Source organism: Epargyreus clarus, unplaced genomic scaffold (genome assembly GCF_041222505.1).
Source record: "Epargyreus clarus isolate Ecla_fem2 unplaced genomic scaffold, WU_Ecla_fem_2.2 ptg000009l, whole genome shotgun sequence".
Lineage (NCBI taxonomy): Eukaryota > Metazoa > Arthropoda > Insecta > Lepidoptera > Hesperiidae > Epargyreus > Epargyreus clarus.
Window position 1 is genome coordinate 15327665 of NW_027332217.1, and position 123982 is coordinate 15451646.

At 34.6% G+C, this 123982-nt stretch overlaps 2 protein-coding genes across 4 annotated transcripts; both read right to left on the minus strand.

Annotated features, from left to right (window-relative positions):
- Positions 1–7415: 7415 nt before the first annotated feature.
- Positions 7416–20028, minus strand: LOC140745084 (uncharacterized). Its single transcript, XM_073076853.1, has 10 exons — positions 19669–20028; positions 18313–18453; positions 17134–17305; positions 16370–16658; positions 14837–15715; positions 13576–13709; positions 10187–10310; positions 9433–9588; positions 8633–8872; positions 7416–7861 (listed from the first exon to the last, which is right to left on the minus strand). The coding sequence occupies exons 1-10, from the start codon at positions 19820–19822 to the stop codon at positions 7766–7768; spliced, it is 2385 nt and encodes a 794-aa protein (XP_072932954.1). The 5' UTR covers positions 19823–20028; the 3' UTR covers positions 7416–7765.
- Positions 20029–21079: 1051 nt separating this feature from the next.
- On the minus strand, positions 21080–83606 carry js (jiangshi). Of its 3 annotated transcripts, none has more exons than XM_073076855.1 (6): positions 83475–83606; positions 82168–82320; positions 47639–47728; positions 27408–27558; positions 23358–23479; positions 21080–23009 (listed from the first exon to the last, which is right to left on the minus strand). In XM_073076855.1, exons 2-6 carry the CDS (start codon positions 82231–82233, stop codon positions 21864–21866), a joined length of 1575 nt encoding a protein of 524 aa, XP_072932956.1. In that variant the 5' UTR covers positions 82234–82320; positions 83475–83606; the 3' UTR covers positions 21080–21863. The 3 variants fall into 3 exon arrangements, with proteins under 3 accessions (XP_072932956.1, XP_072932958.1, XP_072932957.1); XM_073076857.1 differs by having other exon boundaries at positions 83482–83600; XM_073076856.1 differs by having other exon boundaries at positions 82168–82337; positions 83475–83600.
- Positions 83607–123982: the final 40376 nt, after the last annotated feature.

Here is a 123982-nt window from a genome sequence, read left to right on the forward strand (position 1 = left end):
ATTGAGTAAACATAACGTAAAATTTTGGGATGATTTGAAAACTCATGGTAAGGGTACAGATGGGACTCTTATCTTATCAGGGGTTCATTACAGATGGCCAAGGCGGCAGTCGTCACCTATCATCGGTCAGCTTGACTGCTTGTATGCTATTTCAATATTATAATAAATAAAAATATCATACTATGTCTTCATGACTACAAATAAGTGCTATTACTAATATTATAAGCTTTAGACTTTCAACGAACGTGAGTTGTTTTAAATTCAAGTTTCCATTTCACTTGTAATAATTTAATTTAAACTTAATGCTATTAACTATTATCTACGTGCATAGAAGTTGTAAAATTTTCTCTGCAATATTTAGTTCTAGAGACGAAAATTTTAAGACAGCATTCTCTTTAGTATTCTTATCGTGGTCGCTGTAAATGTATTAATTTTAATGTATACGACCAAAGCACGTCCATATTTCTTATCACTGTCTACATTAATAAATGGTAATACCTCTTTCTACACTACCACTATGATTTCTTCTGTATTAGGTACTGTACACGCAAAAAATAGTAAGAGGGTATGATAGTAGAACCAGTATGCTTGATTGACACGGCATCACCACCACATCTACTAAGTAACAACACTCTACTTCTAACGTCACTAACGTGAAGCACATCGTGTGTTATCATGGTATTCATAGTGTCAGGGATGTACGAGAGGTTGCTAATGTATTTAGGAAGCGATCCTCTTAGTTTTCAGGAGCGTCTAAGCATCTATGATAGGTTTTAGGTAGAAACACTGCTCTTTATGAAATTGATTACAGTTGTCCACGGATGGCGGTAAGGTGCAAACAATTATTGGCAAAGTGCGAGTTGAACTCGCACAAGGACGGTTCCGTATCATCAAAATTTCATTATTTTATTTTCAGTGTTTTTTGTTTTAGCGACCACTATTATACATATTGTTTGAAAATTTCAAGTGTCTATCTATTATAGTTCCAGAGATAGAGCCATGTAACAAACGGACAGGCAGCAGAGGTTTAGTAATAGGGTTCCGTTTTTACCCTTTGGATACCTTTGGGTTACGAAACCCTAAAACAAACACACAGAACTAAAACGAATACCTATAAAGGCGTGATAAACCAACAGAATCTCTACTTCACCACGTTTATCTTCTAACTATATAACTCGCAACTAGCAGACACGTAATAGGTACTCAACCCTACCACAATTGCAATTCACGGGGCTTATTACAGCCCGGCTGTAATTAGGTTGTTACCCTCGAGCTCGTAAATCATTGGACTCGTGGCACAACCCTCCATTTATTTCTAACTGTCAACCTGTCTGCACTAGTCTACCGAGGTACCGAAGATTACATCTATTTCAGGTTCATTAGGGTTTGTTTATTGTTCACGCAATGTGGACTTGGTTTTGTTATGTTCCTACATTTAGTGACATATCTACGGCACATTTATTAGTCTTTAGTGATATGCCTACGACCATAATATGTGAAACAGTGATGAACGTTTAAGATTCATTTTACTGCCAGTTGTCATGGTCAATGAAATCCCTAACTTAGGGAATTAACTATCGATAATAGGTACATGCTATTATTTCAAGAATTAAGCGAAATATAAGTACTTTAACAGTTATAAATTAATTATCACTATAATACTATAGCGGCGAAGGAAATATTGTAAAAAACCTACACATCTGACAGTTCTGAAAATGTTCTCAAATGTTTTTAACAATCATAAATTAATTATCTCTGTAATATTAAAGCGGCAAAGGATACATCATGAAAAAAGCCACACGCCTGAGAGTAGGTGCTAAAGAAAAAAGGTGTGTGAGATATACTAAAGCACTTTTGGTCAACATGGTGGACTGTGGCCTACATTCTTATTACTTTAGAAAAGATCCGAGTCTAGCACTGGGACACTGAAATATAAGATTTTTTATTAGTCAGTCTTTTATAAATTTGTGTTTACGGAATAGGTACATAGGTACATACACATAACACAACACGTTAAAAAAAGGTAAAACACTATTTAAAATCATAATTTCATGCAATAGAAATAGCCGCAAGCTTACGTAGCCAACATTTCATTTAAATCAGATATAGTGAATGCTCTTATAAAGATTTATAATGCCTTTCTAACTTACCACAATATGTCTCAAAAATATCTTATATTTTTAAATATGTCCCTCTACTTGTTACCTAAGTAATTACAAATTCTAACAAAATCTACTATTCTCTAAACGACAGTCGTTAGGTTCCACAACGTCTCGTTTCTCATTAAGCCTCTAATTGGCTATTGTAATATTAATCACTCGGTAAGCCCCGTAAAGTAGCATAATTTCGGCGGTTCTACATATTACACAAACGGTTTGTTTAAAGTATGTACATTGTACAAGTACTTTACGTAACATAGATTACGTGTAATTAAAACAATATCTAAAAATATACACGGCCAGTTATAATTACTATGACGCAGTATTCATAATTGTTGAATGGAAACAAATATAAATACAACAATAACATCCAATATAAAAACAAGTAAGAATCGTTTGTTACTTACACAAATTTGCTTGCATAACTTGCAAAAAAATTAAATATAATTATTTTTATGTTGCTAGAACCCTTGGTAGATCGGCTCTGGCTTGTTATGGCAGTGTTAAGAACTGCTGTGTTCAGTCATGAAGCCGTGTTTATTTAGTCCTCGAGGGTAGCTACTTATCAACGCATCTGTAGCTGAACTCAGGTCCAATCTATATTTGATTACAAATATCCACGGCAATATAAAAACATGTACCGACTGGACTGATAATAATGCTAGTAGAAATACGTAGGTACATTTGGAAATAGGCGATTTTCGCGTGAAAGCTTCTCCTAGACAACCTAAGATAGTAGAAGGAATATAAATATTACGTCGTTATATAATATAATATTTTTTTGAACGTTAATAATTATCTACTAGGTATTACTTACGTGACGAGAAAACGTGTAATACCTATTTACTTCATCTCTTATTTACGAGCTCTCAGCCCAGTAATACATATTATTTTTTTATTATCATCACTAGTTTTTACTGACTGTTAGCTAAACAATGTTAGTAAATTACAGTAACTCGTGAGTGCATTTTACCACCGTACCTATTAGAATACAAGTATATCGCATTATAAATGCATATACTCGAAACAGTTTTTTTATAATAATATAGGAGTAGCAGACGAGCATGCAGTCCACCTGATGGTAAGTGGCTACTGCCGCCCATGGACATCTGTAATCAACTCCAGATTAGATATTCCTACCTGAGGTCGGCCACAGATGCGCCGCTACCCCTGAGGACTAAGCTGGAACGCCTCGGAAAAGTCTGTCTCCCTTACCACACCCTTCAAAACAGAACACAGCAGCGCCTAACACTGCTGTTATTAGGCAGAAATAGGTGTGGCGGTAGTGCCGCCGGAGTTGAACCACAAAGGGTTCTACCACCTTCAGACTAGAATTATAAATTAATATTAGTAGGACATTACTAACTACACCATATAAATAACTACTACATAGTTATAATTATTTCACTATCGATATTTTAGCAGCTGTAGGCATGTGGTAGATATCCGTATGTTGGTGACATAAAATTACAAGCTACATGCGCATTGATGGAAAAGAAAAAAATAAATAATTGTCAATAGATAGAAAGCAGACCTAAAACTTAATTGGTACATCGGTATTCCTTATAATTGTTAGTGCTCCCCATCCAACACCGATAGCAATATTATTGGTATCTATAACTGACTCACAAAGTCGATAGTGTTGAGTCAAATCTACCTTCATTCCCATTATCATCATCAACAACCCATTAATGTCCCACTACTGGGCACGGGTCTCCTCTCAGAATAAGAAGGATTCGTTTCCATACAATTCAATGTTTATGTAGCAAGCTACCAAGAAAGTACCTACGTGGGTAGTAGGAAAGTACAAATAATATAATGATAATAATCGAAAAAAATCTCTGATGTTCATGTAATCTTAGTTATCTTCATACAAATAAAATAGGAATATTTACTGGCCCGTCTATCACTAGCTATATTGAACTTAAAATCTGCTAGTAAATGGCCGTAACTCGCGAGAGAAGTTTATCGCCATAATACCCGCGTTTACGTCGCATTGTAAAATTCGCTATAAAGCTAGATCGGATTGATGTGTACACATATAAGTAGCTGAATATTGTGTCAGCTATGTTTATACATTCAATTTCAGTTGATTTTCTACGTTATTGTAGTCAACCTATTATTAGTCCAATCCTAAGCATGAACCTTTCTCTCAGAGTGACGATTAGGATGACCTAATATGATGGCACGGGGGACTATGGAGTCCCCCGTGCTAAGTGCAAATTGGTAGACTTCACAAACCTTTGAGAACTTTTTAAAACATTTTCACGCGTGCGAGTTTTCTTACGATATTCTTTCGCCATTCAAGCATGTGATAATTAAGTACTAATTGACACATAACTTTGAAAAATCAGACGGATTTGAACCTCAGACCTTCCAATTGGGAGGCCGAGTTTCCAACCAACAACTAAATTTTAAAATAAAAACCAAGTCCATTTATTCTTTGAGTAAGCACAACAGTACCTACCTTATTGTTTTCGAGAGCAAAGTGCTCTCGAAAACAACGTTAATATTCTAACTTGTAAAAAATGTTGTTACAAATTAATTGTTAATTCTAGTCACAAACATTCGTCACCCGCTAATAATATTTCAGCTGAAAACATTGTCAGAACTATTAACAGCAGTCATTACTCGCACAAAAGCACTGAATGAAATAATTTACAATATTTAAAAGTGCCTTTCTGAACTGTATGTCTGTCCGCCGGCGAGTGAGATATAAATAATATTTACGTGCGAATCTTTTAATAAATTAATTGAGTTATAAAATATAAAATTTTCAATATAATGATAACCTTGTTATTATATAGTATTAAGCAGCAGATTTATTGCCCAATCATATATTTGTAAAATATTTGCTAATTTGACACAATTAAACAGTGTTGGTTAAGAGATGTGGAAAGCATCAATGCTTTTCCTTTATTATTTTCAAAATCTGCGAACCTCAGCTACCCTGACGCCTTGAGCGGGTCATTTATCGAGGTTATTTAATATATTGCGAGTTATAAATCTATCATGACTGACAGATTGTTAAGCCAGCTCGCGGCATCCCCATTATAGAGGATTTCTGACTAAAATTGATCACAAACGCATTTTTACTCAAGAGTCAAGAGTCTCAAGAGACTAAAGATAAAATGCCACAATCAAAGATAATTATGTAAGGCTTCCTTAACACACACTTCACAACATAGACATAATTATAATTCCATGTACAAATCCTTGAAAATAAGTTTACGTAACTGATCGAAAACATGAAAATATTTTTAACTACATCTCCATTTTTTCCAGCGAATATATATATTCTTCATCACATATCTTTTACCACCCAAGGTAGCACAAATTCCTTACACAATAAAATATTCAATTGTTTTGTTCCAACAGTTCACATTTTTCTTTGTTCCTTTGAATTTCCATTTCCATTCTTTATTGTTTCCAAAGCGCCTTTGGTATGAACGTGGGAAGCCCGATAGCTTTGCGTTTCAGTGGGAAAAATGTTTAACAACACTTTGATATTACGTGGATCGTGCCAAAGGCGTTCGAGTGTTTTGGGAAATTGTAAGCCTGTTTCATATAATATCTACCTACGCCTGTTCCATACATTCGGTATCGATTCATTTCATTTTTAACGCAAGCACTTTCGTATGTTTTTCGCAAAATAATTATTCACCAAAGTATGACGTATTGTATATATTTACCATTATTTATTAAATTCTTATAATTACAATTTTTATATACCTACCGATCTTATTTGCGAAATATAACAGATAAAAAACTATAAACTACTTGGCAAAAAGACAAGGTTCTATGTACCTCCGGCATAATGTATTTTTTTTATTTATCATCTGTATCTATCCGTACGTAGCCCTCAGAACAATGACTCTGAGACTTAGCCAGACATATTTTGGCGGGACTTTCACACATAGATAACTGTCTCTACAAGATATTGAAGATAACGTTAAGTGTAAAATATTTACGTATACCAGAGTAAAAATAAAAAAACAAGGTACATTAATATTATTATTTCACGACATATACTTATACATAAAGTTATAAAACGATTTTATAAAGAGCATATTTTATGAGTACAAGATGGAATAAACAGGTGTGCGCGGTATGTATGAATCACATATCCACGTATTATTATTAACGGTTTTATGACCAGCGCGGCTGTATAAATGAAATCGTAAAGTTCAATTTTATACGGACATTTCGCAAGGTAGTGAATATCGAGTATCTATAAAAACGTATGTAGGTAATTCATGCATGTACCTATTCAATTCGATATAACACTCGTACATAGAAGACTTACATGACGTGTTTGAAGGTGGTAGAACCCTTTGTGGTTCGACTGCGGCGGCACCACCGCCAAACTTATTTCTCCCTCATAACAGCAGTTTTAATCGCTGCTGTGTTCTGGTTTGAAAGGTGTGGTAAGGGAGACATACTTTTCCGAGGCGTTCCAACATAGTCCTCAGGGGTAGCTGCGCATCTGTGGCCGACATACTCCTACATTAAAAATAAATACTTTCTAGGAGGTAGAGTTTCGTATTTTTGCCCTACGGTAAATGTCTATACATTCTCTATCTACCTGTTTTCGACTGTGGCGATGTGACCTAATTTTATTCTGCTATGTTTTTTTGCTTTGAAGAAAAAAATTGTAAGTGCCTTGGCAGGCCTAAATAAATTTATTAATTTCGCTGGATGCAAATACATATATGGCATTCCAATATAGTTCACACAAATGATTTTCGAGTTTCGTTTTGTTACGCTAACGCCATCTCTACAAGTTTTAAGAAGTGGTATGATACTTTAGCAACTGAGTCGTAAGAGCTAATATAATAGTTCCTAGATATTCCGCCAGAGGGCACCTGAGGCTTGATTCTAAGTGCGCGGTTCCACTAAAATCTAATGATTCTATCGAGGAAAAACAATCACATTAGGTAGCCGAGCTTCTAGTAAACTTTTATATTGCCATATTTCATAAAATAAAGAGTTGTTTGCTTGTTATTTTGTTTTCTAAGCTCTTGTTGAAGTACAAAATATGTTCTTGAAGTTTTTTTTATAATCCATATATATAATATAATATAGCTCTAGGTATTTTCTAGTAGCTTTAGGTATTTTTTATATTCTCTATAAGTCGACCTTTGGGATTTTATTATACAGGCCTAGTTAAAGAAATTGACCAAATAGGCATATGTTTTGTACAATTTGCATGTTCAATAAGTTCTTTAAAAAATAATTTGGTAGTAAGAAAAGTCATTTTCAACATGAAAAATGTATTTGAACTCATTTACTTACATCATCTTAATTCTATGATATTTACAAAATAACTTAAGTAATAATCTATATTAAGTTACATTGTTTGTTACTCAGATTTTTGTTCTAAATGAGAACTATACTAACTGTAGAACGATAAACACTCAAAATCAAATTTTAACTTCATCTTTTGCAAAATCTTGTACAAAAATATCCAATTTTATCTCTAATTTTATCCATTTTCTGTATCACATACTGTGACTAAAACAATTTATTTCAGAATTGGTTTTCTGGTAACATTTTAATTCCTACACTTTTCGTATGCTTGTATAAATAAAAATATTTTGGGAATGTCAGTCCGAATCAATCTCACTGGCGACTTGTTGCCACTTCGCCACCATGCTGGATACTGACTTGTGCTTCATGCCGATGGAGGAAGATATTTTAACCTGAGAACAAAAAAAAACCTTAAATCTATATTTTTTCATCTAATTTAACTACTGCCACATCTCACTAACTCTTTAAGAAGGGCCCCACATTTTTCTCAACAGTTTTCCCAACATGTTTCATATAGAGATAATCTCCATTTGCCAAAGGATTAAAATGTCAAATTATAAATTTTACCGATAGTTCACATAAATGGTAGCCACAAATAACCAATCATATACAATCAACCCCAGTGAAGTCAAAATTGTTCCTCTACTACGCTACTATAAAATAGAAACTTTAAATATAGGAGTCTATACGTTTTATAAATATAACATCGAAGTAGTTTGTGTTATCTATTTTTTTATTACCGAAATCAACTAAAACGAATGAAAAATAAAAAACGACACTGGACTCATCCACTACTAGAAACACGCATAGAATGTGGACAGTTTGCTATTGCTGCAGTTTGTTTGATAATTTTTTCGGCTATATTAGAATGAGTGTTTCATAATTTGAAGAATTACTCAAACTTTTATATCACGCCATCAAAGATACTAAATATAACAAGATACAAACTCTTGGGCGGCACGCCGCAAACTGAACCACCAGTGCGTAACAAGATGGCGCGAAGCGGTCCGCGCCTCTCCGTTCAACCGCCGCGGTTGAAAATTAAGTGCGGTTATGTGCGTACAATCACAGGCGGTTTCATATTAAACTGTAAAAGCGGCTAACCGCTAGGGCGTTAAGGCGCTTAGAGATAAACTAGATATATCAAACCACAAACACTTTACCTTAGATTTCTTCTTGTTAACTTTAAGATCTTTCTCCTTACTCCTCTCTCTTTTATCTCTGTCCCTCTCCCTCTCTCTATCTTTCTCTTTCTCCCTCGTGCGTTCCTTTTCAGTGATGATGGGAGGTGGCGGCGGTTCTGGTGAGTTGGCTTCGGTGGGAGGAGTGGAGGTTTGTTTTTCTAGCTCTGCTATGTCGTTGTAAAAGGATAGGAGTTCATCGCCAATCTCTTTTTTGGGTTCCTGTGGTATTGAGAAGTTACCAATTTGAGTGCTAAAATACTTTCTGGTATGAGTTTAATAACACTTTTCAGAAAAAAAATGAATGACATTTATGTTACAATATGATGTTTTTTTTTACAATAACATCGGGTCGTAAACTAGTAGAATGCAATGACCGATGAAGTAGTAGTAGTCAAGACTGCTGCAGTAACATTCAGTTCAAGAAGTCAAACTTGATTGTCTTACATTAGTTGAATGTTTTTTTTTATTGTTTTGAAGTAGTAAATGAGTATGCAGTCCACCTGATAATAAGTGGCTATTTGGAGTTTGGGCTGTGGCTATTAAATTGTGGCAGGTGGATATTAAAAAAAAACGGAATACTTCGCGTTTGAATGTGATGGTGGTGTGTGGTGCGTGATGGTGGTGTGTCAGTTACTTGTGTGTGTGTGCGTGTGTGTGTGTGTGCGTGTGCGTGTGCGTGTGTGCGTGTGTGTGTGTGCGTGTGCGTGCGTGCGTGTGTGTGTGTGTGTGTGTGTGTGCGTGCGTGTGTGCGTGCGTGTGTGTGTGTGTGCGTCAGTTACCGCGGGCAGCGGCGGCGGCTCGTCGATGCCGGGCGGCGGCGGGTCGCGCCAGGCGGGCGGCGGCGGCGTGGCGGCGCGCGGCCAGGCGGGCGGCGGCGCGGCCGGCAGCGGCGGCGCGGCGGGCGGCGCCACCGCCGGCAGTGGCGGCTGCTCCTCCTGGACACACGACTTGTGTAAGAACATTTAATTTTGTTTAACAAGCTTTTATGTTGCTCATTTATTTTGTCTGTATTTTCGGTTTAAAATTTAAATCTATTTTTCAGGCGCCTGCTAACTTCACACAACTGACAATACTATGAATACAATAATACTACTAACAATTAATTAAACATATCCATGTACCTAACTTTAGATAATGCAATAATAGATCAAGATTAAAGTAAGGCGTCCACTTGAAATAAAACCATAAGTACTCTCAATTAAATTTTTAAAACATTTATCAACATAGCTATAGCATCAATAAAATATTCTAAGTAAACTTCTTAAGAGTAGTCTAGACTCGTCTAAGATAAAATCCAGCTTCATTTGACCAATAAATTCACAACTGAAGCGAGTAGCGTTGCAATAGCAAATTGTAGATATTAGCAGGACGAAGAGAGCGCGGGACGCCCTGGGATGCTCCACTGCCCGCTCTTGCCCACGGGTATATAACTGCGTTAGTAGTTGTGTTCAACCGTATAACTCTCTGACTAACACCTGCGCTCATTAACTTCAGAGCGGACTAGAAGTTTGGCGCGGACTATACAAAACTAACCTTATGTTCAACACCGGCGTGCGGCGGCGTCGTACTGATATCCATGTCGGTGTTGGTGACGGCGGGGTATTCCCACTGCTCGAGGCCGTCCGCCTCGCGCCGGTAGCGGTAGCGGCCTTCCGACCTGCGTACACAAACGGAAACGTACAAACACACGCCGTTGAGATCGGACAGGGCGGCCCGCGACTTTTAGAATGGGTGGTCGGCTTAAGTTGTTTTGGGTCGTGTTAGTTAAAGAATATAGAAAAAAATAATATGATATGAAGGTCTAACATTTTTCAATTTGTTAAATATCTTATAAAGAATGCTCTTTTTTGTATAAATTTCATAGCAGTAAGTCGTATAAAATTTCATAGCAGCCTATTGCATCGTTCTCTTTTTACCACGCTTTTATTAGCTTGGGTTGTATCTACGTATGTTGTATCTATTTAAATAAGTTGTTGTTAATGCATATAACTTATTGAGTTTTTTTTATAATCCTGCTGTCCAATATAATTGTGGAGTGAATAATTCTAAATGTATTTTTAATAATTATAATAGTGAACTGTTTTACAGTCATTTTAAATTAACAAATCTATCGAGTAACAGTAACACAAAAACTACGAATTATTTTAAATATGAAGTCATTATTTTCTCACTTGTAACAATATAACATATTTCGATTGAAAATTAATAACCGTTTTGGTCAAATGCTAGTTCGTGATTTTCATGAATTTTCTTATGACTCTAATTTACAATTAAATCAACTTACGACACCGATCAACTTACTTAAGACAACCAAACACCTAAAAGTTTAGGGCCCACTTAAATAACTAAACTCTTCCTAGTAACCAAACACAAAAACTTTACTTTCCAAAAGTTGTTACTTTATAATTAAAATAAAAGTTCTGTAGAGTTTTTGTATTTAGAAGAATAATAATCATGTATTTTGTGCATACTTAAACCCGTATCATCCATTATTGTGTCTGTATAATCGTTGCGTTTCAAATTTAAAAGTAACATTTTAAAAACTACCCGAAAAATCTTTAAAATTTTCATATTCCGAGGTCATCGTTAAGAAAAATGTTATCTACCCACAAATTGAAATTACTTTCATTTTTAAAGAATTTTAGTTAATTTTAAATTGAGAACGTAAAACAGACACAATATTTAGGGTCATTTCAGCTCCACGACGCATCTGATCGTCGTTGCGACTTTCTGCAAAGATCAAAGCGCATTATCTTGAAATCGCAGAGTAACTTATAAATGTATTATCTCACCAGAATCCCCGGCGCGAAGTTTTCTCTCTTCAAGCCTCGGGATTTTCCATCTTCGTCTTCAACGCTGTCTTCAGTCGTACATTCATCGTTTCATGTTTTAATACAATTGTTATAATATTTCATTCAATAAAATAATACATTGATAAAATAAATAAGTTCGAATCGACACAAGCGCTACTTACGACTATAATACTTCAAATTACTATCACAGATTCTTGCTAGAGTATTAAATCGTGAGAAGCAGTCGTGTTGTGATCGTTAAGCATAAAAGTTTATTTAAAAATATTGTATAGATGAGTGTGTGTGATAGATATTTTGTTCCTTAAAACTAAATATGATTATGTTTGAGATGTAGGACAGTAAATATAGAAACAAAAGACAAGGGATTAACTAATAAACATTTATTTTGCTCTTAAATCTATCAGGTACTTCGTAAAATATCACAGATTATAAAAAATGGCGATATTCAAGACATTGAATAAATATTTCATACAAAACCAAACATAATCAAATAATAAATTAAATTACGGTTATGAAATTCTTGTCACATTTCAATATTACGAAAAATATTAAAACATCCACCTTCACGCTAGAATGTTTGAAAAAAAAACAAACATTGAACCAAACAATAATAATAACATCAAAAGTAAAATTTATATTTGAAAAACATCAATTGATGCATATTATATCATTATTTATTTACAATATATTAATAATACACGCGAACTGTTCTGAGAATTAACATTAAAATCTAGAAGTCAAATCAAATAAATCATAAGGTAGATATACTAACTCAAGTTGAAACCAAAAGTTTAACATACATCCCGTGATGCGAAAAAACTTAAGACGCCACAACAACGCGTTTTCATTTGAGTCGTTTTAAAATATTCCCAACGAACACATAACAAGCATAAAACATGTAACAAAACTATGCGATTGCCGATAACCGAATTTATCGTCGGTAAACTAACATTGAATCGGTAAGGTTTCGACAAAGTCCTAACAAAGTCGGTAGACGAAGATAATGGGTTGGGTAATCACGACAAAGTACGAGTAAGATGTCGGCAAACGATGACAATACCGGTAAGTTTTCAAGTTCTAGCAAGTTATCGGTAAGTTAACGGCATGGCATGGGTACGACAAAATCTCCGCAAGGTATCAGTAAGTAGTCATGTGTAGTTCGCGATCGAACTAGGTCGCAAGAGTGCTTACACAGATGAACTACGCTACCTAGAACCCGATTCCATGGTTCGTAAGCTCCTAACTTAGAGAAAATGGCGCGAACCAAACTAATTTTGTCATATTTTATGAATATAAATCCGTACGTTTATCCTAGAGCTCAAACATTTTTATTCATGAATTCCTTAATCTTGTCGAGTAATCTACAAAATGCAAATTTAAAAATTGATTCTAAAAAAAGGCGGATCGTCCGTTATTTTAGTTCATTTGTTCTTCAGCTCCCAACTGCATGGTAAGCAGCTGGGAGCTGATGAACTAAAAAAGTGAACTAGTTTATTTAGGAGCCGCGGTTTAACTGAGCGGTCTCAGTTGCGAAATATTACCCTACAGACTATCGGTACGATAACGTAACGTCGGTAGCACCTCAACAAAGTCCTATCAAAGTATCGGCATGGGTAATCACGTTAAAGTCCCGGCGTGATATCAGTAAGCTAACATAGGAAACACGTCAACAAAGTCCTTGCAAAGTATCGGTCTTGATAATCACGATAAAGTCCCGGCGTAGTATTAGAAAGATCTTAACAAAGTTCTAGCAAAGTATGTCCCGGTAAGAGTGAGTACGACAAAGTCCTAGCAAAGTATCGGTAAAACTCGAAGTACCGGCGTGGTATCGGTGAAACTCGAAGTACCGGCGTGGTATCGGTAAATTAACATCGGAAACACGTCAACAAAGTCCTAGCAAAATATCGTTAGCCGGCATGGTGTCGGTGTGGCAAGGTGTCGGTAAGCTTGCATCGGAAACACGTCAACAAATTCCTATCAAACTATCGGTCTTGATAATCACGATAAAGTCCCGGCGTGGTATTGGAAACACGTCAACAAAGTCCTATCAGCGCATCGTTAGCCGCGTGTGTCGGTGTGGCAAGGTGTCGGGAGGGTGTCGCGCGGTACCTCAGGAAGGCGCAGCTCCAGCCGGGCGGCGCGGCGGCGGCCTCGTGCGCCCGCAGCGCGCGCGCCGCCGCCGCGCACCAGCGCCGCCAGTACGCCGCGCTCAGCGCGCCCGCGCGGAACGCCGCCACTAACGTCTGGGGAATATCATCATTATTATCTTCTACCCTGATTCTAGATTAGTTCCGAGCATGAATTAAAGCTGTGACAGCGGTTAAGAAACTCGGCTTCAATTTCGATCGCGGGGTCAGAGGTTCAAATCCCAAACCTTTTTCAAAATTATGTTTAATACATATCAGAAATTAATTATCACTTGCTTAAACGGTGAAGCATGAAACCTGTAAGGTTTATAAAAAAAAATCAAAGATATGTGAAGTCTACCAATACACACTTGGTCAATGCGGTGGACTTAAGACTTAATCCTCCTCACATTGAGAGGAGAACCATGCTCAGCAGTGAGCAGTGAGACAGTAATGATGATGATAATTAATTAAAGTTCTGGCCAAACAGAACACATATTTTAGCGCAGCGTTAGCGCTGAGTAAATCCTAACGACGCGCTATAGGACAGAGTTGTGTTCTGTTAAATTAATACTAAGTGGTCACAAAGAGTACGAACAACGCTTATACTTAGCGCCGCGCTAAAATACGCGTTCTATTTGGTCAGGCAACAAAACATACTATTGAAAAGCCTTAATACTAGATGAAACGCAACACGTGATGAGTCAAACCAAATCTATATATTTACTGTGACCACAGTCACATTATGAACATACGACGCGACATGTTAAGCGATCACACGTCAAATTAAGTACATAGTAATTTGCCAACCCATTATCCAAAAAAAACAATGTGAGCCGTCACGGGACGCCGAAGTAATATGCAGAAAAGAACATTTTGTGATAGGAACTAAATATGTCATAATGATAAAATAAAATATTACGATTTTTGCGCATGGCGACGCGTCGCCACACCGTACACAGTACTGCATATAGACTGTATATATATACCATCGTATAGTAGTAGCGTGGCGACGCCACGCCAGAAATCGGTTTTACGTGCGGCTATAGATGTTTCACATAAAAAAAAAAACAATTACATGCAGAGTTTCGTCTTAATAACGAATTAGAAAAATATCTATAATATACTACGCATATTTTTTAGTTTATTACACAATATGGAGACGTACTCAGACAACAGTAACCAATAACCATAATTGAATGGGTTGCACAATGAACTAAGATACTATGAAAAAAAATGATTACCTGCAACTGTATTAACATCTCCTGAACGGGCGTCAGAATGCACGGCTGAAGTTGATTCAAGTACTTCAACTTCGCCTCCACTAGATCTGCTAAGTCATCGAGATCTTCATCCTTTTTGTCTTCATTCAAAATCTCTCCCTTCGTAAACGTCAACCCATTTCCATAACTGATTGTATTCTTGGGACTAGTCTCATCATTTTCGTCTTTAGTAAACCCTAAACCAACTCGCTCGCCTGAAAACCCTTCCATATATTGCGCGTACTTCGTCGTATATGCGGTCGCATCGAATTTCTGTCCTGTTTTTCTTTCTGGTAGCACTGAATTCGAAATTCTGAGCTTCTTTCTATTCGTGTTTTCAATGCCTTCGGTATTATTCAAGTAAACATTAGTGACTTTCTTGTCTTTTGTATCCACTTCCATTGGTGCAGGGCTACCCACTTTATCTTCTATATTAACTGCGCTAGGGAACAGAGCTGTAGAATCTTCGGTAATGGTTTTACTACTTGGAAAAAGAGGTTTTATTTCTTCTAATGGCGGTGTTATTTCTCCAGAGTATAAGGGCGAATTGGCTACACTACTGCTATTCGATCTTTGGGATTTGCTATCTTTTTCACTCTTTTTGGATTTAATTTTAGGCAGTTCTTTCTTTTCAATTTCTTCTAATAAGTCATCAATATCTAAATTGTGCTGTATTCTACTTTCTTGGGATTTAGGAGACGTACTTCTAGAATTGTCATCTTCTTCGATGATCTTTTGTAACTCTGTAGGCAGTTCACCACCAAGTTTTTCAAGAAGCTTAGCTTTGTCTTTTAATCTTTGGAACAACACATTTTCGTCCTGACTATCATCGTTTTCTGATACTTTCGAAGATTTCTTGTCCTGACAAAGACCAAAAAGCAATAAAAATTGTTAATTATTTTGTAAATTAGGTATCCATTCATAATATAATACATTCATTGTCACCTCAGATTGAAAACTTTAACCATCACATTGCTTTATAACAAAATCAACTGCACTAAAAATATTCATGATATTATATCCATGTGAAACCTTATCATTTTGTGAAACGGTAATGTTTCAAATGGTTGTAGCTTTAACATAAAGAAACAGCAGCAGGAATCTTTATATACAGTAACAGTTGAGATGTTATATTATAGCATTTTCAGGCGCTTTGCTCATCACAGGTGACAGGTATTCAAAAAGTTATTCTACTCAAAACAAAACCAAAAAAAATATTCAAAGTACATTCTTTAAGTAGCGACAAGTTAAGAAACAACAAAAAAACTTTTTCAATAAAAAATTAATGACTTGTTTTACAATATACGGATATGCTTTTCACACAACACTAGTTTTATGATCTTTTTAAGCTTACTTCTAGGAGATTTATTTACTACAACAAATGTGTTACTTTACTAAATTTTCTCATTTACACTTGAAATTAAATAAAGTATGACAACGAATAACACTGAAAATACTTTTAAAAACCTATGGATAAATGTAATATCTTGTTTATGAAACATTAACAAATCATACCTCATCTTCAGTCAAGACATTATTTTCATCTTTAACCTCTGGACTCTTCGGATGTTCCTCCACCAACATCGGTGGAAGTTCAGGTCCAATTGGTTCTGTGTAATCTTGGTTAGGAGGCAACGGAGGTCCATACTCAATAACCTTGGTCTTCTGTTTCTTGTGTGGATTCTTTGTGGGTTTGCTTATTGGTGTTAAGGTCGATTGGGTTTCCTTAGCTTTAAGTGAGATATCAGACTCATCATTAGATTCTGAGTCTGAGTTGTGGTATGATGTTATTAGTTCTATTTTTCTGCAAAGTAACAAATTTATAAACATTACAAGTCGGTTCACAATAGACATAGAAGGATATCTAGTTTCATAATACAAATGTTCATATAGTATTCAATTAAACTATTATCTTGTGAAACTAATGTTAATGATCACCAATTTAATAGTTATTTATTACTAAATTATGTTAATTGTTCATATTTTTTCACCACTTCCCAAGGGGAAGTCATGTGTCATGTCAACAAAATACAGAGTACCTATCACTATCACTACAAGTTAGTAAAAGATATTACAATAATTTTGAGTTGTGAAAGAATGTGAGCTGTGTGAAACAATGTGTGAGTGAATGTGAGCTGAATTAAAAAAATAGCAAATATTAAATGGTCTACATATTACATAGATAGAAACTATCAAATAACACATAAATATAATCACAAACCTACCTAATAATTTCTATATAACTTAAGAACTTAAGTATGTAATCAAAAACCACTCACTCTTCATCCACACTAGCCAACCTCTTCTTCCCAGATTGGTTCGTATCCCTCGCAGGGGGTACATTTTCATTTTTAGTAACTGCTGTAGTGGTCATCTGTGAAAGCTTAACCTGTTTTTCTATCAATGCTTGCTGGTACAAATTCCATTCCTCCGCTGACACTTCTGCTGTAGCTAAAACAATAAATAATATCATGTATTGTATAAGTCAAACAGATAATGGTATCTTAAATTGAGCAATTTATTTTCCTTCATCATCAACCCTTTCCTGTCCCACTCCTCCCTCTGTGAGAGGGTCTCCGGTTAAGCCATAATCCATTTTGTGAATTGGTTGACTTTTTTTAAAACCTGAGACATTTACATTCCTTCACAATTGTTTTCCTTCACTTCTTAATCTGAGACCTTAAATATCTTTTAGCAGTATTATATAACAGTAGCAATGTGGTCACAAATCCACATAAAAAATACATATTAACAAAATTAGGAAAATAACATACAAACTTCAGAAATTTTCATCAAACACAAGTTATATGATATTAAACCTATTATGACATCATATAACTTGATTAATTATTATTCAAGAAGTGTCATGAAGCCATAATGATAAAACTGGTACATTAATGATAAGTATAGTAACCATTAGGCACATTATTGTAAACAGAACATAACCACATTAACGCTTTCTACACTCACAGCCCCACACTAGGATTCCCTGTATCGTGGGTGGTATGGACGCACACAGAGACAAATACACAAACACCCAGACCCAGAAACAGAAATCTAAATTCATCATTTAGAAATCTGTCAGGCCAGGGATCGAACCCATCTGCGCGTCAGACCGGCATGGTGACCGCTCCGCCACGCCTGTCGTCATTCTTTCTTAAACTGTTGTAGTCGGCGTAAAACTGCTAGTCTGCTCTGAATATAGAAATGAATTGCATCACCATAGTAAATTGTATGACTACACCTCGCAACAACTTCAGAACGGACTAGCGATTTGGCGCAGACTATAACTGTTTAATCACAAGTTTTTTTTTTTTTTTTTGTTTGTATAAAGTACCAAGTGTACTAATAGGTACTTTATATTAATTACGATCTAGCCTAATTTATGACTAATGAGTAATTCTACGCTAACTTAAACTGCTAAATATTAATCACAAGTAATATTAAATAATGTTTACCTTTACTGACAGTGTTCAATTGTTGCTGTGCTAATTTCAAAGCTAACAAATACTCTGGAGGTGCCTCCCATGTCACTGCATTGGTCAGTTGGTTCCAGTAATAAGTAAAGCCGCTGCTCTCATCGTAACAGGCTGACCATGCTGAAAAAAGAAATCACAAATTTGTGTTAAATATTGTGCAAATATATTTCAAGGTTTATATTAAAAATATATTATATTTGATTTGTTTTGTAATGTTGAGCAATTATTGATGAGAATTAAAACTTTAATTTTGTTAACGGTGTTGAGTTATATACAAACAGATCTATAAATATTATTTAAGTAGTTATCAAGTGATCATGTATGTTGCTAATTTAATGGTTAACTGATTGCCTTTAGTTTAGTATTGTCTGCATTAACATTATTGTCTACAACATAGTCAATGCACATTCAGCAAGGCATAATATCATAATTCAGTAGCACAGAACCAGACTATTGCTGAAAAATCTTTCAATACACAACTCGCTTACTAAACATATTAATTCATTTTCTTGCATTGACTGGCGTACCCACAACACACCCAGTTCTACCTTATAACATGAAGGTAAACACTACTTCACTTAAAAATAAAGCATTCTAAGTACCTCTAAGGATAGGAACGCCTCTGCGATCTATTTCACTTAGGACTCTTAATTATGATCAATTACTGATGAGAACTTCATGAGCTATTATTACATTTGCTATCACACAAAAAAAAAAACAAAAAAGTAAAGTATATAAGAATAATAAGAAACACCATGCAGTAGAGGTGCGCATTATATATCACTGAAGTGAAAAGAGAGATATATATCTTTTCAACTCAGTGATATATATCACTCTTTTAGCTCAGTAACTCACTTTAGCTCAGTAGCTCTGTAAAGATATAAGCGACATTTTATATCAGTATATCAGAGAATCAGATCAAAATGTTTTGACAACATTTTTGATTCCTATAATTAATACAAAACTGGCAAGAAATTATATATAAATTTCACAGCCAACACTATTTGTATATCCCTATTTTCATATTCTTAGCAAAAAAAAAAGATTTTAATAAGTGTTTAAGACGTAATGCATTTGACTCGAATCAGACTCTCTCAGTCAGTCGCTCATTTGACTCATAACTCACTCGCGAGCGAGTATAAAACTGTTGAGTCGAAGAAGATCTTATATCCGGAATCGTATGGACCTATGAACTCAACCATGTGACGCGGATATAAAGATATAATTCAAATTCGTCGGAGTTGATGAGTGATTAGCTCTTTGGTGAAGATATATATCTTTTATATCACTCACTCGCGAGCTACTCAAGTCTACCATGCAGTACTGCATACTTACGGCATTGCGGTACAGGTGCGGGGTGTATGGGTGCGTGCAACTGCGTCATGTCGTTAACCGGGGGCGCCGCATGCCTCACTTCACCACTATCAGATTCATCCTCCGAATCACCATAATTCGCTACCAACCCCGCTAAATTGTTCGCGTTGTTCATCTTATAAAGTCTCTCAAAATTATAAAAGCACACAGTAAACCATCGGTACGATTCTCATACGAATGTTCAAAGCCTAAACAGATCTATTTCGTGGATTAGACACCAATTATTACACGTAAAATCACACTGAATACTCTACAATTTGTTAATTTCGCATTGCTCACGACCTCACGCCATGATGCGATTTTTTGACGTGTAAACAAAATGTTGCCACTAAGCGCAATCGTGTTGCAAGCTTGTACTCTATGGTTACAACCATAGACAGGAGTATTTATTTATTTGTATAATGTTCTGAAAAATGCAACACCCAGGTTTTTATGTTTTTTTTTTTATATTTAATAAAGATAATTTTCAATATGTATTATGATCTATTATTAACCTCGGTTATTAGCCCATTTAGACGGAGAGAGTTTTTCGTCTCGAAGATACGATTATCGAAGGAATATAAAATATTTTGTTCGTCTAAAAATTCGTGCTTCTCGCTCGTTGCCTTGGGCGATAATTGCATCGCATGAAAGCAATAATCGTATTTCGAGATTTAATGCCACTTGCTACCATGAGTACAATGCGCGAGGATGTTTTAATTTTTAATTATATCTTATTTTACCGTTGTGCCTTGAATTGCAATTGGATAATCATTAAACTCGAATGAGAAATAACGCACAGAAAACGATTCAACCTGATTTGTACAATACTCGTACGAACTTCAAAATATGTTATACGTGATCGACTTTATACAAGTCGAGTTTCTCATACGGAAGAATCTCCTTACTATAATTTCGTCGTATAAACAAACATAGGCAATTATCGCTTGACGATAAGTCGTAGGTATGCGAGTCTCGTATGACATAATTATAGGTGAGTTTTTGTTCTTGCTTGTGTGTAAACATTTTGATACGATTATGTTATGGCGATTATTGCTTGTGAATCTTGTGATAGTTGCTTACGATTTCTCGCCCCGAAACTTGCGATAAACTCTCTCCATCTAAATGACTCTTTATTATACTAATTACTATGGTATATTGTCTCTAGTGATGGTCTATGTTGTTGTCGTTGTTTTCGATATTTAAATTAGAAATAATTAACACTGAGACTGATAGTGCCCACTGCCAAGCAGTTTTGTTACTAAAATAAAACAACTGGACTTAAACCTGCAATAGGATATTAATGTAATGAAAATTTATTAGGCACTAGAGCAAATATCTACGTATATGAAAATAATTTAATTACCACGATAAACAGGGTAATAAAACAACGTTGATCTTAAATTATTTTATTAATAACTATGCACATTAAATTATTTATAGGCACGTAAAAAGTTATTGTACAAAAGATTACAAAAGACATAAATATCTAGGGCTACTATGTAAGGATAATATTTATACATAAATATGATTACAAAAAGAATTGTACTTCCATTATTACAATAACGAAGAGTTATTAAGAGTATTATATTTTACTACATTTTCAGTAAATATCTATAAAAATTAACAGTATTCACATTGGCATAAAGTAAAAGTAGGTAGTTACTAAATAAGTATAGCTCTTGAGTAATTTATGTACATAATATTGTACTTACCATTGTATGACAGACACATATCACGAGTTTATTTTTTAAATATAAAAATCTGTATACCAATATAGATAATTAAATACTTACATATTATATTACATACAGATAAGTAGCAGAAACGTAAAAAGAAATATTAAAATAATATTAAAAGTAAAAACTTCCTGTAATAATAAGTTACTCAACATTTGCACGATATTTTCACAAAGAACTTAATTAATTTAATAGTATTTTGTAATAACAGAGTTTTCTTATGATTAGAATGTACAAGCATTGGCAAGCATTGAGGTGTTGGCAGTAGGTACCTAACCAAAATACGTATATGAATAACAATTACTCTTTCACTATTTTTAACTGAAGATATAAAAATAAGAAAGACCTTAATTGTACCATAGCATTGACTGAACACAATCAGTAAAATTTACCCGAATTAACAACTTATATCTATTGCTATATTTTAAAGTTTATCGGTTACCGTTTCACGATACAGGGTTCGCAGGAGCCAGGATTGAGGTATGCTGGATGACATTGAGGGCAAGCTGGATTTTCTCCGTAACTAGCTCTTCCAGGCCTTGGAACATTGACTTGGAAAGAAGTCCGAGCGTCATCATCGTCGTACCCTGGATGAGGACCATCTAGGGGGAACACATAGTCAGGCACAAAGTAGGAACTAATGTTGTACTCCGTATTGCTAGGAGATGGCGTCACCATCTTCGGGGTCGAGCGAGGAACGACGCTGAATGGCCTTTTTCCAGACGGCTTTACTTTAGGTACTTCGGTGTTGTTGCTTGGACTACCTACCTTTGGAGGTTCCAAGTCGAAAGCTGGAACAGCCCATTTCCATTCGTAATAGATCGGTGGTCCCATCGTGGTCGTCACAAGAGACGAATAATCTGTCTTAGGTGGTAACAAATTGCGATCTGGTACTGGGATTTTATTGGTAATGGTAGACGATATTGTACTTTCGGTGGTAGGTGGTAGGACTGGCTTAATGTTAACTGTATCAAATCTCGATTCACCCGAAGATCCCTTCTTCTTGTCCCTTTGAACAGTGTTGAAAGTATTTCCTTTGCCTCCAAAGTTTTTACTTCTTCGTGGAGATTTGTCCTCTTCTGAACTAACTTGTCCTTCTGGGAGGTGCTTGTTTATATTAAGGATTTCCGTTTTGGTCATCGACGTTTTAATCGAGTCCGGGGAATTTGGGTCGAAACGTTTGATAAAGTTTAATACAGGATCATTTGATTTTGTCCGAACATCGATCCCTTCCGAAGATTTTTCAGTTGTGGATGTAGGGACGAAGGGTGGACTTATTTCTCGTGAAGGTGGACTAACGGATATTGGTTGTTGAGCTTTTGTAACTGTTGTTGGCCTGAATGTCGGTCCCGGTCCTTGAGAAGCAGCGCCTGCTAAGTTATCTTCACTTGTTACTTGTACTTTCTTATCAATATTAGTATTGAAGAAGTTTCTGGCAGGTGTCCTTTGAGACTGTTGACCGATGCCTGTTGACCACGACGTGGGCGGTCTGTAATTCTGCTTTCCGCTATCGAGGTCATTGTTGTCCACGCCAGAAATTGAGTCAGCGATTCCCACGATACTGTTGCCAGGATGAATTGCGAACTGAAATTATTTTATAGACACGGTTAAATTTTTGTACTTTATCAATATGATAGCCCTATTTGCTGGACACGAATTTATTATCAGAATAAAAAGAGTATTTTTTTCTAAGAACCACGTTGGTTAAATGAACGAACCAAAGTGTGTCTCCTAAAACCATCACTGTGTCTTTTAAATCTCTGGTAAGGGTAGAAGACGTCGTGACTGTTTATTGAAAAAAAAAAATCACAGTAAATCCGAAAATAATTGGATCACGTTTTTGAGTCTGTTAGACTTAACTTTAGAGCAGATAAGTCCGCTTGAAAGTTTGAAACAAATGATGTAAAGAAAAAGTAATATAAAGATACATACGCTAGATTCGGCTTCCCTTAAACCATCGAAGTAATTGCTGTTTGGAGGCACCGACAGTATATCCGGGCGTGGAGTCCTCATCCGCATGTCATCATCAGACACAAACGGCTTATCTCGTTGACCTGGAAACAGATAATAAATGTTTTACTACTAAGTTTCATCACTCCAAAGCATGTTACTAATAGTAAGTACATTTTCCATGCAGCTCCGCCCTAAAGGTCTATAGGTTTACTAAAGTCGCCACAGCTGGCCAGCTAGATAAGTGAGATTTCCACACCTTTGAGAACCTTTTTGTCAGAACTTTCAGGGGGGTGATACCTGACAATATATTTCTTTCCCGTTAAAATAAGTGACCCATCATCATCAACAGAAGTCCCATCACGAGGGTTTTAAAAAAAAGGAATTTCGAAGAGACAAAGAGAATTAGTTTATTTAATTAATTAAGTACACTGAAGTGAAAATACGGAATTAAGAGACGTGTGGCCGAAATGGATGATTAGGTCTGAATCCCCAAGTGAGAGCCCACCTGCCCTCTTATATATTAAATAATGTATGTGCAGCACTAGGCATTGCACTCTAGGCTAGATAGGCCGGGCGTAACAGTACCCCAAGGTATCATTACATAACAGTAGGCAATCACTTCTTTTCAAGAAAATTTCTTATACATAAATATGATTATTTCTAAATAGAAGTTTGAAGAGAGTTTTGAAACATGAGTAAATGTGGCTTTATAGTACACAGTCTATTACCACAAATAATTACCATAATTGAGTACAAAGCGTGTCGGTTTTTGTGGTTTCCGACACAGTTAATTGAGTACCGTAATTATGCGGTAACTGCTTATTCGTATTTACGGTAAGGGTATTTAGTTTTCGTTTGCCTCGCTAGCCATACTAAATTACCGGCATTTCATTACCAGGTCAAGAATATTTGTCTTCTGCTATATCAAGGTGGCTTCTCGTCTTGGCTTATTTATTGAAACGGATGATTAATTGTTTGAAATAAATTTAAATTTGTGTTTACTGTTCTTTATTACAATTTATCTAATTAATAAAAGCCGTAACATTGACTGTCTGATAGAACAGTAGGTCTAGAAGCATGGATAGGTACATAATTTTGAATAAGAATTATTTGTCTTTATACATAGGTTGAATGTCTTGTAGAATATGAAAAAGGATTTTTTAAAACTATCATTAAATTTAGGAAGAAATTGTTATCAATATTAAGGTTCATTCTTGACTCCTGTTCTCAGGAAGTTCTCAGGAATCAGTGACTGCACTGCTGAATGAAAAAATACAAAATGAATGAATGATCATTGATCATTGTACATTTTTTAGTAATGACCACATTGATCCTTGGATTTCAAAACATGCAAAACTTTAGCTTTCATAATATTTTTAACGGTTTATTTATGTTGGCATGTATAAATTGATAAAGTCTACTATTATGACTTATGACGATCTTAACAAAAAAGTTAGTATATTTCTAATTTATTGTACGACATAATTATTAATTAATGTTGCCATGATTAAATTGATAATTTGTCTTTCTTGACATAACACTAATACAAAATATATATTGTATATTTTATTTTAATTGAATTATGTACAATATGTTTAGTTGTTAAATTAATGAGCTTTTATCTTCCAAATGGAAGACGTAACAAGTCACGAACAAAGCACTTTAGAACATGAGTAATGAGAAACAATTTATAATAAGGTACACACAAAAACATAATTATGATAATGTGGAAGTCGTTAACATGTTTCTGTATTGTTCTAAAATGTATGAATCATCCTTACAATCAGATGGACTGCATTTCCTTATTTTTATAGTTGAGATAAATAAAATGATCATTAACATTTTCTAGTGCTTATGTTATGTACCTACGTAATGATTAAATTATGTGATATTTTTATGACAAAATATAAAGTTACGTAGCACTATATATCACATAACATCTTGGTCACTACAGTAGTCCGACATGCAGTAAGTTTCGGGTTCGATCGATGTACATTTATGTTAGCGGTCTACATGGGGATAAACGAAGGTGTACCCGAAAATCATAAATGCACCTAATATGAAAGTATTTTTTTTATAATGTGGGAGTAGCAGACAAGCGTACAAACCACCTGATGGTAAGTGGCTACTGCCGCCCATGGACATCCGTAATCAACCCCAGATAGGATTAGATATTCCTACCAGAGGTCAGAGATGCGCAGCCACTAAGCTGGAACGCCTCGGATAAGTATGTCTCCCTTACCACACCCTTTAAACCAGAACACAGTAACGCCTGCCTCATAACACTGCTGTTATGAGGCAGAAATAGGTGTAGCGGTGGTGCCGCCGGAGTCGAACCACAGAGGGTTCTACCACCTTCGAGTCCACCACCACCACTTTCTGTATAGGATACCCATGTATTTCATAATGGTTTTATCAACTTGTAACCATTGCATTGATAGCCTGGTGGTTGAAACGCGGCCTGTCAATGCGAAGGTGCGAGGTTCCTATATCAGTCACACACTTCACATTTATCCAAGTTTTATATGTTTTAGAAATCAGTTTTCCCTTGCTTTAACAGTGAAGGATATCGTAAAGAAACCTGCATATCTGGGCGATTTTAAAAAAAAGATCTAAAGGTGATAAAATCTACAATATATGTCCTATGAGGTACGATATACAAACATAACCTTATGCGTGCATAATCGCTATAACAATAATGATCGAATCATATTTCAAATTGCGATGCGCACGAGCGGAAATGAACTCGCCGGACATTGTACGTCGGACCTTAGTCAAGGGCAATGAACTAGGATTACAACACAAGGCTTAATAAAAAGTTGTAGTTCATTGTACAACGTATAAAAACTATAACAGCAGCCTCATTATTGTTTTCTTTGGTTTGTAGTGAAATTATGTCATACAGGTGGAGACTTTTGGTAAAGTGCTAATATTTTCAAGATGGTAGAGCCTTTTGTGGTTCGACTATGGTACCTCCATTATCGCCAACCGCCACACCAATTTCTAATAAAGTAGTGTTAAACGATGTTGTGTGGCTTTGAAAGGTGAGGTAAGCGATTCAGCTTAGTCCTCAGGTATAGCATCGCACCTGTGGCCCACCTCAGGTAGGAATCTAATCTAATCTGGGATGATTACAGATGTCCATGGGTAGCAGTAGCCACTTACCATCAGGTGGACTGCATGCCCGCTACTCCTATATTACATAAAACAGTCGAATAAACCAGTCGTGATCACTTAACATTGATTATATTATAAATGACGTCTATAAAATAATATGTAAATAAACAACGCTATAGATAACCTACACATTACCATGCTATAATATACACTATACAGGGTGTTTAATATTTGATTGAGAGCGTGGGCACTGATGCGTTTTAGATTGTAGATGCAGAGTACCTACACTAAGGTTATTCTGCAAGGTTGACTAAATTAAGAGCTAGTTTTAATTTGACCTTATATTTAATGTAATAATAATTTACCTACTTAGACAATAAATTATGGTTAAGCTAAATTATGCATACTTTACACAGATATTACCTAGTTAAGCGCTGTTAGTAATGAAATGTGAAGAGGACAATAATATTGTGACTGGAATAATATCATGGTAATAAAACCAACAACAACCAGCATGAACATTTGTAGAGGAGATCTTTAAATAATGTAAATGTGTACAAAGAAAAGTATTTTTTAAAATATAACCCTTAAGGAGACTAAGTAAGGGATATAAGCCTGTTTTAAATAGTTTAATACCCTATTTCACTTAAATATGACCTAGAAATTAAGATCTTACCAAATCATAATTGAATCTTAGCGCTAAGTATAAACGTTATTCTAAAACGTATTATGTAAAGTAAGTACCTCATACCACAGATTAATAAATAGGCTCATACCTGAATTTCTCTTTGTAAAAATGTGAAAATCTCTTCGTAACTTATAGCAATGATTCTATTAGGTACTGGTAATTCTATGGTGCTCTATGGTGCTCGAGCCACGTAATATTCTGAATACCATAAACCATCAACTCACCAATCAAAAGATTAGCATCATAGTCCCGTTCCGACATGGAGCAGTTGACCATGTACCAGTGGTCGCAGATGAGCATGCGCTGCTGGAAGAGGGTGGTGTTGGGGCATGAGTAGCTGAACTGCCGCCCGAGCGCATCGCACATGTGGTAAATCTGTAAAAAGATGTAAGCTAACATTAGCATAATCACGTTAATAAAATATAGGTATATTTAATTTCTGTCATCATTCTCAAAGAACGAAATGTCTTGCGAATCGGTATTAGGTAAAATATACTAAAGTAGTCCTGTCAGTTCCTGAAAATATTTTTATTCTTAGATGCAATCTCATGTTTCTTATTTTATTCTCCATGAGGAGATACACAGCTTATCTGACAATTATTGTCATTTGCAATATAACAAGAGATTTGCCATTGTAATCGCAAGAAAAGTTCATACATGTTTCTAAACAGCCTGTAGCTAGGTACTTACTTAATTACGCATTTTTCTAAAGTAAACATCAATCTTTATCTTCCGTAGAATTTTAATTTTACAAAATATAACAAGGTTAAGTCCCAATTAAGCGATTTAATCGTGACTAACGCATTATTTTTTACAATTTTTTGTTCATATAGGTACGTTTTTGTTATGCTTTTATTATGCACACATCTTCCGACAATTCAGGAAGAATTTATGATCGAAATAATTAGATTCTGAATTATGTGTGGCGAATAATATTACATAAAATTAGTCGGGGAAATATTGAGATTACAATTGTATTAAGATAATTATGTGTGTTAGTTATTATAAAGAATCATGCGTAAAGTATCTATACCAATTTGTTTACATTTGTGCGTTTAATTCAATAACGTTTGAGGTTAATGATAGATGTATATAGGTATAAAAGTCGATACATTATGTTTTGTTGTGTTTATGTTTTGACGTATTATGAATATTGCAAGCGAAGTTAAAGTGGCTAAATTTTGAGTAAAACGAATTTAAATTTGAATAAAAATATATTTCCAAGGTCCTAGTCGAAAATTAATAGAGATTTGAAAATTCAATTTTATTATAATAAAAAAAGCTTAGACAGAATAATATAGAACGAAAACTGAAATTAGACCTATTCTATTAATAAGAGGTTTTCAGGTTTCGTTTCGTTAGTAATATTAGAGTTGTTTTTATAAGAACTACATATTACATATGCATTTATAAACTTTAATGTTATTATTTACATTAAATAAGTATTGTTTTACGTTAAGTGTCGTTAAAACCGAATAAATATTATAGTAGCGGTATATTACATCACAACTCCTACAAGTAAGTATTTACATAACAACCGTTTTTGTGATTTCCGTATGTAATTGGAATCCACAATATCAATTATCAAATTACATACTACCTCGTAATAGTACGTAAACTTCGAGGAATTCGTTACATAACATGCAATGAATATTTGAAACTATGTAGTTAATTGATTCTGAGTATTAATTTGTAGTTATGCGTAGTAAAATCTGTTATTTGGCTTTTTAGTTGATTTTTACCTATCATTAGGTGTCCGCACATAAAATTTATCTATTTGAATTATTCAATATTTGTAAGCGATCGGTTAGTGAGACATTCGTCATTCTATTTGTAAACTCTTAGATATACAATGGATATGGATTTCTTCTTAAAATATTTAGATCTTAGTGGTACAACTATACGAGTATTTCGTATAAACATTAAGGTAAGAGTAGTTATTGTATGAACTTGAAATGACAGACATATTTAGATTGGTAGAGCGCAAGATCAAAAAACAATTTCGGTATACCAAGGACTTTGTTCTTCCTCATTCCGACATGTACTATTAAAACGGATCAAAATAAATAATATTACTTTAAAATATTATTCAAAGTTACTTGCAATTCACACTTACATAATATTTTGCTTGGTATATTTAAATTAGTCAACCGTCTCGCATTATTACAAAAAAAATGTTTAAAGGTGTTAGTTAAATTTGGATAGCTATATCACCTATTTTTACCTTATAAAAACAGCGATAAGTAGTGCCGTGTTCTGGTCCAAAGAGTGTGGTAAGGAAGATAGACATGGCAAGGCGTTCCGACTTATTCCTCAGGGGTAGCTTTGCATCTATGAGTGACGTCAAGAACTTGAAATTAGGCACTCCGGTATCCATTTCCTGCCGTAAAAGTCGACTGAAAGGGGTCTGGGGTTGCTGGTGGTAAAAGTCGGAGCCCAGGGAAAGGCTATGTGTGACATATTGTTGTAAGCACCTGAAAGGAGAAGTAGCTACCCAACCTGGTGACGCTCCCCAGGTACCGCGTTGAAGGTATCCCGCAAGACGGGGATCACCGAGGTATCACCGAAACGGGGAACAAACCACTTTCATATAGGTGTTACACTCATTTAATATAATTAAGGACGTCGCTCTTTTATGATTCTAGCCAACGTTTCCTTAGTCTGTCAGTGTTTTAAGTAGACAAGAAAAACGATGCGCAAAGTCACGCAATACATTACCTATGTAACTTAAAATAAGATTAAATTCAAGCAACTCATCAACACTGGCATCTTCACGAACATATTATTAAAGGTATATCAATTTATTAACCTATACTTTGCCTACTAAAGGTTGTTCGAAATGTTCTCGATGTACGAAGCACAATGAGCTATGCGATATTGATTAGGCTTTGTCAACGCTGCCTTGGCCGACTTGCCACGTACCTATAAGCTTATAAGTGCTTTACAGAATATATTCCAGAATTGTTTCAACAAACAACGCAATTGTTTTGAAGAATCCTTTGTGGTTTGGGAACGCCGCCATACTTATTAATTTTTTTTTATAATATAGGAGTAGCAGACGAGCATGCAGTGCATCTGATGATAAGTGACTACTGTTCCCCATGGACATCTGTAATCAACCCTAGATAGGTTAGATATTCCTACCTGAGGTCGGCCGTAGATGCGCCGCTATCCCTGAAGACAAAGCTGAAACGCCTCGAAAAAGATTGACTCCCTTACCATACCCATCAAATGAAAACGCAGCAGCACTTAACACTGCTGTCATTAGACAGAAATAGGTGTGGCGGTGGTGACTCCGGAGTCTAAACACAAAAGGTTCTACCACCTTCCAGCAGTGCTAAGGAAAAACCCTACACCAGGGATTTCAACTTGGTCCTCAGGAGTAGGAATGCATCTGTTGTCAAACTTAAATAGGACTATAAGTATTCCTGTTTGCAGTTTATACCAGACGTCCATGAGTACTAAACATTTACCATTAAGTGAACTACATGATCGTTTTTACAGCAATTTCAAAAACACTTGATTCTCCTAATGAACAAGGAAGCTATATTAATAGTAATTACGTTAAAAATAATCGTAGGACCTGTTTCTGCCACAAGCAGTCCTTGCTTGCAAATTGTCCGGTGTTCCGGTGTGAAAGTTGCGTTGACAAGCGACGCCGACGCGACGCCAGGGACATGTATCTAAATTCAGATGTTATGAAAGTAGCCTTTCATTTTGACCGTGGGAATCATGAAAATTTTAAACTAAGTCAGATACTATTGTATTATCGGTGGATCAATTGAAATGTATTATTTAAAGGAGTACGGATTCCGAACATAGATGCGTTGCCACTTTCTAAGACTAACATGATGATGGATGAGGTATATGTAAATCAGATGGCATCGCCTTTCCACGGAAACGCAAAATATGCTTCCCCGCAGAGATATCTAGGTGTGACGATGGCACCACCCCGGCGGAACTAGGTATAGGTATAGGTTCTACCTTCTTAACACTTTACACTTGCAGTTAGAGACTTGTGTCCAGCAATCCAGCAATAAGGTTTAAAAAGATTAATTAATAAAATTAATATAAACAATTTTCAGCTTCTAGAAGCTAGATAGATAGCTTCACTGTTACTCTTACTGTTATAAGTAACAATTAATTTAAAATTACACAAATGAATTCGAGACATTACAGATAATTCATCTTTACGACATTAGAAAGGATCTGAGTTTGAACTCAGGTCTCCAGAATGAGAAGAACTTAAAGACTACAAGGGAACAAATAATATTTGTCGAGGTATTTGGTAACTGTTTAGTCGTGATAATAGTACTACAAGCAATTTACTTTGCGACACATGTGGAATGTTAGCAATTAAACCCCGAATTGCGATTTCGCTAAGCAAGTAGGCTCGGCCCTTGAGGAGGCGTTGTCAAGCCGCCAGCGCCCTTGGCCCAGTTGCGAGGAATGCGTAGGGTGCTAACGGTGAGCTGGGTTCATCGTTTTGCAATAACATATCATTCAATATTGTTCTATCCTATTTTTACGGATAGAACAATATTGAGAAAAATGGTAGAGCGGTACGCTTTCCATATAGTTACAAGTAATAAGGTATTAATAAGATATCCTGTTATTAAGCGTACATCATCTGTCTATGTGTCCTACCTGTAAGCCCTAAGGCGTTAAAAAAGTTATTAATTTTTTGAGACCAAGATTCAGAAATCTTTTTAATAAAATTTCGAACGAAAAGTAGAAATATATATTTATTTATAAACATCGTTTAGTATGCAATAAACAAAACGGTAATTTAAATTGGAAATAATTGGTGATTCGCCGGTTAAGGGTGATACACCCTGGTGAGTACCAGGGTTAGAACCCTAAACCATTACATGCCGAAATCAAACCTGCACGCCACGGCTCATCGCTCCATACAAAGCTGTTCGAATCAAAGTTTTAACTTGACCTACATAAAGGCAGTATAGTCATTGTGCCTCATTTAAAACCTCAACTACACCGAAAAATAACAATCATCTCCATATAATTGCTTCCGTCCCACATCATCGTACACAGTTAATAAAGTTGCGTAAGTTTAAAGTTCAAGGTAACTCTTACTCTTTTTGGTTTTATAAATGTTGCTCTTCTCAATTAGGTTATACAGCTTTATTACATTGAGGTTTCATAAAAGAAGAGTACGCAGATTACTTCATAACTTTTTTTAACATTGGTGTTTTTTTATCACGGTAAAATTTAATTAGCATACCAATCCGCCATGAGACATATCGACGTCAGAGAAAGATGAATTGAGAAAGTCAAATGAATGACACTGAGCCTAGATCTCATCTAGTTTCAGCGCCGTAGCTAGAAATTAGCCTAATAGACGATTTCAAATCTATAACGTTTACGAGGCGTATTTTTCCACCAGTAATTTTGCTCATGGATATTTGTAATAAACTCCAGATACTTAGAGTCCCACCTGAGGTCCCGGGTATAACTTAGTTGGGGCACCTCGGATAAGTATGACGTTGACATAATGCACCTATTTCTACCTTATAACAGCAGTGTTAGGCGCTGCTGTGTTCCGGTTTGAATGGTGTGGTAAGGGAGACAGACTTTTCCGAGGCATTCCAGCTTAGTCCTCAGGGGTAGCAGCGCATCTGTGGTCGACCTTAAGTAGGAATATCTAATCCTATCTGGGGTTGATTACAGATGTCCATGGGCGGCAGGAGCCACTTACCACCAGGTGGACTGCATGCTCGTCTGCTACTCCTATATTATAAAAAAAAAATAAGGATTAAGGTGTGGTACCTTTCGAGTCAAAACATTAGACATACATATACAAGACCACACAAATGAATAACTCTTACTAATTAGAACATAAATATTCCATTCATAAATATTATTATAACTTGTAATAAAAATGCATAAACTATGTCGTATAATGAACATAATACTAAATTAGACAGGTGTCGTAGAATAATACTATGGTAATAAAAATCTTAGTATGCTGTATTTTTCTTTCCTTTTACATTAATAAACATTATCTCTCAAATATTCTATTACTTGTGATTGCGTCAGTGGTAAGTTCAAGGTGAGTCAAGTGGTTTAGTGGTTTAGCGCTTCGAAAACACTCTCACTTTTGTTATCGTCGTTAATAAGAAGCTTGGATATTAACGATATCACATTTTTATAACGTTACATTAAAGTAATAAGTGACTCATTTGATACTACAGTTTAAAAGCAGATGCGGGTAGGTGAAGTGGGGACGACACCTTGGCGGCGCTCGAATTAACAGAGGGCGACATTCTGCTCGGAGACTTCAGCAAGAGCAGTCGAATAACGGAGATACTTGTGTAGTTAGAATACTTCTAATCACTAGTGTGAACTTACTTACGTATAATTGTTATATCGTTATTCTGTACCGTTTATGTGACTATATTATTACATGACTTCAAGTCCTTCAAGATGAATTTGATTTTACTTTATTAGATGCTTTCGTGCTAGTTTACTTTATACGTAGACTTTTAGATCTACACGACACGACTAGACAAGGAACGTGACAAAATAAAATAATAACTATGTTGTCATGTATGGGGTTGGGTTAACTATGGAAATTAATCTTATGTATAAAATTCTCGTGTCACAATATTAATAACCGTACTCCTCCGAAACGGCTTTACCGACTTTCACCAAATTTTATATGCATATTCAGTATGTCTGAGAATCGGCTACTATCTATTTTTCATACCCCTAAGTGATAAGGGTTATTCACCCTTAACATTGTTTTATTTATATGGCAACACAACGATTGCCGGGTGAGCTAGTAATAAATAAATCTTTCTATGCAATATGTAGGAACGAATTTAAATCTTCTTAAAATAAATAAAAGTCATAACGATACCGCGCAAACAAGTGCCATTCTGGTTTGGAGGGTGTGGGAGACATACGTTCGAGGCGTTCCAGCTTAATCCTCAAGGTTAGCGACGCATATGTGGCCGGCCTCAGGTAGAAATATCTAATCCTATCTGGGGTTCATTACAGATGTCCATGGGCGGCAGTAGCCACTTACCATCAGGTGGACTGCATGCTCGTTCGCTACTCCTGTACTATAAAAAATACCTAATTTGGATTTTTTACCGATTAACTGCATGTTAACTAATATATGCATTATGAAAGAAATGGGTGTACCCATTATGAAACCCAAGTTCAAGGTGATTCTGACGATTTAATTTTACTTTCTCTTTCATTCAACATTGTTACGTATGAACGTTGAATATGACTATAACTGGTTGAATAGTTTGGAAGACTGGGATGGGCAGATTACGTAGAGGTCACGGTCATATGTTGATGCGTTAATCGCATTCATCGGTGACATTAATTTTATTTTAAATGCTTGTACAATTGTTAGTTGCTTGCGCGAAATTTGTATGTGTGTGCCTTAGTGTAGTTTAGAATTATTTTGCTCAATATGTGAAAATTATATTTTTATGTCATGGTAAAATAATGAATGAAAACTTTTTAAAGTAAAACTGCAGTGTTTATGTAAGGAATTATAGAGGTTAATTCTTTTAATAATCGTAAGTACTCCTATCTTCTGTTATTTTTGGTTCTTCTCTTAATTATTTAATTAATGATGTTATTGATGGAACCGATTTTTGATTTTGATGAAGGAACCCTAAATATTTGACCGAAACTCCTAGCTCTACAGTGTAGACAAACCGACAATAATTCTCTTACGGTCCATTATCATACATTAATTTACTTATACGAGTTTAAAAAGGCATTTATTTTGACATACATAATATTTATTTACATTATTGATCGATGTGCAACCCGTGTGAACGCCGCCTTATCTAAAAGTTCAAGGTGAGTCAACTAGCTTAGTGGATCGCCCAGACGCGGTATGAACTCACTTTTTACTCGATTCACTCTCGCTTTTGACCCGCTTCGAGATTCGCCTCGGTTAAACGCGTAATGACTAGCATCACGTGAATTGAATGTAGGTTAGCCTTTAGAAGGTAAACAATAAAAATTAAAATATTTTATTTAATTATAAAGGAATGCCGACAATTTAATTATATACGTTTATTGAAATATATAAATTCCTATATGCGTATTATTTTGCCTTTTGCTTCATTAAAAATAATTATTAAGAAAAACAAAGCTTCAGTTTACCATTTATAATGATGTCATTGAAGTTTCTTACAACTAGAGTCTAGTAAGTAATAAATATAAGACTAAGAGTAACTAGATTGTATACTCGTAAAACTACTTCGGCCTAATACATATTCAAGATCTATTAACTATCTATACTACGCAAAAAAAAATAGTCCTAACAGAATTTGTTTGTCTTTTGTAAAGTCCACTAACAATTTTATTTATTTTGAAGATTCCATTTAATAATTTTGTAGAGTGCTTAATTATCTTTAATTTAAATGGTCGTAGAGCCTTGCATGATAATTATGATAATTTCGTGAATTATCGTCATTTAAAAGGAAAATGATATTTACAATTTAATTACTAGAACACAAACAATTAAATACAAAAATCAAATTTGAATTTAAAATATGTAATTAATTTATTGCACAAAAATCAAACCCACTTAATATAGGTATGCTAAATATTGCGAAATTACAGATAACGCAATTCTATTTACTTAAAATAAGTAACAAATCACCCTAATTGTTATTCAGCACGAGCTCTACCATCCCACTTATTTTATGAGCGACTCTATATAGAGTTTGATTTGTATCTGTTTACATTTTAGCCTATCTCTACTTGATCACTAACGATCCATAACACAGTACCACCAAAACATTGTTTTGGGAACTCTTACGACATTATTGTCGTAATTTTGGAGCTACAAATAAGGAAAAGTTGGCATAATTTGAAATCATAGATAGCTATAGTCTGTAAGTGGTAAGAAATTCGGATTACAATTCGTGAGACCTTAGTTTTTAGGGTTCCGTACCCAAAGGGTAAAAACGGAACCCTATTCCTAAGACTTCGCTGTCTGTCCGTCTGTCCGTCTGTCACAGGGTTATATCTCCGGAACCGTAATAGATAGACACATGAAATTTTTACAGAGGATGCATAACCGTGGCAGCTATAACAACAAATACTAAAAATAAAATTGAATATTAAAGGGGGTCTCCATACAACAAACCGGTATTTTACGGCATTTTTCGATCTAACTCTTAAACCGTACTAAGAAGACGGTTTAAATGTTTACAATTCGTTTAATATTGTAACTGGTATTATAATAAACACAAATAAGAACCATAAAACGTATTTTAATATAGTTATTATAATTTCATTGTACGTTGTTTACGTATTATTCATCATCACCCCAACGCCATCTATTTTTGGGTTATATAACTAAGTATTGTTGAAAATAATAAAATGAATAAAAATAAGTCAAAAATAATGAATGGTGGTACGGAAGCCTCCATGTGCGAGTTCGACTCGTACTTGGCGAATTATTTCAGATCTTTTTCGCAAAATGTAAAATAGCAAATAAGTCTACATGATGATGATTACTGCCGCCTATGGACATCTGTAATCAATCTCATGTAAAATTACAATCCTACCTAAGGTCGGCCACAGATGCGTTTCTTCCCGTAAATACTACCTAAGTTGGAACGCCTGAGATAAGTATGTATGTTAGAAAAATGTGTGAAATTTGTAATTTATGAATGACGAGTATATTTTTAGCAAACCTAGCTTCACCGTAGACGGATTAACTAACGGAAAGTAATCACCAGCACTAGATATTTGCAAGTCTAGATGAGTCACCTCCATCACCGACATTGAATGAGAGCTCTTTATAAATCTTTTTAAAGACCCATGTCATAGCTTTCTGGGAACACTTCGAAACGAAGTTCATTCTAAACTTTGAACGCACAACGTGAAAAAGAAATTAATGTAGCCGCGTCTTTATTGTTTCGTATTCATAAAATCTATTTAAATACATTTTAATAAAAGGGTAAACGGTACCATTTTAAGTGGTCGTCATAAGTTTACAATACGTAATAAAATACTGTTTAGTATTCAGATAAAGCAATTTTGTCACTATATTGACGCTTAGCTTGTCGCTGACATAATTTATTGCAGTCTTGTTGGTGGTCGAACAAGGTAATTATCGTAGACGGTAACCTTGCTGTTATCGGAACAGTAGACCTATGTTCTTTTGCATCTATAAATATATACCTATGTGGATGGAAATGCAATAATCAGATTTGAAGGTGGTAGAACCCTTTGTGGTTCGACTCTGGCGGCACCACCGCCACACCTATTTCTACCTGATCCCAAAAGAGTTAAGCGCTGCTGTGTTCTAGTTAGAAGGGTGTGGCAAGGGAGACATAGATTTCCGAGGCGTTCCAGTTTAGTAATCAGGGGTAGCGGCGCATCTTTAGTGAACTTCAGCTAGGAATATCTAATCATATCTGGGGTTGATTACAGATATCCATAGGCGGCAGTAGCCATCAGGTGGACTGCTCGTCTGCTACTCACATATTATTTAAAAAATACCTTTAACGTAGGGAGTCATATCGTAGAATTTCGTATCTCTCCTGGGTAAAAATTGTTTAGGGAGATTTGCCAAGAATCGAACCTGAACCCAGATTCAGAACAATACTCTCGACTATAAAACACATCAAGGTAGATACTTCATTGCTTTATTTTAGCGCCAACATAATTTATCTCACAATTTCTGTCAGCAGCAATTGTCTCGACACAATAGGTGCGCCCGCGCATTCAAATATTATTACGCGGTAAACACAAGTCGTTGATGTCGCTGTAATTCGTAACCGCTGTTTGTTTAAAGCAGAGGTTCCCAATCAGTGGTCCGTGGGCCACTAGTGGTCCGCTGAAGCGAAAATGTGGTCCGCGAAGGATTTTAAATTTAGCGGGTGCTGAAAATAATCGATGATTTTCGTAGCTTTGAGTAACATTATTAGTCCTAGTATAGCCGAAGTACTGAAAAGTTGCAAACTCAAGAGTCACATTAAAACGAAATTGCAAAAGTTTATTCTATAACATTCTTGTTTTTTTTTTATGTACTTATTATTAAAGTTAAAACATAAATTTTAATTCAAGTTTAAAATTAAAGTTTCAGTTTGATTATTACAGTTTATTTTTATTACTGTGGTGGTTATTTTTATCCCTGTTAACAGTACCTAATGTCATAAAAGTGGTCCCCGACCAAGAAAAGGTTGGGAACCCCGGGTTTAAAGGGTGAATGTAAACAATTTTTGCGGTTGGGTTTGAACTGATCCTGCATCTAAACATTCTGAACCAACCAAGCGTACTCGTATCTCTATAATCTTATGCTACGTTATAGTCTCCACCCTACCTATGAAACAACATTTCTATCCAAATCTAAACAAATATTTCTAAATATTTAATGTTAATTAATCGTTTTCAAGACTTAATATATGTACATTCTATAAGAAGTATGGTTTTCAGTTATATTCGCTGCGATTGGCTGTACGTACGTGTTCACCAGACATGAAAGAAAACTTCGAAGAAGAATTATATCGTTAACATGTCCTACGACATTCACAAGAAGAAAAAGATGTATCCCATTTGAAAACTAACTTGGAACTCTCCGAATAAAATTTAAACCTTACCACCCCTTTGAAACAAAAACACAGCAGCGCCACTCTGTATTTCTCATATACCTACCTAAACGATAAATATCAACCTTATTTGATCTTACCTATACGAACCATCAACTTCACACAATTATCTCAGATTGACTAATCTACATGTACACCATATGTTTTCAAAAATTCCATTGCCTTAAATTTTCCTAACCATCAATCATTTAGTCATTATACTCGTACTTTTTGCTTACATTTAACCAGAAAAACCTATAATTGCAACGTATAATGATGGTCAAAGTAGTTTAATAATATTGTTTTAGTCATCTGTGGGCATCACAAGTTCGAAGGGTATAGAAGTGATTCATTTATGACTTTTATTAGGATTTAAGGACTTTAAGGGAATCATTATTTTCGAGTTAAAACATTTAAACAACTAATACCAAGGATGTTAATCCAATGACTTAAAAAAGAGCTTGAGAAATCATTGCTTTATAGACTAACATTAAAGCTTTCCGTAGGTAGCCATTCGAACAAAGTGATTGCAAATATTGTTATTAGAAACAAGATTATAAGTAAGGTCTACCTCTCCCCACTTTAGTTTAGCCATTGACATAAAACAATCAGAAGGAAAATTTCTTTCTAACAAATAGACCAAAGTAAAATTAATTTTCAGTACCTTAGCAGGACATGCTAAATGGTCGTCTTAATTCTAAAAACATTCTAAATGAGCAACAGTATGAACAGAGACAGAGAAAAGATGGACAGACAAATTCAGAGTTGCAACTTTATCTCATTATGGTACATACTACAAAGAAATTTAACTGTATATTACAGTAGATATCGACCGGACATGAAGAGTAAATGTGTTATCCACAAGCTGATGGTTTATGTATTTGGTGGTACATCGGTTCGTCTTATTGTCATTATCATCAACCCATTATTGTCATATTCTGAGATAATATTATAGAGTGGGTTGAAAGTTTTTGTTTGAAATTTAGTTAATGTCCGCTCTTTGTATTTTTTTGGTATATATTATATTACGATTGTCATGACAATGCATGACTTTGCATTTTTTTGTTTTCAAATCTTTTGTTGATGTTATTTTAATGTCATATCAAATGTCGCTCAAGCGGCCAACGCGTGGTTCTCATGGATGATATATAAAGTACACAAAAAATAGTCTAAAAATATATTTATAGGTCAGGGTCGAAGCACGTATTAAGATGTGATCTTACGTGTAGTACGGTAGCGTGTGAACGAGCCCTATTGTCTACTTGCCCATTATAAGTGTAGTCTTGCTAAATTATATATTTGCAAATATTTTTGTAATTACTACTACTACGTAATTTTGCAGGTCATACATAAATATAATATAATATTACTAGCTGACCCGGCAAACGTTGTGTTGCCATATAAATAAAAAAATGTTAAGGTTGAACAGCCCTTATCACTTAGGGGTGTGAAAAATAGATAGTAGCCGACTCTCAGACATACATATAAAATTTGGTGAAAATCGGTAAAGCCGTTTCGGAGGAGTACGGTAACTAATACTGTGACACGAGAATTTTATATATAAGATTTACGAATTCATACTAGTACAGATGGTGGATTGTCCTAATTACCCAACTCTACGTAGGAACAGCCTACTTGCCCAGCAGTGAGATAGTAATGGGTAATGATTACGAATGATAATTCTTTAATGATTACAATTATATTTAATTTCTTAATCATTTGTCTGATATAATTTTTAAAAATCCTGAAATATTAATAATGCCTTTCATTATTTATAAGTAATCATTGTGAACAAATTATAATACAACCTTTCATATTTACAATAAATCGTTCGGATCTTGTAACTTCTGAACAAATGGTCACATTTGCGTCATATTAAAAGAATTTTGTTTACTCAAGCTAACGGGTCATGACTTGAAAAATAAAGTCACAAAATTTGGATCTATTAAGTAGCACTGTGGCATCTTTCCAAAAGTTAGTCCTTCTGAGATCACTAACTCGTTAGAACATAGGTTTATCTAGAGACCTTGTATAAAGGTCTAATTTGTATGACAATGGATTTAAGTTAAGACTACACAGTGAAACGATTTTGCTGATCCAATTTGAGATAAAAACATAACAATATCAATTATCATTGAGAATAACATCACTATTATCATACGGAACACATTTAGAAGCCTAATAACAAAAAGGTCTGACCTCGGATGCTCACATTTTGTAAGCAAAAATATAACAAAACTAGCGCCTAAAGCAGAGGTTCTCAAACTATTACTTTTTTGTGGCACAATTTTAGTACTAATTACTTATTATTATTTATAGTGCCCTTTTCTCGCACTCTCTGGAAGTAGGTCGGCCAAAAATTAGATTTTTCTTTGACATATACTTACTCTATGAAAAAAATCGAAGAAAATACAGTCCTCTTATTTCTGGGCTTCGCTTCAACACCGCCATTTTGTTGGCTTTTTTTTGTTATCGAGGGGGAAACCTTCAAAAGGTATCCGGTGCCGTGGAAGCAACCCGAGGTTATGTGGGATTCTTACCGCAATAAAACTCCCCGGTGACCGTCCTAAACGCTACGTTGAAGACTCCGTGATCTCCATGGGAAGGCAACCGAAGTCCTCTAAGCGTCTAAGAGGACTTGTTTCTCTTGTCAGCCTTTAGCGCTCACAAGGGGACGTCATGCCACCACTTTGAGAAACACTTGTTCAAAACTATCGCAAGCTCAGACTAATCCTTTGAAAACACCTTGATAAATCAAAATGGCTGTTTCAAATAAATTAATCTTCAATAATGGCTCTTACCATAACTTGATTGGTTTCTATATATAAATGGCGATATTTCCCAATAAACATAAACTAGTCTAGCATTTTCATAACGTAAATTGGTGTATCATTTTCCAACTAAAATATTAATTAATTTAATTAATTTTAAATTTATATTCTATCGGGTTGTGTGCGAAAATTTGTGGAAGTACTAAAGATGTCAGTAAAATGTTAATGCAGTCTGCTTCATGCAGGTTAGGTCATGCAGCATAATTGCATTTAAATATTTAGTAAACAGAGCATTTATAATGCGATAAATATTTCCAGAAATACCACGCAACCGCAATACAGTCAAAGGCATACATGATCAGCTTAATTTGAGATGTCCATTCATGAACGTAACCTATAACATCATCAACCCATTACTGTCCTACGGGGCATGGTTCACCTCTCAGAATGAGAACGTTTAGATCCTGGTCTACCGCGCTGGTCGAGTGTGTGAATGGTAGACTATAATACAATTGAGAACTCTTTTTACAAAAATCTTTCAGGTATGCAGGTTCCTTCATCGTTTAAGCAAGTGATAGTTAATTTGTACGCACATAACTTAAAAAAACAGAGGTGAGTGCTTAGGTCTCAAACCTCAGTCCCCTTTATCACTACTTAGGTCATGTTCACGGGCATTTGACTTCAGATGGAATTTTCAATATCTATTTGTATTTAGATAAAGGGTTTAAATAAAATGGTAAAGTTGTTTGTATAAATTATTCAGATGGCTGAACAAAATAACTGCCGTAACTTTACGTAGAGCACAGATTAGTAAAGATACTTCGCTGCCTTAAAATTGAATGAAGCCACAAATGGCTTATTAGTAAGTTCTTTTTTTGAATTCTTGACAAATAAAAAAAATTATTAGAGAAAATTTACGAATAAATACCGAATACTGCGTAATTTACATAATAAATAAATATTTATTTCAAATATTTTAGGGACATTTTAGCACGGAGACGTGGCAAAACTTTTTTACGCAACTATTTCAATTCTCAAAACTGGGTACATTTTCTTGTTAGGAGTGAGTAATCTTTACTAATCTATGACGTAGAGAAGACTAATTTAAATAAATTTAATCTTAATTAAACTTTTTATGTGACAATCAAAATTAGTCTATGTCTAGTACACAGATTAAAAAGATAATATAAATGTAGATTATTATCTTCGTAACGTATTTTTATTCACGAAACATTGACGTAGGCAAATGAATGCACTTTCAAACGGGTACTGATTAAAATATAATTAAAAACTAATTACTTTGAGAACTAAAACATTATATGTAACGTTCTTATTAAGTTTTAATAATCAAGATCGCCCGCTAACATTTTGTTTATGTCAAGGATTTTGTATAAGCCGTTTGCGTATCCAAATCTAGGGCTGCCAGCCTAAAATACTTAGTATTGTAATCCCACTGGCAGAATTTCAATGCATTTCTCGTATATTCTCTATGTTTGTGTAACAGTTTTTTTATATATAGGTATCATATTTAAATAGAAAATGTGCATCCGTAAGTGGCTACTGCCGCTAGGAGATGTGTGAAATCAACTCCCGAAAAGATTAGATTCCTACCTAATATTGGCCAGATACGTTGCTAGCCCTGATAACTAAGCTGGAAGGCCTCGGCTCAGTATATTTCCTTTACCACACCTTTGATAGTGAAACACAGGAACGCTAAACACTGTTGTTATTAGGCAGTACTAGATGTGGCAATGATGACTCCGTAGTCGACCCACAAAGGGCTCTACACTACAATGTTAATGAGTCATGTGAAACAGTAAATAAATAATATATAGTTATGAATATATGTGTGCAATTATATTTTTTGTGGAAACCCTAAACGAAATTGTAATCGTTTCCCATCGGAGGCGGTCATGTGATCTTTATAAACAAAACTCGTCTACTTGTAATTTGTCTGCATTTTTAATATACATTTATCAAAATCAAACCTATCTATGCTATATATATCATTTGTCAATGTAATATGCCTTGGATTCGAACCTCGGACCTCAACAAGGATGATAATAAATTTCACGTCTATCACTGGTATTTGTAATCAATATAATCGAACCAAAATCAAAAACAACTAAAGTTGTTAAAAGATAAACAAATAAATAAGTACATTAGCAAATATTCGACTACACTTACATAAGTAGCTACATTTAGTATCGCTTATAATTAGAATCATTAAAATAATGCGAATCGTAATTACTTTCGACAGATGTAGGTACAACTGTACAATTTTGTAATTTATCACTAACAACTATAATGAATAACCGTTTGTCTGTAATGTTATGTTATAATGCTATTATTTTTTGCTGTTATAAAACATGTTTTTTTATTTTTTTGTCATGCCATGGGAGTGACGCCGGGTTATGTGGGATTTTTACTGCACTAAAACCCCCCCGGTGGCCGTCCTCAGCGTTTGGTGGAGAACTCCGGGATCTCCAACGGAACACAACCGGAGTCCTCCCAACGCGATGCCCTTCTATCGGGCTCTGCCCTTGGGGAGCAATTTACGCTCCTCTCACATACCCTGGTGATTACAGCGATATGCGACCACACAAACCGCTGTCCTTCCCGGGGTCGCTTTCTGGACGGTTTGAGCTCCCACTCTTGCCGCCCGCAACCCCGAAAGCCCCTTTTAGTCGCCTCTTACGACAGGCAGGGGATACCGTAGCCCTATTCTGGTCCCGGTACTACAGGGACAACCACCGTTACACCTATTTCAGCCTAATATCAACATTGAGACGCGTGTACTTAAATTTTTAATACAATGTATAAGCCATTCTCCATTTTACATCTGAACATCGACATTTCACTTACAAAATATACGATTATTTTAGTGCAATGACTACAGTAAAACATAATTGCTTGCGTAATTGTCCTTTCCTTTCTAGTATTTAGAATGGCAAGACATCTGTTGCTTATTTTATGACACATCTTTCAACCATAACTTTGAGTGGCTTCGAGTATTTCGTCATTCGTCAAAGAGAATCGGAGTCATAAATAATGATATCGTGTCCCATATCGCATATATCTTGCGTAAGGAATATCGCACGAATATATCACATCGTGCGTGCAGTAATTCGCGAAATGTCATTTTTGACAGTTTTTTTAATGTTCCCGTCACACCGATTAAGCGAAGGATCATTGCTTACAGCCTTGTGTTAGTTTGTCAGGATTAAATAAATATTCATCACCCTTACATACAGAAGATATATGTAGGGTTACAGAGTGGATGATTTCAAGATTTTCATACAAAAATTGTCATCCCACTTCGCACGAACAGAAGCATTGACAAATGGCATATATTTCAGATTGACTTCTACCAATTGCTACTTACAGTACTTACTGCCAATAAAAAAATTACTACCAATAGTTAAAATTTCCCTGCGTCATATGTATGACTGCGCATAAATAGGGGCGGCATAAGTAAGGGCGACAATCTTTCTTCACTTCACTTGATGGTCCTGACGGTCAATACAAAATTTACAATACATTCTTATGAAGATCAAATCCTGAGCTGCTAGCTCGCTGGGATGCTCGGTGGGAGCAATTCTTTGTGCTTTATATGTCGAATTATCAAACGAGGCGTTCGTATTTCAGGCACGCACAACTCCCTTAATTTTTTTACAAATTAGTTAAGAATTCTATAACGGTTCTTAAAAATGTTTGCAAATACATACCTACTGCTGCTGCGGACATTTAGTTAAAACTATTTAAGACGAATAATCCATGATATGTTACTTTCTTAAACTCTAAACGGTTTAGGCAGCGTACGCAAAGGCACAGATTAATAAAAATTTACTACGTAAGCCAAGGCTCGAGTTCTTGTGACTTACTTCATACTTATCGGTATATTAGAAACTTAATACACGGTAAGGGTATATTAGAAACTTATCGGTATATTGAAGGTGGTAGAACACTTTGTGGTTCGACTCCGGCGGCACCACAGCCACACCTATTTCTACCTAATAACAGCAGTGTTAGGCGCTGCTGTGTTCCGGTTTGAAGGGTGTGGTAAGGGAGACAGACTTTTCCGATGCGTTCCAGCTTGGTCCTCAGGGGTAGCGGCGCATCTGTGGCCGACCTCAGGTAGGAATATCTAATACTATCTGGGGTTGATAACAGATGTCCATTGGCGGCAGTAGCCACTTACCATCAGGTGGACTGCATGCTCGTCTGCTACTCTTATATTATAAAAAAAAATAGAAACTAATCATAAACGATATCATTGTAAAGTTACACCCAAACCCAACTAGAATTTGTTGGTACAAAAAGATAAAAACATCCCTTCTACAAAAATACAAAAATCCATCATCGGAAATTTTCGCTTTTATAACATCAATAAGATTGAAACCAAAGATAAGAGTTGTTAATGAAGCAAATTACTGGCACTAATAGTGATTATCTGATAATGAATCATCCAAAAACAACTGCTTCTTTCTAATAATTATAAGAGTGATTGTAATCTTGAAATCGAAACCTCTCTTAAGTAACTGGTTTTTTAAGGTTCGTAGGAGTTTGCTGTTTCCAATTATAGTACGTTGATTGCCTTCGAAATACGTAGTAGGCGCGTCGGTAATGGCATCTTTATATTTTTTTGATTTGTAAAATTGACTTTGTCTAAGGCTTTAACAATAATTTTAATGTTTTAAACTATATTGTCCTTGTTATTCTGTGCAGGTATCCCCAGATATACCCGAAAACTATTTTATTAGATAACTTACTTACTTTTTGTTTATTTTTCGTTAAATTTAAATTAATTTTGAAAATATCCTCAGCAAAAACTATGCTCGCTTAGTCACTTTGATATAAAAATGCATTCGAAGTCCACTGCATCTAAAGGTAGTAGAACCCTTTGTGATTCGACTCCGGCGGCACCACCGCCACACTTATTTCTGCCTAATAACAGCAGTGTTATGGTGAGGTAAGGGAGACATACTTTTCCGAAACGTTGTTGGTTAGTCCTCAGGGGTAGCGGCGCATCTGTGGGCGACCTCAGGTAGAAATCTAATCCTATCTGGGGTGGATTACAGATGTCCATGGGCGGCGGTAGCCATTAGCCATCAGGTTCACTGCATGCTCGTTAGCTATTCCTATATTATATAAAAAAAAAATCCCTTACACATATTTCGCTTACTTTGCACACAGTACCTACTAACGATTAAGTTAAAGTAGTACAGACCGCATTATGCAGTACAGTGCAAGTATGGTAATTGTGAACCGTTCTAAGTTCCCGGATGCAATGATTAACAATTAGAGGGTTTAATTGACTCGCTCGCATCCGGATAATTAATTGTATAATCGCACTATTATGCCAATGTATTGTATGTATGTATTATTATTATGTTCAATAATTACAAGTTTTTTTTTTACTTTATTTTCTGTTTTATATTTAATTTGTATGGATTATGGAAAACTAACGTCGTTTTTGCAGAATCTTTCTGTTTTCCAAAGAAAGTGGTAATTACCAAATAGCAAGTGATATTAATAACCATTCAATAGTTTTCTACAATACTGGACGGAAAAGGAGTCACATTAGTATTCGTACAGCCAGGATTTGGACTAAAAGTTGAAATTGTATACAGTTTTCATGCAGTTGATATGATTGCATCATAACAGTTCGCGGTCACAGTGCGTACTCTGCTTTCAATTGGCGTGCTTCGTATTAACGGCTTTAACAACTCAGTAATCGATTAGAATTTCCGATGCAACTATGTTCTGCACAAAACAGCATTCGCTTGACTTACAGACCGTCTGTGTATATGAGAAATTCTTAATCTTTTCATCATAATGGACGGTTAAACACATATTTTATCTTGTCATAGACAGATCGACAAAATTTAAAATGTTACAGAAAAATAAAATCTCCTATTACACCGATTTCTACATTCTCATAAAATAAATCTTCCCGAACCACTTCTATTACCGCTACGGACTATTTATAGTCCTCGGACCATTCGTCAGTAGATATTTGAATTATTCCACTTTTAGCGGCGAGAGTGAGATCTTAAATATGATATGAAAATGCTGACAACTCACCTGACAACCAGTTTCCACGTCCGCATAGTAGCCGGCCGCTCTGCCTTGGCAGGTAAATCGTGTCCGGGGAATTTTTACACGGCTACCCGTCTGAAAACAAAAAAATGTGTAAGTTTAAAATGAAGGTAAGTTTAAAATGAACATGTATTTTAATTTGATTATGTATTTTACATTATAAGGAAATAAATTTAAAAAGATAACAATTCTATAGCTGCATAGAGCTGCAACTTTCTTCGCATACAGAGCGAAATTTCGGTTGTGTGTAAAACGTGTGTTGGCCACCTATTGCAATATAGTTGTTTTAATAAATAACTGCAAAAATAACCAACTTGTAATCGACTTGTAAGTTTCATCGGAATCGGATGTAGGCTCTATGAATACAGTAACATCCATTCATTTTCATACAATACACCTCATTATAGAAGATACTGATTCTCTATGAAAATTTTGGTAAATAAAGAGTTCTATACTATTATCTACAAATTTCTACAACTGGGCTTCTAGAAGCCAATTTTTATTCTTAACCGATTTCCTGAAACTTTTTAAGTTTGCCATAATTTTTATAATGACAAATGTACTTCTTACTAAATACTGTGACAGTCAAGGATCTACAATGTCTCAACAGCATTAAATCTTGGTACTGGAGTCAGGTGTTAGTGGTAACAGATGTAGATAAGCCATCGTAAGCCATTGTAAGCCACTCGCCGCCATTGTTCCGCGTTGCGTGTTGGGAACTTTGGCTAACGTTGAACGTTGCTCAACCAACTTACTCTGTTTTAATCATGTTCCCGCAAGGTTGCCGTCACAGGGCCGTAAGGTTTTACCATATTTTATACTAATATATTGAGTTATATCAAGTTAGGCAACGTCAGGCATAATTAGGAATTGGGCGAATGACCACTAATATCACCATTATATACCAGTGTTTGACCTGCTATGGAGACCTGAAAGGCCTGAAAGGCAGTTTGGGAAAGTTCCAATATCGTCAACCTGTATTGTCCTACTACTAGGCACAGGTCTTCACATAATGAGAGGGATTTAATTCAAAGTCCACCGCGTTGATCAGGTTTAAATTGGTAGATTTCACACTCCTTTGAGCGATTTTTTTAGAACACGCAGCCGTGTAAGTTACCTCATGAAGTTTAGCTTCACCGTTGGTGATAAATCAAATTCTAATACGCATATAACTAAGAAAAATCAGAGGTTCAAACCAGGTATTCGAACTCCGGAGCCCTATACAGGGCTGTATCTACAAACGTAGAGACAGAGTTTCAAAGACTAAGCTATCATTGCTTTTTTTTTAAGTAGCATGGATTTAAAAAAAAGTTAAAATAGTTAATAATAATCAGATCGTACGATGGGGTTAGAGACATATATCTGCAGTGTTGAAGCCACTACTGCTAGCTATGTGTAAGGAGCCAGTAATATTATTTTAACCCGTTCTCAGCAGCAGAATAAAATGGTTGCATCCATCACTAGGGTTAATACAATGTAAAAATCTTACAGGAACTTATTGGTTGCAACTGCGAATGAATTAACTCATCAACAGCACCTTAAAATCAGTGTCAGTTCAATCGAGAGATGTTATTATTATAATCTCGTAAGTTGCCGGAAGGCTTACACAACCCCAATGTTTATCAACCCAGTGCTGGGGATGGCGATTCTTTCCGAAAAAGATCGATTCTTGAATCGATTCGAATCGAAGTGCAATGAATCGATTCACAAAAATATCGATGTCCAAAGGTCTATGAAGCTAAAAATCATCAGGACCAAACAAGCACTGAAATACGTATCCGTCAGCAAAAATGTCATAACACATTCAACCAACTTCGAAAAGATCGACTTTCGATTTTTTAAGATTAAAGATCGATTCACTGAATCGATCTGTAGAGAAACCACCGCGTAACTGTTTCACAATTGTATTTAAATAGAATACGACATATAAAAAATACAATTAGGAAGACAGACGATATTTTTCCGTATCTACATAAACAAACCTTAGCCACCACTTGCGGAAAACTTCGACTGCAACCGATAACTGCCGATCACGGCACTGACACAATTATAAAATATAATAGTAGAAATAATTTCACATCTCCGCGCGTTGCAACCTGTCGCCACAGATCCATTACTGGATATCGATTAAAATAATCAATTTTCATGGCCCAAAATATCGATTCTTCGATTAATCGATCTCAGATCGCCATCCCTACCCAGTGCAAACTCTACCGGTTACGTATGAACCGTTCCCCTAGTCACGATACGAGTTCACGCTCTTTCATTGTTATGTAAAACCGCTAATTACTGGGCATTAGAAACTGATACGTGAAATAATCAATGATGTCTTGTTGAACTAGTGTATAATTTGTTGTATAAGTAGTGTTTTTTATTATTCATTGTTTTTTATGGTAAATATTTCTTTTTTAGGAACTTTAAGTAGAAAACGAATATGCAGTCCATCTTGTGGTGAGTGGTCTATTAAGTTTGAAGAATACCTAAATTCAACTTTAGATACATTGTTACTCCTCAAGACTAAGTTTGCCTAAGTTGACCAAGTACGAGTCAAACAAGAAGAGTTCCCTACTACCAAATTCACCTTTTATATTTTGAGTATTCATAATTCAATAGTTGTTGAAAAATGGCGAAAAACACGACTCCATAGCAGACAGACGGTCAGGCAAACAGGCAGGCGGAGGTTCAGTAATAGGGTTCCGTTTCTACTCGCTGTGTACGGAACCCTAAAAATTGCGCCTAAACTTTCGCTTAAGGCCTACGAAATACTTAATTACAGGTCAGCAAAGATATTCATATAGGAAGTGGACTAGCCATTACATCCTTCAAGTGAGAACAAAAGAGTTACGTAAAATTAAGTGATAAACTGAAGTTGAATAATGATTAGGTAACGTTTTATGGAGCTGGTCAACAGCCTTAGTATGCCACGGACGTTTATCCACGTTGATAAGAACAATACAAGACGCAAATTACAGATTTAAATCGACGAGCTCTTACTATGAGCTCGGTTGCGACAGCTACACTCTACTCACTATACTCTCACTATATTCACGTATTTTTTATAATATAATAGTAGCAGACGATTAAACAGTCAACCTTATGGTAATTGGCTACTACCACCTATGGACATCTGCAATCAACCCCAGATAGGATTAAATATTCCTACTTGAGGTCGGCCACAGATGCGCCGGTACCCCTGAGGACTGAAGCTGAAACGCCACGGAAAAATATGTATCTGTTAGCACACCCTTCAAACTAGAACATAGCAGCGCTTAACACTGCTGTTATTAAGCACAAATAGGTACAGCGGTGGTGCCGACGAAGTCCAACCACTAAGGGTGCTACCTTAAAATTCACTTATTATATTATCATATTATTATTTTGGCAATGGGAGATCTCCCGCCGGGCTATGTGATCATGCCCGGGGGGCGGCCGTGCTCCGACAGTCTCAGTTCGGAGCTTGTATAAATGCAAGATGTTTAGAAAACTTCGATAGCGTGACGAGTTGCGGGAAGTCACTACATTATTATTATCTAAAAAGGTGGTAAAAGAGCATGCAAGTCACCTGACACAAGGTTACTGCTGCTCATGGATATTAGGCATTCATTATCAAACCCAGATAGGATTGGAGTCCTCCTTTCAAGCAACCACAGATGCCGTTATAATTCTAAAGACTAAGTTAGAATGTCCATGGGCGGTAGAAGCCACTTACCGTTAGGTGAAATATATTCGAGTTGGTAACAATTATTATATAAAACAATACAATAATTCTGTTTAAGTCACTATTACAAATATGTTTGTAATTTATCTTATTTAATAAGAAGTTGTATGTCTCTGAGCTTCGCAAGTATCTTCGTAACATTAACCGTAATTATTCGTAAATTAACAAGTTCTGGAAATGAAACAGAGCTTTGTTGAGCTTACGACAGTAACTTACATAACCACACAGAACCATTTACTAAAAACACTAAACAACTGCTAATTACTAGTATAAGACTTTTACACTTCTCCGTTTGACCAATCACCATAAAGCTCGCGGTACCTAACTTCTCTTATTAATAATTAAAATGTAATGTCTTGCCTACCAAACATTTGATTATTTTTCAAACCATTTAACAATGTTTCAAATTATACTTACATTGCCAAATTTAAATCTTCAGTAGGCAAAAATCTACTTGATTTGTTAATTCACATAAATAAACCTTTTTTTATTTGACTTAATAGGTTTTTTGATTGATTGCCTGTGATCCATTTGCCTAAACTATGAAGCTTAAAATATTTAATACCTTTAGCGTTGATAATACATAGATCTTTGTAACGATTTATAAAGTTTACAGTTTAAATGGAATTGCTAAAGTTCTAATAGTTACACAAGCTTTCAACTACAAGTTTATTAGTTATTCTGATACTTAGTTGTTTAGTCATTATTGCAAGTTGCATCGTAATGTCCATTAAATACTTGCATATCATGTAAGAGATTAGTAATACTTATATCTTTGTTCTGGATGATAGTAAAAGTGGGATAACTCTCTTAAATGGAATAGCATTTTTTAGAAAAGAGAAATAGAGAATAGTCTTAAGGAGTCTATAATAAAATATTTAAAGTAAAGGTTGTTCTTATTATGTAATGTTTTTCACATAACACATAATTATACATAAACTTAAACATAAACTTACACATAAACTTATAAATACAATCATAAAATTATTAATCAAAATTTAAAGAAAGATGTAGAGATGACCAAAAAATATTTTGGTGATAAAAACCATAAACTTCTAATGTTCCGTTTCTCACAGCTAACTAAATTAAGTGCATGTAAGTTAGTTTCAATTTAATGTGAATGGAAATAGGTTTCGTATTGCAATAGGGAGACAGTTAATTAATAACGCCTTTGAGAAAACCATGAAGCAACACATTCACACAATAACTCAGGTTTCTTGCATGCTTTAACACATGCACATTGAACTGGATGTCTTTCATAACAAAAATATAACAATGAAAAAATATTACAAATAAAAATAATTAAGTAATACTTCAACTTCATAAATAAGTAACATATTAAAAACGAAAAACCACTACTTTGACTTTGATTTTTTTTTCAAAATAGATAGTGGTCGCGGAAAGTCTGGTTAAATTTGGGAGCTTTTCCTGTCGCGCGCGTTTGGTGCGCTCGCATACATAAAATATGTCTTCAATAATCATGAATTAGGTTAACTACTGTTAGTTTACACGTAACACGTGCGTTTGCGAATTTAACAGTATTATGCAAATGACGCGCGTGCAGATGTGACACGCGTATAGTCATAAATACGCGCGACAAAAAACGCGTGTAAAGTGTATTCTGTCGCATGTCTAGTCTTGATTCTTGTAGTGGCTGGGACCAACGAGCGGACATAAACATGCGTGACATAGCGTCATACTGTCATACATAATACATACATACACAATACATTTACTTTATGTAGGGTAGTAAAAAGTATAATAAAAAAAAGAAAAAATCTTAGTCTTCAATGACACACCTACTTAATCAAAACATTAATGAATATACTAGTATTATTAAGCTTAATACAATCTCAGTTAATTTTTTATTAACTTTATTACGATAAGCGTGCGAATGTGAAGGAGTTACAGGAACATTAAATGAGATGTTTACGTTCTAAACATCGTTTCTAATGAGGTTTATTGCATTGCGATATAAATTAACATTTAGTTAGCCATGTTGGTCGGATGATGCCAATTACGTAGCTAGAGGTCATGTTACCCTGGTACTTCTGAATTATATTTGTGGATCTCTCTAACGTTTAAAACGTTATTTTGAAATGTAAGTCTATTTTTGGGAACTATTTGGCTTAAAACACTCTTCATCATTTATTATTTATTTATTTATGCAGTATAATTTATAGCATTCCGTTCCTATCCGTTCCGCTTTGAATAAGTAAGGTAAGGGAGACATACTTTTCAGACATGTTTCACCCTAGTCCTCTTGGGTAGTAACGCATCTGTGGTCAACCTCAGATATTAACGTAATCTTATCTATAGTAAAGTTGAAATTTATATAGTGGTTGATTACAGATTTACATAAACACCTAAGGACGCAGAACAGAAATCAGAACACAACACATAACAGATTTAGATATATGCCGGGGAACGAACCTGGAAATATTAGCGTATCAGACCAGAATTGTAACTCAGCCATATCTCGAATGTTTCATGATGTCACCATCACGTCTGGAATTCGAACCCGAAACCTTCCATCCTCGTATGAGTGTTGTCTTCGGACGCAATTAATGAAGTACCACATTATTCAACCTTATCTCCCATTGATTATGCAGAACTCATGTATTAACGCCTACTCGATAATTTATATCATTATATTCCATAAGTCTGTATTAGTCATACTTATAGGCACGTGTCTAAAAGATTGTGTTGTCTCATAATCTCTAAGCTTAAAGCTGTGCTGGGTAAGCTTTTGAAAGCTAGGCGTATTGTGTAAGGCGCTTATGTAAAAGTGTCGGATTCTGACGTTGAAGGAACGGCACGAACTACTATTTTACATTTATGGAACGTGAACTGGTTCTATTCAAGATCTCAACGAAGGCATATGGTTTGTGTCTTCATTACTTCGAAACTAAATGACAGAAATATATGTTTTGTAGTAACAATGTAATATTTCTATTTCATTTGGGATTAGTACGAATGTTGTGGCTAGCATATGGTCAAAATTTCAATTAATGATAGCAATTCATGTGATAAACAAATGTAAACAATATTTTTGGCTGTCAGTTTCTCTAGGCAATAATTTAATTGGTAAGTTAAAGTATTTAGGTTAAAAATGATTATTACTGAAGGGCGTTAATCTCAATTGTGCTTTGTTAGACACATTAAATTATAGATCTCTGTTGTTATGAATAGCATCCTGGGGAGAGCCCTTTTCCCAGCACTGGGCAGTAAATAGGTGTAACACATTACGAAAATACGGTTTTTAAAAATTTTACACTTTTATTCAGATTAATAGATCCTGAATGATTTCAATTTCTTCCAAAATATTGTAAGGTACTTCATAAATATTTTATCAATCCTCCTTCATAAAAAAACATGTGTCAGGTGAATCCGTACTTTATTACCGGTATGACCGTCGACCACATCCGACCACGCTTCGCCGTTACCAAACTTGGTAAGAGCCTGACATACGGTCGCCAGGACCACAAGGCCGGTAGAACCTGATTTAGCCACTTCATCATTAAAATAAATGACTTAGACTAAACAACGTCATAAAAATTTACTATTTATAACTGCTTTGAGCGATTTCCGTCGCCGTAACAAGTTGTTTAGTGCTATAATGTCTAATAGAATCTAGGCTATAGAATCTATTAGGGAAACTACAGGTAGTGGAAATGATAACGATTTATTTACCCTAATACTGAAAAATAATATGAAAATAAAACACGTAAAAACAAAAACTATTCTACTGTTTATTGTTAATCTAAAAAATTATATAAATCTATAAATCGAAAGTACAAATTGTCAATTATCGATATTGGTAGACAAAAAAATTAGATTGATTTCACTAATAAGATGTTAATGTGAAAACAGATGGTGGTATAATTTATAATTGTTTAGAGTTAAGATTTTAATTGTATAGTTATCTATATTTACAAGCAATTATACTATTTTTATATGGATGGTTTCGTTTAATATCTTAATTAATACACACTTCCGTATTGTAATATCAAGCCTATAACCTCTATGCAACCTACGCCATTCTTTAATAATGATCTTCTGTTTGTTTACTCATTTTTACTACCAAAGATCTGACAAGAAATACGTATCGTACGTACGTTTCGTCTAGTATGAAAAAAATGACAATATTCGATCTTTGATATGCAAGAGAATGGATAGATTGAATATTAATTTCTGCCCTTAACAATAGATGTACCAGTGGTAACTCCTAAGCAGAATCGCGGGAACGACTCTACCACCGCTGTATTATAAATTGTTGATAATAATACAATTTTTATAATTATGTTATTATGATACGAGTAACTTTAGTACCTATACAATTTTAAAGCTACAATACTAGACTGAACACTTTGTAAAAAAGCAAAAAAAAAATAAAAAAACGTCATTATGACAAACAAAAGCGGATCTACGAGTATGTAGACACATTATACAAATTTAAGCGACTCATTAATTCAACGACCTTCAAATTTTAAATATTTATGTGAATTTGTATATTATTAAAACTACTATAACTAGAAATGTATGTAACTTCGATAGTTTTTGAATAAAACTTCTTGCAATTGACAAAATACAAAATGTAAAATTAAAAATGTAATTGTACCGTAATAAATTTAATTTTAATCTAATATACATAATATAGGAGTAGCAGAAGAGCATGCAGTCCATCGGTGATAAGTGGCTACTGGCGCCCATGGACATCTGTAATCAACCTCAGGTAGGATTAGGCATTCCTACCTTCGGTCGGACACAGATGCGCCGCTACTCCTGAGGACTAAGCTATGCCTCCTGTGTGGTAAACACACCAAACCAGAATACAACAGCACTTAACACTGTTGTTATTAATCAGAAATAGGTGTGGAGGTGGTGCCGCCGGGGTCGAAACACAAAGGATTCTACCCCCTTCAAGGAATAAACCTTTGTAATTTCAAAATATGGACTTTTATAATATTACGTAAATTAACATTTTAGATTTATTTTAATCCAAGAACAACTAAAAACATTATTTGAAACAGACTAATTTTGGTATTTTAGCGCGACTTATGGAATTTCAAGTCACTAGGCCAACACTTATGAATCACATAAAACTGACTAATTTTGGCAGTGCGTCATTTTCCAAACTCACGTGCTTGTTTGCTATTTGAGAAATGTGTAAAATCAATTATGAATCATTCAACAACTTGAGATTATAGGCGCAGTGGACATTGGCATTGCCTTTTATGTCAAACTTCTAATTTACAACTAGGATGTAAATGTTTTTCATTAAAATGTACGCAGTTTTATACATAGGGACGATTTTACTCGCGCCTTCGCTCGCGGTCAGAGGTCGATGGTACTAGTTTTCTAGGGTAAAAACGGAACCCTATTACTAATATTCCGCTGTCTGTCTGTCTGTCCGTTTGTCACAGGGCTCTATCTCCTGTACCGTAATAGATAGATACTTGAAATTTTTACAGAGTATGTAGGTATAAAGGTGGCCGATATAACAACAAATCATAGATAAGTAAAGATTACTCACACCTAACAAGAAAATGTACCCAGTTTTGAGAATTGAAATAGTTGCGTAAAAAAGTTTTGCCACGTCTCCGTGCTAAAATGTCCCTAAAATATTTGAAATAATTATTTATATATTATGTAAATTACGCAGTATTAGTTATTTATTCGTAAATTTTCTCTAAAAATGTTTTTATTTGTCAAGAATTCAAAAAAAGAACTTACTAATAAGCCGTTTGTGGCTTCATTCAATTTCAAGGCGGCGAAGTATCTTTACTAATCCATGCAACAAATACACAAAAATCAAATAAGTTGAAAATAAATGAGGACCGCTATACAAGAAACCGCTATTTCTCGTCCTTTTTCGCTTTATCTTTTAAACCGTAATAGGTAGGCAGTTCAAAATTCACAATGTATTTACTTCAGTGGCAGCTATAATAACAAATACTAAAAATTAAAAAAATATGAAAATGTTGGCGGTACGGAATCCTGCGTTCGATTTGCACTTGGCCAATTTTTATTTTATCTACCCCTCGGGAACACTGGTTTTTTCAGGATAAAAGTCATCCTAAGTCCGTTTCATAAACGACATACAAATTTTTTGTTCTATCTTCCAATCATCATTGACTTGATATTAAATAAAATATGATATGTTTTACTGCTGATATGATTGCAATTATAACCAATCAGAAAAATGTGGATGGTTGTTAAGTTGCTTAACCTGTGAGCTCACGTTTTCTAATTGGTTTCAACAATATAAATTACATTTACGATTGAATCCTTCAATATGGACTAATTTCATTTACAAGTTAATCTTTCTTTACAATAGTCTTAAAGTATCAATTTAAGATGTAAATGTTAACTCATCAAACACTCGAATATGTGACTAGATCTTCAAAATAATCACTAGGTTATCCTATGAAGCGAGATACACGTAGACTTAATCCGCGCACAATCTAACCATCTACCTAGGGTTGCCTTTACTTTAACACGATATCGTACAATATTTTCGTAATTGTACTATGTTTTATAGAAATGAAAGCTTCATAAGCAGTAGCGTTGTATGGGCTACTGTCATTTTTTCTTATAATAAATGGTTAGAGTAGAGTAGGATATATCGCGTAGGTAGGTGACGTATGCTGAGACGGCGATTTTTCAAAAGTATTTATGCAATTTTTGGACACAAATTATATTTTATTCGAATGATAAGGTGGCAACCCTACTTCACGACAAGTCACGACCACATAAGCTAAATTAGCAAATTAGTTTCAACCGAAAACTACTTTATAACCACTATTTTTCACCAATAAATTATCCAGTAAGTGTGATTAATGAGTTAAGCGCTAATTATAACCGTCATGCGTGATATGACTGCCAAATCATAAAACAATTATATGCGGGTCAAGATCGCTTCTTCCAAAATGACCGTGTAATTGGACAGTCATAATATTTCAAAGATGGTAGATAATTGCTAAAGGTAGGTGATATACCCTTGAATGGAGAACATATTATATTTATTACTATTACTTATACAAATTAGTTGCAATTTTGATATTTTCAATAGGTAGGTATAGTCTGCGTAAAACTGCTAGTCCGCTCTGAATATAGAAATGAATTGCGTCGCCCTAGCTAATTGTATGATTACACCTGCTTACAACAACTTCAGAGCGGACTAGCAGTTTTGCGATAACTATACTATAACAACGAAAATAATGTGTAGTATATATGTTTAGAAATTTATATTTTATATTATGTACCTGCTTAGATACTTAAAAGAAAATAAATAACAGACATATTCAATGACAATGAAGTGATAAAGAGTATGCAAAAGTCCTACCGGTTTGTGTAAAAATTTGAATAACATCTGTGAGCTGCATCTTAGTATTACTCCGCTTTGAATGTCTCTCTCTTAAAATAACTTCCAGTTGTTATTTTTGAATATTGCAGATAACTAATCCAGTATCTGCAATATTCAAAAAGTAAATTTCAGGAGATACCGAAAAAAGTTCCCGTCAAATGTTATTGAGTGTGGCCGTAATTTTTTGAATATATGTTGCGTACCGATTTTAACGACACCTAAACATGCATTTAATCTAGGTAGAGAAGAGAAGAGAGGGAAGAGTAAGCGTGTATAGAGTAGAGTAAGTAAGAGTAAGAGTAAGCGTGTGTAGAGTAAGAGTATGGGTAGTTACTACAAAAACTATTTACTGATTTAATCCCTTTCCAGTGAAGGCTGTCAAAAATATAGTTTAAAATACAAATCTTAAGAACTGATGGACAGAAATACCTGTAATAATCGTAATTATCTGAAATCCACGCGTCGTTCCAAACTAATTAGTGTCATGTGATGTGATGTGAACAGCTTAGACGGTCAGTAATTTATTCAAATAATTTACTCAATTACCTTATTATAGCTCTTGTTCAAAACACATGACTTGTAAAGGTCAAACATGATTGTGGCCTACTGAAAGCTATAATATTTTGTACCTATAGCTGCATTTGGCTGTATGAAGACGTCCTGATTATAGTCGTCACAATTTTAATTGTATGTTTAGAAGTACTTAACTTTTCAATTACGTGTTATACGTTCATACAAAGTTATTTCAAAATTTTAATGACATTAAGATGGCATGTGTTAAAATAGGCCTATTAAATTGTGACGACTATAATAAAATACATCTAGTATAATCAGTGGTTATAGTTATTAAATTACGCATGCTTTTACATTAACTTAGATATCGAGAACACATTAAAACTTTATTACTGTATTTGATCGGTTATATTTACAGCAGCTTAATTTATTAAAGTGATGATAGCTTTACACCAGGTGATAGCTTTCCCGTGCTTATAGCAATCATCGCTTGCAGTGTAAAGGTGACTTAATGCAAAACCAGTTTGGGGCAGGCGACGTGCAAATAATTATGTAACACCATACTTCAGAACATAGAAACTATAGAGACAATGTAACTTTTAGTTAATAAGGGCAGTATTAACTGTCAGGTTAATTTTTTTTCGATTTTTTTTTGAAGTATCAAAGAAACAGTACATGACTATACATCTGATAGTAAGTGGTTACTGCCGTCCATAGACATCTGTAACCAACTCCATATAGAGCAAGGCCTTTACGTGGAACCAATCACAGATTCGTTGGAACTCCTAAGAACTCCTATTCACCCCAAACTCGCGTTCAAACTTTACCCTAAAAACAAAAGAACCAATTTACGCTAGGCATGGTTGTAATACCTCCCGGGTCGAACCCTACTCATTCTATGTATTATAACCCTACTCATCTGGTATTATTAATAAATAATAAAAACATTACATAATTTTACAAAGGAGATATAATGAAGGTGGTAGAAACCTTTGTGGTTCGACTCTGGCGGCACCACTGACACACCTATTTCTGCCTAATAACTGTAGCATTAAGCGCTGCTGTGTTCTGAATGTGGCAAGGGAGACATGCTTATTACTTACACCTATATTATACAATCTATCTGTAAGTCATCTCTATGTAGGTATACTCATCTCTACAAATTTGTTAAAATATTATTTTAATATTGAACCAACCTGTGGAACCAACATACTACATTCCGTACACAAGCTTCGTTTAACACGGATTCTGTTTTTTTTTTATTCTTAGAACGTAAATAAAGTTCATTTACTTTGACATGTGATATTTCATGTGAGGAAGGTTCCGTGTGATCATTCTAAGTTGTTAATGTGACACTAATAATATTAATTATGGTAGATAAGAATTTGGTAAAACCTTGCGAATATTTCTCACATGAGAGCAGACTTACTGGTTTGACTCCGAAGACATCACCGCCACACCTTTGCCTAATAACAGCTACTTCTTCAATATTTTAAAAAACCTTTGTACTTTTAAACTACGCTTTATATTGCCCATCTTGAAAAAAAGAATTTTTCAATTATTATTTTTAAAGATGGAATTATTGTTTTGTCCTACATTATGAAAATGTCTTTATCGCCTCGAAAATATGTATATTACCAGCCTTCTACAAAAAATCACGTTTTAATTTTTTGTAATAATAATTAAATATTTATTCAAGGGGATATTTTGAAATTCAATTTATAGTTCGTGATTTTAAAATTTGTTTTTTTTTTCCACTAACCTATTACTATGTAGTAGGTACAACATCGAGACTTCTGGCTAATCTGCAAAAACGTAAAATTGATTCTCCTATAGTAATGTAATAAAATTTCGGTTACTAACCATAAAATACACAGTCCGTTCACACTGTCACGTGAGCCCAAAACTGGAATGAAGGCCGCAGTTGACATTTAAACCCATTCTAGAATTAGACGAATACTCGAAAGGAATATAAAGCTTCATTCACTATCAAGACGCCGTCAGGCAGACTGCGTTGACGAAATATAATATATTTATGTCTACAGGCATCGTGATATGAGGCACAGTCTGTGGTAAATAAAAACAATTATTTATTTTATTTATTTATTTATTCACAACTTCCATCGAACATTACAAGAAAAAAAACCTAATGCGTTTGTGTAGCTTAAAAAGATTAAATAGAATATTAAAAATGAAATATCAAATAAATATATCTTAATTAAAATGAATTTGTGATATGTCACAAGATTATAATAAATTAAGACAAATAAAATAATTAATTATTTTCAATTACATGGAAAGCTACCCTCAACATATCGTGGTGTACAATACATATGTATGAAATATATAACGAATGATAAATATTTATATCTTCCATGCTACGGTGACACGGGCCATACCTGTTGGGATATTGTAAAGAAATGAAATATATTTATGTTGTATACGCCTACGGTGGCAGTTACAAATTGTCAGTTACAATATTTTTTCTTAAAGTACTACCGTTTCGGAACGCGACCTCAACTGTAGCATTACCATGAGTTTACAAAAGTATTACTCGCTAGCGACTGCGTAAAATAAATGTATGAAAAATTGTACAGCGCCTCTGGTGGTTATTCGTAGAACTAAAATCCGTAGTGGCGTAACTCGATACGTAAAAAACCTATCGAAATCAAATCGCTAGCGAATGTCATTATGATCTATTGCCATACAAATTCGGTCCCATGAGTCATTATTTGACAGACGTTGTCAAGAAATACCGTAACGATAGTAGTTATGTTATTCACTAGCAAAATGACAATAGTTTTCTATTTACCATTTCTATAGTGGCGTTTCTATGCCAACTCATGGTAGTGCTAGAGGAGATACGATACAAAACTCAATGAGTACGTCTTTTTTTAACCGACTTCAAAAAGGTGGTTATCAATTCGGCCGGTATCTTTTTTTATGTATGTACACGAATTACTCCGCCGTTAGTGGACCGATTTCAATAGTTCTTTTTTTTATTATATAGAGACGAGCTGGAAATTGGCCCCATTTAAATATGGTTAGGATCCATCGATGGTTTTATTTTCTTTAATTTTTTTTTTAATTTTTTTTTTTTTTTGATGGGTTCTGGAGAAAATGAGAGGAACTCCTCCACCCATGTAAATATTACAGCCATAACTTCGCCGTTTATGAACCTATTTTAATGCCTTTAATTTCGTGTGTGTACAATTGCTATAAGTTTAAATATGACGAGGATCAGAGTGGGTTCTGGAGACAAAATATGTAACTCCTCAACCGATGGGAATAATTGAGTTGTGTTTGAAGATATTCGGTGTAGGTTCTCTCCTCTCCCCCTCTTTAAAAGAGATAAATAGTGCCTAACTCATTATGTCTGATAATATTCTATTTTAAAAATACTCCGCACATATATTTCATATCAAATAATATTCAAGTTTAAAAAAATGTTGAAAAATTAATAAAATTACTTATGTGTACAATAGTACATTACAATACGAGGACGAAAAATTTTTTTCTGACAAGTGTGAGTTTGCAGGCCGAGCCGCAGGCGAGGACTGCAATCACACGAGTCAGAAAAACATTTTTCGTCCGCGTGTTGTATAAAATTTTATATTACGGGGTCGGAAATGGGGGTTTTGCGCACGCGAAGCGTGCGTAAAACGTCAATTTACGCACGCCGTGATATAAAAATCATTATTTATGATCATATCAAGTGATAAATTATTTTCCCGAATTGCAATAATTTCCCGTTTTAAAGGAAATCCGTGACAATATTTCAAATACTAATAGCATGCCTAAATGGCAAGGCTGAACCGATTTTGAAAAAAAATCTTAGACGACTGTAGGAGTAACTACTTTTAATCCTTAAATAGTATTAGTAGTAAGTAAATAGTAGTAAGGTAAGTAGTACCTAGTAGGAGTAAATGGTAGTAGATATATCCTTTATGTCGTAAAAATATAATTATTATTGAACATTTATTTTTTATAAAAAAAATATTGTTTTTAAGGTCATTACCTATAGTTTACAGCATAAACACAAGAAAACCTTGTCAACCCAAAAACAACTCAGTAATAATGTCTACCTTTATTAACTGGCGCCTGTCAAAACTTTTTCCTACGCCTTGCATATGTTTATGCTAATTTCTCCAGCTGTTCGCGTAAGTGATTATTATTCATGTCTTGTCTAACAAGTTAATATTTAAATCCATTCACACGTACCACAGCTCCACTTCAGTGACCAACTTCTCATGCCGAATGACGCTAATGGCTGCTTTGGTTTGATTCTTGTCTGCGATATGGCCAGCCTCTCATCTACACAGTTTATTTAAACACAAAAATGCGATCTGAATGAAGAAAACATTTTCGTTTATATTCGCGCCCACACCCACGCAGCTATCATTGTGGAGCAGTAGTGGTACGTGTGAATAGACACTTGTTCAGACCAGACTGTATTTGACAGTGATCTTGAAGCTATCTTGCGAAACGTCATTGAAAGGTCGAGGAAGGTCGAAAGTTGACAGACGGGCGAAACTGACTCAAAATAAAAGTAAAACTAGTAAGTTACGAAAATTAACTTTGTAACAACATCTGACAGGTGGATTAGTCATACTAAGTGTGGTAATAATTATAAATAAGTTTTGTAATTAATTTGCTGTTAAAACTCTACTCTAAAGGTAGTAGAACTCTTCGGGGTTGGAACCGCACCACAAAAACACCTATTTTGACATAATGACTGTGGAGCAATCAATGACATTTTACACTATATGCATCTAGGGTAGCACTGCTGTAATCGGTTTTGTGGGGTGTAATATTCTGCCTTATAACAGCAGTGTTAAGCGCTGTTGTGTTCTGGTTTGAAGGGTGTGGTAAGGGAGACATTTATACATTCAAGACTTTTCCGAAGCGTTCCAGCTTAGTGTCCTCAGGGTAGCGGCGCATCTGGGGCCGACCTCCGGTATGAATATCTAATGCTGTCTGGTATTGATTACAGATGTCCATGGGCGGCAGTAGCCACTTACCATCAGGTGGACTGCATCCTCGTCTGCTATTCTATATTATAAAAAAAATCGTAAAAATGTAATTCAGTGCATGTCTTTAAATGCAAATTATCAACAGACTTTGTTGGTGACTAATAAAATAAGATATTGAATTATGTATGAGCTATCGGTACTACATAATCGCATTTACTTACAACATACAGTTATATAACTGTAAGAATCCTCAACAGACACTTTTTGAACAGAACCAAATTGTTATAAAATGTGTAGATATACTTATTTTCGAATCAATCGTGAAGATCTGATTGTATATGGATTCCCATCAACTTTCACTTTTCAAAAGCTCATTGAACATTATTCGGTAGATCTCGATGTCATGATTACGCTTACCGACGTTCAAATCGATAACGATTCGGTAATTCGATGATATTAATCACGCTGATACAATCGAATATCATTAATCTCTATCAGATAAGATGATTTGACGTCAAAATATACTTTAAGATATCATTAACCGCATTCTGTACTTTGAAACTTATATACATTGAGGAATTTTGTTTTTTAAAGGTTGTCTTCAATGACCAACGGTTCAAAGAGGTTAGTAGCACTTCAATATATAAATATTGTAAAGTTAAATCAATAAAAATAGACTCATATACGGGGAATTTTTTTAGTCTTGAAGGGTAGTAAACATGTGGCCGACCATATAGAACTCGAATACTATCTGATCTGGGGGGGATCACAGATCTCTCCATGGAAGGCAAAAGCCACTTGCAATCAGATGGAATCATGTTTGTGTGCAATTCCTTCAATTATGCACACAATGCTACACATACACAAGAGACAATAAACCAATACATGCGTATATTATATTTTAGTCTATATAAAACCTACATTTAATGCTAGTGTGGGCTGCCCTTTGTATATAAGCACCCGCACTAGTTATCATGACATATTTCCACTTCATCCTGTGATTCATTATTTCTTCTTCAAAATAAAGATGCATCACCAACAAAATCTTTTAACCACAAAAACTATGCCGTTGTTATTACCTATATCCCAATGAGTAGGTTTCGTTTTCTGAGAAATGTGTCAGGTAGATTCTATTTATTTTAGAAGTAAACTAAACAGAAATAGTGCAATTTTCCTTACTTTACTTATGTATAATTTATAATTATCAATTCAATGGATATGTTTTTGAAAATTACTTTATATTTAAGCGGGGTAACTTCCGGTAAATATTTAAGACAATTATAACATTAATCTGCTGCACTAAAATTTATACAAGTAAAACTTTCAAACCCTATTTTTTTCTGCTCTTCGTGATTGCATGAATTTCCAAAAAAATTCGACTAAATCCTTTCTAAGCTAATAATAATAAAACGGCTAATATTTTCCCACAGACAAAACATTTTATTAAATCACCTTTTATGTTTGTTTTGCACGAATAATCATATAAAACGTACTTAGAAAATTGCAGTTAATTTGAAATTATAAACAGACAGTTTTATTTCTTTTGTCTACACAAAGAATGTGTATTCAGCTTCAATCAATCTCTCTTTTATAAAATGGCTACCATCCGTTAAATTTTAATTGCTGTATTATTTTGATAGGCAATATTAATATTTGTAATTAATTGCAATCATCAAACTGTCAAACACTCGTTTGTTTGACACGGAATCAAACGCCAGACAGAAGGTCACTGTGAAGCCAGTTTGTATATTTTAATTAAAATTCTTTTGTTTGAGAACAATTTATAACTAGTCCTTGATCAACAATATTAAACATTATTCTAAATGTTTGAATAAAATGCCTAAAGTTTCCCGAAGCTATAATATTTTCGACGCATTTATTGTTTTATTGTTAACAAACACTATTAATTAAAATGTAGCCAGTTCGTTAAACGAAATATCAAAATAAAATATTTATAAAGCAGCAATAATAACCATGTTTAATTTTTATGATTCAATCATTTACTATAAAATTTAATTACAACGTACAAATATCGATCAACAAATAAATATTAAAATACAAACATGTCCCATTCTACTTCATAATTAAACCAATGTTAATTGGCTAATCCAATCTTGGTAGAACTATCACGCAAATCCTCCGTATCAACTCTACAAGGCTATGTTTATGCGCCATATATTTCTCAGTAGTTTCGGCGTAAAAAATTAAAACTATGAACGTGTTTTTTTCCGATTTGTTTCCTTCAAAAAATATATACTCTACAGACTTGGACAACTAGTTTCTTAGTCTTTACAAGAGTTAGTTCGAAAGTACAGATAGAGGTTCCATCATCATCATCATCATCATCATTGTAAAACAAGTAATTAATTTATAAAATCAAAAACCCGACTGCACCAAAACGGCTGAAGTAGAATTTCCAAAAGCAGTGAAATAGGCATTTAATTATTTTTATCCAGAAAGCCAAATACAAAGTTTTAAAGTAGGTGTCTGCTTCAAAAACAAAAGATGTTCAAACAATATTAAGCTATTTTATCCTCGTAGTGCTCATTTACGCTATATAAAGAACTTATGTGTAAAATTCCAGCACGCTTAAGTTCTGCGGTTTCCCTTTGCGTTGATCTCTGGCACAGCAACTCACTCATTTAGTCAGACAGTCATCTCGATGTGTATATACGAGTGTATATGTACTAGCTGACCCGGCAAACGTTGTGTTGCCATATATATAAAAAATGTTAAGGACGAACAACCCTTATCACTTGACGATTATTCAAATGAACTTTTAACCCTTATTTTACCCTCTACGGGGTTGATTTTTCGGATGAGGATAAATAAGTGCGTCCTTGTGCCTATCCAGAAAGCCAAATACAAAATTTTATAGTAGTTGCTTCAAAATTAAAGGATTTCAAAAAAACAGTTTTCCCCTATTTTACCCTCTTAAGGGTAGAATTTCCAAAAGACCTTTCTTAATACTTATTCACGCTATATAGAGAACCTATGTGCAAAATTTCTGAACTTTAAGGTCCTTGGTTTAGGCTTTACGTTGATTTCTGAAAAATGAAAATGTAATTTAGTTAGTCAGTCAGTCAGTCACCTTGCTGTTTTATATATATACAAATATGTTTTTATAATCTCCGTTTAATTTCCTTTCATTTGATACCCTACTCAATAGGTTCGGTTAACTTTTTTTTTAAATGTGTTTCTATTTCGCGCCAAAAATCCGCCATTTTGACTTTTTTTACTAACACCTATCTAAGGACACTCGGGTTATAGAGACAAATATAATGACACCTTAACTGTTGAAATTCATCCAGCCGTTTGTTAGATCGGATCAAATAAAGAAAGACAAACATACAAGATACGCGCGAAAAACATAACCCTTCCTTGGCAGTCGGGTAAAAAGAATGCTGTATCATTAGTAAGCCTCTATCTAGCTAGTGGTAGAAAAAGACATGGACGAGTGTTCGACCTATGTGGATTATTTTTAAATGGTCCATAAAAAATCGGGATCGACTGTCTGAGCCATTACCAATTATCCATCCAACTCGCAATTGCGACTACAATTGCTTAATTTTGTAGATCGGTGACGACTGATGACCTACTCTACGCAAGCCATTGGGATACGCTTCTAAACGTTCATTATACTTAATACAGAAGTAGCAAACGTAGCACAGATAATTAATCATTACTTCAACTCACAGATAAATAATCATCAATTTGAACATCAACCTAACCTAACAGACATAAAAATTTAAAATGGCTATCAACTTTGCGTCCATCAGTGTTTTTCCAAAGCAATTACAGCCACTTGGACATTGAAATTACCCGTTGGCTCACAAATTGTGAGATTGTGACAGAGTTGCGTTATGATACATAATGTCAAAATTGTTCATCCGTCCGTCTCTTCAATGAGTGGTTTGTGTAGATTTAAATATTGTGACACCGAGTGTCGCTGAGATAAACATTGATGGATGATGGCGTTGATGTGTTGCGAAGAAAGGATACTTAGTAGTTTGGCTACCGACTCCGACCACCGCAACAGATTTTCTGCCTAATAACAGCAGTACTTAATGGTGCTGTGTTCCGATTGGAATGGTGTGCTAAGGAAAACATACTTTTCCGAGGTGTTCCAACTTAGTCCTCAGTGGTAGCAATACATCTTTGGCTAACCCCAGATAGGGATTGTTATCTAGGCTTTGGCTACTCCCAAATAGGGATTCTTATCCAGGATTGCTTACAGACCTACATGGTCGGCAGTAGCCACTGACTATCTGTATTGCATGCTCGTCTGCTACTCCTTTAATAAAACGGTATTCGAACTTTGCTGTTAATATTTTGCAACTAAAGATAGGTTCTATTCATAAGTATGATTTATCTTGTTTTAATATTGGTTTCCCATCAATCCTGTCAAAATATATCATTACAGACGCTATAATTTTCCCAAAATTGGCAATTCTGGCGATCAATTCACCTTGAGTAACAACTTTGACACTATCGGAAACTACAAAGTTGCCTTAACTATATTGTCTTCAGGCGAATAGTTATTCTATAACTATGTTCTTATGTTTTAGAGTCAAACTTCTTAGGTTTGATAGTGCAAGTGATAAATTAGCGCATTCAAAGAACTTTAAGCTTATCCGTGATGACTGGGTTGTACCGACCAGTTTTGTATATTACTCAAATGGCGCAAAATGCACTTGACATACAAGTGCACTTTGCGAAACTAACGATGTAAAAGATTTAAGACGACATAGTCCTCATTCAAATATGAACAAATTTACCTGTAATAGTTGGTTAATACTTTAAAAATACTAATTCGTCATTGCAGAGCCTAAGATAGACGCGACAACGGACGAAAGGTTCCCTTTTTGACGTAGGTACCCATAAAAGTATTTTTATTGTCCCACCGCTAAGGGAGTATACAGAGATTGAAAGTTAGTTTGAAAATCCAACAATTGTCAGTAGCAATTTTTTTTAAACTACTACTGGATTGGACTCAGAGAACGACTTGTACATATACCTACAATATAGTCTTAACTTATGGTTAGCTGTAGCTGGTCCTATCATGCCTATCCTATCATTAGAGTGTCTGTAACAATGTTTCGCGTAGACAAAACTTGAAAGTCTGAGCTGCAATTCCCCGGTACACACGTTGAATGGCTCTTTGATTGTGTTACATAACACACTGACCGTGGTTGTGTAATATTAGGTTCCATGCATACTGTCGAACGGTACGGTACATTTATATCAGCAGACATTCAACGTGTCAGGCAAGGGTCTTGGCAGACAAAATAGTAGTACCCGACTGAAGAAGGTAATGTTTTTCAAGCGTAGGTATAATTGTATATGTCTCATTCTTGGATGTGCTCTACAATACAAACAGCTCGATGGATTTTAACATATGAGGTGTCGTTGGATTCGTCTAAATTACGGGAATGACGTAGATTACATAATTTCACTTTTCAGTCATTTATTTCAAACAAAGAGGTTTTTTTATAATAATTACTAATTTTATACAAAATTATTGACAGGCCGTGTCAGTGTGGCAGTGTTACGATAGACATAATTACATTAACACACATTTTATACGAAAATATTGTTCAGTCTGTCACACATAGCGTCAGGCGCACCACCGCGACACCTATTACTGCCTAATAGCAGTGTTAGCCGCTGCTGCGTTCCGTTTTGACTGCATGCTCGTCTGATACTTCAATCCAATCCAAAAAAAACACAGCGTCAGACACGATTAATAATATATAATACGGGGCTTTATGATTTTACTTCTATAAATAACACTGATTAGAATGAATTATACGTACTTTAAGTATTTAATTATAAAATCATTACTTGACCAACTGAGTTGAAATATTTGCATTAGAAATAACTTATCGTGAATATGCAGTAGAAAATAAATCTTATAAATTTATCTTATACTTAATTGTCGTTTCCCAAACCTTTACATACCTATTACACAACACATTAATATTTGTCTGTCTATCAGTATGCTATATGGCAAAGCTCTTAGACTAATGAACAGATTTAGATCTCAGACCTAAAAAATATCTAGATTGTACGTAGAAATTTAAAAATAATGAAAAGTAGTGTGCCAGAATGGACGTCAAAAAAATTCCAAAATAAGGATATGAAATGAAATATATTTATTTTGTATAGGCCAACGGCGGCACTTACAAATTGTCAGTTACAATATTTTCTTAAACTACTACCGGATCGGAACGCGACCTCTACTGAGAAGATCCGGTAAGAAACTCAGTGGGTTTGTCTTTTTTAATTTTAAAAATAATTATTCTCTTTATATTTTTTTTTTAAATGTCATTATTTTTACATATAATTAATAAAGCATTAGCTCCAGTATCATGCTTTACATTTATCTAAAAAAAAAGAAATTTGTTCAGCAAGATACGCTACACTTTGACATTTTCTTAATTAACTAATAATTATGTTATTGATCAGTCCCAAGCTGTTTTATCATTAATATAATCAGAAATTTTATAATGAGCTTTACGACTAAGTTTTCTTTTGATAATAACTTTAAATTTATTAATTGACAAATTTCTGATTTTGATGGGCAGTTTATTATAAAAACGTATACATTGACCCACAAAAGAATTACTTATTTTGTGGAGACGAGTAACATGTGTATGGACATATGGACATTAGTCTAAAAAGCAAGAAAAAAAAAGGAATTTATTGATACGAAGTTTGAAGAGATAGGTTTTTAGTTAAATCTGTTAACCCAACGTAAAGGTCAAATTGATTTTTTTATTAAATTTTTGATTACTTTTAATCCAAAATATAACAAATGCAGTGTGAACAGACCTTTATCACTACAATCGAACACCGATTTCTATGACTGAGGTTTAAGGTCAGTGACCCTGTCACATGTTTGTGGACCTTCAATCATAATATTTATTTACAACCTAGGAACTCTATGTAAGAGGGCATTAGATGTAATAAAATGATTTTTTATCTTCATAAAAGAGTTCTATTGATAGATGTCCGTAATTATTGAAATGTATTCCATTTTTGCCTAGCAATAACCGAAATTTAAAAATGACTAGCAGGCAAAAACTCTCAAGTGTCGATCGCAAAAGTTTGGATGGATTGTTTATTAATAACCGGCTTTAAAGTGGTCCCTTTATACATGGCCTTCTGTAATTGGCTCCATTGAAAAGGAGGTAGACGTCAAATACAGTAGGTAAGTTCTCTGAGGAATAAATTAGTGGTCTAATTATAAATGAGTCCTTATCCTACCACACCTTACAAATCAGAACAGAGAATCAGCAACTTTGTAGCAGAACTATAATTCAGAAATAAGTGATTAGATGGTACCGCCCGAAACCAGCTGTGACGGTTCCATTTTATTTTTGTATAACATTTTTTTACACATCGTACCTTAATTCGCAAATTAGCCAACTCCACTTTTTGTCAAAATGTTATTTTTTAGTTATTTTGATTTCGTTCAACGCCATTTACTATCAAAATAAATAAAAAATACATTTTGACCAAGTGTGGAGTTTATTACTATTATTATATGTTTACATTTCACATGACGTACAAAATTTGCTCGCATCATTTCAATTAATCTACGAGTGTATCTTCTATTTAATTTATAGTAACCTTATAAATAACCTTACTTAAAGCACTAACTTTAAATATCAAATGGTCCGTTACCATTTCTTTTGACGTCCAAAATTAGAGACCTTGTGTTGAGCAATTGAAAAGGTTACCGTATACTGTGTACATTGACAAAATGAAAGCTTAAGTGTCTAATAACCATTACAAAATTATAATAATAAACTAAATGACCTAATTTACAAGTGCAAGTGTCTAAGAGTCAGTTGTCGAGTTAAATGATTGGGAAGGCCATTGAAGTTAATAAAGTCATTCAATTTAACTAAATCAGATTGAAGTTTGTTGTGTGTTCAATCTATGTTGAAATAAATTAAATAAATTTGATAGCTAAATTATGTTTTTATGTAAGCAATTGATCTTGGTAACAATGACGATTCGAATGACAAATTTTTAATTTCATTCGTACCTGAAAAGATTGAACTCAGTTTGATCCCTAGCAAAGAAACGTCCTTTAGTTACCTAGCTTCGATTTGAGTGTAGTTGTTTGTGTATTTGTCTTTGTACGTGCACATGGCACCCATGATACACGGAATTCTAATGTGGAGTGGGTTTTGAGTACATTACTGTTGTATTGTAAAGCCATCTATTTCTCTACTGGGCACGGGGCTCCTCTCAGAGTTCGAGGAGTTTAAGCCATACTTTACCGCTCTGGCCAAATGGGATTTAATAGATTTTGAGATTTTCTTAAAGCCTCTCTGGTGTGTGCGATACTGTTGAAGCAAGTGATAATTAATTTTAATTAGCACATCGACACGATCGAAAAATCAAAAGTCATCTGAAATTCGAATCTCGTATCCCCAGATTACGAGTGATGACCCGCGTGGCGGAGCGGTTACCATACCGGTCTGACGCGCAGAGGGTCCCGGGTTCGATCCCCGGCCAGACAGACATCTAAATGATGAATTTAGGTTTCTGTTTCTGGGTCTAGGTGTTTGTGTATTTGTCTTTGTGTGTGTCCATGACACCCACGGTACAGGGAATACTAGTGTGGGGCTGTGAGTGTAGAAAGCGTTATTGAGAGCTACAACCAGACAACCATGTACTCGTACATTGCACTTTATTAAATTGTAATTATAATAATTTATCACATATCAATAACTCGTCGAAATTTAAAAGATCACCCGCCTAGCCGAACAATAACAATTTGTAACAAAGAATAGCAAAAAGTTCATCGCCATTGTTCCACGATCAGCTGTAATCGGATACGTCACTCGTTTTTACATCAACTTTGCAACATGGTAATTGTTGCGAGTTTAAAACTGTTTTATGTGGGAAATGGTACTTCCCGTAGTTTTTGTTTGGAAAGGAATGCTCGCTTTTGTTTTTACTCGAGAGAGTAATGTTTTACGAGGTTTGTATACGATAAGGGCTTGACGAATTTAATCAGATTAGTCTAAATTGTAAGAATGACATACACTATATGTTTTTGTTATTTTTATAATAATTCTCTGATCATGACACATTTAAAAAAATAGTAGGAACGAGTATGTTCGAGTACCATAACTTTTTTAAAGCTCGTAAGAGCATGAGTAAGGTAATTTTATACAGAATTATTTTGTTCTTCTTTCATACAAAGACAGTTAGCCTACATTATTCCAGTACTTTTCAAATAGGATTGATTTGATTTAAGGAATGTTCTGAGACACATATATCGAGGCGTTCCAATTTGTTTCACAAAAGTAAAAAGGCATCTGTAACCAATCTCAGGAAGTCTCCAATCCTACAAAAGGATGATTACTCTCATTCAAAGACCGCAGTGTCTACTTGCTTACCGCTTATACCAAAGCATGCAACATCAAGCAAGTAACTTTTACAAAAATCTCCAAACACACATAACGATCAAACACAAAAATTGTACAGAACGAAATACTTTATCTATACAAACAAATTATCTGACCAGAGAGTTTTTGCTAACACAATAATAAGCACAATCTTGATAATAACATCACGAGCTTCAATAAAAAATTAATAACAAAGCAATTGACAGTAACAGACCTATTGCGAAATAATTGCATTACAGCCTTCCCATCCCACGACATTTGAGGCGATTAAGTGAAATGCTAGATTGTATAACGAGAAAAGAATCGGTTATCGCGCCATCTTGGATCGATCGGATCGTGGAATATTCGATAACTCGTTACATCTGAGGATTTAATTTGAAAGTAAGGCTGTTATATACTATTTTGTACTTCGGCTCCTTTCTTAACCGATTGTTAATTATTGTACTAAATACGACTTCTCCTGTCACGAGGTCTTCGCCCAAACGCGTGTCTCAACCGCACGCGTGCATTCACTACTGTGGCACGATAGACAAAATATCTATGTAGTGACAGGATGCAAGTGAGATGCGTGCAGGTATAAAACCCGCACGACAGGAAAAAGGCCTTATAAATCACTTGTCTTTCTATTTTGTCCAAATCTACTAAATGAAAAAAATATATATAGTTAGGTAAGTCTATCATCGTCATCTTAGTTCGCAGGAGAAACGAAATGAAAATCCTAAACTCCGACGGATAACTACAGTTTAAAATATAATAATAGCGTAATTGTAACACATTCATATCTATGAAATATGAGTAAGATGAAATATGAGCCATATTAAGACAAATTCATTGAATTGCTATAGAAATCAAAACAGCTTTCAAACAAGAACTCAAACATAGCATAGCATGTATTCAACGGAAATTGGTGTAAGTTACACCTTTACAAGATACTAGTGGCCAAATCAAATTAAACAAGGCCGGATAATATTCAAAATTTTGACACACACTTCAAAACAAAGGCAACGGAACCAATATTGTCGGTCACAATATTTGTCAAGACCGGAAACCCTGTAAAGAAACTAGGTTAAGGTTTTACAAGGTAACATAAAAACACCTGTTAGTGAAGTTGTATTGGAATAAGACGAGATAGTTACTTTTAGGTTTTAACTTAATTGTTCTTAATGAAGTTGATTTTAATGCCTATAATATAATAGTTCTCGAATGTAATAAGCGTTATAGACAGATAACGTGTTTTTGTAATATAAGAGTAGCAGACGACCATGCAGTCCACCGGATGGTAAGTGGCTACTGCCGCCTATGGACATCTGTAATCAACTATTGGGTATGTGAAGGTAAATTTAAAACCTCTCAATTTAAGCATTGAGCCTTCTGAAATTTCTTTCATTCATTTCCACATTTTAGTGCGAGGATACACTTCGCAAGTTTTTATAACGTTGCTATGGCCGTTTTTACGATAGAGTAAAAAACAAAAAAATATTGAAAATAAGTCGTCTTGATTGTGTAGTTTTATTTTATTCCTCTTTTAAATTAATATAAAAAAGTCTCAAATTCTACCAATAAGTCTACCGTATGTGAAGTCGACCAACACGCACTTGGCCAGTGCGGTGGACTATGGCCTAATCCTTCTCGTTCTGAGAGGAGACCCGTGCGCAGCAGTGGAAAAATAACGGGTTGATGACGATTTTGCTCCTATTTTGTATATACTTAAATTACAATTTTTATTGAATAACTAATACGGTCTATTTGACCTTTAAATGTCCGTCTATGTGATAGACGGACAGGATAAGCTTACAAATTATAGGATTCATTACGACCCTAAAAATAGAAGTAGCGATGATGCCGCCGCAATCAAATCATAAAAATTCCTCCTTTTGATTTTAATATTGGTACAATTATTTTTTTAAAACTGCCAAAAATAACCAAGTAACAACACAATATGCAAATTAACTAAGTTATATTAATCGTGTGTACACAGCCTTACAGCATATATGATCACAATCGACTATCAATATTTCCAAACGTATCATTAAATTTTGCTCAATACTTCAATAATTTAACCACACAGTAACACATGGTATAAAACGTATTGTAAGTCAAAATGTTGCTTAATGATAGTATCGAAATATTTCAATTATAGTAAGAAGCTTCGAGGGTATGATTATTCAATACGATTTCTTTAAGTAATACCGTAATACCGAAAGTGGTTATTTTTGTGAACTTTTCCTGTCATACACGTTGAAGCCCTCACGCGTCACGCGTCCACACATATATTATGCACATATGCCTCTTTTTAACATTACCATCATAACGTTTAATACGCGCACGAGTCGAAGACACCGCAGCGAGCGAGAAAAACGCTATCAATATGACGACCCGCGTGGCGGAGCAGTCACCATACCGGTCTGACGCGCAAAGGGTCCCGGGTTCGATCCCCGGTCAGACAGATATGTAAATGATGAATTTAGATTTCTGTTTCTGGATCTGGGTGTTTGTATATATGTCTATGTGTGTGTCAATGGCACCCACGACACAGGGAATCCTAGTGTGGGGCTGCGAGTGTAGAAAGCGTTTGTTTGTTTGTTTATAATTTATTAACACGTAATTATAATTACATGGGTATAATGTTGACCTATATTTTATTTCGGTAATGAATATAGATGGAGACCTAATTATAATATAACTAACTTTATCGATTATAACAAAAGACGTTCTAAGAAATGTTGTTAAACAATTTTAACTTAATGTGCGATGTATTTTACGAGAATATCTACGGAACCTATTCTACGAGAAAGAATGTTTATAATTTACAGGAAGGATGTGCTAAAAAGCGTATGAATCAACAATGAAGATTGGAGCCGTCAAGCACTTTATAGAAGAATAGGAACTTTCTTTCTGTACACATTCTCGCTAAGAATTTTCCTGATAACAAAATTGTAGCAGTACCTACTGCTGGTACGTATACGAGTAATGAAACTATAGCGTATAGTTATATTCTCATGCTATTTTTTTTGACGTAATGAAGGGTCTGGTAAAGAACCTTGTATACACCGACAGAAAATTATTTTTAACCTTAAGTTCCTATAAAATTATATACTTTTTTTGTAATGAAAGTAATAAATAAATTAATACATCCTGTTCAAAATAACATTTGATTTATTTTGTCTAATTTATAATGATATCAAAAAATAAATAAAAATAATGACATAATTAAAATTTATTGATTTTTATATTTGTATAAAGTGATTAAACAGCTGATATTTGTTTAAATTTGAATATTCATATGCAGTCACTTCCTAAAATTATTCTGTCAAATTTATCAAAACGTATTTATTAGAATAAAATTAAAAAATATAACTCAATCATTAAGCAATAAATCTAAAATGTCCATATTTTAACAGATTTTATTAATCAAATGATCTAGTTTTAATCACATTAATGGATGTCAACCAATTTATGTATTTGGAGTAAAACTACGAAACCCGTTCTGTGAATAGAATAGGTTCCGAAATGATGATGAATAATTCAGTTTTAATTACATTTTGTAAGAAATGGAACCATATTGCATAACCTGTTTTTCGCAGCTTTTGTCGCTCACGAGAAAAAAATAATTCAGTTTTAATTACATTTTGTAAGAAATGGAAACATATTGATTATTGAATAACCTGTTATTCGCAGCTTTTGTCGCTTACGAGAAAAGCTAGTAAAAGGTGTGTGGAACGTATTAACATGTGTTCTCCACTACTTGGTAATTTTATCATATACTTTTTTCAATAAATTCAAATAAGAGTTTGTTTTTGATTAAATTGAAATAGCATATCCGCATGCAATGAATCTGATAATAAGTGTCCACTACTGCCTGTAATCTACCCAGAAAACACTTGATTCCTACCCTTGGCCGGCCACTGAGTGCATAGCTACCCCTCAGAACTACTTAGTCTTCAGGTTTAGGTCCTCAGGTTTGAACTTTCAAACCCTTCAAATAAGTATCTTTTTATTACCACACGCTGAAACAAGATAGCAGTGTTATTACTGCTATAAGGTAGAAAAATTAATTTATTAACCTATAATTCAATTAATTAATAATCATTAGGTAGTGAACATTGATTTACTCGATCTAAAAATATATTTATAGTAGTAGAGTTGAAAATAAAGTGACTTAATCGTACTTATCAACGTAAGCTATAATGTCTGTGTACATAAGGTCAGAGGTTTTTTATTAGCAATGAGAAAATGTTATTCAAACAGTTATAATATGGAGCAATGACATCAAGTTCAAGTTATTGAAGAAACAAGAAAATCAATGAACCGAATCATGTCTCTGTTTTTTTGTTTCATTACTGTTATAAAAGCGGCAATCGTGCGTGCAGTTCCACTGTTGTGAATCAGTTACTGCATATTGAGTACAATGACGGCTGCTAGGCTCGACAATTGAGGGGTCCGAGGTTCAAACCCTAGGTACGCCTCTGATTGATTCAAAGTTATCTGTGTATTATAAATTAATGATCACTACACACATGAGAGCTTTTTAAAATTAGCTCAATGGTGTGTGAAGTCAACTAAAGCGACCTTGGCAAGGGCGATTGACTATGACCTAAGCCCCATTCACAATCTATGATTTTTCAAAGTTCTACTAATCCGAAATTGGTCAGGGCGGTGGACTATAGCCTACGCCTTTTTCTATGAGAGGAGACCCGTGCCCGTGGGACAGTAATGAAGACGAAGGACGCCAACAAAAATCCAGCTGGCTGCGCTATACAGACTAATTGGGATGCTTTGTGTGTCAGCATAGTCCGTTTCCAAACTACTAAACTTGTGACTTCAGGTATAAATGAAATAATTGCTTCTCCGATATCATCTGGACCTATATGTGGCATGTTTATTACAGTTATTAATTTAATACGCAGTGATAGCCTAGTGGTTAAGAAACGAGGCCTCTCGATCGAGGGGTCCGAGGTTCAAATCCCAGGCACGCATTTTCTCTGATTTTCAAATTTATGTGCGTATTAGAAATTAATTATCACTTGCTTAAAACGGTGAAGGAAAACATCGTGAGGAAACCTGCATACCTGAGAGATTTATAAAAAAAAAAAAAAAATCTTAAAGGTATGTGAAGTCTACCAATACGCACTTGGCCAGCGCGGTGGACTATGGCCTAATCCTTCTCATTCTGAGAGGAGACCCGTGCCCAGCAGTGGGACAGTAATGGGTTGATGATGATTAATTTAATACCTACATATATACTTAAAATACGCTTTTGTTTCAAAAAATATTTCCTACATACATTTCCGTGTCCATTTTAAAACAATCTTTTATGTAAAAAGTGGCCTTTATAAAAAATATGAACTCAGATGAGTTGTTACATTGTTGAGATATTAAAAGCTTCTAAAAAAATTAAGAGTCATTATGTTATTGTTATGTGGGAAGTAATTATGATTAGACATAAAATATTAAACTTTAAATTTGCAACGATCACAAAATGCAACAATCCATGCAGTTCACGTCAGGGAGGTCTTTTCACCAAATTAAAGTAAAGAAATCATTGGAGAGTTTATCGCACATTCATAGCATAGGTACCCCGCACATCTCAGGTGGAAAGGCACCCTAGTTTTTTTTACATAATATGGGAGTAGCACACGAGCATGCAGTCCACCTGATGGTAAGTGGCTACTGCCGCCCATGGACATCTGTAAACAACCCCTGATAGGATTAGATATACCCTAGTGTCGAATGCCCTACATGGATATTACCGAGGTCGTTCACAAATTCGATGAAACCCCTGAGGTCAATATTTGAACGTAAATGGGCGTCTAAGATGTAATCTCCATTATCACGTCCTTCAAACAACAGAGCTTAACAATACTATTATGAGATACAAGTCCTCATTAACATCTTATATTTATTACATAAGAATCTTATGATCATAGTTAAATAACAACTAGTTCCATTAAAATTGTTTGTCAATAAATGGAATTGATGTTATAAATAAAACAACTGATAACTTCAGTCAAAGCAGAGTCAAAAAGGTCAAAATCCGTGGTCAAAACAAACTACTGAGTTTCCTTAAGTTAAGTTTTCTTACAACGTTATCTATATTGTTTTTCATACAAAAAATATTCGGTAAAAGACAACAACTTATTAATGAATAAAAATAATTGGTGTTTATAATATATTTGTGTTTAATTAAACCAGTTATATAAGCAGCGATAGCGTAGAGGTTGAATTGTGAGGAAGTAATTATCACTTATTATAATGTTATACCAAGGTAGAACCTTCTGTGGTTCGACTCTAGCGGCACCACCGCCACACCTATTTCTGCCTAATAACAATAGCGTTAAGTGCTGTGTTCTGGTTTGAAAGGTGTGGTAAGGGAGACATACTTTTCTGAGGCGTTCCAGCTTAGTCCTCAGAGGAAGGGGCTTATCTATGACCGATCTCAGGTAGGATCTAATCTCGACATGATCTAGCGTTAATTCCAGATGTACATGAGCAGCAGTTTCTTACCATTAGGTAGACTACATGTTAGTTTGGTACTTCATATAAAAACATTCCACTTTAGTCGATCGATATTATCTTTATCTAAGTGCATTTCGTCAGCTGATTATCTACCACTTGTAGGTACCTACGATGACGTAACCACGACCAACGGTTTCCCATTTTGTAATTTTAATTAGACTGGAGTGACATTCGATATTGCGTACAGCTCTACTGAATAATAACAATTTCTCTTTCGTAACGAGTTACTAAGTGGCCAGTGATAAAAAGATATAACAATTCCAGGGGTATGTTTTAAATACATTTATTCTAATAAACCAAGAAGAATCAAACGAGCACGCAGTCAACCTGAGGATAAGTGGCTACTGACGTCTATGGATATCTAACCATTCCCTTATAGGATGGAAGTCCTATCAAGGGTCGGCCACAGATGCGTTGCGATCCTTAAGTACTCAGTTGAAAAGCCTCGTGCAAGTCTCTCCCTTAATACCCTTCAAACAAGAACACGGTAGTCTTATTGGAGAGTTCAATACATATCCATATTAACGCTGACGTTATTAGACGGAATAGTACTAGAGATGGTGTCCTCGGAGTCGAACCATGGAGGTTTCTACCATTTTCACATTTACCGCATTTGTTGTTTTAATTTTAGGCTTGCTAAATAAATAAATTCACACTACGATTCCTTGAGTTGTGGGTACCATAATCATATACAAAGACTAGGACACAAATATTCAGATGGAGAATAAAAGTCTGTATTAGTTATTTAAATGTCTACCTAGCTGGGGATCGAACCTGAAACCCTCGGCAATTCGATATGATTACCGCTCCGCCACACGCTTTTAATTAAATATAGCTTTCATCGTTGATATAACAGTCATTCAAGACTATTACTTTGATTAACATAAACATAAACACGTGCAGTTAAAAGTGCAATTAAAATTTACAACATTAAATGTTAAATGTTGTTGAACTCAACTATGACATATTTTAGTGCAGTCCACTTAGCATTCAGTTTTTACTACGTTTGACCGTAAATGATGATAATAAGTTCAAAAGTTATCAATGTAAATGAAACCACGACGACAATAAATAAATAATGAAGTATGTATCCGCTGCTTACAACTTTATTGATTACTGTGGCTACTGTCGCCCATGGACATCTGTAATCAACCCCAGATAGGATTAGATATTCCTACCTGAGGTCGGCCACACATGCGCCGCTACCCCTGAGGACTAAGCTGGAACGCCTCGGAAAAGTATGTCTCCCTTACCACATCCTGCAAACCAGAACACAGCTGCGTTTAACACTACTGTTATGAGGCAGAAATAGGTGTGGCGGTGGTGCTGCCGGAGTCCAACCACAAAGGGTTCTAACACCTTCAAAATTGTTGTATTCCCTGCTTACAACTTTATTGATTTTTATATTGTAGAAGTAGCAAACGAGGATGCAGTTCATCTGACAGTAAATGCCTACTGCCTTTAATATACATTTGTAATCAACCCCAATAGGACTACAGTACTACCTCAGTACCCTTACCATGAGTTTTGACGTTTTTTGACAAATATGACTATTTCGGTATTTGTGTACGTATTTGCCCATACAATTTCCAATCAGCGCCCCTAGCGGATTGTATCAGAACTTGTATGGGCCAATATGTAAACAAATACCAAAACAGTCATATTTGTTAAAAAGTAAAAACTCATGGTAAGGGTACTGGCCAGCCTCAGATACGTTACTACCCCTGAGGACATAGTTAGTATGGGCCAATATGATTTCCTAATTCTGACACAATCCGCTAGGGGCGCTAATTGGAATTTGTATGGGCAAATACGTAAACAAATACCAAAACAGTCATATTTGTCGAAACGTAAAAACTCCTGGTAAGGGTACTGAACTGCATGCTTATTTACTGCTTCAGAGCAGTCTGAATTTAACCTAGCTCAGACTTCAATGTCAATATACTATAAAAATTTAATAAAAATAATTGCGAAGGTATTAAAAATAGACTTACCTGTCCTACAGCCAGGTAGAGGCACAATAGAATGGAACCCACCGACAAAAAGTTCAAAACGCCCATTTTATCACTTTTTCACACACTGGTTAACAAAATTGTCAAATTGTCATTATCTCAAAGCACTTCTTATTTGTAGAGTCCGGTAGAGTCCTAAAAGGAAAAGACGACTATAAAAATGAACTGAATTCAAAATTTGTGATAATTTGGAAATTGTGTGTTTTAAAGAAAATTCCTTCTATTTTGAGGACACAATTATATTTTAAAATTAAAGAATTATTTGAATTACAAGTTTCATTTTACAACATATTCTTTTATCAATGAAAGTCTAGTAAATTAAATATAATACAGTGAGTATTAAGGCCTACATCAATGTATTCTAGTTTTAATGTTATAAAATGTAGACCACCCATGGGCATTAGACATCTAAGACCAACTTTAAATAAGGTCATAAATGAAGTAGATCTTCATCTGACACATTTTAAATTAAAACACATCAGCTATGCACCCGGATATGTCTATGGTGTCAGTGAAGTTAAACTGCATGTGATGCTTTAAAAATAGAACAAATTTACTTTGGTACAAAAGTACAAAAACAAATATAGGTCATGATGACGTCACAACTTCCTATGAATGAATACACTAATCTTATCGCCCATTGTGGTGTATAAGTTGTAATTAATCGTAAGCATTGCATTGTGTTGCACTAACAGATTGGAGGTACCCGAAAAACCTTAGACAATGAATACAAAGACAAATTTCTCAGTAATTACTGTAATTAGCGAAACTTTGATTGATTGTATCACAGATAAGAAATATGATAAACAAGTCAATATACAAGAAATCCTCTTTTATTCATTCATCAGTTAATTATTTACTTTTTTAGTCGCTGACTCTTCTTATTAGGCTATTAACTTATGATAGCTTTGTATTTTTCCTTATTAAAGTATATTTTACATTTTGATAATTTTATTTAATAGTAAATTATATATTATTATGTGATTAGCATTTATTCTCGTAAACGTATATTGTATAAATTATGTATTAAAATTAGTTTCTTTTATAAAAACCTGTTAAGTATATATGTAAATAATAAATTTGAATAGAGATTTTTGTACTTATTTAAGATGTTTCGTAAGTCATAATTATCTCGATAACGTTATCAAATTTACAATAGTTCAAAGCACAAAACTTGTTTTCTTGAGCATATCAGTATTTATTATCATTTATGACCTTTCTATCCTAACAATTTGAACTAAAACAACCAAATCAGTCAAAGTTAACGCAAACAATAAACATTCACTTACGCTTCACCTTTCGGTGCTTTTAATTATCTAACCAGAATGTCACTTATGAAACGATGTATCGGTACAACACTACAAATGTCACAGTATTCGTTCGTTCAATACGTTTCGACGGGCGCGCGGTCCGCGCTAAACTACTCGTATCTGACATTATCATTCGTTCAGATTCTCCGGGAGCACCCCACTCAGGAACTCGTCCTTGGTCGTACAATATGTTAGGCTTAGTTCACATTGGCGTTACTAAAAAGCTTGTAAAGTTCGCTTATGTTTTTTGTATTATAGTGTTGTCGATTTAATTTATTGTTAAATATTTTGGTGAGGCACCTCATGTTTGTTGCGCTAGTGTAAATTTGGCAAAATATGAAGAATATTGAATTTTCTTCAAGTATTAAATGATAACAACCACCTCACCTAGAGACTATGGTGTCATTGGGTACACTGAATTTATGCGAAATTGGTAATCGATATTAAACATACATGCAGATATCTAATACATTTAAAACATAGTCGTTATTCAATTAATTATATCCATTTGTTATTTATTCTAATGCCTTATGACGTACAAAATATTAAAAGTTACAAAATATTAAAAGCTGACAATTCGAAGTGAATATTTATTAATTATGCGTTTAATGTCTATTACAAAAAATAATATTAAATTAATTTTGTTCAGTGAATATTCTTAAAGTCCCATATTATAGGAAGACTATGTTAATTTCAGACTATTTTACCGTTTACTTCAATGTGGAGAAGGCTTTATACGGTCACGGGTAGGTTAGTGGCGCATCCGTTGTATCAAATCCAAATGATACGATACTGTTAATTTTATTGCACAAAATAATGCTACCTTTGCCTGGCGGTATCATTAAGTCACATAATATATCATCATCATCAACCCATTTCTGTCCCACTGGGCACGGGTCTCCTCTCAGAATGAGATTAGGCCATAGTCAACCGCGCTGGCCAAGTGTGTATTGGTAGACTTCACATGCCTTTGACAACTTTTTTTTTAAGATTTCCTTCGTATGCTCACGATAACTGCAAGTTTCCTCACAATTCTTTCCTTCACCGTTTAAGCTACTGATAATTAATTTCTAATATGAAAATTACTTTTATAAATAGTGCTTGCCTGGTATTTGAACCTCGGACCCTTTGATCAAGAAGCGGAGTTTCTTAGCCACTAGGATATGTATGCTCACATATACGTATGCCTACTTATAGGTAGGTATACCTCATATATTTTGCTTATACCTAATCGCTCAAGTATAGTTTCAAAAATAAAACAAAAGTAGTTTATCATCATCGACCTACGAAGATTATTTTTTGCTGTCAGGTCAATGCTTTATCAAAGTTGCTATATTCCAATGAATGTTATTTTAATGGAAACTGTTTTTGCTAAAACACTATTCTATTACAATACCTAACTACAACCTTATTTAAGTTCTACTCCTGACCACCGAAATCTTCCCACATTAGTGGGAGTGTTTCAGTATCTTATTTTAAAATATTATGTCTATTTATTTTTTCGTAAATTTTAAATTTATAATACTTAACTTACTTTTCATTGCTTTAAATAGAGATTATATTAAAACAATGAATACACACTAATTAATAGATTACTAATTATTATCTATACTATTTAGATATATGTTTGAAGGTGGTAGAACCCTTTGTGGTTCGACTCCGGCGGCACCACCGCCACACCTATTTATGCCTAATAACAGCAGTGTTAGGCGCTGCTGTGTTCCGGTTTGCAGGGTGTGGTAAAGGAGATATACTTTTCCGAGGCGTTCCAGCTTAGTCCTCAGGGGTCGCGGCGCATCTGTGGCCAACCTCAGGTAAGGAATATCTAACCCTATCTGGGGTTGATTACAGATGTCCATGGACGGCAGTAGACACTTACCGGGTAGAGTAGACAGTTATCAGGCGGACTGCATGCTCGTCTGCTGCTGATATTATAAAAAAAAGTGTATGGAGTTTCTTTCTCCGTTTCTTCTCACACAAAGGAACACCTTGCAAAGTAGTGGTAAATTGAGAAACGTTCAAAAAATAATCCTTAAAAGATCTGATTTAATCTATTTCACTATTTGTGTAAATTTACAAAATATGTAATGATTTCAACCGACAATAATTAGAAACAGCGTTAATTATTTAATAAATGGTAAAGGAATAATTGTATGATTTATGTATAGAACCTTTATTCAGTTACATAACGTCGATGCGCTTGTCAAGTTTGATTTATATATACTTGTTCTAGGGATGTGAATCAATTTTGAATAATAACATCTTCTTTATCCATATAATAGATTCTATAAAATCTTTTATATCGATCTTAAATTCTATAAAATCGACATTCATTTATTTTTCTCTCTGTAATGTTTTTCCATGGTAAAAATATAAATTAGTTTTAATATTTTATTTTTATATTATTTTCATTTTTAACACGCTTGTTTATGTTTTAGATCTTATTTAGAATTTAAGATATTATTATTTTTTTCCACCTTTCACGCATAAATATGAAGAGGAGTCGATTCTTTCCCCGGTATGTTACCAGAGCAGCAAATACAATTATTATATCGAAATCTAAAACCGAATTATTAGAAGACAATTTTCTAGTCTTAAATATTATTATGGATCGATTCCTTATACTTCAACTTGATTTTATATTAGAATCGTAATTTTTGCAAAACAGTCACCATCCCTAACATGCCTTGATTATGCAATGAGTGTTACATTGAATTTAATTGGAATAATAAGTTAATATGACGGCATATGATGAGTTTTTCCTTTGCGTGACTGGAAGTAAGCATCGAGAACACAGTGACAAATGGGTTGGGTATGTCATAAATAACATGTTTGTGCAAACAATAAATATTAAGATGCAAATGATTTTATATAACACCTCAGATATATCTATGCATATGTTGGCTATAAATTAAAAGTCTAAATCTGCTTAATAAATCTTGTGATACACAAAATATAGTAGGCTAACATTAATGGCATTAAAATATTAAATTTTCCACAGAAATACGCCATATAACAAAGTATTTATTATTGAAAATTAATCCTTATATAAATAAATAGGGGATAACTTAACCATTACACACTGCATTTAATAGAAAAAAAATTAGAATTTAAAATTTCAAAAGTTCGTAAGTATAAAAATAAGAACGAATAGACAACTTTGTTCCCTTGGGAAGTCGGTTAAAAATACAAATATACTTAATATTTTTCAACGTTTTGAAAAATCTCTAAGTTGTACCCTTACCATGAGTTTTTACGTTTTGACAAATATGACTGTTTTGGTATTTGTTTACGTATTTGCCCATACAATTTCCAATCAGCGCCCCTAGCGGATTGTATCAGACCTATAGTGTCAGTAACGTAACATTCAATGTCTAAATTGACAAAATGGCGCTCTATGTTTTGTCTCTTTTTTGCGAACATGTGAAGCAGACAAAAAGACTTGAGCACTTACTTATTGTTACGTTTACTGAGTCTACTAAGCAACGGAACAGAATAATGGATTGAGTAAACGTATCGTAAAATTGTGGGCTTTTTTGAAAACTCATGGTGAGGGTACTGTTGTGAGCGAAATATATAATCTTTTTGTTACTTCATTAAAATATCTATCAAGTGACCTTGATATTCTTTATTCAACGCTTCTTTCAAATTGCGAAAATGATATCATATATCAAGTAAAGTATTTGAAAGCAGGCCATAAAATCAGATCATTATTGCATTGCTCATAATTTATTGTGATCATAATTTTCTCACGTCGGTACAAATGCTGGTAGGATGTCTTAAATACCCTTTACACTAGCAATGGTAGCATACTAAGCTAGAGAGCTATGTTTGGTGTTACCTTATAAGTGTGGAACGTTTTGTTTTAATATAATAGACGCGATAATGAAGAGATAACTACGTTTTTTTTCTATAATATAAGAGTAGCAAACTAGCAAACGAGCATGCAGTCCACCTGATGGTAAGTGGCTACTGCCATCCATACATCTGTAATCAACCCCAAATAGGATTAAATATTCCTACCAGAGATCCGCCACAGGCATGCTGCTATTCTGAGGACTGCTGGTATTATTCAGAAATAGGTGTCGCGGTGGTGCCGCCGGATTTGATCCTCAAAGGGTTCTACCACCTTCAATAGTTTTCGTGTTTCAGTTTCGTCAAAGCTTTAAGCCCTTTATCAACAGCACTGGCGTTGGTTTGGAGGGTGTTGTGGTAAGTGAGACATACTTTTCCGAGGCGTCCGGTGGTCTCAGGAATAGAATCGCATCTGTGGCCGACCTCAGGTAGGCATCTAATACCTCTAATCTAATCTGAGGTTGATGACTGATGTCCATAGGCGGTAGTATCAACTTACAGGGGCGGCTTCACCTATAGTGCAGGGTGTGCAATGCACACGGGCGCCGCCGTCTCAGGGGGCGCCGTCTCATGGTACAACAATGATATGACAGAAGCGGCCAGCTAGCACGGTAGCGGCAGTTATTAAACGCGAGCGCCCTATGGGAAAATTGGAAAAAACTTTCTTGTTACGACGGCAAAGTTAATAGTTATAGCCTGGGGGTCAAGCCTAGGGGGCGCCAGGGTTTCATTGCACACGGGCGCTACACGAGCTAGAGCCGCCCCTGTCAACTTGCCATCACTTCGACTTCATGTTCTTTTACTACTCGTACCTTTAAAAAACATACCGTTTAATATGAAGGGTCCATTATATCTTTTCCGTTCAGGAAAATCAGTGGGTGTACAATGGAGAACATAACTCGCTACCCACTACGGCTATTATCTACAATTTTTTGTTTTCGCCTAAACATGTCCACATAATTTATAAATGTTACAGTAAAAGATCCGGGTATTAACATAATCAGGACGATTATATAAACATCTTTTGTATAAGTAAAAGGATTTTGTGTTTATTAAAATAATGTAATACGGATATAAACTCAATATCAGGCTATCGTTATTATTTACGACTATACTTTGGTACTGTTACGTTTAACTTATTTTTTAATGCCCTGTTAATTTTATACGAGGTATTATACGCTATATTATACGCTCCAACGTATTACCACAGATTAATAAATAGTTACTACGTAAGTATTACATATGATTAGCAAAGAATTCGTGATTGCCCATTTGGGAATCTTAATCTTATCTGACCTTGATTATAATTGTACGGACAGGAGTTACTTACCATTGTTTTTTTAAAGTACAGAAGTAGCAAGCGAGCATGTAGCACTTGTGGACATCTGGTTCGCCCTACCCTAGATAGGTCAACCCTAGATAATGCGTTACTACCACTTAATATCAACTTGGAATGTCTCCGATAATTATGTCTCCTTAACCCACCCTTCAAAACCGAACACAGCAGCGCCTATCTCTGCTGTTATGAGGCAGAAATAAGTTATGGTGGTCCCCTAAAGTCGAACCACAAAGAATTTTACCACCATTTGCTTCTAAAATAACATAAAATGACGTTGAACTGCATCTAAGTGAATGATTCTGATAAATACAAAATTAAAATTACGCTTAACCTTTCCAAAGTGAAAGAGTTAGTTTAACAAGGGCGCCACAAACGGACAGACAAAAACCAGTCAGTTAATTAGTCTAGCAGGTGTCAAGGCTTCACGCGATCGGACAAATGAATTGTACCGTGATTAATGATATTCTTATTAGGTGGAATCTGTTAACCAAAATTTTAAGAAATTAAGAAGTATTGTATTTTACAACAACTTTTGCGCGCGGCGTGCCCTGTGATTTTTATTCTTTTATGCGAAGACAATTTACTTTGATATAGGTATACATTATTATTTATGGTATTTTTAACTACTGAAACAAATGGCAATCTTTTCCTAAAAGTTTTGTCAACATTTTTCAATATTGCTCGCAGCAGATCAAAAAGAGCATCTTAGTCGCGTGTTCTCGATTTTTTTATTTTTTTTCCTTTGTGTATGTCAAATAATTCCTATATCATAAATACCATATCATACCCTGTAAATCTCTCCCTTTGTGCCCTTAAAAATCGTTTCAGCCGTTTGCCGGTTTATTATGGTTTATTCATAAAAACAATGACTTTTGTATTTAAATTCCTTTTAAACGGACAGATACTTTACATTTTTAATTGTATATAGGTATTCTAATATTTTATTTATCAATCATCGCTGTAGATTGTACTTGACACATTTTAATTAAGGTTCTCTGACCCATTAGGCGCGTATTCATTCAGTCCATTTGTTCAATTTCAATACTTTTATCATATTGTACGCGTCACTTCACATAATAAGTGTTTAGTTAAGTTATTTTTGATTAAGCTGTAATAAAACCGATTATCGGCAATGTTACGATAACTTTAGTATTTTGTCATACAAAACTATAAAATAATCAATCCGTAAGCCCACTTAAAGACTATTTATGATGAGTACACTACTAAGATATACATATATTTAAGATCATTTTATAGACATTTCGCAACTGCATATACGGCTTATCTTCTCTTTAGATATTTAAAGCCCGCCAGTTTGCAATATACATGACCACTTTGTCACCCTGATATAGTTTGGTCCTAATTCTTATTGATAGTATCATACCTTATAGAACAAGCTGCATCTTATTTAATTATGTTTTATTAATATAAAAATAAATCATGAATTAAATGGAACAACGTTCAGAAAAATCAAATCAAATTAAAATATAATTATGATAATAATATGATATTTATGGCGTGAGAAATACTAATTGATCTATTAATCAGGAATTACGCTCAGGTGCAATCAAATGCTAGCCATTTTTAATTAACAACATCCTTTTTAAAAAAAAACGGTTTTACATATTATTGTAATTGCTATAGAAAGGGTAACAACTGAGTATAACTTTAATATATAATAATATGAATAGCTATATATATCTTATTTTCTTAGAAAAATATGTTTTTTTCATAGGGCAGTTTTTATTGTATTACGCTCTTCGATCACTTTTAGTGATCGAAGATTACGCTATTATATTTATTAGATATAGAATACCGTATTTGTATTTAACTATTACACATAAGAATACATAAGCAGTATATATTTTTTTTTTTTTTTATAATATAAGAGTAGCAGACGAGCATGCAGTCCACCTGATGGTAAGTGGCTACTGCCGCCCATGGACATCTGTAATCAACCCCAGATAGGATTAGATATTCCTACCTGAGGTCGGCCACAGATGCGCCGCTACCCCTGAGGACTAAGCTGGAACGCCTCGGAAAAGTCTGTCTCCCTTACCACACCCTTCAAACCGGAACACAGCAGCGCTTAACACTGCTGTTATTAGGTTGAAATAGGTGTGGCGGTGGTGCCGCCGGAGTCGAACCACAAAGGGTTCTACCACCTTCCATATTATTAATAAATTTAAATACCTATAATATATTTTTTAAACTCTGTATCTCAATCTGGCGGTCCGAGATTCCAATCCCAGGCAGTCATCTAACTAAATATCACTTGTTATAACAGTGAACAAAAACATGGCGAGGAAACCTGGAAGGTTCGAAGACTTAAAAAAAGTATCAAAAGTGTGTGAAGTCTACCAATCCCCACTTATCTTTGAGTGTGAAGGGAGACCTGCTCAGCAGTCAACGAGAATAGCCACTTATAGTTCGCGCTAAACTTCTAGTCCACTCTGAAGTTGTTGCAAGTGCGCAGGTGTAGTCCGAGAGCCAATGCCGTCGAACACAACTACAAGCATATACGCCATAACAACAGTAAGGGCACACTAAGGCAGCTATGTACCCTTGGGCGAGAGCGGACAGCGGAAGGTGCCAGGTGGGTCCCGCGCCGTCTACGTCCCGCTAATATCTACAATTTGCTGTTGCGACGCGACTCGTTTCTATATTCAGAGCGGACTAGCAGTTCGACGCGGACTCTCACAATGACCATTTGACATTGGATTACAAGCGCGATAACTGCTATTGTCATCGACCTCTAACGGTCCCACCGTTAGAATATGTTACAATCAAATTAAATATAGGTATCGATCAATCAATACCAATAATCCTACCTTGATCAATATGACGCGATTATGATCAAGCTTACATGATAAAACAAAATATGAACTAATCATTGAAACAAGAACAGAGATCTAGTAGCCAATGTTGCGTCATATTAGCTTTGTTCTTCTAAAGCTTGATACACACAAGATAGAGATAACATAAATTATTGTTTGTTTTAATAAAGTGTACCCCAGAGACAAACAAAATGACACATCATAAACACAATGAAAATTAAATGTGTTCCTACATTTAATAGGCATATTTTTATTCATTTTTATTTTTAAAATTTTACGTGCTTATTCGTGATTCATTATTTTTGTTCCAAATTATTATTAAATTTTAAATTAGTTTATATACATTAAATTAAAAACGCAAGCATTGCTAGCACTTGATTAGGCTGAAAATTGTGAGAGTTATCTAGCTTTACTTTTTAAAAATAAAAACATATGTGAATTATAACTACATATACATTTAACAATAGTCTATACCTATCCTAACAATATCGATCAACTGTAAATCACGATGAAATGAAGCTGACCGAACGCGACCGATATACGACCGATAGCTGCGCTTGCGCACACGGCCGACCGCATCTGATTATTGTATTGATAATTAAAAACATGTAGATTTTATCGTTATTGTTAAATTTATTTTGCGTAACCAGCAGCTGTAACTAGAATATAATATATACAATACTATATGTATACAATGTATACAATACTATACAAAATATTGATCACTTTTCAGTCTGTAGTCTACTCCATTAATCCATCCATCAATACATAATCCATCAGGTATATATCTCTTCTACCCAAATCCCTGGCAATTTAAAAAAAATGACTTGCCTACATTATTAATTATGTTTTACTACAACGTAGGTACCATAGAACAAAACTGCCCTTCTACGGTAGAAATAGTTGCCAGTCCCTAGAGGTCACTAAAATTTCTTGCCCTTTTAAAACTCAATAAATTATAATTTCATCCAAACAACAGACAATTACCAAAAAGAAATCTGTTTATCTGTCCACTTTGACTAACGAAGCCTTACATAAACATAGAACTGACTAAGTGGCTGTTACGAAACTAAAACCAATATTGTCGCAAGAAAGTGTGTTAGCCCTAGGGCAAGTGTCAAGTGTCAAGCATCTACCGAATTTTAAACAATATGATGTTCTACTTTATGTTATGTTAGGAAGGCCCATTTTGTGTACATTGCTGCTTTGCTTTTCAACTTTCAAAAACTTTCACACAACAAAACGACAAAAGCTATTACAAAATTGTAACGATATAAGAGAAATTGAAGATGAATTATTATCTTATATATAAAATTCTCGTGTCACAATGTCACTCCTCCGAAACGGCTTTAGCGATTTTCACCAAATTTTATATGCATATTCAGAATGTCTGAGAATCGGCTAATATATATTTTTCAGACCCCTAAGTGATGAGGGTTGTTCACCCTTAACATTTTTTATTTATATGGCAACACAACCTTTGCTGTTGTTTGCTGGGTCAGCTAGTTTTTCTATAGATACATAATTTATATCTTAGAAAGATTACATTTCAATAATATTGATGAAAATTAAAAAGTTTGAAACTTTGTATATCCTACCTTTTTATAGACACCATTTAATTTAGAGCAATAATATAAGTTTAAATTAGAATTCATACGTTTTTTACTGTTTTACTATGGGATTTTCGCAAAATTTTATGACCGGTCATAGTCGATAACTAATCTTTTGCACCATATATTCGATCACAATATTAATTATCTTTTAAAATTTTAAACATGATCATTCCGCCTTTCAAATAGCATTTTTTCAATTCCTGTTATATAATTAGCATATCACACGTACAAATATGCGTCATTAAATAAAGAAACACCACTAAAAACCATGTACAATTGTACATACATAAAGTCTTACTGATGAATATTACGTATTTTACAAATAAAATAAAATGACAATAACTAATAAAATGCAGCAATATACAGCAAACAAGTTAGTCATACTCAGCCGCTGTCGGCAGTAACTGATGACACTCGAGCCGAGTGGTGGATGGTCATTATGATACGGTGTCCTTGGGTTGACGGTAATAGTTTTCATACTACCCATTCGCTTACAAACCCTGCTATGTTTCGAGCTTGACATTTTTACATAGATTTTTTTCATATAACTTAAAAAAAGGAAAAAAATAACAGCCGAACATATTACCTCATTTCTTCGAAGACGGGTAATTAGCAAAAAGTGTTTGTTTTTGTGTTTGTTTTGGAAATAAGTAAAGGTTTTGAATTTAAAGTCAAAATACATTTTATTCTAAACGTAATTTAGGTTATAATTAACTAATGCACTCAATCCATACATACTTCAGTGCGTAATTAATCATTAAGAAATGGTATATAGAATGCTGAAAAGTTGACTCGATAAAACATATTAAATATTATATTACATAATTTTATTTCTTAATACTTAAGGTAAAGTCACCTATTTCCGCGGTATTTTCACCAAAACTAGAAAGAGCGTCAGATATTAAGCATTTACTACGGCTTAATAAGGAATTAGATAATTTTATTAGAAGCTTTATTATCTGTACTCTTGAAATAGACTCGACATTTTACGATTAAATATTGATTTAAATATGTATTTTAAATAAATATGAACCAAGTCAGAAAACCCTAATTCCGATGTAATAATCCTTATTCCGATGTATTTGGTTCCTAATTCCGAGTATACAAAATAAGGGAGTGAAAGAGATAGAACGACTGCTACATGGTGTATAAAAATAAATGTTAGTTATTGAATTTAGTTTCAATTCCGATTTAATTTTTTATTAGTTAAAGAGTAGCTTTATCAAAAGTGTTCATAAGGCAGTTTCCCTTTAATCATATTAAAGGGAAACTGCCGAAATAAAACTTTTATACGGTATAGTTTCTTGACTGGATAATTTTACTAATGTATATCTTGTATTTTTTTAACTGCAGTCAATTCGTGTATCTGCAATACAATTTTGGACATTCTTCTTCGTGTACCTACATTATACTAGGGCTTATTATGGTACACCAGAAATAATAATAATATGAAATATCGTCATGAGGTTTGTAGAATTATTTCGTTTTGAGTAATTTAATAAAATGAAAACGTCGTAAAATGTTCTAGTTCTTATTTAAATATGTATTAAAATCGTATAACAATTTAATTAATTAATAATTTTCTTATATAATAATATAATAATCTTATATAATTATATAATAATTTAAATAATTAACAATTTAATAAATTAATAATAATCGTATAACAATTTAATTAATTCTTAATTAATTAGGATTAAGCTAATTACTGATACAAACAATAGAAATGTTCTTAAAAACCGATGAAAACTTTAAACACCCTGTATAGTATTTTGCGGTTATGCCGCGGATTAATGTGCCCATATAACCTAGTTCCGACTTATATACATCGGAATAGCGTTTCATAACTAAAAATCACGTTTCCAAATTCCGATTATTAAATAATAAAATACTTTTACACAATTTAGACGCAGAAATATGCTTTATTGAAATATGTACATAATAATATACAATACTTGTTCAATATTACATCGATATCTGGATGAACTTCATTTTCTCTCCTTAGCTGTCCCATAGAAGAAATTAGGAAAGTACATAGATAGGTCATCTTTGATATTATATAATTAGGTAACGCAGTACAATGCAGTACCTCGGAAAATGATTTCGATATTAATTGAGTATTAAACTTGTCAAATTCGAAGCAAGACGTGCTTATTCATAAAAACAACTACAAAAATTGAAATTAAAAACAAGTCTATGAAATTGCTATTCCGTGGTATACCTCGGTTTAAGGGACAGCCCAAAATATTTGGCAACTATTGCCGCTGTATTTTTAAACTTATTTTTACTCTTATCTGTTAAGAAATAAGCACAATATCTAAATGTTATCGATTCCATATATAATCAATATAATGTTTTCATCGAAACACTATCACACAAATACAAATTTATTGAAAAAATCACTATTTGAGAAATCGTGACATTCACGTGCAAAAGGCCCAAAATGTATGAAGCATATGTTTGATGAAGGCGTTAATGCAAAACTATGCGATTATTTAAAAAACCATACACATAATACTATTACGATAGCCATATGACAATAGAGTGATAAATTATCTATTAAATAATATACCTTTTAGTAAAAATGAGTTGGTAACTAGTTTATAAAAGCCGTTTTTGTAAATACCACGGAATTTGGTGCCAATTTCAGAACCCCTCGGCATTAGGTGACTTTACCTTAAGTTTAGTTTTTAAGTAAAATTTCTTACGGTGTAACGTAAGGAAAAAGCGTTATATGCATTCCAGACTTTTTCTCTTCATGCACTTTTCTTTGGATGATCTTTATCTCATCGGTCACTTTATATATGTATATGTTTGAATTGAAAACTATATAATTAAGTAAGATTATTTCTCTTACTATACCATAGGTATATGAATAATACTACACACTAAATCGTCGAGCACAGTATTTCTACCAACATGAGATCGCCTATCTCTCGTAGATGTCCCACTATGGCGCCGCAGTGGGCAATCCTGCCCACGCATCCATCATCTACGGCATACCAAACTCAATTTTAAACCATGACATAAGACTTACAAATATGTTTGTTATTAGTACCATAAATATACTATGGCGAAATAAGGATTGTTAAATTCGTAACATAAAAAAATAGCTTTTATGCTAAAACTATATATTAGATCATGTACCTAAATATTTATTTACCTTTTTAGACACTTCTAAAATTAAAGGTGGTAGAAGCCTTTGTTGTTTGACTCCAGAGGCACCCTCGTCACACTTATAGCTACCTTAGCCTTTGAATATATAGTTTTTTTTTATATATTTAACCTAAAGATAAGGCAGACGGGGTGCCTGATGGAAAGCAGTCACCGTCGCCTATGGACATTTGCAACACCAGAGGAGTCGCCAATGCATCGCCGGCTTTGAAGGAGACTTCTTTTTACACCCTTCTTGAAGAGCCCCGTGTCATAGTCCTGAGGGAATACCTCAGAAGGAAGTTTATTCCACATTTTTCATTTTGCATAGATACTTATACCTTAGAATAGCACGCTGCTGTCATCTGGTTTATAGGCTCACTTAGCTCTTACTCTTAACTCATAATGTTGAGACACTTATATAATGTGAAATAACTTACGCCCGTTATTAAAAATCAAGTGATCCAATATTTTACCTACCAAATATCAACATTTGACAATTTCTGCCTATAAGAAATTGTCATATTTTTACCTTTGGTACGCAAAATTTGGATAGGTTGATAAATAACAGGTGTTAGTCCTCAGGTGTCTTTGGGCGAGAGTGGCCCCTTACCATCAGGTCGACTGCGTCCTCCATTGCTACTTTCATGTTACAAAAGAGCTTATGGGAAGTGGTGACTGTTTTCATGTACATTCTATATAATCAATCCCAAATAGGATGACAATCCTAACTAAAATCCACCCAAATTTGATTTCTTATCTAACGTGAACCACAGTTGCGTTAAAACAATTCCCAGTGGTTAAGTTTCCTCTCCTTTCACTTTAAAATCATTCCACCTAACCTTTCTTCCATACATTTCGTAATGGTTACAGTTTAAGTATATCACCGTGTGCGAGGATCGAGAACAATGTGATGCAACTCGCGTCTAAATAACATTTATCATGCAAATCGGTTTATTAATACCTAATACTGTAAGTAATATAACTAATACTGAAGAATGTACGTATGGTTGTTAGTTTAATATTCTTATCTTTTTTGTTATAAAAAATAACAAACGAACGTGCTGCCCACCTAATGATAAGTGTCTACCTCACATGTTCTTTAACCCCAGGTAAAATTAGAGTCCTGACGACCTCTGAAGTCACCACAGATCCGTTGTTACCCTTGAGGACAAAGTAGGAATGTCATGTTGATAACGTGAAGAGTCAGACAGCATCCACATCCTTCTTCTTTTTTATGAGGAGTGTACCCTACGTACGTACGAACTTCCTCCTGACGTATTTCCTCAGAGCTATGACATGGGGCTCTTCAAGAGGAGTGTAAAATGAGCTCTCCTTCAATTTCGGCGAAGAATTAGCGACCCCCCTGGTGTTGGAAGTGTCTATAAGCGACGGCGACTACGTTCCACCAGGTAGACTGCCTTATCATTAGATTAAATATATTAAAAAACCCTAAATTTCCTCAATTTGTAGGAAGAGCTTTTTGAGTAAGCAATAGCAGAATAAAAGCGTTGCAGTCAAATAAAATGCCACCGAATATGACTAGTGTCTTTCAACTTTTGAAATCCCAACGATTGGCGATTACCAAAGTCACTTGAGTACACTAGTGAGCTAAAGTCATGTGACTTTTATGTCGTCGTAAATATAAGGATTTAGACGTCACTGCTATGCAGTTTGCATTAATATCAGTTGACTGAAGAACCGGTACACATAAATATATATTCTAAGTAAATCCTACACTGTTTTCGAAAATATACTCATTTAATCTTGTATAAATAAACCTTGCGAAAAACTATAACTTAACTTTATATATCTGTTTACCAGTATCTTTTAAAACAACTACTGGGGTAATGTTCTTCTTTGGCCCACTGCAACTCCGACGGCTTGATGATTTTTTACATGAGGTGTAGTTGAATTTATTTAATCTGTGGAAATGACATAGCATATATTTTAATCAGTTCACTTTTAAATTAACTCTCTAGTTTTTTTTGACAATGACTTTCTTTATAACAAGAAAGTATCAACATAAAATATATTCGTACCTACTTACGGGTAGAAATTACAAATCAAAACAGATAAATACTATTTAAGTTTAAAAAGTACCTGAACCTATTAAACATTTCATTTAAACAAACAACAAATTTATAATCTTAGAGATTTATCTTCAAACAATATCGAAATCATAACCCATGACAGATAGCTCGAGTTGTACTAGCAAGATTGTGAAAACACTCAAGGGTATATCCTACAGTATCCTCACAATGCAAACAGTACAATTGATCCGCTAAATTCAATGAGTTGCGAAAGTAGGGCATCGTACGCAAATACTTGGAAATGGACTTGTTTTACTACAAGCGAGGGAAGTGGTAGATAACAAATAGAAGAGAAGAGATTCAGAAAGAAGAAAACCATTCCACGCGTATTTGAAGTTGAATGTTGCAAAAAGGAATTCTAATAAACGGTTTTTTTTTAATTTGAATTTGAAGTTTAAAGAGCCCTTATAAAGTTCTACCAAAATCAATTCAGTCTTTTTCTAAACTCATCGGGATATAGATATAACAGGAAACAGATATAACGCTCTCATTTAGGTTTAATTTTGAATTAATAATTTTGTATAAATGACTTTTGAAAAAAATCTTTCCACTATCCGGGCACAAGTCTGCTGAAAGAAATTTCTCAAACACGTAAACAGTGCCTTTGTAAAGTTCTATGCAAAAAATCAGTGACTCTTTAATATTACATATTACGAGAAAATGATGATGATGATGACGAGAAACGACCAAGGCCTGTAGCAATTTTTAGAAGAACAATATAATCATCTTTACAATACATATAGGTACTTAGTATCTTTTTCATAAGGATAAATTTATTATTACATCGTGAGTGGGGAACAAAGAAACTAAAGGACCTCCACATTTTTGATATTAGCGAAGATATTTTTTGCAATATAGCGAATACAATGCAACAAGCTAACAACCATGGATTCTATAGCTATTATCGCTTAGTATTTCAACACTGAGAGACCTTAAGTTATTATTTCATTGAGAAGCGTGAGGTCTCAAGGAGTTGAAATAAGTTGAAAGTAATAAATAATGATCATTTTGACTACCCATTCGCCATTTTTTCCCATGCCGAATTTAAAAATATGCTTTTCTAGAATCAGAAATTTAATGTTCTTTATGTTATTGTTTTCAGTCCGGTATGTTTTAGTATGTTTATGTATGTGCGTGTACCTGTAAAGAATTCTTTGAGTACGTATATTTACTAGCGCCCGTTATTAATAATCAATCTATCAATTTTCATCCACATTGAAATTGGCAACTTACTACTGCTTACTAACATTTTCAAATTATTTATTTTTTATCATAGAATTTTAGCACCTAGTTAAGATGACTTAAAAACAAGAAAAAAACAGTGATAGCCTAGTGGTTAAGAAACTCCGCTTCTTGATCGAAGGGTCCGAGGTTCAATCCCAGGTACCTCTGATTTTTCAAAGCTATATGCGTATTAGACCCGTGCCCAGCAGTGGGACTGTAATAGGTAAATGATGAAGAACAAGAATCCCGATCCGTTAAAAATAGATTCTAATTGCATCAATGGAGGAGTTTCCAGTGGTAAAGATTACCACTTCATTTTATCTATTGCAATTGTTATCTCATAATTTAACTCGGTCAACATTATAACCACTTCATCGTAACTCATTCCTTAACCTTACTTACTGTCCCACTTAATATACACATTATCTATATCTTCTATCCATAATATAATAACAACGTAAGATTCCGTGTCTGTACATCGAATATATGTGCGGTATGCAATATTATTAGTAAGAAGAACGAACAGCAAACAACAATAGATTTTTTAGCATTTTTAGAATATTTGTCTGTTTGTGTCTGTTTGAAATCTAAACCAGAACTAATAAATATAATTCAATGGAGTAACATATTCATAGTCCGAATCTTTACTTAACATTTAGACTTTATTTGATCCAAATTCATTAATTCTGTTCAAAGTTATTTTTCTCACATTGATGACATGTATAAAAAATACAGCTAAGCAGAACTCAGCTGCAGTGGAGCAGAAAATTTCAATTTACCGATGTGCTCTGTGAGCTGTATTTTTATAATATAGGAGTAGCAGACGAGCATGCAGTCCACCTGATGGTAAGTGGCTACTGCCACCCATTGACATCTGTAACAAACCACAGATAGGATTAGATATTCCTACCTGAGGTCGGCCACTAATGCACCGCTACCCTTGAGGACTAAGCTAGAATGGCTCGGAAAAGTATGTCTCCCTTCCACCCTTCAAACCAGAACACAGCAGCGTTAACACTACGGTAATGAGGCAGAAATAGGTGTGGCGATGGTGCCGCCAGAGTCGAACCACAACGGGTTCTACCACCTTCAAGCTTGATAGATGGCGTTATACCATTGACGTTATATTCTGAATACACGCGAACGAAGTCGCAGGTATTATGTAGCTGATAAATAATATGTAGCTCGCGGGCAGATGGCTCGGTACTCATAGCTAAGTTTCAATTTACTTTGGACAAAATGTTGAAATCTAGTCGCTAATGCGTTTTGGTGATGAGAAAATTTAGCTTTAGTATTTCTTGCCCAACAGCCAATTCGATTCTGCGGATAATCGTAAATGGTTTATTTTAATGTCTTCATTCAAATTTTCTATCAAAATGAAGTTTATTTTTAGACTTAAATGCTTTTTTTTACGACTGTCTTCTAGTACAAGAGTCTGCCGAAACAGAACTGAGAGGAACTCGCTAAAAGTCTTAACAAAAGACATTATTTTTCCTAGAGATCGACCTTAATAGAACCCTGTGTGATTTCAAAGTACCACACGTCATTACTTGAGCTGCATGTATGCTTTACTGCTATAAAATAGAAGCAAAATTTAAGAAATAAGTCTTATCCCTATACCTATCTAAAATTCTCGTTCACAATGTTAGTTACCGTACTCCTCCGAAACGGCTTTACCGATTTTCACCAAATTTTATATGTATATTCAGTAGGTCTGAGAATCGGCTACTATCTATTTTTCATACCCCTAAGTGATAAGGGTTGTTCGCCCTTAACATTTTTCTTATTTATATGGCAACACAACGCTTGCCGGGTCAACTAGTAATAATATATGCTGGTTAATCGTATTTCAAAACTACGAGAGCCATCGCAACTAACCTTATTCTTTATAAACTACATTCTACGTACTCTTATAAAGGCAATACTGATTGATTCAAGACTTATAATGAACTAAAAATAACTAAATAAGGATTAAAGCCACATTTATTGATCAAAGGATGACACTTCATTAACATACTAATTGCCCGGCATGTAAATGAGATGCCATCTTGAGGTTATTTGCACTTTATAAATCCGAAAGTGCATGAATAACAATAAAGAAGGTTTTCTGCCTTATAATAATAGTATTAAGCACTGATGTGTTTATAATTTTACATTTGTAGAGACACTTATTCGAGACGTTCCAACTTAGTCCTCAGGGGTAACGACGCACCTATAGTTGATCTTTAGATTCTGATAGGATTTTCATGTAACAAAATACATAAGTTTCTTACATAACTATAAAAACCTTGCGGGTAAATAAACAAGGATATCTATACTATTTCATAAAATACATAAGTTACGCATAACAATGAAACGCCTTGCAGGGAAATGTATAAGAGAAGCCTGTACTATTAAATTAAATGAACATTTTCAAATTGACATTGACACTCAAACCGAAAACTGTATTCTTGTAGCTACAACAAGTAGTTATGGCCTGTCCGGGAATCGAACCCGGTCTCTACATCGCTGTCGATAACTCCCTTGCCAAATTGGTTATCACAACTTAGAAGTATTTATTGCCTGGCCGGGAATCGAACCCAGACTCTACGTCGCTAACTACTTTTCCACAGTAGTCGTCCCACCATAGAATCTTGTAACTTTAAGTTACCTTGGTCACAAAGTTTGATTAGCACATGTATGTAGGCAACTCATTTAACTGGAATACAATGATCGTGCGAACTATTATACAATGTGCTCATAAACGTATCACTTTACCGACAAACAAATGTATATAACATTTATTATTGTAACATTCAAATTGAACCGTATATAACGTTTATTAGGTTTAAAGTGTGGTTGAGTCGTAACATCGGAGTAAACTTTGATCTTGGGTAAATTCGCGCAATACGTTTATCAATTAACATCAGTTTACGAACCAAATTACCGTGTAGCTGATTTAAATATTCGTCGTTTTTGCTAACTTTACGTTATAATATTTCCGGGATAGGCCTTCTTGCCCTAACGTCATCAAATTATATTTTTATGGCATTGTCGACATACAGTCACACACATTGAGCACACAGATTCTCTCAGATGTACCCCGTGATTAATAACATTAGGTTTAATTAAATAATATAGTATTCATTAGAATATAATGTAACGGAACCATACATGCCTACTATTTATTGGTTTGATTTGGGTAGTCCTCCTTGGTCAAAGGACATAATCTAAGAAGCTCCCGAGGGACAAGAATCTATTGCTAGCCAATAAAAGTGTTAAGCGCTACTGTGTTTCGGTTTGGAGGATGCGGTAAGGTAGACATACTTCTCCGAAGCTTTCCATGTTAGCTCTCAGGAATAGCAGCACATGTTATCTAGGCTTTACCATCAGATCAACTGCATGCTTGTTTGCTAATTCAAAAGGGCTATCATCAATAAGTTACAACGTTAAGAGAGCCGTGTTGACCCATTGAGCTATTTTACTAAACGATATCTCAATCAACCAGAGTTGAAATTGCGTCGTCTTAGTTCAGTTACATTTTCATCTGGTCGAGCATCGAACCGGAAATTACATGTCACCGGTAATGGCCACTGTACCCAAACTAAATTTCAAAATATTAAATGTTCTACTTCAGACAAAATATGTTCATCATACCATCTTATAATTACATTTAAGACGATCATTTGCATTTTCGTTTAACCAATCATCGAACGGGAAATTGCATGTGACCAGATACCATTATGTTGTCAATCTATTACCGTCCCACTGCTGGGCAGATTCTTCTCTGAGAGTGTTACGGGTTAATGACATTGTCCACCGCGGCACCGAGCTGACCAAGTGCGAATTTAAACTTCACACATTAGTGAGAACTTTCAAGCATACAAATTTCCTCGCTACAATCTCTTTCTCTGTTTATAAAAATCATAATTATTTCTAACACGCACATAAATTCACAGGCGCCTGGGATTCGAATCGCGGTCTCCCCGATTGAGAGGCCGAGTTTCTAACCACTAGCCTGTAACTGCATTTACAACGACAACTACAAAACTACGTCATGTAAACGAAATGTTATATAAGTAATCTATGTTACTAAAAAAAACATAATTCCATCTTATATTGTTATATTTCTAGATCGCATCTTCAACCCGGAAACATCATGAGGCAATTATATTTTTTACTTAAAACAACCAGGATGCCATTATTGTGCCATAACATTTGGCGCCTTTATTCTAAAATTTGTTAAATTGTATGTAAAGTTGGTAATTTGCAATTCATTATTTACATTCCAAATATTTTGCCGGCGTCATGTGACTGCGAGTGTTTCACGAAGGTGTTTATTTAAATATGTGGGCGTTTGTTGCTAATTTCTATGTCTAATACTTGACGTGACTCACGGATAGACTTGTCATATAAAGTTGTAAGTACATTTAATAATCTTATTATCATATTCTATTAATATTGTATGTGTGAAAGTTTGTTTGTTTCGATATTTGTTGTTCAAAACATTTGTGGATTTGCATGTTTGATCCACAAGTAGTTTATGACCTGAATTAACATATAAGATTATCTCAATAGTTTAAAAATATCAAATAAATAATTTACGTTCATAACTTCGCTTGCTTACTATTTTGTATACTCGAACGTACCTACTCTCATTCTTCGACATAACATAAACGGCTTGACGGATTTGAGTTACTGAAATAGGCTATATTTTCAAATATGTACAAACACTGTTAATTAAGGCAAACTTAAAAATAAAATTTCAAGTAAAATTGTCCTTCACTTAACTTAGTTATTACCTTGATAAACGACACACATGGTCACGGCAAACCTTATAAATATAAACATAAATTTTACTTGTCTTTAACCATGTTAGTTTCCACAAAAGTCAAATACCAACTACACCTTGTAAGGTAATAATGAATTGCTGTAATCAGTAATCTTCGTTAACCGACGCTATATCAGGCATAACAGTAATAGGCATAACAGGCAACACAATAGGAACGGTGCCTACTCTAAGGAATTAAAATAAATAAGAAATAAAAAACTACAACAAAATATTAAATCATTTTCAGTTAAATAATTAACTGAAAAAGAAAATAAGTAAATACGACAGGAATGATACATATTGTAATTATAGTTTGAAAAGTAAAAACCACGCTAAAATCGTACAAGGATAATCGTTAACCCTGACGATCCTGATAAGATAAAATAAAATTAGAATTGGACAAAATTATTAAAATCATGTATTGTCATCGGTTATTGACAAGTATTCATTTTTTTTAATTAATCGGACCGGTCAAATTGGTAAAAAGAAAAAATCAAGCTCAAAGTTTCCGTTACATACATATAGGTCAAGCTAATAAAAGCGTGATGAAAATTGATTTCTTTTCAATATTTAATATTAAAGTACCAAACAACATGCAATCCACCTGATAGTAAATGGCTAGTGCCGCCCATGGACATCTGTAATCAAACCCAGTTAAAATAAAATCCTACCTCAGGGCGATCACAAGTGTTGCTGCTCTAAGGACTAAGTTGTAACGCCTAGAATAAGTATGTCTCTCTTTCGTGCTATGCATCCTTACACCCACGGGTATATCAGAAAGGTAGGAAAAGCAGGTCTAAATCTTGAAAAGAACCCTTGGTTTATAACAAACAATATTGTTAGCTCGCCACTGAGTCGTGACGTTGGCAACATCCGCCGTACCGATGGTGTTAGGAACAATTAAACACTTGCACAACCTATCACAATTGTACTTACTTTGGTGAATACCACATGAACTGACGTTAAGTGGATATTGGATACGATAAATATTTGTAGAAGAATCAAATTGTACGTCTTACACAATAGGTTAGACGTTAAGATATTGTAATTGTTTATTATACAAATTGCCAAGGACTTACAAGACTTTCCTAATATACATATTTTTTGTAACTTGAAATTATTATAATTTTAAGTCGACTCGAGTAGCAAACCTCTTTAACCAACTCGTCAGAATATTAGAATCATACGTACGGTCGGACACAAATGCGCTGCTAGTTTTGCTAACCTTAAGTACTGTGTGTCTTCCTTAACATACTCTTCAAACCAGGACAGCAACGCTTAACATTGATATTATATGAAAAACCTGTGGCAATGGTGTTCCGTTTTCGAGCCACAAAGGGCTCTAGCACTTTCAAAAATCTCAACGGAATTTAATTGACAACACTTAGAGCAAGTAAATAAGCCAGGAACATAAGAAATAGCTATCTTACAACTAAGAAACCAGTTTACTATAGATGTGTTGCGCAAGCTTATGGGGTGTAGAGCCCCATAAGCTTTACACAACCATGGAACAGTTATACGCACCTGCAACTACACCGAACAATACAATTCTTAGTACTTCGGTCACCACAAAATGATGTGTTACAATTCAAGATGAATAAGGTAAGGTCACAATGCGTCGAAACTTGACCTTTAAGTTTACAAATGCTTGTATTCTATGTATTTCGTTGTACGTTGTAGTCAATCTATTGCAATTAATAAAGCCACTTTTAATTTTAACTAATGTTTTAGCAATCTCTATACATTGGCCATAGATTAGTAAAGATTACTCACTCCTAACTAGAAAATGTACCCAGTTTTGAGAATTGAAATACTTGCGTAAAAAAGTTTTGCCACGTCTCCGTGCTAAAATATCCCTAAATTATTTGAAATAATTATTTATTTATTATGTAAATTCATGTAAATTACGCAGTATTAGTTATTTATTCGTAAATTTTCTCTAAAAATGTTTTTATTTGTCAAGAATTCAAAAAAAGAACTTACGATAATAAGCCATTTGTGGCTTCATTCAATTTCAAGGCGGCGAAGTATCTTTACTAATCTATGACATTGGCAATAAAAAAAATTGTCAATATTTTAAAAATAAAATACATAGAATACTCTTATTACGTACTGTGATAATAATATTGATTTATAACGCCTTTTTTCAGGATTCTCTAATGGTATAACGATTTTCCGCTTCCTAAAATGTCTCCTTACATTTAGTTCGCCTATACAAATAGATATATTTCATTTCATCTCATGCATGCCACACGCACGAGGATGGCATATGCAGCAGGTCAAATTACACGTGCTTCCGGTACACCGGTACAGGTGAAAATACATTAATGTGAGAAATATATTCAAATCATTTAATTGTAGTATTATTTTAATTAATTATTTTGTGTTATTTTTATGATGTGTTATTTTTATAATAATAAGTGCCCGTTTATGGCACTGACTGTATACGTTATAAAATTGTATGCATTAGCATAAAGAAGAAATAGAACGCTCTTGACGTTAGGGTTGTATGCGCGAGAATAATAAAAGTTATAAATTGGATTAAGAAATAGTTTTATTTCATTAAGAGATAGGCTTCAGTATCCTGAAAGTCCAATAATAATGGTAACCCTACAACCCAGTGACCCTGAAGTTCCTCATTACCACCATGTCGTGGTAATGGCATCCGACTTTTGTCTTACAGTAACACCTCGTTTATTTACACTACAGTCTTTAAAGAATACTGTCACTAACACTTTGAACGCTGGGGTGCTTTTCAAGTAATAAGTTATTTATTTATTAAATTTAATCATGGATAAATATGAATATTGTTGAAAGGGTCATAAGATGGTGGAATTTTCGTGATATCACTCAATAGTACCACCTATTTCTTGGTTTATAACAGAGTTAAGCAGTGCTGTGGTCTGGTTTGAAGGATGTGGTACAGCAAATATATTTACAACGCGTTCCAACTTAGTCAGTTAGTTAGCGGTGGACTATGGCCTAATCTTTCTCATACTAAGAGGAGACCCGTGCCCAGCAGTGGGACGTTAATGGGTTGATGATGTGATGATGATGATGATGTGATTTTAATTTTGCCAACAGGCATCTAAATATCATTTAGAAAATGTACGTACCGTAAAAATTAAATTCGGTTTCGTATCACTTTCCGAGGTATAAAAAATAATATACCTAGTTAATTAACATCTACCTTAACCGAAGCTATTAAAGGGTTAAATGTACTAGAATAGTGCACATTTATCCACACCTCGAACAATAGCAGCAGAACAAATGGGTTCGATTCTCGGTCAAGGCTCGCGTGACGAGAAAAATGGATGGATCCGTAAAATAAGGTCACGAGGTCGCTGATTCGTGAAGGGAGCCTTATCTTTGATTTATTTATAAAGAGCTGTGACCCCCGGTTTCACTCGTTATTAAATCTAAACACTTTTGAGATTTCAATTAATTTTATTTTCTGCGCGGTACCCTAATTATTTTTATAAAATAAAATTAACCTAAGTTACTTTATAACATCAGCTAACTGTCAGTGAAAGTCTCATCAAAATCGGGCCAGCCGTTTCTGAATGTTAGGTACTCTTCGACAAACAGCAATAAAATAGACAACATAAACATTTTTTAGGGTTCCGTACCGAAAGCGTAAAAACGGAACCCTATTACTAAGACTTCGCTGTCTGTCCGTCTGTCACAGAGCTATATGTCCAGAACCGTAATAGATAGACACATGAGATTTTTACAGAGGATGCATAACGGTGGCCGGTATAACAACAAATACTAAAAATAAAATAAAGTTTAATATTAAAGGGAGTCTCCATACAACTGGTATTGAAATAAATACAAATAAGAACCACAAAACATATTTTAATATAGTTATTTTAATTTTATTATACGTTGATAACGTATTATTCATCATCACCCCAACGCCATCTATTTTTGTATCATATAACTAAGTATTGTTGAAAATTTATCAACGCCATCTATTGTTGTCCGATATAATTAAATATTGTTGAAAATAATAAAATGAATAAAAATAAGTAAAAAATAATTGACATTTGGGGTACGAAAGCCTCCATGTGCGAATTCGACTTGTACTTGGCGAATTATTTTCGTTATAAGTACCGAATACCTATACCTTCATAGTATTCTATATTTCGTAAAATGCTGTCCTTTGGACAGCACACAAACACATACAATTAAATTTATTTGTATAGACAAGCAAAAATATTAAATTTAAAGTTTAACTATTTAACCTTTGACAAATTAGAATGTCTTTGGTATTTATGAAATAGTTAAAATATGGATAGTTCGCTGGTTTATAGCGGTTGAAGTATTTTTTTTCCTTAAATAAGTATATGAAATGTTCCAACTTCAATCTCAAGCTGGATTCCAATCCTATCTAAGGATGATAACTGTAGGATCCGGCTCGAAGAACTGGAAAATTCTGTTGGGCCCAACTCGAAAGCCAGAAAAATATTGTACGTTTGCGGGCACGCTTTCCTAACGATATACACTATATGGTCAAAATACACTAGATGAGTAGATATAACCACCAACCTTGCCTTCCAAGTCCATCTGCCGACTCGATTCGTGGCAGGAGTGATGTGCACGGCTTTGTCACGGGGCTCAACGAAGTATGCCTGATCTTCCTGAGGAGTAGTCTCTTTGCACTTCACGCGGTAGCACGGCTAGTCCACGTGATAAACAGGAGAATGTTTGTATGTTCTCGCCGAACGACAACAACTAGTCTCACCTCACCTAAAGTTGACAAGTGGTAAGTGCCGTAAAAGTCCCATATTATAGCCCGTCGTCGCTCCCACGGCGTCGGGTACCTTTTAAAGGTTATCCCCTCATTGAAAAAAAAAAACAAATAAGATATCAACGGCACTTGTAGGATAGATCCTATGCTCATATGTTACTTCTTTTTCATAACAAAACTTCGAACCACTAAATTAATTACCTACGAGTCATAAGAAGATAAAGTCAGCTTTAAAAAATTTCAAAGTTTCTTTCTTGTAAGATATGTGTCACTGTTCTTGGCACATATCGTGGTGTGAATCACGATGACAGCCATAAAAATCCATAAATGGGAACAGATATACCAAACGTGATTCACACTAGTCGCCTTTCGAGTTGTAAATCTTATTTCAGACGAAATACAACACTGATGTTTGTTAAGCAACGCACAAATGTCTTCCAACATACATAATATACACCAATCTGAAATATTCTAGATCGTATATTGATTTTAGAAGCACGTGTAGAATGTTTCATTTGTGGAGCTATCGGTAAAAACGCGCAGAGCGACCCGGGTTCTATCCCCGGCTAACCAACCGTCGGAATGAATAAGGAGTAGACGAATACTTTTAATTCTGTTCTAGAAGTTTTCACACGTTGGCACGTTGAAACCTAGTGTAGGGTGATATATGTAGAAAGCGTCATATAAGCTTCACACACGTTTTTAGGGTTAGTAATAAATTTATTTTAAAAGCTTTTCAGTTACGTCTTCTTTATTTTTCTCACAAAATTCTCATAAATATGTGCATAAAGTGCATAAAAAGGAATTGGTCCGCTAGTCCGCGTTATTGGAGTAAGAATGATATTAAAACCAAAAACATATTTTAGAAGAGTGTATAACAGACCTTACTGTCTAAAATCATTAATTACAAGGTGTATTGAACAATATAATGCTTTAGTATCATAAAAGATGAATATCTAGTATAATGGCGGTGGGAACGCTACCGATGTGAAAAGGATAATACCTAATTGTTCAATTTTATTCGTTTTGCCACAAAAAGACGCAGAATATCACGATACGCTTAAGTGTTTAATTAGTATTGTTATTTCTGTTATTTTGCAACTTACATTGTTTATTCATGTGAGTTTTGGATGAAAAAATATTTCTGTATTTTTTTTGTCTTTTTTTTTTGTTATTACTATGTCATAATACAAAGTCTACTTTTTTAATTACTCCTTGAATTTGTCAATATTTTGTGATAAAATCATTCCTTCGGGCTTATTTACTTGTGCACAATGAACAATAAGCCATTGGTTGTTTGCATACCCATTTAAGTTTGCTTTCATTCCCACTTTCAATAGACAATTTTCATTAGACGGTTATAAAAATCAAAAAGCCACATTTTATACAAATCTATCGACGCCACATATGTTAAAATCTGTCAACCGTTTACCGGCTAAAGGATGGTTCAACGAATAAGATTTGAAAAGCATTACCCTCGGGTCGTATTTCGACTAAAAATTAAAAAAGAAATGGGTACCAAACATTTTAATATAGTTAAATCCATCTTATTATAAACATATCTAGCTCAATTTATTAAGATATATTTCAGACAAGTTCAACCGACATCAGATCAAATTCAACTTATAAAAACGTTATTAAAATTAAATAGCAAGTATTAATAGATTCTATTACATCACGACATTCCTGGCTGCTGAAGGATGCCCGGTACGATGTCGAACATCACGAGACGCCACGTGAGCGCCCTTCTATTTAGGTGTGTTCCTAACGCCTCGCTAAATTGTATTGAAATGGTTTTAAATTAACTAGGGCTGGCAAAATGTTGAAACTATTTTTTTTTGTTACAAAAAAAGAAGCATGCAATCTACCTATTGATAACCATATATCAAAATCATACCATAATTCCAATACCGTTTACGTATATCTATAACTAACTCTAAAGATGATACGAGTCCTACCTGATGATGATCATGGAGGACTAACCTGGAATGCCTCATATAAATAAGCTTCTTTGCTTTAAATTTTGTTTTTAAAATATTAGAGGAAAAGAGCATGTAGTTCACCTGATGGTAAGTGGCTACTGCCGCCCATGGACATCTGTAATTAACTCCAGATAGGATTAGATATTCCTACCTGAGGTCGACCATAAAACCTCCGCTATCCCTGAGGACTAAGCTGCAACGCCTCGGAAAAGTATATCTCCCTTACCACACTCTTCAAACCAGAACACAACAGCGCTTAACACTGCTGGTATTAGGCAGAAACAGGTGTGGCAGTGGTGCCGCTGGATTCGAACCACAAAGGGTTCTACCACGTTCAAGTTACATTTGTACATAGGCAACAGTGTCCACTTTAGAATGGACTGCATGCTCATATGTTACTTTATTAAAAAAGAAGTATTTAATGAATATTCGCTACTTAATTTTAGCACGCAATCTTACACTTTCCGTCCTGAATTACGTATGTGTAACAATTGAACGTAAGTGCTTGATATAGGAAGGTATTTTATCATGTTTGCGCGACGTTATCAAGATGTTGCGCGGCGTGGGAAGCTCATATATTCTTACCTATATTGTATGGAAACACGAATGGACATGCAATGTATTGGATTCATTTCACGGCACTTGACAACGGATTACGTCACGACTATCCAACGTAACGCTATCGTGAGCACCTTCCCTTTTTCAGCAGGTTCCGTTGGACGTACAGCATCTCATCAGTTATAGTCTTAATCTGGCTAATGGGTTGTTTTAAGATCTTTCGTTTCCATAATTTCCTAAATACCATGAGAGTTTGATTACAAAACATTTAAAATAATCCATGGAAATTTTAATTAAGTTAGCTAAAGACTTGGAACGCCTTGTGTTTTCATATTTGTCAAACACATCTTCTCTTCACAGAAAATGATTGCTCAGCAATTTCCTAAGGAATATAAATGGTATGATGAAAAAATCTACTTCACAGTTGAATACTGCAGCAAAACTACCACCTTCAATATAAAATATATTGCTATCATTTATTAATACCAATAGAGGTTTTACTTCAACCCGATTGCAGATATGTTTCCACTCCTGATGACTAAAATGACGCCGTATACCTATAAAGGTCCATCGGCATCCACACCCTTCCAACGAAACAGCTGACTGCTTCACGCTAGAATTTATTTATTTATTTATTTATTTAATTCACAAAATCCACAGCTTGTAACAATCAATTTACAATCTAAACTTATAATATAGGTCTTGAAGCCAATTACGGATTTACAATATACTTATTAAGCTAAAAAACGTCACATAGTATTCATCACATTACTTAAGAATAAAAGCATGAGATTTATATATATATTTATATATTTCAACATATATATAAATAAACAAAGTGCTCGAGATTTTTTTTTTTTTTTTTTTTTTTTAAACGTGGAAGAGTGTGTATGGTGTGTGTGTGTGTGTGTGTGTGTGTGTGTGTATGTGTGTATGTGAGTGATTGAACGTGAAACAAAGTTTAATTATATAACGATATTTTAAAATAAATATAAACATGATGTTAATAAAATTATATTTATAATATAATAATATAAATAATATAATATAATGTATATGTATAAGTACCTGCTATATAAACTCTTTTGCCTTTATGGTATTACAACTATTTAAGTTTTTACATTCGTTTATAATTTGAAAAATTCTTACAAAGTACCTTGGCAACTTCGCGTTTGAATGAAGTTTTACTAGAGTGAAAGATATCAGTTGTGTTAAATGTTTTATTATAAATTTTGTGAAGCCTATTGACAATCGAATTTTGGGCATAGTTAGTTCTTTTATGGGCAGTAGCAAAGAGTGCCGTATGTCTCGTTCGTGTACTTGGAACACAAAAAGTTAAAATTTGTAAGGCTAATTCACAACAGTCTATGTAATTATTACATATGCCATGTAGAAAGGACATATCAATTAAGATTCGTCTACTTTGAAGAGACATGCAATTGTAGTGGAGGCTAGACTCGCTGTCATGTGAAGAGCAGCCGGTAAATCGAAAGTGTAGGTGCTTTAGAAATTTAGACTGAATATTCTCAAGCTTTTGAATATACGTCACATATTGAGGATTCCATATTATGCTACAATACTCGAGAATACTTCTGACATAAGCAAAGTATAGTACTCGTAGACATCCAATGTCTGAAAAGGGCTTACTGACTCGTAAAACAAAACCTAAATTTTTGTATGCTTTCGCAACTATTGTATCGATATGTTCAGAAAATGTCAATTTTGAATCCATTACTACCCCTAGGTCAGGTACACTATTTAATTCAGATAAAGTAAAATTATTTATTTTATAATTGTATTTAATTGGATTAGTTTTTCTAGTGAATGATACAAGACAACATTTCTTTAAATTTACACCAATACGATTTTCAATATAATAACAGTTTAATCTATCTAGATCGGCTTGAAGGTTGATACAATCAGTAATACCTTTAACTTCCATAAAGATTTTTGTATCGTCAGCATACATTAAAAATTTTGCATGCTTAAAGCATCTACCCACATCATATAAGTACGTGGCATATAACAATGGTCCCAGGATGGAACCCTGCGGTACCCCAGATGGAACTTCTATAAAGTCGGAGCGTGAACTACCTACCACTACAGCTTGAGAACGATTGCGCAGATATGATTCAAACCATCGCAACAAATTACCATGGATACCCAGTTCAGATAATTTACGTAGAAGGATATTATGGTCAACACGGTCAAATGCCTTTTCAAAATCCGTATATATTACATCTACTTGTGACCCACCATCCATACTATTAGCTACATAGTCTACAAAAACTCCTAGGTTAGTAGCAGTTGACCGACCCTTTATAAATCCATGTTGTTCAGAGGGAATCGAAGTGGCAATTATTGGATATATATAAGCATGGACTACCCTTTCACATAGTTTACTAAGTACGTTCAGAATCGAAATGGGGCGGTAGTTCTCTATTGTTGATTTAAGGCCTTTTTTATGAATTGGTACAATATGGGCCATTTTCCAAATGTGTGGAAAGTAGCCTTCCTGAAAACATCGATTAAAAATAAGTGAGATAGGAAGAGATAGAGAATCTGCACACTTGGTGAAAAATATTGTTGGAATATTGTCGCTACCCGCTCCTTTCGTTATGTCAAGATTTTTAATTAGCTTTAAAATATACTCTTTGGTAATTTTAATGTCATGTATAGTTGCAAATTGCGATTGATTATTATGTGTAACTTGTACATTTGGATCAGTGGGTGTATTAAAATTTCTCCCAAAAAACTTATTAAACGCGGAGCAAATGTCAAAATGTTTACTGATAACTAAATTATTGTATGTCATCTGTTGTGGATAATTACAAATATTTTTTCTCTTAGCTTTTACATAGGACCAGAAATATTTGGGATTATTTTTAATTTTTTGTTGTGAAAATTTTATATAGGAATTATAACATTCGGACTGCATATCTTTTTGTCTACGTCTTAGGTCAGAAAATTGAGCATAGTCGTTTGGGTTTTTGTATTTTTTCCAATTTTTGTGAATTTTAAACTTTTCTTTAATTAAATTTATTAACGGCCTGCTATACCAGATGGGATAAGTTTGCACACCAGAGTGATGAGCCTGAGGAATATATGTTTGTATGCAGTTATTTATAATTGCATAAAAACCATCAACTATAGTCTCAATATTTGTATTATTGTCTAATATAAACGACCAATCCTGTTGATTTAACATTCCATTAATTATATTAAAGTCAGCACGCTCATAAATATACTTTGTTCGTGATTGTGTTTTCAAAGGAGGTATGAGGAAATCTGATGCAGTGATAATGAGTGAAGGATGGTGACAGTCTTCCTTAACAAGGTGGAAGTTGGATCTACTTACAGTGACGGACGAGTCTGAAAAAATTAAGTCTAGTATTTTATTACTATTATTTAAGATGGCATTATATTGCATAAGACCTATGAAAGCTGTATTGTCAATGAGTTGTGATGCCGTATTCTGGACTTCAACAGGGCCTTTCCTAAGTATGACAGGTCCGTCTTGTGTCCAGTCTATGCACGGTAGGTTAAAGTCACCTGCAAGTATAAACTGGTCGTTGGGATGATTATTACGTATTTGTGAAATAAGATTTACAAACAATCCGGTTCTCTCTGAGAGTGAAGAGTTAGGGGGTATGTAAACTACTGCTATGTGGAGGTTATGCTCTATTCCCACAGCATTAGAAGGAACCGTCACCCAAACGCATTCAAGGTTATCACACTGCCATTCGGATCTCATACGCGCCTGCAGGTATGGTGCACACATTAACATGACCCCACCTCCCAACGACCCACGGTCACGACGAAACACATTATATTTATCATTACATAATTCTGTATCCAAGATTCCGTCATAAAGCCAAGTTTCTGTTATCATAACAACATCATAATCAAGTAATAGTAAATTATTATAAAATTCATTAGTCTTAGTCCGCAATCCCCGTACGTTCTGATAAAAAAGTTTTAATTCTTTCAGTGTAGTGTCCATTGAAAAACAAGTTGACGATGCCAGTACTTATAGTAGTCATAGCTAACAATTAGATAATCAAGGTACTTAAAAATGTAGCAAGGTATAGGCTTTAGATATGAATAATTATATTTAATAAAAGTATTTAAGAAATGAATGTATTTATTTTTGAGAATGTAATAAATATGTATATATAAGTAAAGCGTTAGATGAGTGCAGGTATATGTGATTATGGTAAAGATTATTAATGTTTGTAAGAATAATGTATGATGTGTGTGTGAGTTTTTGATGCGTATATTAATAGTGTGCAGTGTATCTCGTTGTGTTAACTGATTAAAAAACATAGAATTTCTAACAAGTGCATATCTTTTCAAAAGAAATTTACTACAGCGTTTCAAACTACAAAAACTAAAGAGGTATATAGATATTAAACAATTTTTGCAATATCTGCCGTAGAAGATATGGAGATTGGAGGTGAAGCCTCGTTTTTTCGAACGAAAATACGACAGTTTTTTGTCCAAATGAATTTGAAATTTAGTTCCTTTACCTTTTGTTTGCACTGTGAAAGAAGAATTTTATTCTCTTTTGTTAGATGTTCATTTATAAATATCTTACTAGTTATACATCCAATCCCCACATCACTGGCGTTTAAATTACGATGTTTACGCGCAGCGGCCATGATTTTGTCTTTAATAAAACGATGCTTCAACCGGGCGACAATAGGGCGCGCACGCACGGTGCTTGTGGCACGCCGTGGCTGCACGCGATGCGCAAACTCCACTTCAGAAGGTTCGATCGGGACTCCAATGTGCTTCGAAATCTTTTGTACAACAGTTAATGTATTCTCATCCTTATCTTCTGGTATGCCACAGATTTCGATATTTTGCAATCTGGCCCATTGTTGTTGCTTCATGTTATTGTCTTCCAGGGTTTTCACACGAGTTGTGAGGTGGTTCAATTCATCTTTGAGGCAATTGTTCTCATCCTTAAGGCACTGCATATCCGATTTGGTGGAGTCTAGGTGCTTTTTTAAGTCTTCATATTGCCCAGAAATATAAGTCATAGACTCTTGTAGTTCGACAAAGCGACTATTTATATCCTTCAGCTGATTTGATACCATTCGACTCAGTGTTTTTTCAAACATGACCTCAATTTCTGTCATCAGTTCTTTTTTTAGGATTTCTTTGAATTTTTCTTGAGTAAGGTGTGAATCCACTGAACGATTTCTTCTCACAGTAACATTACTATCTTCAGATGGACGCTCAGATTTACCTTTGTCATCAATCATGGAGTGACTAGCAGAACGAATGGGTGTATCTATGTTGCCCGTTTTTGGTTGCTTGCTTTTGCACTCTGAGCATTTCCACTGAGTTTTAGCCTCTCGAGTCATTTTTCTAAATCGCTTTGGTGACAAGTTCGCACACATCAAATCGTATTTTAGCTTACAGCCATGACAACTTATAAATTCATTGCTTGCTATGTCACTTTTACAACCGGCGCAGCTACATGAATCCATCTTGTAAACTCGATAACTGTGCAGACGGCCTAACGATGCAGTGAGCCCGCCTACGTCACAGCGAGCAAGCGGCGAGTTGTCGTAGGTCACGGTTTTATGCAAATCACCACGTTTTAGAAAATGTTTTGCCTAAAAACTCAGTAATTACTGCACTGATCGTTTTCACGTAAAGTTATTCTAATTACTCACACTTTAGACTATACTTAGGTGAGGAATTTAGGTAGCGCACTTCACTTTAAACAAGGAATAATTATTAATTTTAACAGACGAAACGTATTGGATGTTTACTAAGTGACGGTACGACGACAATAGAATAGTTAAAGAATAATAATAATAACCAAACCATACGGGCTTTACCTTTCATGACATACATTAATGTAAAAAAAGTATTCCGCTGTAATCAATCGGAAAAATACTACTTTAATAATAGAGTGTTAAACAAAGGATCTTACATAATATAATTGATGGGAAAACACGCGGAAAACTTTGAAATAAATACAACTTTGTATTGAATACAAATGTGTAATTATCAGGTTTATTATGACTATTGTAATTGTGTTAGATAAAAGGGTATCCTCTTATTAATAGGGTTGTTTATTACCACGCTTTTATTAGCTTAGATTGTATCTATGTATGTATATAACGTAATCTTTGAACTCGATTTTTACACAGTTTGAACGGTCAGATTAATTTAAAATTTTGAACACTTATAAAGAAACGATGACAATACACGATTTTAATAATTCTACCCCATTCACCTTATTAGGATCGTCAGAAATCGGGATTAAGGATTTGCGCGATTTTAGCTTGGTTAATTATATTATTTTATTACCGACGTTATGATGTTACGACATCGATTCTTTGAGACTTTGCGTACTTTTAAGACCACTTCACTACCGTGCGGAGGGTAATGTTTCTCGAGTGTATATCTTTTTTTTACATAATAGTAGACAAGTATGCAATCCACTTGATGGTAAGTGGCCACTGCCAGCCATGAGTCTGTAATCAACCCTAGATAGGATTAGATATTCCTACCTGAGGTCGGCCACGGATTTGCCGCTACCCCTGAGGACTAAGTATGTCTCCCTTACCACACCCTTGAAACCTGAACACAGCAGCGTTTAACCCTGCTGTTAGGCAGAAACAGGCGTGGCGGTGGTGACGCTGGAGTCGAACCACAAAGGGTTTTACCACCTTCAAAACAAGCCCTGCAACCCATTTGGGTTGCAGGGCTCGTTTCGATTCGAATTTACATACTTATATGAGTATCGATGAATTCGTCTAAATTGTGGTAGTGACATGAGTAGGCTATAGTTTTTGTTTGTTTTACTATTATAATGATTTTTGGGAATCCTCGGGTGCGTTTGTTCGCTACGTCTTCCTTCTCCGTTTAAGCATTCGCAGAATGACGCATCAACAAAAATAAAATGTGTGCACTGAATATAAATAAAACATACATTTTTATACCAACTTATTCCACCAACCAAAATGGCAATATCAGTCACAGTTGATATTCGGCATATCGGTTGATATTCTTTTACTTTTATCACCAGAGGCGATAGCATCTCCAATACTTTACCAGTTTAATTTGTCGCATTCTCACCATGGCTGGGATTTGAACCTCGGACCGAAAATCATTTCTCCCGCAGCATAGTGAACCATCTTTAGTTGAGCATGACCTCTGTAATGAATAGACCATTAAAGAAAAGTCAAAACAAAGGCACAATTAGCGGCGCGTGAGCATCACTAATGCTCGCGTGATGAAATACCGTACGTGAGGTCTACAGCCTGGGGAATATGTATTATATTTGATCCAAGGGCACATATGAATAAGCTATTGATAGAATAACGTTAGATTAAATGGGATGAGAAGATGCAGTAACACAGCCTTATGGTTTAAACTTGACCGATTTTGTGTCATACCACTAAGGGAACGCCCATAACAGAAAATTAAGCATAGTGTTAACTAGAGAATTATTATAATCACAAATATAACCCTATATACTCCATTCACACAATTAAAAAAGAATTCAACGCGTTCTCATATGTAAACTTACATGTACTACCAATACGTTGACATTGTAAAAAACATTTTTTTTTAAAGATGTGTGTTATGGAGTTTCTTTCGCCGCTTCTTCTCCATAACGAAACACCTTTTGAAGTGGTGGTAGTTGTATTGACATTCAAAAAGTGCTCTGTAAAGAACCTATTTTGAATAAAAAAAAAATATTTGAATCGATTTGATTTGATTTAAAAATCCGTAAAGCCGTTTGGGCTGTAGAGGGACAAAGAATCAGACATACATACTTGCACTCAAAAAAACCTATCCTTTGCAACCTGGTTAAAGTATACACAGTTACCGTTAAACTCCGTGAATCCTTTAGGCAACTCAAAATTAACCTATTATTATCCCAAACATTCTATGTATAACGCAAATAAGATGGGTTATAAGTTCATCTTGTCATTTATGTGTCTGTCTAACTAGAAATCACTCATGAAAGTTTGTCTAAGGTTATTTAAACCACATATAACCTTAGCATTAACGATCTACAAACGAATAACATTATTAATGTAATCTGTAACGCAATGAACATCGTGACTAATATAGAAGCAATTAACTGAACAACTTTCGCAATAAAATATTAAGATGAGACTACATTTCGACATGGTATTAATTGTTAGTAACGGAATATTTAAACCGATAAAAATCATATCGATATAGTTATTATTCACATTTATAACCATTAGTTATACTTCTTATACTTCGTTCATTTCAGATATATTTGCAAACGGAGTTCGAAGAGCAACATAAATCAATATTGCATTGGAGAGATTTGAAATATTTCATTAAGCAACACATATGGTATGTTTTGGTAGAGTTACCATGGTCTTGATTAAAGAAGGATACTTCCATAGAAGAGAAATGGCTTCATTTTATTTTATTTACTTTTTATTTTAACTTTATCGTAAACCTAGTGGTTACTAAGGGTGAACTTATTGCCTAGTGGCATTCCTATTACCTAATTCCTATTAGCTAATGGCTTTGCCAATTTACCTTTTCCGCGATTTTAATAATGTGTTCCATCAAAAAAAATAGCACTTATTTCATATGCTATATGCTCTGCTTCATATAGATTTGCTTTTATTAATTCCCCGATAACAGTATTATATAGTAAGGGTACATAATTTCTCTATAAGATGACATAATGTATAATTAATATATGATAGATAATATTTATTACAAAATATATAGATGTACGTATTTCTTTCTTTTTCCATAATTAAACAAATACGTTAGAATTGTAGCCTTTCCACTGTCGGTATTTTAAAACTAATTCAAAATAAAAAAAAAAACACATGAGTTATTTTATTAAATCCCGATGGCGAAGTGCATTCGGGCATCTAATATTGTTGCTATTTTGTCCTCATTTTTGCCAAATTTATCCACATCTTACCAACAGTGGCAAAAGTCAGATCCATAAAATGCAAAGTTTATTCATGTTTACATCTTATTTTAGACTTTCTAGGTCAATGAGTCTGTGGGCGGTAAAAGACATAGCATAGACATTAGACATAGACATAGATTTAACTGAAGTGTGTTTATTTGTACAACAAATGCAAAATAAAGGTCGCTTTTAATCAAAATAAGGATGCGTGGGCGTTGCTTGAGGCAAAAGCAATCTTCTATGCGCCACTCGATCATTTTATCACCACTTGAGACCTCAGACCTACGAAATTATCAAATAGACTCCTAGATATTGGGTAATAAACGTGTAAATACTTAGGTTGCGTTTCCACTGGAAATCTTAGAGGTAAAACTACCTTTTTTTTTTTTTCTCGAGGGGGAAACCTTCAAAAGGTACCCGACGACGTGGGAGCGACGCCGGGTTATGTGGGATTTTTACCGCACTAAAACCCCCCCGGTGGCCGTCCTCAACGCTTGTTGGAGAACTCCGGGATCTCCGACGGAACACAACCGGAGCCCTCCAAGCGCGATGCCCCGATCGGGCTTTACCCTGGAGGAGCAGCTCTCGCTCCTCCCACACCATGTAGTGTTTACGACGGTATGCGACCACACATACCGCCGTCCTTCCCGGGGTCGCTAGCTGGACGGTTCGAGCTCCCACACTTGCCGCCCGCAACCCCGGAAGCCCCCTTTTAGTCGCCTCCTACGACAGGCAGGGGATACCGTAGCCCTATTCTAGTCCCGGAACTACAGGGACAAGAGGTAAAGCTACCTAGCTTTAGCTATCTTAGCTAAGCTATAGATGTGTGTCTAATCCACCAATAGGATTGCTTGATTTTCAGTCAGGTTATCTTAGCTCTGTTATTATGGTATTCCACTCGTCAAATATCTTTGTCCAATGTACATTTGATCAAGTAAATTAGATGGCTTCATCCAACAGTTTAATCGACTGCATACCTAACAATCGGGATAAATGACTGCTTTAAGAGTCTATCAATTTAGTTCGTCTTTGTCAGTGCCTAATAAACAAGGCTACATAAGGCATGACTTTTTTGATCGTGAATCCGAAACAAACATAGCGTAAATGATCTATTGTGGTTCCTTGTTGAGCTTAGGAATGCACTTCGGAATGCTAGTTACACACGACCGAGGTCCTGATGGTAATGAAGATATTGATCGCAGCCATCTTGAGACTGTCAAAAAACGTTACCGTTTCGCCTCTTTTGACCTCTGCGCATGATCGCACGATTTATCACGGCGATTTGATATTAGTCATTAAATGTTGAGTACCTAGATGAGTATTAGTTGACTAATGTCAACTCATTACTGTCCCACTGCTGGGACTGTCCCACACTGTCTCAAAGTGAGACGGGTTATTATCCACCTCGCTTTCGAAAAACCTTTCGTTTGGGATTTTTTAAGCCAGGCATATGGGTTTCTACACTGTATTTCCCTTCTTACAAGTATAATTAAATTAATCAATTTCTAAAACGCACATAACTGTCAGCAGTGATGGCCTAGTGGTTAAGAAACTGGGCCTGTTGATCGAGAGGTCCAAGGTTTAAATCACAGCAATCACGCACCCCTAATTTTTCAAAGTTATGTGCGTATTAGAAATTATTTTTATTATAACTTCCTTAAACGTTGAAGGAAAACATCGTGAGGAAACGTGCATACCTGAGAAATCATTAAAAACACACACAAAAGTTTTCAAAGGTAGATGAAGTCTAAGTATTCGCACTTGGCCAGCGCGGTGGACTAAGCCTAAACCTTTTCAATCTGAGAGGAGACCCGTGCCCAGCAATGCAACAATAGCTTAATGACGATGACATAACTTTAACACATCTACTAGTAGGTACTATGTCTGATTTAGACAATTGCCTTTTACCATTTACCGAGAGGAATAATATCAGTACTTATCTAAGAGTCAATTTTAGCAAATACCAGATACTTATCGGAAGCTGTCGCTTACAAAAATGCATATAAATCATACTGTAGTATTGTAAAGAAATAGTTTTTAAATGCCGAAGTTCAAAGGCTATCTATTCTAGTTCAGCCTATTGTTTGGATAACCGAGAGATGTCAATCAAAAATAAACTGAAGATCACATGCCAATCCTATTACATCGAAGACACTTAAATTGTAACTCTATGTTCAGATAACTAAAGTTTTTGTTAAAAGAAAAGATGCGTTACAATAAAGGTTTATCGCAGATGAGATTTGTAAAAATAATAACAGTTATTACAATTGATCACGATTTGAGTCGGTATTGAGCTACACATGTAGGTGTAATCAAATTAATAGGTTCGTTCGGTGGTAATTCGTCTTGAACGTAGGCACTAATGCACCCAATTCTTGTGCAAGTATGCTTTTTGTTTTTGCAATAAATAGTCAAGGTAAAGTTGAAAGGTAGAGCCAGTATGGTTCGACCGGGAGGTACTATCGTCACCAATTTTCAGTGGGAAGTTTGGCATTTCGGTGGAAGGGTGTGGGAGCCGGTTGACTTAGGGACATAAGGCCCTTATAGACTGATAATCTAATTTATATGAATTGATAACAGACAAGCGGTAGTTTTACTTGCAATTACCTAGGTGGTACAGCTGGGTTCGACTGCCGAAGGCCCACAGTCTCATAGACAGAACTATCATATGTTGTTTCCTTTGTTTTTATCCAAAGGTAATGCAAATATATACTTTATCTTATACATAAAATTCTCGTATCACAATGTTAGTTACCGTACTCCTCCGAAACGGCTTTACCGGTTTTCACCAAATTTTATATGCATATTCAGTAGGTCAGAGAACTGGCTGCTATCTATTTTTCATACCCCTAAGTGATAATGGTTGTTCATCCTTAACATTTTTTTATTTATATTGTAACACAACGTTTACCGGGTCAGCTAATACCTTTATATTTTTATATATAAGGCATTCAAAAGAGACTTTAATAAGACTCTACAAGGCTTTCGACATATCGGCGTAAACAATTCGTAGAATTATATTCTAAAGAAAAAACCTAATTTTCGGAATTAAAACGTAATGAATTCTTTTGCTATCGCGTCATAAGCCACTTAACTATGTGATTATTTTATTTATCATTCATTGACACTATTTTACATCCGAATTAATGTATTATTTTACTTATTATCTTTCTTATCAACTGCGTGTAATTAGTAAGTAGGTATATAGCTTTCCTTTTATTAATCATCATCAACGCATTGCCGTCCCACTGCTTGACGCAGATCTGTTCTCAGAATGAGAAGGGTATAAGATTAAGACCTGATGAGATAAGAAGAAACGTACGTGT

Excerpts from the sequence above, each read along its gene's own strand:
- LOC140745084 (XM_073076853.1), bottom strand. The coding sequence starts at position 19,822 with ATGAACAACGCGAACAATTTAGCGGGGTTGGTAGCGAATTATGGTGAT. Across the intron at positions 13,710-14,836 it reads AGATGTTAATACAGTTGCAG|ACGTTAGTGGCGGCGTTCCG; the intron begins GTAATCATTTTT and ends GATATTCCCCAG. Across the intron at positions 8,873-9,432 it reads AGCCGCCGCCGCTGCCCGCG|GAACCCAAAAAAGAGATTGG; the intron begins GTAACTGACGCA and ends TCAATACCACAG.
- js (XM_073076855.1), bottom strand. The coding sequence starts at position 82,233 with ATGGGCGTTTTGAACTTTTTGTCGGTGGGTTCCATTCTATTGTGCCTC. Across the intron at positions 27,559-47,638 it reads ACGTGGAAACTGGTTGTCAG|ATTTACCACATGTGCGATGC; the intron begins GTGAGTTGTCAG and ends ATCTTTTTACAG. Across the intron at positions 23,480-27,407 it reads TGATGCTAATCTTTTGATTG|GTCAACGAGATAAGCCGTTT; the intron begins GTGAGTTGATGG and ends ATCTGTTTCCAG.